General features: G+C 46.9%; 1 protein-coding gene and 1 long non-coding RNA gene across 31 annotated transcripts; one reads left to right on the plus strand and one right to left on the minus strand.

Annotated features, from left to right (window-relative positions):
* Positions 1 to 15,720: 15,720 nt before the first annotated feature.
* Positions 15,721 to 33,728, minus strand: LOC122483701. Of its 2 annotated transcripts, none has more exons than XR_006297450.1 (3): positions 31,603 to 33,728; positions 31,046 to 31,092; positions 15,721 to 16,277 (listed from the first exon to the last, which is right to left on the minus strand). It is a non-coding gene; the product is annotated as an uncharacterized LOC122483701 (long non-coding RNA). The 2 variants fall into 2 exon arrangements; XR_006297451.1 differs by lacking the exon at positions 15,721 to 16,277 and adding an exon at positions 19,502 to 19,896.
* On the plus strand, positions 29,260 to 121,462 carry CD44 (CD44 molecule (Indian blood group)). Of its 29 annotated transcripts, none has more exons than XM_043580929.1 (18): positions 29,260 to 29,950; positions 65,731 to 65,896; positions 70,455 to 70,588; positions 77,679 to 77,747; positions 80,181 to 80,414; positions 85,136 to 85,255; positions 87,379 to 87,507; positions 88,829 to 88,954; positions 91,315 to 91,428; positions 91,889 to 92,005; positions 96,352 to 96,480; positions 99,675 to 99,776; positions 101,539 to 101,637; positions 102,515 to 102,721; positions 105,758 to 105,823; positions 109,512 to 109,583; positions 111,900 to 111,978; positions 118,333 to 121,462. In XM_043580929.1, the coding sequence occupies exons 1-18, from the start codon at positions 29,884 to 29,886 to the stop codon at positions 118,535 to 118,537; spliced, it is 2,235 nt and encodes a 744-aa protein (XP_043436864.1). In that variant the 5' UTR covers positions 29,260 to 29,883; the 3' UTR covers positions 118,538 to 121,462. The 29 variants fall into 29 exon arrangements, with proteins under 29 accessions (XP_043436864.1, XP_043436865.1, XP_043436870.1 ...); XM_043580930.1 differs by having other exon boundaries at positions 101,539 to 101,628; XM_043580935.1 differs by lacking the exon at positions 102,515 to 102,721 and having other exon boundaries at positions 101,539 to 101,628.
* The last annotated feature ends 13,345 nt before the right edge of the window (positions 121,463 to 134,807 follow it).

Raw genomic sequence — 134,807 nt, forward strand, 5'->3', positions numbered from 1 at the left:
ATGTGCCAGAGCATTTACATGAACTGCCTTCTGGGTCATGTAATGGCAAGTTGAGGGCAGCCATGATGGGCTGTGTGTGGGTGGTGAGCTGTGGGTGGTGAGGGAAAGGCAATGGTTCTATCGCTATTTACAAAGCTTTCAGTATTTTAGGCAAACCACATTAAGAGCTGACTTTTCAAAGATGTTTCGACACAGGTTTCAAAATTGGCCAGAGAGAATGGTTCCTAGGTCTAAGGCAAGATAGCTACATCTTCTAGAATCAGAATTACGGTGTTCTTTCATTCATTGATTCAAGGAAAGCGTATAAAGAAGCTAATGTTTGCCAGAAATTGGCACGCTCTGGGGAATGCGCTAGTGATTAACAAAGAGTGGCGGACCCTGCCTTCCCTGAGCTTGCAGTCTGGTGGGGAGTGTATGAGTAACCAGGTCTCACAGAGCAGCGTGATAAGTCCTTTGTGGCATCTTACAGGATGCCCAAGTTGGCACTGACCTAGTCTTTGGAAGAAAGGGTGTATTGGTTATAATTGTGCTTGTCTACAAATAAGAGACTCCACTCCCCCCATCGGAACCTGTCTTCAGCGGGAAGAAAAACAGTGGCTTTAACAACTGGGAAGGTTATATTTCTCGAAGTAGGTGGTCCAGGGTTATATGGCAGCTCCGAGTTGCCACCAGGGCTTTGCTCAGTCATTCTTAGCACATGGATCTTGTCCTCATGGTTCCAAAATGGCTCTTAAAGTTCCAGCATCAATTCTACGTGCCAGGCAGTAAGAAGAGAGCAGATGGCAAAATGCCAGAAGAACCTGTTGGGTGTTTTCCAGAATCTCAATCCAACACCTTCGTATCTTTTTGGCCACAGCTGTGTCCCATGGCTATTCCAGATACAGGGGTGATAAGAGATGTAGCTTTGGGCCTTGTCAGTTCAGACTAACCTGGACTTCTGTCAGTCAAGCAGAAGGCAAAATGACAATGGGGCATCCATTACAACCGTTTGTCCCAGGGGCAGCGTAGATGGACGAAGAGAGCATCACGTTCCTCGGCACTGGGTCGATGCCTGTGTTAGCTTTTGCGGTTATAGTGATCACAGGCTGGAGCACGGTGGGGGGAAAGCCTGAAATCACTTCCCCCTCAGTCCTGCTGTTTCAGCCAGAACCACCTCGAAACATGCCGGGTGTGCTCAATGTCAGGATGCAACGGTGAGCCAGAAAAAATCCCTCCCCCGCAGGGACATCACACTTAGTGAAGGAGTCAGAAAACACAACCCTTCTTAGTTAAAACGTTTCACTGGTTTTTCACATCGTATTAATTCCTCCCAGCAAACTCGAAGGTAAAGCAGGTGTGTGGTCGCATCACATGGATACAGAAAACAGAAGGCTGGAGAGGGTAGAAATTTGCCCAGGGCCAGACTGCTGGTTAAGGAGGAAGATTGGACGAGGGTCCAGGGCGACCACTTCCCGGAAGAGCGCTCTGTCCCCTCCAGAGTCATGTCCTGCCCGGGGTGTGGCGACCTCACAGCCGCAGGGGTCGAGCAGCAGTGAGCTGAAGCATATCCCTCGGGTGGCGGGGAGGAACAGAGAGGAAGACACGCTGGGTGGCAGGCGTCAGAGCAGTAACACGTGTCATCTACCTGCGAGCCGATTAGGCCTCACTGCCTACTCTCTCCCGTTCTCACAAGAGCCAACAGTGGTGTTTTTCCCCATGATCAGAGGCTTCAGGAAGGAATTCCCAGGGCAAGACCTGCGGGGGTGGCACCTCCCTGGACTAGTTCTCTTTTTTCTTAGGCAAGCCCTGCTGGTTACTGCTTTCCCTCTGTGAATGGCCTGGGAAGGTTGGTTGGCCTTATCACTGTCCCTTCTCGCTCTCCTGGGGCCTCCTTGGCCGTCAGTAGCCTGTCCACTGGGTTTAGGGTGGAGTCGCTCTGAAGAGCCCTTTGAGAAGCGAGGCCTGGCCTTGCCCCCCCCCCCACCCACCCCCACTTCCGCTTTCCCTTCATTCCCTCCCAGGAAGAAGGTTTCCGTCTTCCTGCCCAGTCCTGGCAGCCATGGCTTCAATGTCAGATGCCACAGGGAAATTTTATGCTTCCCCCATGGACCTACGCCTGGGTCCTAGGCTTGGTACCATGCTGGGTCCTCAAGGAGGCTCATGAAGGGGGCTGTGTGGACCGGGTGTTCTGGGCTGTGTCTTTCCACCAGTGTTTCTGCTGCCAGCAACGGTCTTTACGTCTTTTTCCTCTCTCCCCTTGACCATGAGATCCTTACGCCCTTCAGCTCTCAGATGCCACCTGGCACTCAGCAGGCCCTCAATAGGTATTGGGTGAATCAAGGACACATTATGGCGCAGAGGTTATAGAAGCGTGTGGAAAAAGCCTTTGCCACACTCTTGAGGTCGCTTATGCTAAAGTAGCTGCCGGGTGGGAGAGAAATGGCCCATGGGTAGGTCACGTGTGTTGAGCACTTAACATATGCCAGGCACTATTCCAGGCTTCTCTGCATGCGTTACCCCAGGGGGTGTTCACAATAACCCTAGGAGATAGGCGCTCGCCCCGGTTTGCTCATTAGGTAACAGAGGCGCAGAAAAGCGACATGCCCACGGCCCCACAGCCAGGAGGCGGTGGAGGGATTCTGGCGGTGGAGCTCGAGCCACTGACCCTTTACCACGCACGCCGCATCTTTAGGCGCCCGCTCGCGCCCTCCCTGCCGCACAAGAGCCTGGATGTAGCATGGGCAAGATATCCTCATGTGAATCAATCCGACAAAAAGGCAAGACACAGCCTGCCCCAGCCCTTAACCCTCAATCCGTGCCCAAGTGCTAACGTCGGGGTGAGAGGCGGGAAGAAGCACTGAGAAGTGGAGCAGGGGAAGGGCCTGGAAAGCCTTCCGCAGAAAAGGTGTGTCCTTATCCAGCCTGGGAGGGCCCAGAAGGGCAGGCCCAGCACTCCCAGCTGACGCACATGGGCGGTCCCTGAGCCATTTTTCCAAGACGTGGCAAGGAGCAGCGGCTGGTGGAGACCCAAAGCCAAGGTGGGAGAGTGGCCTCCAACTTCCAACCCCTGGAGGAGCAAGGTGATTCCTGTTCATCAATCAAGGGTCGACGGAGATCAGATCTTAATAAGACACTGCTTTGCCTTTTGGAGCAGGGCGGTCGTTTGTCTCCTGCTCCAAGAGAGCTAGGAAACAGGAACCGTCTGCATAGGGCTTGCCGTCACCCACAAATGTCACCCCTCCATTCCGGCACTGCCACGTGCTCTGACACCATCAGGGAGAGATCTGGAAATGTTATCCCTTCCTCTTCTTCAAGATTAAAAGAGTTGACACAGCCGTAGAGCTCGACAGGTGGCTAAAAGCGTGTGAGGTCCCTCACCGCAAGTCAGAGCTCCCGGTCCGCCTGGGAAGCATGCGGGACCCTGTAAGTCGTTGTTCAAGTGCCTGAGTGATGAGGCTGTTGGAATCCCACCTCTGACCAGCTGTGAAACCCTAGGCAACTCAGCCTCCAGTTGCCTCAGCTTTATTTGCTTATAAGTGGGGTGATGACAGCACTCATCTCGTAGGACTGTTAGGATTGAAGAAGTAACTAACGTGATTAGAACCATGCCTGGCCTGTAAGTGTTATGCTGATCCCATGTTACAGGTGAGGGAAACTGAGGCTTGGAGAGAAGAAGGGCTCTTCCCCAGGCCCCACAGCCAGTTGGTGGCAGAATTGAAGATCTGATCTCTGTGACATGATCTTCCAGCTTTGAGGAGCCTGATGAGCCCCAGCGAGGAGGGACCCTTCTCCTTCCCCATCTTCCCCAAACAGTGATGCTCCTTGCCCTTTGGACAGGACAAACAGGTACCTGGAAGAGAGGAGAAAAAAGAAGATGATGCGAAAAGAGATCAAGGCTTGTTAACACTCTGCCATGCACCAGACCGTCAGACTGGGACTCGGCAAACATTTCTGTAAAGAGCCAGCTAGTAACAGTTGAGTCCTTGGGGGCCCTCTGGTCTCTGTCGCGACCACTCACCTCCACAGGGGCAGCCACAGGGAATATATAAATAAAAGGGCGTGGCTGTGTTCCAATAAACTTTATTTCTGGACTCTGAAATTTGAATTTCGTATAATTTCCGTGTAATGTGAAATAGCACTCTTTTTATTTTTTACAGCCATTTAGAAATTTTTTTTTATTTTTTTTTTTCAACGTTTTATTTATTTTTGAGACAGAGAGAGACAGAGCATGAACGGGGGAGGGTCAGCGAGAGGGAGACACAGAATCTGAAACAGGCTCCAGGCTCTGAGCTGTCAGCACAGACCCTGACGCGGGGCTCGAACTCACGGACCGCGAGATCATGACCTGAGCCGAAGTCGGCCACTTAACCGACTGAGCCACCCAGGCGCCCCTAGAAATATTTTTTTAAAAATCCTTTATAGCTGGGGGCGCCTGGGTAGCTCAGTCGGTTAAGCGTCCGACTTCAGCTCAGGTCATGATCTCGCGGTTCGTGAGTTCAAGCCCCGCATTGGGCTCTGTGCTGGTGGCTCAGAGCCTGGAGCCTGTTTCAGATTCTGTGTTTCCCTCTCTCTCTGACCCTCCCCCGTTCATGCTCTGTCTCTCTCTGTCTCAAAAATAAAGGTTAAAAAAAATTTTTTTTAAATAAAAAAAAAAATCCTTTATAGCTGAAGGGCTATATAAAGAAAAGCAGCAGGCCAGGTGCCTGAGGGCAGTTGCCTGCTGACCCCAGATCTAGAGGTTAGAGTCAATCAACCCTGACCACAGCTTTGAGATTCATGTTACCCACGAGGAAACTGAAGCCTGGAGGGGGATGGGGTGCAGGGGGTCACTGGCCCAGGTGACAGGGGAGTGGAGAGCAGAGCTGGGATTCAGGTCCTCTGCTCTGTCCCTCTGCTCCATGATGCCCTCGGAGCTGGTGGCTTGGGTTCCCTCTGCATTTTGTCACCACCATAGGAAGACACTGTAAGACCTACCCTTCTGGGACATGAGAAGCTGTCCTAATGGAGGTGCCTATGTGATGGCCCTTTGGGGAAGCAGCATCTACCAGCCAATGTTTAGACAGGTTCTAGCCAGGGCACCAGGCAGGTGCCATAGTCCTGACTTTGTATGCGACATGGGACAATGCTTCTGTCTAAATAAACTCTCTCTGGGTGCTTGGGTGGCTCAGTCGGTTAAGTGTCCAGCTTCAGTTCAGGTCGTGATCTCGCGGCCCATGAGTTCAAGCCCCGTGTTGGGCTCTGTGCTGACAGCTCAGAGCTTGGAGCCTGCTTCAGATTCTGTGTCTCCCCCTCTCTCTCTCTGCCCCTCCTCCACTTGAGCTCTCTCTCCCTCTCTCAAAAATAAATAAACATTAAAAAAAATTTTTAAACAAACCCTCTCTGAGCTCTGTGGCCCTGGTGATGAGGCTCACCATTTCAGGGCTCACTGTTCTCACTGTACAAGAAAGACAGGAGGTCCACACGGTGGGTAGACATTATGGAATAATCCAGAAAAGTGGTTAGGGCTTCGGGACATCAGAGTGGGCAAGTGGCAGAGAACATGAGTGAGATGTGCGTGTCTAAAAGGTGAAAACTGAACCAGGAGGTTTCCTGGAGGGTGTGGCCTGGGACGGGGAGAGTCCCCAGAGGGCCACCTGGCCTTTGTCTTGCTCTTCCCCATTCTCCACATGGCAGACCCCAGGCTGGCCTCTGCCTCATACCTCCAGACACGCTCGGCCGAGCCAGCTGTGAGGCTGGGGTCAGGCGTCACCCCCTCCCCTCGGGGCACACCGGAGACCCAGGGGTGCCCCGAACCCACACTGCTGCTCCCAGACTCCAGCAAAACCGCGGCTGGGACCGCCTGTCCTCAGGTCTGAGCTTGTCGAGGATTCACCGGAAAGGAAAATGCCACACCTTGTGCAATGGGTGCAGACTGTTTGGGAGCCTCTGCTAAGCCCGGCCGAGGGAGGGCGACCGGGGACCCCGGTGCCTGTCTGTTTATTTTGTGTCTTTTTAAAATTGCTGTTACGGAAATAAACCCTCTCAAAGTGGAAAGTTTAGAAAATACGAGTAAGACCAAAGAAGGGACAAATGCAAACCACCCAGAACCGTGCCCTCCCAGAAGTAAGTTTGTTTTACTTCTCCTTCTGGTCTTTTCTGCGTACACATGTGTGTGCGAGCTCCTTATCCAGATGGGGTCGTAGGAGAAATTCTGCTTGGAGACTCTGTTTCTTCTTCGTTTCATACTGTAGGGTGAGCACGTTTCCACAGCAAATACATTTTTCGTTGCTGTCATTTTTGCCCGACGTCTGTTGGCAAACGTCTGTTGGCAACTCCCCTTTCGAAGGTGGATAAGCCCATGGATTGGGGTCGCAGGTCCCAACCGGATCACAAGATCCAGCCCTTTTTAGGGCAGAATGCTGGGGCTGGGCTCTGTGGTTTTGAGTAATGGAAAAGCCCCAGGCTCACGATTCGCAGCAAGAGCTCCTGCCCCAGCCCCACCCTGACTCATAGAACTGTCTTCGACTAGTCACTTCACCCCTCTGGGCCTCAGTTTCTTTACCCCTAAAACGGGACGGTTGGATTAAGGGCTTGGCCAGCTCTAATGCTCCATGACTAAGCACTTGTAGACTCACAGGATTCCAGAAGCCTCTGAAAAATGTTAGCTGCTGAGAGGAAGTTGCTTCTCCCCTAGCCCTCGGCTAGCCAAGTGGAGGGTCATGGCCCGGAAGATCTGAAAACCCCCTGGGGAGTAGCCAGGGACTACGGGTGCCAGGGTCTCCGGGGGCTGCTGGGCTCTGTCCACCTTCCTGCCTCCCCCTCCCCAGTGTGGAGAGGGCAGCGGCTGCTCCAGGGCCGGCACTGACCCCACAGCCCCACTGCTCCGAGGTCATGGTAGGAAAAGCCAGAACCAGTGGCCGCCAGCTGTCCGTTACATTTGGAAACACAAACGACGTGGCTGGGCAAAAAGCACGGCCAGAGCTGGAGCCACCTTTGGAGCTGGGGGGATCTGGGAAGAGCCTAGGAGAAGCCTCCTGGGGTGGGCAGCCCTTCTCCACCCCCTCGTCCTATCACCCACCCCCGCCCCACTGGCCCTTCTCCTGGCCCTCCTCCGCTCCTGGAGCGGCCACTGGCTTTGGTCCATCTGGTTTGGAGAGAGCCTGCCGTGAAAGTTGGAAGTCAAGGCGGCTGCTATGTGGAGGCTTCAAAGGGGCAAGAACGTTATGAAATATAAGCGGCAGAATCCCTCCTCCCGGAGGCGTGGACTTGTTTCCTTCCACATTCTCTTGCAGAAATCATCGTCCTAACAACAATCATAGCAACGCCGCTACGGGGTAATAAGTATTGCTATACGCTAGGCACTGAGCCCCATGTTTCACGAGCTTGGGTGGTCTTCAGTCCCCACGAGACAGCTCCCCGGGGTGAGGTCCAGCTATTATTGTCCCCACTTTACAGATGAGGACAGGGAAGCTCAGAGGTTAAGCACTTTGCCCAAGGCACCCCCCGCCAGGGGCCTAATGAGTTACAGGACTGCAACCAGACTCAGGACTCTCTGCACTTGAACTTGTTCGGTTAATAATACTCCACCCTTCCACCTCCTCCAATTTCCTGCCCCCGTTGGTCGGGACCCTCCTGTAGCAATTTCAGCTTGTTCAATATGCAGACATTCCCAGAGACCTCAAATTCTATTGGTCCTCGCATCACATGCCAGGTCCCCACCAGGCGTGTGCCCCAAACGTGTAAGCCTTGGTCCCCAGGCCGGAAGCGTACCGTTTCCTCGATGAGACAAGGGATATAGATCCTGTGCTCCTAGGGTGCATGTGTCTTTCCCATGGAGTCCTGGAAAGAGTGCATGCTTTTGAGCTATGTGCCCACTGCAGTTTGAATGCTGCCTCTGCCATTTACCAGCTGTGTGACTCTGGGCAAGTCTCTTACCCTTTCTGTGCTTCGGGTTGCTCATCTGTACACCAGGGATAATACTATCCCTTTTATATGTTGACTCTTAAGGATTAAAGGGAATGTTTGTAAAGCACTGTCACAAAGTATGATGCTTAATAAATGTTAGCTACTGATTTGATGACTGAAAGCATACGGTCCCGAGTTAGATGGCCTGGGTCTGATCCCACCTTATCTCCTTCTCAGTTATGTATGTGACCTTGGGTTGTTTAGTTTTACTGTTCCGAGCCTCAGTTTCCTCCTCTGCAAAATGGGGATAATTTGGGGATCATTGTAAGGAATAAGTGAATACACACATATATCAGAGCAACAAATACTAAGTCTCTACTATGTGCCTGATATATATTAATTGTCCGATATATACTAAATTTACTATTAACTATCATCATTTTGTCACTATAAGCATCATTTTCTTACTATTATCATTGCTATTAGTCATGCATCTGATTTATGGATTCAAAATTATCTCACTGCCTCTCCTAGATGATCATATTTCTATTCATGGCACTACATGTTTCAGTCATTAATTCACAACGTCAGAATCATCTTTAATTTTTCTTTCCCCGTCTACAATCATCCTGTCTTGTCTGGAATGTGTCTTCCATTAAAATTCTCTTTTCTGTTCCCACTGGCATCATACCTTATCAGTTATTTATACCTGATGTGAATGATTGTGGCAGCTTCATTCTTGGGAGTCATTTTTGATGTGTAGAGAAGGAAAAGATATGATGGCAGTGAACACCTACTCTTCCACATCTGCTCTCCTGTTTTATTATTTCTGATAGAAACATCTAAATAATTTCACCTTGAACTCAGTTCTGTTTATTCCCCTGCAGAAAAACATTCAATAGCTCCCATGCCTTTTATGATGCACACAGATTTTTGAGGCCAAGATTCTCGACTTTTCAGTCTGGCCCAAGCCTACTGGGGGAACCATCGTGGCTGACTTCCTCCTACCTTGCACTTGGCTCAAGCGATTATTTTTATTCCATTCATGGTCGTTCTCTTGTCACTGACTGGTTCAGGAATGGGCAGTCCTAAGCCATTTTACATCAATGAGATCTGAGAAGAGGTTTGCTCGGGCCAAACAATTTTTTTTTTTCTTTCTGTCTTTCAACATGAACAACCTATGCCCTGGATGTTGCTGGCAGCCATCTTGCAACCATGAGGATGGCCACCATGAGGGCAGCGTGAACACAGAGCAAAGCAGACCCAAGAGAAGAACAGAGAAACAGACACGGAGCCCTGATCAAACGGCTCTTGGAGTTCCCCTGCCTCTCTGGACCTCCAGCTATGAAATATAGTTTCTTACTACCTACGCCTGTTTGAGACATACTTTGATTACTTGCAGCTCAAAGAATCCTAACTGATTCTCACCTTTGCAGCTTTATCTCCAGCCATACAGAATAACCTGCCTGTTCTGAAATTTTCCAACACCTTGGTGACTTTGCCCATTCTTGTCTTCCCCTGGAACGCACTCCCCAGACTCTGCTTGTTAGGGTCTTTTGCACTCTTCAGAGTCCGAATTCAAATGCACCAATGCATCCTCACTCACATTCAGGAAGACGGCTCTTCCATCTGAATCTCCAAGACGTTTTGTATTTGCCTGCAAGCTCCAGAACACTCAGATTTACAGAAAGTTCATTTGCCTTCTTCACTGGGCTGCAGATTCCAGGAAGGCTGTTTTCCTTTTATTATCTCTGAATCCTTTAGTCCGGAACCCGGTATGCTTAGTTGATAATTGTCGCACGAAGATGTGGAGTTCAATACAAATGACAACCAAATCTCAAATGATAGTAGCAAAAATAATCAGTGTTTTGTAAGGCAGAAAGGGTTAGGATCTCTATGGGCTGAGTAGTAAGGAAAGGAATCTTAGGTCCTGAGATAGGTGTGCCCCCAGTGGACGGGTAGAATTTGAACAGGCAGGGCTGGCAGGAATCCCTCCTTGGAAAGGGCCAAGCAGGTGCAAATGATCTGGTTTTCAGTTCCTCCAGTCACTGCAGTATGTTGTTGTTGTTGTTGTTGTTGTTGTTGTTGTTTAATATAATTTACTGTCAAATTGGTTTCCATACAACACCCAGTGCTCATCCCGACAAGTGCCCTCCTCCATGCCCATCACCCACTCTCTCCTCTCCCCCACGCCCCCCATCAACCCTCAGTCTGTTCTCAGTCCTTAAGAGTCTCTCATGATTTGACAGGCCCTCTGTACCTGCTGGGAAATGCGGTCTCGGTAATGAAATTCCTGTAGGTGGAAGAAGAGGAAAATAGGTTTTGCTCGAGTAGAAATGACATCTTCACTTTTTTTATGATTAAAAGTGTCAGCTGGGAATGGGCTGCGAGTATCTTGAAATGGCTCTTTATTAGCCCAACCCAGTACGGGGATGCTGGGAACAGCGAAGGGATGTTTCATCTATCACCAGCCTTCCTTCGGGTGTGCAGGCTCTCCCTCTGTTTCAGTGGGCTTAAGTGTTCTAGGTTGTTATAAGAGGGGTTGTCTTCATAAGGTACTATGACAGACACATTGGTATGTATGCGCCAACCAGCTTGTTTCCTTTTCGGCCACACAAGACCCATAGAGACCATCTGCGGACTTGTTGCATCCAAGTGCTGCAGTGTGACCGTGTCTTGCCAGTAGGACGCGGGTGGCACTGATGGATGCCACCTCCAAGCCTGGATCCTAAAACAGCCCATGCAATTTCCCTGCTCTCTCTTAGCTTGCCATCTGGCCGAACGCAGAGCTCCCGCTCCAGGAGAAGACTCTGACGAGGGCTTAGGGCACGGCAAAGCCACCAGATGGAAGAAACCCGGATCCCTGAGTCACAGCTTGGAGGAGAACTGCACGGGGTGGCTGATCAGCCGAAAACATCCTCATTGAACCTTGTATAAAAAAAAAAGAAAGAAAGAACGCTCTACTGTGTTAAGCCACTAAAATATTGGGGGTTTTTTTTGCTGGTTCGCCAACCTTGCCTAACACGGATGGCGGAGAGAGGCCTTAGCGAAATCTCTGGGCATAGGCAGATGGCAGTTCCACCAAGATGACCAGAAAGGAACCGGAAGGAGGCCTTTACCGGTGGCCAGGAGGAAGACAGCTAATAGAGGCCCTCACTACCAGGAAGGTTCAATGTTCACTCAACTGGCAAGGGGTGGTTTGTCCAGCTTCCTAAGGTTGGCTGCAGATGGTCCTTGCTGGGCGGAGGCTGGGCGGTCTCTGGAGGCAGACTCAGCTCCTACTCTTGGGGTCCAGTTACATGATGCTCCTTCATTCAGGCCCCATGAACCTCCTCCTTGATAATATCCCTCCCACTCTTCTCCCTCCTCTGCCTTTAACTGCGGTAGATATTACCAAACCGCCATCCACAAAAAATAAGGCCATTTGAAGTCCCATCAACTGTTTAAAAGGTGCGGGTAAGTGCTTATATCTCTATGTACTATCCAGCCCTGCATATTACCAACCCAGAGGAGGGCATTTGTCGGCATGAGCACTGGGTGTTGTATGGAAATCAATTTGACAATAAATTATATTTAAAACAATTTCTTTTTTCATTTTTTATTGGGGCGTCCGGGTGGCTCGGTCGGTTAAGCGTCTGACTTTGGTTCAGGTCATATTCTTGTGGTTCATGGGTTTGAGCCCCGCATTGAGCTCTGTGCTGACAGCTCGGAGCCTGGAACCCGCTTCACATTCTGTGTCTCCCTCTCTCTGTCCCTCCCCTGCTCATGCTCTCTCTCTCTCTCTCTCTCAAAAATAAATAAACATTTAAAAAATGTTTTTAAATAGAAAAATTTTATTGTGGTAAAAAAAATGCATAACACAAATTTTGCCATCTCAACCATTTCTAAGTATATGTCGTACAGGGGCATTAAACGCGTACACGTTGACGTGCAACTGATCTCTAGAAGTTTTCTTTCTTGCAAAACTGAAATTCTTACCCACTGAACAACCCCCCATTTCTCCTACCCTACCAACCACCATTGTCCTTTCTGTTTCTATGAATTTGACGAGTCTAGATACCTCACCTAGGTGGAATATTACAGTGCTTGTCTTCCTGTGACTACCTTATTTCGCTTAGTATGATGTCCTCCAGGTTCATTCATGTTGTAGCATGTGTCAGCTTTCCTTTCTTTTGAGGACGGAATGATGCTACATTGTGCGCCTTCATTTATTTGTCCATGAAAATGTGTGTTGCTTCCGCCTTTTAGCTCTTGTAAACGATGCCGCTATGAACGCGGGTGCGCAAATCTCTCTTCAAAATTCTGCTTTCAATTCTTTGGTCTAGACACCCACAAGTGGGATTGCTAGCTCATGTGGCAATTCCATTTTGAATTTCTGGAGGAACCACCATACTGTTTTCCATAATGGCTGCACCGTTTCACCTTCCCACCCCCAGGGTACAAGGATTAGAGCGTCTCCACACCCTTGCTGGCATTTAAGATAGTAGCCATCCTAATGGGTGTGAGGTGACATTTCACTGGAGTTTTTAATTTGCGTTTCCCTAATGATGAGTGGCATTGAGCATCTTTTCATGTTTGTTGGTTCAATCTGCTTCAGTTTGTTATTTACTTTTCTTTTTCCATTATGTTTGGAGGTCAAAGAGGAACGCTTACCACCATGATGAGATGTTTCCACTCTCCAGGCTCGCAAGGACGAGATCCCAGCTTTGCAAACAACAGTTGAAGTCGGGAAGGAGTTGCACCCCAGGGATGGTAGGAGATTCACGTTCCGCTCACCATGCTAGTCGCATGCCAGGTTTACACAGCACTCTCTAAAGTCACACACGCCGTTTCAATCATCACAGCAGCCTTGCAAGGTGCAGAAGGCAGAGGAGGAAATTGAGGTTCAGACATGAGAACACAGAAATAGAAGGAGACTGGTTCTTTAAAATCCCAACCACTGAAACAGATGCCTAGTGATGCGCAGGAGACATAGCTGGCTGCCCACCTGACATCTGTTGTCCCCTTTCCCTTGTGTCAGAGCCCCGGGTTTCTCAGTGTGTCCACCCTCTCTAGCTATGAACAGGGCTAAGACAATAATGGGGGCTTCATCCTCTCGCGTAGAGATTGGTTTAGTAAGGGCCGGTGCAGTGTGAGGGGTATTTTAGGGAAGAGCTCCTCATTTAAAACATAAAACAAAGACGGCATGGTCCCTTTTCTTTTTCTGGATGAGGTAATTCCTGGATGGGATGCCTAGGTACCAGAGGACCACGAGCAGGACCAGTCTTAGGAGGAAGTCAAGGGGCAGCAGGCAGAGCAGAAAAAGAGAAAGAACCTGAATTCGATATCACTGAGTAATATTGCTAACACCACCTTCTTGTGATGGGAAATAAAAAATCTGTATTGCCTGAGCCAATTTGAACTGGGATTTTTGCTTTTTGTTTGGGAGTTTTTGTTGCTGCTGTTGTTGTTACTGACGTAATCCTATTACGTGATGGATGGAATTATAAATTGGCAGAAAAGCAATGGGACAACATGATTCAAGAGCCATCAATGCCAGGGGCACGTGGATGGCTCAGTCGGTTAAGTGTCTGACTCTTGGTATAGGCTCAGGTCATAGTCTCACGGTTCGTGGGTTTGAGCCCCAAGTCGGGCTCTGTGTCAATGGCGTGGAGCCTGCTTGGGAGTCTCTCTCTCTGTCTGCCCCTCCCCTGCTTGCACTCTCTGTCTCTCAAAACAAATAAATAAACATTAAAAAAAAAAATTTAAAGAGCCGTCAAGGTCAGAGCTCCACCCCTATCTCGGGGGTGCCAGCTGTGGGTCAACACTGTCCTAGGGATAAAGACTATTCTGGGGGGTCATGGGGAAGGCGAAGAGAAGAGAAGGGAAAGAGTGGGTGTAACTGTAGCTGTGAGAGGTCCAAACGGTAAGACTGGACCTGTCATCATCATGTGCCGCGGGCCAGTATGGGATCACATATTGGGTCCAAAAAGAAACCTACTGTTCCCTGGCCTGACATTTCCATGCTGAGAAACTGCAGCTAAAAACACCCCTGGCCTCTCTGACCATCCTTTGCACTCTCTTTTCTGACAGTGAGTTTGGAAAAAGACCAAATGGTCTCCATGGGACTCCTCCCCCTCCGTCACTTTCAGATGCACCTGCCTGCAGCGGGGTCCCTTCTAGGCCCATCAGCTCCCTGGCAAGTGCCAGAAGCCTGAAGGCTATTTTGAGGGGGGGAAATGCTTCACGTTCATTTATGTGGCTGCCTAGTGAGGTCTTATTCTTTTCTTCAGCTGCTCCTGCGAATAAAGCCGTTATCCTCACCTCCGTCTACCTGACTCCTGAGTGTACTTCCTCTTTGATTCTGAACTCAGGAAGGAAGGCGAAAGGCACCATTCATTGGACCCCTACACCTTGACCCCAAACACAAAATTAACAAGTAGTTAACTCAATACAAAAGCTCACATCACCTCTACTAGTCTCCTGCTCCCATAGAATTATGCGTCCTGCAGGATGGGGAAGGGGTCGTTTTAACATACCTGCGGCATCTGGGACCAGGGTCCGAAAAAGGCTTTGGAAGAGCCTTGGAAGAGATCAAGTTAGGGCTGAGATTCGACCAAAGTCTCAGACTCAGGACGGACACGTTTGTGAAGGGAGCAAGGGGCACAATGAGAGGTATCAGTAAAGCAAGAATAGCTGAAGTAATTTGACCCGTCGGGTTATGGGGCAAACCGGTTTGAGTTTGCCTCTAGAAACATTTTCACTTTCAGCCACATGGGGTTGAGTCAGCTTAGTCTAAAGGAACAGAAAAACAGCGTGAGTGCGAGGATAGTAACAGCAGCCATGGGATGCGTCCTAGTAACAGCCCAAATGTACGGAATCTACGGTATTTTGTTTAATTCGGTCCTCACTGCGACCACACGGATTAGGGACTCTATTTGCCTTCTTTCACTTCGGAGGAAATTGAGACTTAGAAAGACAGTTGGTCCAAGGTTACACAGCTAGCAAGTGCCAAACCTGTGTTTTTAACCCTACGGGGACTCCACACTTCATACTAACTCCATATTGCGATCAAACTATCCCAACCATTTTCATTTCTGATGACTTTTTGAGGCAATAATTCAAGGAAAGCAAAACATGACGTGCATAAACATTTCCACTAAAATGTTCTATATAATTGTGACCAGAGGAAGCAACTGAAATGTAAATCAGCAAGGAAATATTTTAATATATTACACTGTATCCAGTCAATGAAATGCTGGACATCATTTTATTTGCCTTTTTTTTTTTAAAGTTTATTTATTTTTGAAAGAGAGACCAGGGGAGGGGCAGAGAGAGAGGGAGAGAGAGAGAGAATCCCAAGCTGGCTCCGACATGGAGCTCAAACTCATGAACTGGGAGATTGCGACCTGAGCCGAAATCAAGAGCCAGACGCTTAACCGACGGAGCCACCCAGGCGTCCCTGGACATAATTTTAAAACAGTAATTCTGGAATTTACGTTGAAAAATGAGCATGACGGAATAAACGGTAAGGGAGCAAAGCAGGAGGGAAAAGCAGGAGGGAAAACGTTGCATCCACCATCATGGCAATAGTTAGAAAAAAACTCAACCTGGCCATCCATGATCCAAAACTGAAAGGAAAATAGGCAAGAGCCAAATAACTTTTTCAACATTTATTTATTTTTGGGATAGAGAGAGACAGAGCATGAACGGGGGAGGGGCCGAGAGAGAGGGAGACACAGAATCGGAAACAGGCTCCAGGCTCCGAGCCATCCGCCCAGAGCCCGACGCGGGGCTCGAACTCACGGACCGCGAGATCGTGACCTGGCTGAAGTCGGACGCTTAACCGACTGCGCCACCCAGGCGCCCCGCCAAATAACTTTTAATAGTGAGTGGAGTCTAGGTTGATTTCTCCCTCTTCTTTCTTCTTTCTTTCTTCTTCCTACTTCCTTCTTCTTCTTCTTCTTTTTAGTATTTTCAACACTGTAGAGGCCCTACCATGTCAAGAAACACAGAACAGATCTGCATGGGACACTGTAGGTAGAAGCATGTGTTTGCATACCAGCTAGCTCGCTGGTGGGGAGAGGGGTTACTGGGCATACTGGCGGGAGCTTAATGTGTGGCTCGGCCTCCATCAACCTGCAGATATCTCTCTGACCTTGAGAAGACTGTATCTGGATTCTCCTCCTCTCCTGCCCTAGGTCCCCTTTACCTTGAAGCAGACCCTGAGGTCACGAGTGCAGGTTTCTACAAGCATCTCACAAGGGTAGGAAACTTTGGCCCTGACTCCAGACAGCTTGAATCCCGAAGCTCCACAGAGTGGGGAGGTTCTCTGGAATTTTCCCGCGGTGCTGGTGACGTCACCAAGACGTGGGCAGAGAAGTGTGCGGGCCGGGACAGGCGGGGAAGCGAAGAGGAGTACACCATAAACTTTTCTAGAGGAAATGAGATGCAAATTAGTAGAGAGAGAAACAAATGCTGAGGTGCTAGATGATGGGGAGAGACCTTCTCAGATGGTTAAGACAGGAAAAAGCAGTCCATGGCAACCTTTTGTACAATAGAATGAACAAGGGCTTTGACATGAGGCCAGGCTCCATCGATGGCTCCGTTGCTGTGTGACTGTGGGCAAACCACCTAACCTCTCTGATCCTCAGATTTTCTATCTGTAAGTGACTGTAGCCATTCCAAAAACACAGAGTTCTGTGAGAGGTCCTGAATAAGCCCTTCTCCTGATAACATAACTGGTACTTCCCTCGTTCTCTGTAGATATGGGGCTCTGTAACCACTGAGACAGCAAAACATGCCCTGTGCCCTCTACGCCCATCCCATGCAATAGCTTCTTGTCATTCTGTCTTTCTCTCAAATAAGGGACCAGAGAAGCCTGTCGCTGCTTCGTTAGAGGAAGAGAAAGGGGTGTGAAACAAAGATGTCCTGGGGGCTGCACCCCAGAGCCCTCCTTCTGCTCTGAGGGTGAGTTTCCAGATTGCGTGTGATGAGAATGGAAACATGAGAGGTCTAAGTCAGGCCACTAGGGACTGACACTCCGTGGGTGGGGACGAAAGAGGGACAAACCCCGGCTAGAGGGGGTGGCAGATGGGCAGACCAACGTGAGGGGAGAGAGCGCAAAGTTGTAAGGAAGAGAATATTTGTGGCTGGCGGGAGGGGAAGCCAGTCGAGAGACAGGGATGAGGGGAAGCTGGGGAGGCTGAGCCTTGTGAGGAGGGCAGGGAGGAAGAGAAAAGAGACACAACAGGAGGAAAACATAAAGTTAAAGAAGGTAGAGGGGGTGCCTGGCTGGATCAGTTGCTCGAGCGACTGACTCTTGGTTTCAGCTCAGCTCATGATCTTGCAGTTTGTGGGATCTAGCCCCACATCCGGCTTTGCGCTAACAGAGCTCTCTCTCTGCCCTTCCCTTACTTGTGCCCTCTCTCACTCTCAAAATAAATAAACTTTAAAAAAAAAAAAAAAGGAAAGTAGAGAGAATAGGGGCTGAGACCAAAAGCATCTGAGAAACTGATAGAATTCCCATCACCCCTCTGCATCCCGCCCACATCACCCCCCGCACCCCCTCACAGCACTGGTAACTCTGAACACAACCTTAAGGGGAGCAGCCATCGGCCACTGGACATGGGGCTATTTCTCCGCACGATGAGGCAACAGAAGTGCCATTGTTGGTTGACTTATCTCTGGAGAAACATGACCTCCGTCTTGGGGGGTCCCTCTGCCCCACAAGCCTGGGCCAGAATAAATACAGTTCTCCATCCTTGAACAAGGCAAGCCATGGCTGGAACATGCCATCGCTGGTATAGCCCCATCTGGGCTGGGAAAGGGGACTGCTTCTGAGAAGGCCAGCTTAGGTACAATTGGGATGAAAGCCAAATATGTCTTAGGTACATCCTCTCGTTCTGGGGTTTCCCTCTGGCTTTTCCGGAGGGCTCAGAGTTTCCATGCCTTTGCTTACATCTTTGGTCACTGGGCCAAACTCGCTGGTGAGGAATGGTCTTCTAGATACTGACCCAGAGGCTAAAGTGACCAAGAAGACTTCAACAGTTCTGAGGCTAGACATGGAGCCTCAGCTGCGTGGCAGAAGGGGGGACTGATCGAAACTTCTCTGGATGATGTCGTATGGTGGCCCTGCCTCCTGCTGCCCAGATTTTGTCATCCTCCCCCACATCACTTTTCAGAGGCCACCTGACAGAGCCACTTACAGCACCTGTAAGACCAGGCCAGATCCCCCTCAGTCCCATTTCCCACAGGACTGGGGTACGTGAGGGTGGGCGGGACTTCCTTTCTAATTCTACTGCAGGCAGAACGGGTCCACCCAGTGTGTGGTGGAGACTGCCCTCAGGACCAGGGTGTTTCCTTGGAGATGATGTCACAGCTACTCAGCATGTATGTGTGTGTGCGTGCACGTGTGTGCACATGCACCTGAATACCCATTTATGTTTATTGCATCTTAATATATTTTTAAAATAAGATTATTTGGGGGCGCCTGGGTGGCTCAGTCGGTTAAGCGGCCGACTTCGGCTCAGGTCATGATCTCATGGTCTGTGAGTTCGAGCCCCGCATCGGGCTCTGTGCTGACAGCTCAGAGCCTGGAGCCTGTTTCAGATTCTGTGTCTCCCTCTCTCTGACCCTCCCCTGTTCATGCTCTGTCTCTCCCTGTCTCAAAAATAAATAAAACGTTAAAAAAAATTTTTTAAATAAAATAAGATTATTTGATTCAAAAGTGTGAATATATATATATTACATATGTATGTGTTATATATATATATCATTATTGCTGATTTTGAATTTTCTCCATTAGTGGTTTATATATATATTAAAATTTTATAATATATATTATAAAATATAGACATATATTTTAATATATATAAACCACTAGTGGAGAAAATTCAAAATCACCAATAATGTAATGACAGTATTGTGGTTTATGTTATTTCAAAGAGCCCTTATCTTTTAGAGACACATAATGAGGGCGCCTGGGTGGCGCAGTCGGTTAAGCGTCCGACTTCAGCCAGGTCACGATCTCGTGGTCCGGGAGTTCGAGTCCCGCGTCAGGCTCTGGGCTGATGGCTCAGAGCCTGGAGCCTGTTTCCGATTCTGTGTCTCCCTCTCTCTCTGCCCCTCCCCCGTTCATGCTCTGTCTCTCTCTGTCCCAAAAATAAATAAACGTTGAAAAAAATAGAGACACATAATGAGCAATCTACCGATAAAAAGATACGATGTCTGGTATTTGTTTCAAAATAATCAGGTGGTGAGGAAGGAAGTAGGAGGTGCAGATAGGTAGAATGGGCCATGAGTTGGTAATTGTTGAAACCGGGTGATGGGCATGTGGGAATTTATCATACTCCTTTTTTTAAAAAAAGGGAGGTGTCTGTGGTCAAATAGTATTGGGGAAAACTGTGTACTATGGCCCCCTCTTGGAAACTTACAGTGCATCTTGGTGCTATATTTTATATCGCTGGAGAATAGGGACCATATGAGTGTGCTGAGAACCCATCCACAGAGCCTCGCATGGTGCCTGATGCTACCAAACACTTAAGAAATGGTTGATGCGTGAAAAAAAAACCAAGGAAGGGTGCTTAGAGTAGGGACACCTGTTCACCTCTTTTAACCTAGTGTTTCCCAAATGTATTTGTTTATGAAAAGTCTGTGATTGAAGAGCACCTTTATATTAAAATCCTTTGCAATTAGTATTTGGGGACATGATCTCAGAGCAGGTTATAAATAGTATTAAAACTGGGCTCCCAAGGTTCCAGTGAGTTGGCAAAGAAAGCCACCGGTTTATAATCCAGGACTACGTGGGCCATTTCCCGCCTATAAACTGTGTTCAAGTTCCCAGATGGCTGGTCTTGGAATCAAACCCATGCTGGCAGTCCATTCTCTTTCCTCTTGCCCCAAACCTTCTCCCGATGTCTTCAATTGGACGAACCCAGTATTCAAGTGGAAAACAAGAAGAAAAGTGAACAGGACACTTGGAAGGTGTAGGAATGCTCAATGAGTGAAGCCAGTCTCCTTTCTCGTGGTTGTGGCATCGTAGGCGAAGTAAGCCTAGGGGAAAAGTGACGAAACATAAAAACCTGGACATCTCCTTGAGGAGGTCTAAATCAGGAGAAGGAATGCAGGAAGGGATTCATCAGAAGAGCCAGGGATGGATTCACCTCCACTTTCACCCCCTTTCCACTGGACTCACGGTTGGACTCCATTGCCCAGGGATGGCTAGAACCCATTCAATGGGACATGGATGGAAGTGATGGTCCCATACCAGGCCTGGCTCATAACCACCCCACCACTACCACCACCAGACAGTGCTCCTACATGCTCCTTTTCCTTCCACTGATTGAATGGGAATGGCCCCAGCAGTGTTGAGAAGTGCAGAGCCTCCGTTAACATGAGTCTTCCATCGTCCCCAACATCTTCCCTAGCCAGAAACCCTCGTAAGTGTTAGAGGACTCAAAAATAAACCTCTATGTATTTGAGCCATTATATATATATATATATATATATATATATATATATTGCTGAGTTAATTTGTCACTAGCTAAAATTAGGCCACAAAACACGGAAAGAGAAAGCCATCTGAAAGATAGAATGAAAAATGGGCTAGGGCAGTACCTGTAAAGCCAAGAAAGGACAGAATTTAAAGGAAAGGTATAATCGTAACTACATCTGGCAGAACTTGAGACATGAGGAGGTTGGCTGGGGGATGATGAGCTTTTGAGGATAATTTTTCTCTTTGATGAAAGGAGAGAACCGTATGATGAAAGATCCTTTTCTTCTTGCCTACCTCCTTTCTTCAGCTTTGGACACCGTCAAATGAGGATTTAATGCCGGGATCTTCGGTAACTATTTTGTGACATGAGGCAAAGCGCATTGGGAATGGAAGCTGGCATGTTAACAGTGGTACAGGAAGATGAACAGATTTTATGTCTATCACACTATCATTGAGCCACCGAACAAACTCTGGAACTACTTTTTTCTGTACTTTTTGTTAACAAAAAAATAATAAAGGCTTTCTTTTAAAAAAAAAACAACGGTAACTTCAATTTTTTGGACCTGCTGTATTCCAAAACCTATGTTAAGCTAAATAGATGCATTGTTACACGGTGTACTTTAATTTTCACAATAATAATATACAGCATTAAATGAGCAACTTAAGCTCTAAGAGGTTGAGTAAATTGTCCAAGGTTACATAGCAAATATGATATTGCATCCAAAGTAATAAGTTAAACGAGCCAGACAAGTGCGAAGACCCTATTGCAAACTGGTGGATGGGGTTGGACCAGGAAAAGAAAAGGATTTAGCAGGTTTGGAGAGGGTACAATGGAGCTGGAGGGTGACTTTCTAACAAGACCATCTATCAAGATCACTCAGGTACCCTTATCTATAGAGCTTTTTGGGAATATACCTGGTCAATGTCACCCCTTTCTGAAGTCCTTTTTTATTTACTACTCCTCAGCCAGTTCATTACAAAAATGCATCGGAGGGTGATTAGACTTTCTTTAAAGTGGACTTACATGTTAGATTTTTACTGCTTACTTAGATTCTCCTCCACATATAGGCACATGGGAGAATTACCCTCTCTCAGCTCGCTTACAATTAGATGGGGTCACGTGACTAGTTTTAGCCAATGGGGTGTAAGCAGAAACGGCATGAATTATTTCTGAACCAAAGCATTTAGTCACTGGTAAGAGATCCTTTACTGTTCTGTTTCCCTGATGCAACCATTCTGTTAAAATGCAGGTGCCATAAAATCAAACCACGCAGAATCACTGGGCTACCGCATGGAAGACAGCCGCTTTGAAGAATTGCCTGGACCTACAGTAGACTTAGCATGACAAGAAGTCACTTGGACGATCGCCTTAATCCACTGAGATTTTAGTGATGTGGCCACTGCAGCATAACCTGGGATCTAACCTGACTAATGCAACTTAATATTCCATCCTTCTCAGAGATGGTAAATATTGATCACGAGTGTTACCATCGCCTCATCTATTCTATATATTCTTAAGCCATCACTGAACTCTTCCCCACTGAGCTGTAAGGCTTCTGAATCTTTCTCATCACAGTGACCTAAGCAGTCACTACTAGTTCACCAGAGCTGGAGAGTCAAGGAAAACCCACCCAAACCCTTCTGAAATCAGCACAAAATCCTGACTTCCTACTGTGGCCTGCAAGGCCACCTAAGAGCTAAAGCTGACCCTCCTTCACTTTCTCGCTCGCTCACTCAGCTCCAGCCCCACTGGCCTTTTCTGTTCTTCAAACATACCAAGAATATTCTCATCTCAAACCTTTACGTTTGCTCTGCCTTCTTTTTCGGAAGTGCTTCTCTAATGTTTTATACGGCTCAAATGTTGCCTCTTCAGATAGACTTTCCCTTCTACCTTATTAAATTTACCCTGCACCCTCCCCCAACGTCCTCAGTAATAACAAAATACTGGTCTCTCTCTCTCTCTCTCTCTTTCTGCTGTATTCCCAGTAATTAGAGTAGTACTTGATGCAAACAAGTGATTGGCCAACCCTGATCTAGACCATAATCATTTTGGGGAGAGAGGGTGGGTCTAGTTCCCCTTTGGTTTTTCCTTGGTGCTGAATCCATGTAATACGTACTGGAGATGTCCATTAAATTCCTGGCTGATGGTTAGAAGACTTTCATTTCCCTTCCTATCATGGTGGGCTCATGTCTGTGCCCTTTTGTCCTCCCTCCACCACTCACACACTCTCCTTCCCCTTCCCTCACCACAACCTCCCCCAATGAAGTACAAGTTTCTTTCTCACCCACACAACGTCCTCTACAGTCACAGTCTACTGTGGCTGAGAAACAGTACCCAGCAATAAAACGGGTTTTGGCCTGGCCTCACATCCAAGTTCACTACCTATAACCTTTTCTGCAGGAGTTAACACCGAGACCCATCCAGACTTGGCTAGAGTGTTAGGCCTGTGCATTGGAGCCCAGAAGTTTTACCCGCTGGGTGTTTTGAAGAGAAGCAGCTGTTACCATTTGCCAGCTGAAGGGTTTTGCTTTTGAAATAGTCTATGAGGCGTGTTCAGGCAGAAAGGAGAGTTCTGGAGAAGGCCTGGGAAGGCCTGCCACTCATTTGGAGTGCCACACAACTGTGGGCAAACCTTCAGGGATGTCTGGTTTCAGTAACAGTGCAGGAGAAATCATTGCATTCTTTGGGTATAATTGGATGCTAAGGGGGAGGGTTTGTAGGTGAGGTTAAGTAGTGAAAAAACATGGAATGCAGAATCACAGGACCTGAGATTAGAGCCCGAAGTCCTGAGTAAGAATGAGTAGTCTCTACCCTCCACCTTAGCAACCTTCCCTCCACCACCCCTACTCTAACAACAGTTTCTAAAGGCATCTTCCGTCTAAAAGAACATTTATTGGAATAAAACTCAGTGAAAACGAGTTCAAACTCCAGTTGGCTTGCATTGTTGCTAGATCCAGAATCAGAAAGCGGTCGAGATTTTCTGTCCCTGCATCTTGTAATGGCAAGAAAGATCTCCCTCAAGTAAAATAAAGAGGCGTGGGACAAGTCACCCAACCTTTCCAAGCCTGTTACCTCGTCTGTAAAGGAGGAGTGAACTTTTCATAGGGTTGTTGCGGTAATTAAATAACTTTGGCATACGTACTAAGTGCTGGTGGTAGTGACCATGGTGGTAATTGTGGTGATGATGGCGGGGGGTCTGGCGGTGGTGGTGATGGTAGCAGTGACAATGGCATTGGTGGCGGTGACAATGGCATCGGTGGCATTGGTGGCGATAGCAGCAGCAGAGGAGTGATGAGAATGAGTTATGACAGAACGAAGAATGTTTAAATTGTGCCCAGCACACAGTAGTCACATAGTGAAGGAACAAAGGGAACAATTTTCAGGCAACCCAGGGACATTAGTCACCGTTTATATGCCAACTATGAATACGGCCAGCACGAATCATGCTTAGATGTTCATCAATGCCATTCCCTTCCAGCCTTCCAGTAGACGGTTAGCTACCAATTCGTATGAAACGGAAAGAAAATGAATAAAGATTTTAGGTGCTCTATGAACTTAAAAGGAATACAATTGCATTTCTCTTAAATAATAATAACATATACAGTAGAGACTGTCTTACTTCTCTCACGTCAGTCTCTCACTTCCCCTCAGCTAACCTTCCGCATAAAGCCACACACCATTAATTCAAATTTCGCCTTCAAAAATTCACATTTCTAAATTAACTACCATTGAACTGTGGGCTTTGACCTATCGGCATACTGCTTTAACTTTCAAAGCTCTGCATCACAGCTGCAACTGACATGGATGTATCCGGAATCAAGAGGCATCCGGTCCCCTTGGCATTTCTAGGGCGCGCTGGCCACACTGGCTATTTTATTTACCGTCCTTTGAAAGCCTTAGTAATGCTCAAAGCTCAGCACTGTAATCATACTTGGTTAGCTCGAGACTAATTAGTCATTCGATGCCATTTATTTGTCATGAAGATTGCTTTCCAAATTACCAGTTTATTTAGCCTTCACTAATAATTATTTCACAAGGGCTTTTTCACCACTGTTCATTTGCATGTGTAGAATTTACTCATTGAGAATGAACTAAAGATGGAATTTTTTTTTTTTTTTTTTTTAGTTGAAGTTGAACTGGAATGGTGTTTGATTTACTCTGCCAGATCGCTCCTTCTGTGGTAAGCAGCCCCATGTAGGAATTCAATGTTGTCCCTTTAAAAGCGTCTGGTGGCCTGCTGTGTTTATAATCCTCAAATCCCATGATTCAGTCCCACCTCCCCGCCTTGCTCCACACACTCCTGCTCACATTTGGTTTAGATTTGACTTTTTCGTTGCTTAGGAAGAACAAGATTTTTTACTAGTCAGAAGCCAGCAGGCCCCCAAATTCAGGAAAAATAAACATACGAATCCTAGTCTGCTAGAGTGAACCACGCTCAAATTCCACCAGGTCTGAAAACGGTCACCCAGATCGGACGCCGCGGCTTGCATTTGTCTAGAAAGCGTCAGCTTGTCCAAATGCTGCTGTCTATTGGCTCCTGTAATTCCCAAAGTCACCCTGTAAAGTGTCTCGGGAGGAAAAAGAACAAGCCATTCTTTATTGGGAAAGGTATATATGTCAGAGACAGGGAATAGTCAGGAACTGAGAGTCTCGTAATGACAGCGTCTAAGACAGACATGGCCCTGTCCTCAGGTAGCTTCGCGGTTGGTGGATAGCTGAGCCCTACCAGGAGGCCGGCCCCCCAGTAAAGAGTCCTGACGCCTTCTTTCACTTACTATTCACAACAGACTGTGAGAAAGATCTTATGAACCTCATGTGGTAGATGAAATAACCCAAACTCCCAGAGGTTAAGTGACCCAAGTGAACTCACCGGGCTGATAAGGGGGTGAGCCACTGCTCAGACCTGGGCTTCCTCGGTCCAAGGCTGCCAGTCGTGTCCTGGACCCTGACCTAGTAGTGTAACCTCATGTTAAGTCAGATCAATTCAAGCTCTCTCTTCCAGTTTCCCACATCCCCTGGTTTCACTTAGAGAGGCAATTGGTGCAACACACAACAGATACTGAACATCCAAAATCAGGAACTTTAAGGACCTAAGCGTTATACAGTCTCAAAAAAGAGCATGGGAATGTCTTTGTGAGAGCGTGGTATGGCCAGTGTAGGGGGGAGGGGGCGGGGGGCGGGGAGTGTGGGGTGGAAAGACGGTGAGAGGGTTAGCGCAAAGAGGTGATCCAGGAATTCCCGAAGGTTGGCCCTGACTCAGTGAATTGTCAGGTCAGTTTGAAATGACTCACTTGTGGCATGGGGCAAACAACCTCAGTCAGTCCCTCACTAAACTGTCGGGAAGCAGGCAGGCAAAATATTTCCTCCTGGAAGAATTTGCATGGCCCCCTAACCTTTGTGAGGCACCTTCCCACTCCGGGCTTCATCTGCCGATTGTTAACAACTTGCACATATGCAGCAGGGAACCAGGCTTGGTCGGAGATGGCCCCGTTGAGTGGTTTTTATATAACTTTTTCAAAGTAAAACCCTTTGTGGAAATGAAGCCTCCCACAGTCCTCTAAGGTTATCAAACTGATAAGCTTGGAACTTTTGCGCTTGGAATGGGGTCAGGGTGGGGGGAGGCACAGCCCCCGCTTAAGCCTTTGCTTTGATCTCTGTGTCTGTCTCTGAGGGTCTCCAGGAACCTGCAAGTTCTATGAAACGCGGTAAGACAATGTAAACACATCCTTGCAGCGAATACCATCCCATTTCACTCCCCTCTTGCAACAAGGCCCTGGAAGTAATGGGAGATCTGCGAGGTCACTCCTGGGCCAGTGCCCTTTCCAGGGAACTCACTAGGCCTGGCTTCTCAGGTGATTAAAGTCTGAAGATCTTCTTGGGGGGGGGGGGGAGCAGCCTGCCCCCATGTGTTTCAGGAAGGCGGTGCCTCTTGGGGACAGACAACTCTGCCACTACGGGCAGCATTTTTCAAAGCGCCTGCTTTTCCGATAGGGGTCAGAGGCACCGTTCTCTTTCCAGCTGGCACCCTCCCCCGCCCTCCCCCGCCCTCCTCCCCCCCTGAATCTTGAAACTGACCACTGGTGGCTGGGGAGCAGGTCCCTGAGAATGCAGGAGGAGCAGCCTACACTCAAGCAGGCTCTCCCCAACTCGAACCCTTACACTGAACTGGAAAGCCTTTGTTATTGGCTGCGGGTTTGTCTCCCCCAAATTCATATTTTGGACTCTTAACCCCCAGTGTGATGGTATTTGGGGGTGGGGACTTTGGGAGGTAATTAGGTCAGGAGGGTGGAGCCCTTATGAAAGGGATTAGTGCCTTGATAAGAAGGACCCACCAGCAAGCTTGGTCCCTCCCCCACCCCATCTCAGTCTCTGTCTCTGTTTCTCTCTCCCTCTCCCTGCCTCTCTCCCTCTCTCCTCCTCCCTCCCTCTCCCTCTCCTTTCCTCCCTCTCTCTCCTTTCCTCTCTCTCCGTCTCTCTCCCTCCCTATCTGTCTGCCTCCTTCTCTGTCTCTGTCTCTCTCCCCCCCCTTCATGTAAGGATAGAGGACAGCCCTCTGCAAACCCAGAAGACTGTTCTCAGCAGAACCCAGCCATGCTGGCGCCCTGATGTGGGACTTCCCAGCCTCCTGAACTGTGACAAATAAATCTCTGCTGCGTAAGTCATCCAGCCTGTGATGCTCAGTTCTGGCAGCCCAAGCTAACCAAGACGGTGGTGATAGCCACACAATTCTGTGAATGTGCTGAGGGCCACTGCGTGGCTGCAGTGGTAAATGTTAGGACATGTGTATTTTAGCACAATAATAATAACAACAACAATAACAGCAGCAAGAACAACAATGATAATGAAAGTTCTATGGCTCACTATTTCCTAGGGGTCAAGTTCAAACTTCCGGGCGTAGTCTATGACCTGAGCTGGTGGGGGGGGAGGGGGGGTCCTGTTTACCTCTCTGGCCTCCCTTCTTGCTGTCCTCCCTCGATATCTTCATCTAATCGAACATGCAAGCCGCTCTATGACATTGCCTGAGCAAGTCATGTGCTTTCACTTTTCCCTGCTTAGTCACAATTTTGCTTTCAGTCATGATAGCAAACACATTTACGGAGCTTACTATATGCATATATATATATACATATAGTGCTTAATATATGCAGGACTTTTGAGTCATTTACTGCTCACCAATCCTACGGAAAGGACACTGATATTAACCCCATGTTAGATGTGAGAAAAACCGAGGCCTAGAGGCTAATTTACTTGCTTAAGGTTGCACAACGCAATGTACGAGACCAGGCGTCCTGGTTCCTAAATCCTCGCAGTTAATTACCACAGAGTAATGCTGTTGCTGGATGTCTTGTGCCCTTGCCCTTTCTTCTGAAGAATCCCTCCTCCTCCTTCAAGACCTCAAATATCACCTCCCTTGGGAAGGCCCCCTGGTCTGGTGTTCCCCAGGAAAGGGTGCAGTGCTCTGCGGGCTCTCTTCTCTCAGATGGATAGCATGATGGCTATCCATAGCGATCTTCTGCCGTGGATATTGTCACACATATTTCACAGCACATTTCTTATTGTGTGGTGACAGCCGGCTTGTGAGTCTGATTCCCCGCCAGAGTGTGAGGCCCCTGAAGATACATAGGGCAGAATCTTGATACTCTTGAGCGCTCGCTACGTGCTTGATGAATAAGGAAAGCTGCATGCACTTTCTCTCAATTTTTCAATTTCTTTGAATAAGTAACAAAATCAAAAGGGAATTCCTTTGGCTCGGGAATGCTAGCCTGGCGAGAATTCAGTCCCACGGTCCCTGACAGCCATTATCATTTTCTATGTACCCCACCAGGCGAGAAGCCCATTCAGATACACTTTCAGTGGTCCACATTAACAATAAACACTGCTTTTGCTTGTCAACTGTCAAATCACTGGATGTTACAGGTAGATATGAGATTATAATGCAAAGTATGATTTTTCTTTGTTTTTAATTTTTTAAATGTTTTATTTATTTTTGACACAGAGAGAGAGAGAGCATGAGTGGGGGAGGGGCAGAGAAAGAGAGGGAGACACAGAATCCGAAGCAGGCTCCAGGCTGTGAGCTGTCAGCACAGAGCCCGACGCGGGGCTTGAACCCACGAACTGTGAGATCATGACCTGAGCCGAAGTCCGACGCTCAACCAACTGAGCCACCCAGGTGCCCCTCAAAGTATGATTTTTCTAACTCGAAATCCCTCCGGGGACCATCTTCCTCCCTTTTCTGAGATGTATTGGGGAGGACAGATAGGGGCAAGTGGATTAATGTTTGCTTAGCTAGGGGTATAAATAGGAGCAAGAGAGAGTGGGTGGGTATTTGGTGGATGAGAGGGTGGATAAAATGGCGAATGGAGATGTGGATGATGGGCACTGGATAGATACACTGAAGAACAAATGTGGCTGGCTGACTGGCTGGCTGGAGAGGAGGACAGTATACAGATGGATGGATGTAGGGTTATGAAGAGGTGTGGAAAAGTGTATGGGAAGGTGGAGGAGAAGTTGTATGGGAGGGTCGTTGGAAGAGTAAGTGGGAGATGGATGGCTAGAAGAAAGGATGTGCCGTTGGACAAGTGGATGGAAAGGGGTGGGAAGGATGCAACAGTCCTGTAGGATGTGAGCAAAGATGGGTAGAAGATGAATGGGCAGGTGGAACGATGTTTGGGAGGATGAATGAATACAGGTGACTGGATGGATGAATGAGTGGATGGGTCCAGGTGCCAGCCTGGGACTGGAAGATGACACATGGGTTGGAGGAGGGAAACAGCAGCCCCCTGGCTGGCCATCCTTAGCTCTCTCTGAGCCGCCCTGGTAAGAAGGAAAACTCCGCTTCTCTTTCAGGGGAACAAGAGTGCGCTCGTCCTCTTCCCCTGGGAAGAATCACAAGCTCCCCACCCCTCCTTGCCACCGTGAGCTGGGGAGCGCCACTACCCAGTGCCGGACCTCGCCCCCATCCCATCTCCTGTCCCAGAATATCCAGCTGCCGGTGAAATCCTAGAGATCACTCTCCAGCCCCATTCACAGAGAAACCTAGCGGAGAGGAGGGGTCGGAGGCTCAACCCAACCGGGCTAAGGTTTCAGGACGGGCCATCCCCTGGCCCGTCCAGAGGCCGCCCTTCCAGCGGGCCGGGAGAGGAAACCGGTGATTCCCGGGGCTCACGGGCACCCCCGGGGCCCCCGCGGAGCCCGTTAAGGCCGCCCGCGTTTACGGTCTCTGCGCGGCTGGGTGCGCGGGGCGGGGGCGGAAGGGCCAGCGCAGGGGAGGGCTGCTGCGTCTTTAAACCTCTGCGGGCTGCTTAGTCACAGCCCCCTCGCTTGGGTGTGTCCTGCCCTCGCTCCCTCCCTCCCTCTTAGGTCACTCTTTCAGCCCTTGAATAAAAACTGCACCCAACTTCCCAGGCGCCCTCATTGCCCAGCCGGACCCCAGCCCCCGATAGGCTCGGGCCGCCCAGCTCGCCCCGTGCTCCGCCGGCCCCCGCCCAGCGCACCGGACCCCACCCCCGGCGCCCCGCGCTCGCCCCCTCGGTTCGCTCTCACCATGGACAAGTTTTGGTGGCGCCTAGCCTGGGGACTGTGCCTCTCGCAGTTGAGCCTGGCGCAGATCGGTGAGTCCCTCGGGGGCAGCGGGAGGGAGTGGCCCCGGCGGCCGGGACGGACCCTGCAGCCACCTGGCTGAGTGGGCCCCCGGGGACGGGAGGCCAGCGGGCGGCCAGCGGCGTGGACTTGGTGAAGGAGAGCGGGGCGAGGATTTGCGCTAAGCTCTCGGAGTGTGGGTTGGTGCGAAGCACCGTTTTGTTGAAAGGAAAAGAGAAAGAGCGAAGAAAGTTGGCCGGGCCGGCTGCCGGCGCGCAGTTTTGGGTGAGGTCGCGGGTGCCGGAGGAGCACAAGGCAGAAAGTAACTGTACTCCAGGGTGCGCGCTGCCGGTGTCTGGACCAACGGGCTCCTGTGCCCAAGGGCGCTGGAAGCCTGGCTGAGCTGTCCCCGGGCAGGGCAGAGCTAGGCGGGGCAGGGGCCGGGGCTACTGACCAGGTGGCCACAGAGGTGTTGGTGTGAGAGCTGGTGGCAATGAGCCTTCCAGAAAGGGGTGCCGGCGCCCTGCGGCTCCCCACCCCGCCTGGGTTCCAAAGCTCTTACAGTTGGCTCCAGTCACTGACTAGCGCTTGTGGGAACTTGAACCAGCTCTGTGAGGTTCTGGGTTTCCACGAGGTGCCAGCCTGGGGCAGGGAGTGTGAGGTGGAAAAGCAATGACTGAACCAGCTACTCAAACCTCCTGCTCCTGCCAATCAGTTAGGGGAAATCCAGACAGTAAGGTGGCTCATATTCCCAGCCTGGCAGCCTCAGAGCAGGGAGGGGAGGGGGGTGGGGAGGAAGCCTGGGCATCAGGGTCGTGTTAGGGACCCTGGACCTGGGGCTGCCGATACCCCCATCCAAACAGGGGCTGTATCTTTCAGTGGCTGTGGAGTGGGTGTCGGCATGTGAGGTAGTCTGGTGAGACCGAACTCCAAGCGTTCCTTCCCTTTGTCTATATGTGTACAGATAATTACATGGCTGATTTGCTTATTGCTAGCAAAATTAATTCTTCTTTTAAGAAGTGCCAGCTGGGTCATTAAGACAGCTCAGCCTATGGTTAATTCTGCTCGGCAAGTATTTATTAAACCCAGCTCTGGGGGGTACCAAGAAAGTAAAGATACAGTCTTACCTGGATCCTGCAGACTGGGAATAAGTGGGGATCAAAGATTCAGATTCCTGAAACACAAAGAACAATAATGATAATAGTCATAATAATAGAAGAAATGACAGCACGAGCCAGCATTTTACCGCATGCTTTCACTGTGCCGGGCACTGTGCTCAATGTTTACAAGTGTTGCCTTATTTTGCCCTCACGGTGGCCCAGCGAGAAGCGTCCTGTTACTAGCCCGGCTTCAGGAGGGAAACAAACCGAGACTCAGAGAGGTTAAGTAACTTGCCAGGTCTCACACAGCCAGAAGGATTGGTGCGCATGTGAACCCAGGCCCATTAGTCTGTGTTTAGTGGGAGTACGTTAGACTGTATGTATGGCACGGGCATACTTGGAAAGAGTCTGGGGATGGAGGGTTGAGGTGGACCCGAGGCCATCGGAGGCTTCCAAGGCGACCTGAGCTCCAACAAGTCACTAAAAGGCAAAAACACTTGGGACGCCAGAGAAGAGAAAACCTGGAGTGCAGGAAGAGCCCTGGCCTTCTCTGAGACGTCCAGGGAACTTTATTTGTACATTACCTTCTGGTGATGTCTTCTGCTTTGTTTCTGAGGATTCTGACTCCTGACTCCTTCCAACCTGCCTCCCTGATTCTTCTTAAGGGTCGCATCCCCAAATATTTGACACCATCCTGACCCAGAGACCAGAGGGTTCACTCCTGCCCCACGTTTTCATGCTCCTTTTGGGAAGCGTCCTTTGGAGGAAGCACAAAAAAGTGCCAGTGGCAGTAACTGCCTGGGCCTTGGCTTTCATGTGCTTGTAACGTTGTTTGGAAGGAACTGAGACTTGGAAGGGAGATGTGACTTCACAGCAGCTTGGCGGGGCAGGCAGAGAGGGGAAGGAGGCAGAGGAGGGGGAGGAGAGGCAGTACTTTTGCCCCAGGATCCCAGTTGGGGGTGGGGGACCTCCAGAAGACAATGAGGAAACTTTGGAAAGGAGCAAGGCTTTGGGGAGGAAGAAAGGGTCCATCCTTCATATCCGGAAGCAAAAAGTAGAGAAATGGCCAGATGAACTTAAGCAACACTGGACAAGAAATTAAGTTGGAGGACACTGTGAATTAGGTGTCACATGCAGGAAGTAGAAAGCGGCCCTGGGTAGAGGACAAGTGGGATGAGCCCTCCCACGTCTCGTGTCTCTTTTCCCCTGTGGGCCAGAGGTCACTGCTGGGGAATTGCGCCCCTGGTGTTGAGAAAGAGGGGTACATCAGAGAGCTCTTGGGGGTGACAAGTGCCCTTCTGCTCCCTGGGAGTATTAGAGACCCCTCTTCCTGGGAGTTAGGGCTTTGGCTGTGTTTTCCCAGGTGGAGAAGCAAGAAATCCATCACTACTGAGGTTAGCATCAATTAATTCAGTTATTCCCCAGATACACATTGGACATCTCATTTCCTGCCAAGGCGCCATGCCAAGTAGGTGTGTGTGAGGCTGGCGGCCAGTAAGAAATGGTTCCATTTTCTTCCAAATTGCCCCACGCAGAAGCAGCATGGGCAGCATGAAATTCTTAAGTTATGACAGATCCCCTTCCATTCATTCAACAAGTATTTCTTGACTCATTGTCATAGACTCACCAATGGGGACTCCAAGGACCATTTAGAAAAACCCTTCTTTTTCCCATGGAGGAAGCAGACCCTGAATAGGAGGGAGGAGTGACTTTCTGTCTCGCAGCAGACTTAGGGCTGGACATCTTCCATCCACGGGGCTCTGAAATACCCCCATCACCAAGGACTCCACCTCTGTCCCCGGGGTGAGCCTAACACCGGTTTCACACCCTAAATGCTACCTTCCACATTCACTACAATTTTTTATTTTCCTCTATAATATACACGGTTTGAGCTTAAGATAAAGAATAATGGTATATATTTCTTACCACAAAACAAAAGTGCTTCTCGAGGAAGAGGCTCTGTACTGTCCTAGGGCCTCTAGGGCCTCCTTGGAGGATGGCTAAATCCCTCAGAGGTAAGAGCACCCCTGTTGTAAAAGCCTGACGCTTCTATTGCAAAGTAGGGTTCTAAGTCCCAGGAAATGCATTTACTGAGCACTGGCTTTGTGCTAGGCATTCCGCCAGGGGGTTTGAATAGATTATTCTATGGAAGCCTCATGACGTGCTAAATATGTTTAGTTAACCCCATTTTCTAGATCAAGAAACTGAGACTCAGGGAGGTGTTATGACTTGCCCAAGGACACACAGCTAGTAAATGGTGGAGCTGGGATTTCCCATTGTCTAACACCCCCCCCCCCCCCCGTGTTGGACTCCAATGCTAACACCCCTTTGATTCACTGCTTTGGAAATTGCATGCGTATGTCGTTCCCATATCCTCCCCATCCCTTGTGACCAGCTAACGTGAAGCCTGGTGTGAATGGCTTTCTCGCTCCGCCTGGCAGAATGTGGACTCCCGGCTGCTCTACCCTGCCCTACCCTGGACTGTCTCTCCCTAGGCTTGGCCACAGCTGTCAAGAGATGCCAACCTAGTTATTTGTTGCTAAAATAAGTCAATTCCCTTATCAGCGTCCAGCTGCCCTTCTAGACATGCTCTCATTTGCAGGCTTGGAAAAAAGGGAGAGGCTGTTCCTTGTCTAAGAGACAAGTTAGGGCAATGTCCTCTGCCTGAAAATGAAGAAAGAGGGCCTGCCTGCGGAAGCCCTCACCCCAACTCTGCCAGCATTTTGGATGTGTTGACCCAGAAAGCCCCTCCTCACATGCTCACTGGAAACCTTCAGTGTTTGTTTAGCAGACTGTACGTGCCCCAGAGAGGGAAAGTCTTGAGGACCCGGGTGGCAGGCTGACATGGGTTTCTACAAAAGTCAAGGATCTTGAACTGAAAGGCAGAGTGGAGCAGTCTCCCAGGTGGGGGGATTTGAGATCAGTCTGCAGTGTCCAGGCTGTTAGTTCCAAGCTGGGGTTCCCTGACAGAGTGGAGGTGGGCTGGTGCTGTATCTCCCCATCACTAGGTCCTGGCTGGGGCTGGGCTGGGGCTGGGGCTGGGCTGGGGCTGGGGCTAGGGCTGGGGCTGGGGCTGGGCTGTGCTGGGGCTGAGTCCGGGGCTGGGCTTGGTCTGGGCTGGGGTTGGGGCTGTGCTGAGGCTGAGGGCTGGGCTGGGGCTGAGGCTGGGCTGGGGCTGGGTCTGGGCTGTGCTGGGGCTGAGTCTGGGTCTGGGCTGGGTCTGGGCTGGGGTTGGGGCTGTGCTGAGGCTGAGGGCTGGGCTGGGGCTGAGGCTGGGCTGGGGCTGAGGCTGGTCTGGGGCTGGGGCTAGGGCTGGGGCTGGGGCTGGGCTGTGCTGGGGCTGAGTCCGGGCTGGGCTTGGTCTGGGCTGGGGTTGGGGCTGTCCTGAGGCTGAGGGCTGGGCTGGGGCTGAGGCTGGGCTGGGGCTGGGGCTGGGCTGTGCTGGGGCTGAGTCTGGGTCTGGGCTGGGTCTGGGCTGGGGTTGGGGCTGTGCTGAGGCTGAGGGCTGGGCTGGGGCTGAGGCTGGGCTGGGCCTGGGGCTCAGCTAGGGCTGAGCTGTGTTTCCCCAGCACCTCTGTTCAGCCAACTCCACCCAGAGTCTAAAAAGGAAGTGACTCTTGTGAAAGAAGAGATGAAGCAGGTGGCAGATGCTGACAGACAAAGCATGTTTCTCAAAGGGGATCTTTTTTCTTCAGAAAGAAATTCTGGGGGATTGCACAGTGAGAAGCAGATGAGTCAATTTCCTTTGTGTCCCTGCTTGAATGGGAAGCACACTAGTGTTCTTTAGAATCATCAGGGTAGACTAGTGCCTCCTACCTTAAATTCAAACCCCACTTTTCACCCGCTGAGCAAGTTGAGATATTTTCTTTAAAAAATGTGCTCCCCCAGGGGCACCGGGGTGGCTCAGTCGGTTAAGCGTCTGACTTCGGCTCAGGTCATGATCTCGTGGTTTGTGGGTTCAAGCCCTGCGTCGGGCTCTGTGCTGATATCTCGGAGCCTGGAGCCTGCTTCGGATTCTGTGTCTCCCTCTCTCTCTGCCCCTCCCCTGCTCATGCTCTGACTCTGTCTTTCAATAATAAATAAACGTTAAAAAAATTTTTTTTTAAGTGTACTCCCCAAAAGCTGGCCATCAAGGGTTTGGGAAGCCAGACCAATCCGGCAGAGTTAGGAAGGGGTGTTTCCTAGTCTGTGGTTGTGGAATCTGGCTTGGCGTGGATAAAGTGATGGTGCATGCCAAATTTTCTAGGACAGTCAGGATTTCCAATGTGCAAATGTTCTACCAGTTGACGCATGGTATATATTTTGACGAAGTGTCTATATACTTTTCTACCAATAAATGTATAGCTTCATGTGATTAGAAGTCAAAAACTTCGCAAGCATCTTACATAAATGAATTCACATCCTTACAACTCCTTAATCGAGTGCCTGATTACATTGATGTCTGTTTCCGAAAATGTGTGCTTTGGAGAGAAATATTTAATATTCCTCTGCTCTCCACTTCTCGATCTCTCCAATATGTGAAGTACCAAGACGAGCTATGTATTTGACCCTTGCTTGCTAGACGTGGGCATGCATCCATTGTGGGTGTGCTTCTAAGTATGTATGTGTCGGAGCCCATGTGTCTACACGTAATGTGAATATTGCTGGTCAGTCCTTAAGAATTTATCAGGTGTCTTCTGCGGGTCCCACACTGTGCTGGGTACTACAGAGGAATTGCGTGTCTGAGGTTGGCACTTAGAGCCAAGAACCTTGGGGTGCTACAGATAAAGCATGTAGCACTGATCGATAGCCGGGCCATTTTAGACTGTGAGGCTAACAGCATTTCTGAGCTGAGACAGAAATGCTGAGCTGAGCAAAGGAGACTGGAGGAATCCATGGAGGAGAGGAAGTGGCAATAGGGACAAGATAGGATTTGAATACGTGAAAAAAACAGAATGAAAAAGGTGTGTGTATTTCTGTTACCCTGCTGTTAATTTACCCGCTCTCTAATATGTTAGTCAACTAGACAGTGTATTCAACAAACGTTTACCCCGTGCCTCCTCGGTGCACCAGGTTGTTTGGGCACTGGGGGGGCCCATTGTCAGAAGGCCACAGTTCCTCACCCCTGACTAGCTAGCTCACGGTGTATGTAGTATTATATGGTTTCCTAGCTAACGAGCGACCATGTATCTCTGGCTTCCACATACTGGATTCTGGTAGTGCACCTGCCCTCCCGGAGTTGTGACAACCAAAAATGCCTCCAGGCTTTGCCAAATTGGGGGTGGTGGTGGGTAAAGCCACCCCACATTGAGAATCTGGTATCATAAGATGGCGGCCATTCCAGTAACCTCACCTCTGACTATGTGGTATCTGGTCCTCATAGGGCCCCAGTTAATTAGCCTTAAAACCCCACCATAAAACCATGCAGGGAGGCCTTTTTATCTTTTGGGGCCACACTTCTAAAAAAGGGGAAAACCCAAAACCATCATATCTTCTATTATCTGTCCTCTTCAGCACTGTGGGAGCCCTCTGACATCAGGGATTGTATAACTTTCTTTCTTTCTTTCTTTCTTTCTTTCTTTCTCTTTTCTTTCTTTTTTTTTTTTTTTTTTTTGGTGGTCCCAGATCCGAGGGTTGGTCCTAGCTACTGGTAACTGTTGAACTGAAATGAATATCCAGATATAGAAATAACTTTGTCTTGTGTACAGAAGCATGCTGGACAGCATGCATAGGATGCAAATACATCTGTGTGTTTATGGTAACAGTGGAGATGGCTGTTTTGCTCAGGGCAGGGCGGAGAAGGGCGATTGGCCGGTCAGCTGCCCACCACGGGGTTCTTATTTGGTCTGCCCCAAACAGGGAGATCACCCGTCTGTTTGTGGTTTTGGTGGCTGCTTGCTGTGGCTGGGTACGTCTGTCTGAGGACAGGGTTACTAGCTTCTTGGGCCAAGAAGGGAGTGGGAGCCAGGCAGATGATGACTCCAACCCCTAAATTTAAGCCTCAAAATAAAACACTCCCCAGCAGCAGCCCACTTGGAGGTCCGGTTATTTTGGAGATGCTGCTCCGAGGTTGGATTCCTTGAGCACCCTCCTGACCCCCCTGCTTCTGGAAGGTGAAGGTGGTGGCGGCTGGGAGAGAAGCTGAAGAGCTTCACAGAAGATTCTTGCCTTCTCTGTGGGTCTCCTGCAGCCCCTGAAGGGGCAAGCCTTCTGATGGGGAAGCCGGATGTCTGATGGGAAAGCCACACTGGAAATAGCAAACCGTGCCTCCTCGCCATAGAGCTCGCCAAGTCTGGAGTTGCCCACACCTGGGACAGGTCCTGCCTACCCAGGGATCATCTGCCCAGTGAGACTCAGACACGGGGGAGGCAAGCGAGGAACGAGGGGAGGGTGTCATGGGGGAAAAGAACATCCCAAAGCCAGACCTTCCCGAGTGCTGTGCACTGGCTGCCTGGGTGTGTCCACCCGAGGCAAGTGGCCCTCCTAAGTGCAAGTGTGGGCAGACAGGTCCTAGGTGGGTGGGGAGGGCTGAGTCACCGAGGAGGTGATTTGCAAAACTCAGGCCCCAAAACTCTTCCTCGAATCTGCAGCTTTTGAGAGTATAGGTTAACTGCAAAACTCCAGCCGGGAGAGACTATTCCCATTTGCTCTGGTGTCATTGCCAGGGTCTTCTGGAGGTGCCTCTAAGTTCGTCTTTCTTCCCCACAACCTTTCTTGACAGTTAGAGAGAGCTCTTGTACCTTCTGCACTGGCTTCTTTGCAGTGCGTTGTATAGTTCTGAGATAACGATCACCACAATTAGTAACAATAGTAAATACGAACTGAGCGCTAGGTTGTGCCCGCACCGGGACCTTCTGTTTCCTATATACTCACCTTGTTTAATCCATATGCCAACCTTATGAAGTAATGCTGGTATTATCCCTCCTTTAAGCCATCGGGAATTTGAGTAACTTGTCCAAGGCTACAGAGCTGGTAAGTGATGGAGCTCAGATTCGAACGTAGGGGATGTGGCTACTGGGCCCAAGCTCTCAGTCATGGCATTACTGCGCTTCTCTTAGTACATGAAAATGTCAGGGCCCCAGAAACCCGGATGGCGATAACTGGTAGTGCTCTGGTTGTTTTCATAAACTCCATTCGGGAGTCAGGTGTGGGTTGGGCCACAGCGTCCACACAGCTAGCTTTGCCCTCCCCTTTGTATACATGATATCAGAAGAAGGGGCTGCAATTGCAAATACGAAGAAGTGGCCATGGAAAGTTCTCCCCATTCATACTCTGAGCGACTCATTCATTCCAATTCCTGCATAGAAGTTCTTCTCTCCTCTATAGGGTGGGGAGTTAGGGAGGGGATAGGATTGACAGGGATGGTGGGTTGAGTTATTTGTTCATTATCACTTCATTACGTGTCCCCTGGATGAAAGGCAAAGGTTGCCTCTTGGTTGCTTCTCCACCATCTAGGACTTTGGCTCCCGAAGGGACAAAGCTGGAAAAGGAGTCAGTCAAATAACAGCAACGTGTTTGCCCTCAGTGCAAGGGTCCTTGGCCCGGGGCCTTCTCTCTACCAGCTAGAATTGATGAGGGAGGGAGGCAGCTCAGAGAGGAATCAGGAATCAGGCTGCACTCACCCTGGCATAAGGCAAGAAGCGAGAACTAGAAGTAGACGCAGCCCTCCCTCCCAGCCCTAGCCTACACCTAAAAATGGCCTGGCTTCTGTGTGTCCCAGCAGGTGACCCTTGCATGGGGAGGTGGGGGAGAGGGGCAGGGTTTCCTCTGGGTGCTTCGCCTGAGAAACAAGCCACCCAAAGAAAGCTGGAGGCAAAGCCCCCCGGGGACATCCGACGCGGTCTGTAAGACGGGACCTGTGCGTTCGGCCTGAGCTCAGAGGTTCATCAGATTCCTTACTTGTTTGAATGTCACTTGAGCAGGTCTGCAATGCCTCCCATGACACCAGTCGTGGATCTGGGTAGCATCTTTTTCCACCTCCTCTCTCAGAGAGCACCTGCTGAGCCATCAGGGTGATGACAGTAAAGCGTCTTCCCCAGTGTCCATCATTGTGCAACTTGAGATGCCCGGGAGAAACCAACACTTCCATGTGACCAGTACCTGGTCTCCTGCGTCCGATCTAGAAGGTGGTTTCTGCCCAGGCCCCTGCCCCCAGTCTTCACACACTCCAAAAGTAATAAATGAGGAACTGCCATCTGCCAGTCACAAATACTGGCATTGCTGAGCGTGAGGTTCGAGAAGCAGAGTCCAGAAGAGCTGCACACTATCTTACAGCCTGCAGGGGACCGGTGGATGTCACTGAGTCAGGCCCACAGCCACCGGCTTGTCGCACGGTCACGTTTTCCTGCAAAGGGAAGGCACGGGTTCGGGTACCTACAAGAGTGCTGTTGGCACAGAGATAGACCAGACTTGAAGAGGGAATCGGCACTGCCATAGAAGTCTTTTGTCCAGAAGTTCATCTTTGAGTGGATCTTCTGTCGAGGACAAGTTGTCTTCCTAGCGTCAGCCTTGGAGGGCAGGTACATCCCTCCAGACTTCCCAGAGTGACTTTTACTCTTCTCTGTTGTCTTGTTCCTCCATGATAATTCACAAAAACCCCACTAGCGTTATCTCCATCTAAAAGAAAGAAGTGTGAGGGATGCCTCTGAGCTGTGTATGGCCATCTGTTGTCTTTCACTGCTGAGCATATAAGCTCGTTACGGAAAAGCTCATGCTTTATGTACATTATATACATTTTTGTATTGCTGTTGTCCCCAGCTGTCGGTTCTGCAATTAATGTAGATGCTCAATAAATGTTCAATGGCTGGGGCACCTGGGTGGCTCAGTCGGTTGAGCATCCGACTTTGGCTCAGGTCGTGATCTCGTGGTTCATTACTTTGAGCCTCGCATCGAGCTCTCTGCTGTCAGCTTGGAGCCCACTTTGGATCCTCTGCCCGTCGCCAACTCTGTACCTCCCCTGCTCACGCTTTCTCTCTCTCTCTCTCAAAAAAAAAAAAAAATATATATATATATATATATTCGATGACTGACTGAATGAATGAAATTTCTAGATTTGGCAAAGTAATCTTTCTCATTTACCTTCAGTGATTTGTATAGGTTGCGACTAATTCTTTTTCATCCTTTTTTGTTTTCTTTCTGGTCTATAGAAAACTTTTCGTTTGACTTTTTCTAGTGTCCCTTGTAGTGATCCTCAAACCTCCTTGAAATTGTTTTTCTCTGCATTCTCCCTCATTTGAGGGCATCTTTCTTGAAGTCCGATATGTCAGGCCAGGCAGGGGAGGTTCCCAGCTCATTAGGTTTTGTACAGTAGGACAGGGATCTTGACTTCCTATACATCCGTCTGCTGCTATGCTCCCGCCCTCCCTTCCAAATCTGGTCTCAAGTATGAAAAACCCCAAGCCTCAAAATCGTGTTCTCGGTGACACTTAGGGAAAAGATGTTGGCTTTTGGCCACTCTGTTAAAAGAAAAAAGAGGGAGTTGTTTCTTTCAGTGGTTGAAAAGCCTTCCATTCCAAAGACCGCTTGGGCCAGACCAGAGGTTTACCGTGGTGCAGTGGAAACGGAGTTTGGCTTTGGAGGGGTCCCGTGTAGAAGGCGTAAGAGCTGTGAAGAGAGGCAGACCTCAGGTTGATTCCCCCCTTTGCCACTTTAGGGTGGCGTGAGCTCAGGCAGTGCACATGTTAAGTGTCTAGAACAATGTTTAGCATGTGGTTTCTAGAGCTAAGTGTCTGGTGCATAGAGGTGCCTCGAAAATAAAAATGGCTATTATATTATTACGTTCCAGTTTGCTGAACAAATCATTTCACCCCTGTTTGCCTTTAATTTTCCATGCCTAAAATGAGAGGGCTGGCTTCGAGTTGATCTATAAAGTCCTTTGCAGGCCTCATGATCTATAAATCCACCTCTCCGTGGGCCACGAACACCTAAGCCTCATAAAACTTAATGGAAAGAATAACACGACTATAATGCAGTGCCAAAAAAAAAAAAATTAAAAGAAGTGATGCCTGGTTTGTATTAAATGTCAGAAGTGAATTATTAATCCATGCCAGCAACAAGTCTATTCATCCAGTGACACTCTGAACCTCAGGGGGCAAGCGTGGCTCTCGGGAACAAGGTGCCTTGTTCAGAGGATTCCACTGGTTCCTCTCAGTCACTTGGGAATGGGCACATGAAGAAGCTTGGGCCAGAGAAGTTAGGAACATGTCTTAGTCACACAGCTAAAGATACAGGAAGCCAGTCCTGGGATTACCTGCAGGATCTGAATGCAATACCCTTTACCTTAAACTGTAGTTAAAAAACAAAACAAAACAAAACAAAACAAAACAAACCATTGCGTCAAGTGACCAGAAAATCTAACTCATGAAGAAGAGGAAAGATTATGTCCTTCACTCTCTAAGTTCCATGAGTAACTTGGATTTCTCAGCCTTCCTCAAGGGAATGCTATAACGTGTTGGTGCAAAACAAACCATAATGTTCAGCCAAAGCAATGCGTAGAGGGTGAGCTATAGTAGCCTGTGGAAAATAACTAGGGTGGCAATGGGGGTCTTAAAAAAAGAGCAAACAAACATAATACACACACACACACACACACACACACACACACACACACACCTCCACGCAAACATATACATACATACACACACAAGGCACGGGGCAAGGCAGACTTTTGAGATGGCAAGTTGCTGCTTCTACTGATAACTTTCCAGATTCCTGCTACGATGTTTATTTCTTTTTCATAAAGCCAGAGAAGCCCTTTTTGCTTAGGAAAAGAAAAAAAAGGAAGGAAGGAAGGAAGGAAGGAAGGAAGGAAGGAAGGAAGGAGAAAAGAGGGAGGGGGAAGGGAGGAAGGAAGGAAGAAGTAGTGAAGAAAAGGAAAAAAGGAAGTCCTAAAGATGGCACTACTTAGGAGCTTGCCAAAGTGGGTCAGAGACTAAATGCCCTGTCAGGGCTCTGACCTTCTGTCAGTCACTTAAAGTCCTTACTGAGATCACATCCATCCTGGGTGTGTCCATTTCACATCCATCTGGAATCCGCCCACCAGAAGCTGAAATAAAATGCCAGATGGGTTCCGATCTCTTGTCATACGCAGTGCCCTCAATTATTGCTTGGTCATCTGTGGCCAAGATGCCATAGCCAATCCCATAGGCACCATTCTAGGAGAAGTGACAACCGCACGCAGCCAGTGGAGGTTTGGCGTTTCTCCCTCTTAGTCACGGGACTGTGGGCACCACTTGCCTTACGGTTTGCCTGTGTCCCCAGTTGTAAAATGGTGATAAACTCGCTAAATCAATCCACTAAAACATGTGGTGTCATTGGCGCCATGAAAAGAAGTGAGGGGGGTGGAAGATCTAGTTTCTGTCCTCACAGAGCTTATTACAGTTTTGAGGGAGAAAAGCCAAACAGATGAAAGAACTCTACAAGACGATGTATCTTCAAGCGCTAGAAGATGACTGTCTGTGAGTGGTGAATGTGTAGGCTTCGTGGAAGAAGTGGGATTTGATGAGGAAGTGGATGAGTGTGTGAAAGCAAATGGACAGAGAGAGAGGAGGGAATAGGCAACCCACTGAAGTGCAAAGCTTGAGCTGAAAGTTTCAAGTGAGGGCAAATGCATCTGGCTTGACGGGGTCAGGAGAGGGCTCAGCCTGCCAGAATAAGAGAGGGCAAGCTGAGGAACACCGAGGGCTGACGCTGGACAGCTTCCAGGTGATCAAGTGTCAGTGGCACCATCTGCAAGATCCAATTCTGCCCCCGGGAAGTTCTCACGACGCCCTCTTCAGAGGCCGCTAGACAGAGTTCAGAAGTGGGGCAGTCCCAGCACTACTTGGGATAAAACTTCAGCAGCTTTGGCTGTGTTGGAGAGTGGCAAGTGAAGAGAATCCTAAGCAAGCCCTACAGTACCAACAGCAAATAGATTTCAGCTCACATACCATTTCCCATTGGTTATTAGAGGCTACCTGGAGGGCTGTGCTCAAGAGCTAAAGCTTGACTCAGCCTCAGATGGTGCTGTGATCCATTAGTGATGTCTGCCACAGGCACGTTATGGAAGGCTCAACCCCTGTCTCACAGGGATAACATTACAGTCGAGCAGCAGGCTTTTCTAGTTTTCCATTCTGATGGTTGCATGTAACTGGGATTTTACCCACTCAAGTCTAGTCAGCAAGTCTTTCTGTAGACTCCACCTCCTTCCAGAAGAGTATAAATGCAGTCTCTTACCCAGAAGAGTTGAGTGACTTGCGCCTTCTCTCAAGATTCATTTGCACTGCTTTCCCGTCACCCCAAGTGAAGTTAGATGCTGAGAGCCAGGAATCTCCTCTGTTTGAACCAGAGCCAGACTCCTTGGCAAAAGGCCCCTTCTCCACATCAGCTTCTCCATCTGCAAACTGAGAAGACAAAAATGGTGCCTCACCCATGGGGGTGATAGGAGGAATAACTAGCTAATGTGAGTAAAGGCTTTGAAGATCAAAGGGTTGTAGGCACACGTTAATTACAACTTTTATCAGCCCTGGAGCCTCTGCATTCTCAGCTGCCACTTGGGGCTCTTCTGTGCCTCTTCTGTGCCTCCCAAATGCAAACAGCAACAGCATTCCACAGACTGGCCCCTCTGGGTCCTGCTTGTAAGATCCAAGTCAAGAAGGCTGGATTCTGAACTCCGGGCGGGCAAGCCCACCCTGGGCCACTCAAGTTTCCCACTACTCATGCCCAAGGGAGAAAGCAAGCTTACTGCCTGGGCAGGTACCATGAGATAGAACCAAGGTATAAACAAAAGGCTCCACCAAGAGTCACCTAGAAATAGCCCCCGGGTGAGATTAGGACACTCTGCTCTAATTCCCACCATGTCAAAGCCTAATTGTGTGACCTTGGGCTACTGGCTTTATCTGTCTAATGCTTCACTACACTGTGTGAACCACCGGGGGATAATAATCCCTCTGCCTCCCCTGGCCCTCTCCACCTTTGCCTGCTGGTGTGAAAGTGTTTTGTGCTGGTAGGCAGGAGCACGTGATATAGAACTACAAGGTCCTATTATTACCGGAGGTAACTTTCGCCTCTATCTCTGTCTCCCGTTGCTGGTTGACCCCAATCATTGAAATTGTATTCTTTGGAATGTTCACCAATCTCTTCAGAGCTGCTGTCCCCTCCTGGGCAGGGCTTATCTAGGAGGACGTGGTATGTGCTCAGGCTTCTCGGTTGTGCCATTTTCTGAGGCCTGCAGAGGCAGTCAAACTGGCAGGAGACATGCCTGGCGGTGTCCTGTTAAGTTGAATCACAGTGCTCCTGCTAGGATAACTCGGTAAAAGTACCAGAGGCAGGGGTAGGAGGGTTTTCAGATGCTTTGCTAGGGCTTAGAAAGTGCCAGCTGGCCTGGGCCCCCGTAGCAGCAACAAAACACGGATCCAAAGAGGGAGACGAGGAGAAAGGGAGAAAGGACCCTACGTTATCCTGCGCTAGTGACAAAAAGCCAAGGATGATGGCGTGTCAAAATGGGAAAGGATGCTGGACATTATGTGGCCCACTCATTTATTGGACAGATGAGGGAGAGACGTCTCAAAGATTTCCCAAGGTCATGTAACTAGTTAGAATCAAATCCCTGGCCTTCTGATTCTCAGCCTAGTACCCTTTCCATTTTGTACTTTGACATGATAGAGGAAAGGCACTAGACAAGAGGACGCTGGCTAACCAGGGCAAGCAGACTAGCAGGACACAGAGAGGAAGCGGAAAGGGTATTGGGTTTTTTAACACAATGGAACATAGTGTAGGTGTTTACACTCCACCGGAGCCTTTATTGTTCTTGGACCTGGTTTCCTGTGCCATACCTTGTATACCCATATTTGGTGTTGATCTTAATCCTTTTTGACTTAATGAGCACTTGGAAACCAGAAAGCCCAGTGCAACCTGGCCTGGCTTTCGCCCAGCCTCTCTGAGCAATTCTGTGAGCTGAGTCAATAATCAGTGGTTTTCAAACGATTCATTTGTTCCCTCGACACATGTTTATTGAACCATACTATGTGCCAAGCGCTCCACCAGGCACTGGGGATACAGTTTTAAACAAGGGAGACACGGTTTCTACTCTCACGGAACTTACAGTCTGTTTCGGAAGACGGAGAGCAAACAAGTGGGTTTTCCCGCATTGAATGGCAGTTGTGGCGAATGCTGTGCTAGAGAAGCATGGGGTCGCTGAGAGCATGTCACAGGGAGGCCTCCTCTGATCTGGAACATCAAGGGAGATCTCTGAAGCCCAGTAGTATGAATAGCAGTAACTCTGCTCACAGGATGTCCCCAGTTCCTTGGAGGCCCTGTTTGTTGAGCTTCTCAACCCCAACCGTGCTCAGGACCACGAAGCAGCCTGGTGGCTGGGTCCAAAACCCCTTCAGCCACCCCAGCCAAGGAAGCCCCTCCTCTGGCTGTCTCACACTTGGCTCACTGAGTAAGAGAGCAAGGAAAGGAAGTTCTACTCCTCAAAATTCTGAAAGCGACTGGTTTATCATGTCTGTCCTGAAATGGACAGTGGTAAAAAGAGAATCATGGCACTCTCCAAGCTGAGTGAGACTTCGATGATGATGATGATGATGATGATGATGATCTTAATGAATGAGACCTTTAGAAGTATGTGTTGGGGGAGCAAAGTAACCCAAACTCTGGGAACCAAAAAATGTCATATGATGCCGGAGTTATTTTAAGCCACGGGAAAAAAATTCATAATTTACTTAGGAATCTTGAATGTTAAGCCTTGGTTTAGGGTCAGACCTCACTGATTTTACTGCAAGTTTCTCAGGGGTTTTTTTGTTTGTTTGTTTTTGTTTTGTTCTGCCTTGTTTTTGAGCACCTTGTTGATCGGAGCTGGGGCCCGGGGTCTGGTTCGTGTGAGCACAGGAGGTCGTTTGCAGGATGGCTCCCAGCAGCCACACGGGTGCCTCTGTTGGGTCCAGGCAGCGGGAACAGGCAAGAACCCTGGGCGCAGATGTCCAACACCTGGCTGAAAGGCCCGGGACTCCTTTATCTCCTTTGTTGCTGGGAACTACTTGGAGATGATGTGTCCCCCGTGTAACTGCTGTCTGTCACACGTGTCTTGGTATACCCGTATCGGTGCGAGCCAGCCGAATAGCTCCGTAACAGAACAATGAAACAGAAACCCTCGTAAAATGTTATCTTGCACAACAGAAATATGGAGGCCGGATGATTTTAGGAGCTCGGTGATGTTATCAAAGACCCGGTTTTCTTCCAACTTCCCACTCTGCCATGCCCATCGTCTGCCTGCAAGTTAGCCCTCTTCATAGTCTGAAACGGACTGCCAAAGTTCCAAGCATCCTGTGAGAAAAATAACAGTACCTAGCAGCAGGAGGAGGAATGCCTATTCACGAATGTCTCTCCCCCAAAGTTGGAGGAATGGCTTTTCCAGAAGTCCTCACTTCCCTTTCCTTTCCATTGGAAGAATGGGGTCACATTCCATGGAATGCTGAGACAGAACCAGGCACTGGCCAGGAGAACTCTGACCACCCTGCTTCGCTTAGACCAGTCATGATTCGCCCACTGGAGCTGGGAGTTGGGGCCTCACACCCCCTGAAGCACGAGTTTGGGATTTTGATCAAAACCAAGATTCGATTAGGAGAACTTTGTTGCATTAATAACAATGTCTGTTAACAATGAGTAAGGCCCCGGAGGGCGTCCACCAACCTAGTAGAGTTGTGGTCAGAGACTGTATCTACAGTAAAGGAAAAAAAAAGAAAGCTAAGTTCTTGTGTTCCTAAGACACACCCTCCATCTTTTCGTGAGAAGACACGCCTAATGGATAGAGTTCACGTGGGGGACACACTGCATTTTGAGACTTTGTGGCTTATACTCAATCATAAAGAGCTGGGATTTTATCCTGTTTTCTCTCCCCACAAAAAGCGTATCAGGGAATAACCTTAAATCTGTCGTAACTTACGAGAAACAGTCAACCGTTTGTGCGCTTGAGCCCTTTATTATTAGAAACTCATTACTGCAACCTATCTCATCACTGCTGGAGCTGCATCATGCATGAGGACCACGCATCTGCAGTGATCCATTTAGAAAGAATTACTATGACCTTGAATGAATATCTCTTCCTGTAAATTATGAGATGATCATCCCCAAGGGAGATAGCTAGCTTCTCGTTTCTATAACTAGAGTGTTTTAATGTGTGTGAAGGGTCTTCAGCTCCATTATATAATCCAGTCCTTACATTAACTTCATGGTTAGCATTATTACCCTCCTGGATAGACGACAAGTGTAATGACTTTCTTAAGGTCATACGGTTAATTAATGCAGCTTTGGGATTTGAACCCTAGTTTTCCAGTCCCGAAGATGATGTCCGTGTCACCGCACTGTGTTGGCTTCCAGTGGACCTGACTGACTTCCTTTCGAGGAATCTGGAATTGACTTTTTAACTTTATATTAATAATCGCTCTTTCATAAGCAGGAAAGCACCTTCCTGATAATTTCTTTGAGTCTGAAGTTCAAGGGTCTAACATCTTAACATTTTAATAAGCCCAAAGATGAACGGGAGGGTTTTCTGGGACAGTACCCTGCCTCCATGCAGCTAGCTCATGAATCTAGTAAGTGGTATGTGGGGAGAAACTTTGGGATTTTGTTTGTTTGTTTGTCTGTTTGTTTTCACCTAAATATCATTAAAGGATTTATGATGACTGCATCCAGGAAAGAGAAGCCCAAGAGATGTTTAATGCAGACCTCGAGGAGGGGTCTGCTTGTTTGGGGTATCTAATGACGAAAGAGCTGGAGGAAATGGATTCTATTAAACCAGAATGATTTGTGGTTTATTCCGAGGGTGAAGTTTCTGACCATGAGGCTTGCCGCGCATTTGACTGGCTGGCTAGTTCCCAACCTACCTTCAGTTCTCAGCTAAAATGGCATTTCCTTAGAGAGACATCCCTTGGGGACAGCAAAGGCCTTGGGGAAGAAAGGCTTCCCATTGGACTAATTACTCAGCACCTTGTACTTCTGTTATGACATTTTTCGTGCTGTGCTGTTGACGTGTTTAATATCTGTCTTCTTCTATGAGCCATCACCTCCCCTGGGACAGTGACCTGGCCTACCTTACTCAATGCCCGGGTCCAAGGGCTCAGCACACAGGCGCTGAATGAAACCCTGTTGAATGAATGAAGCTGAGACTGGAATTCTCTTTCCTGAAGGCCTGTGTCCACTTCAGTGTTGGGGTGGTTCTGTGGGATTGTAGTTTACCATCGTGGATTCAGGCTGTGATCTCTAAATTCAACCAACAGCACTTTATCTGTCTGTCTGTCTGTGTCTGTCTGTCTATCTATCTATCATCTATATACCTACCTATTATCTTTGTATCTATCTATGTATCTATCTACCTATTTACCTACCTACCTATCTGTGTATCTATCTATCCATTTATGTATCTGTCACTTTATCTATCTATCTATCTATCTATCTATCTATCATCTATTGAATCATCTTTCTGTCAGAATAAGAGACAAGCGCTTAAAAGCAAAGGAGGGTCAGCAAGCAAGCCGCATTTCTCATTCTCTCCTTCTTCATGGTGCACACCACCCAATTCCCACCTCCCCTCCTTATTAGTTGGCATCATCTAAGAAACAGCGTCTCCCATGACTTTCTGCAAGGGCACCAAAGGGGAGCTGAAGAGGTGCAATGTCTGACCACTCAAGACGGATGTGAAAGACAAGGAGGAAACATTTTCTGTTTCGGTAGAGGAAAAATGAGGCAAGGTTTGGGGGAAGCATGCCCTGGGTCCTCTACACTCTTCTTGCTGGGGGCACAAGGAGGGACCTCCCATGGCTCCCTCTGGGACATATTTGGGGCAGCTCTCTCTTCTTTTCAAACAAGTGTCCCCATATAAGCCCCAGTGTTCCTTTAGGACCGTTTCTCAGGAAACAGGAAATGTACCCTATTATCTCTTTGGGCTTCCTGTTCTTTATGTTGTTTGGAAGGCAAAAGTCAACAATCACTTCTGCATTGTTTGCTTTGTTAGAAACTGGAGAATTAATTGGGTTTCTTCTCCAAAGGAGTTTCCCATACCCTCTGGAAGGCTTTCAGAAACCGGCCTCTCTTCCAATAAGCCAGTAGGGAACGGTGTCTCTTAAAGCCAGGTTTCCTACCTGCCTCTAAAGGGCTGGCTTTGATACGGTTCAGTGCCCAGGGCAAGCGCAGGCTGTCAGGGACGTACAAGGGGAATTTGAGTCTGGTGTCCGGAAACTCAGAAGGCAGTGTGGGTGCTAGAGTTAGGCCTCGGTTGGAATCCTACCATTCATCAATTATGTGGCCTTAAGCCATTTACATAACGTCCCTAAGCCTCAAGTTTCTCATCCCTAAATTAGAGTAATAATACCTACTTGTCCAGTGGTGTTAAGGACGAATGGGATCATTTGCATGAAGCCCTTGACAGAATGACTGGCATGGAGGAAGCATTCATCAGTAATCATTGTGATCATTGTGATTATTAGACCCGGGACCTCTCCCCCATTCAGCTCTGACTTCCTTTCTGCTGCACCTGAGAAATGCTTCCCACTGCCTTTCATTCCATTTCTGGGCAAGACATTAGCCAAGGGACTAAGATTGAATTTGGTGAGGAGGGCACCCCAGATGCTGACACCAGCATGTGCTTACTAGAACGATTGCTGCCAACCAGATAGAGAAGCCTGGGATGTTCCGGGAACCTTGGCCAGCGTGGTGGCTGGTGAAAGCGAATGGGGAAATGCACCGCAGGTCCTGTCTTGTCTTGCCAAATGACGGTCGGTCTCCTGGGCTGCTTGTCTCAGCAGGACCAGCCTCTTCCTGCCTTTGGTCCTGGGAGTTGGTGGTGGGGCCGGCGGAGGAGACGGTATTTTCCTCCCTCTCAGGTAGAAGTGTTTCTTTACAGCGCTGTTCTCCAGCCTCACGGTATGGAAGGGCCCTAAGGGACAGTTTAATGCGGTAGCTTCCTTCTCTTTCTGGAAATTTTGGAGTTTCCCAGAGCCTACTTCCTCCCCAGAAGCCCAAGCTTGGAATTTCCTGGTCGTGGATGAGGGGCTAGCTTCTGAGTGCATAAAGGGCCCAGCCATCAGTCACTGGGGGGGGGGGGGGGGTTCAATTCTCTCATCTCCAAAAAGACCATTAATTGCCTTTACCTGCTTAATTCTGCTAGGTTCCAAAGAAGGGAAAATCTGGCCACTCCCAGCCACACGTCAAAAGTGACTAAGGATTTTGCACCTTTTAACGGGAGCGTTGGCGCTTTTGTTGGATTCTAATTTTTGCTTTTAATTTCAAGAGAGTGTGGCCGTGGACTGTTGTCCAGGCTGAAACAGAAGACTGTCGGAGCACAAATGGTTTTTCATGGTGTAAAGACAACAGAAATGAGAACCTGGGGATGCCCGTGGTATCAGGGAGAGCTGAGGCCAGTCGTTCAAGATTTATCTCCCTGTGGGAGAAGGAATAAGCTTGACATTTACTAAGCACCTATTAGGAAACAAACCCAGTGCTGCCGCCTCATGTATATTTATGATCTAACTCCCATAAACTCCTCTTTGAGGTACATACACAGCCGGTATCCACAGAACAAATGATTGAATTTCATCAGAGCCATTTTACAGGCTGAGAAACTGAGGCTCATAAAAGTGAAGGAACTTGCCAAAAGATGGCTCAGCTCTCATGTGGTGGGGCTGGAATTCAATTCGAGGCTCCCCTCTCCCTTTTAACATCACACCGCAAGCTTCCATTCCGCTTTATAGGGCGCTAGTCCTGTTCTTCCATCCCCAGAAGCAGAGGTCTTGAGAATTCAAAGCATCTCCTTTTCCTGAGAGTCTGGATTTTTCTGGCTCCTTGCAAATCAAGGGCCTGGAAACAGTTTAGAATTGCCGGGAGTTATCTTCGGGAAAGGGGGTGATGGGAACTGCTCTCCCTTCCCCCTTGGTAGGGGCAGGGGGACCTCCAAGACCACAGACGATGGGGGAGTCGGTTGCGGGCCGGGCATCTCACTTCCTACCAGTGCAGGTGGAGGCGGCCGAGAGCAGTGTCTCACTTGAGGATTGTCTCACAACTGAAGAATGGTTTGACTTGGCCCGTGATGCTGAAATTCACTGTAGGGAGCACTGGGGCTGTTTGTAGTAATTTAGGAGGAGCGTCTCTAAGGACATCAGGAATTCTGCCGTGTTTCCCTTAATTGAAACCATTCTTCCCCTCCAGCTTCGATGGGTCGGGTTCTAATCTCTGTGTGCCGGAAGGCGTTTATTTGGCGTAATCTGAGAGCGGGATGCCGGCAACACTCTCTTGTTGTGTCTATTGTCTCTTTCTGCTGGCCGTGCACCCTGCCTGCCGTATTTGTCACACCACCGCTGCCTGGATTCCAGAGCACGATGCCACAGTCGTGCAGGCAAGAGGGAGCCACTGACGTTCCTGGGAGGTGCTTGGGGGAGCAAGTCAGAAAGAAGCGTAGACTTCTCCTCCTCGAGACAGGGGTTTGGGTCAGCTGGGGATCTAGAGGCCACCAAGCCCAGCTTCTCCCTGGTCTGATGCAGAAACTGAAGCCCGGGGAGATAAAGTGACTTCTCCAAGGAGACGGACAGCTTGTCGGGAAGAAGCCTGGCTCTAGGCCCCAGGTCACGGGACTCTTGGACTAATGCTTCTCCCCTTAAACCAAAGAAACGTTTATTGGACACCATACTATATGTCAGACACTGGGGATATGAAGATGAACAGGTGTCATCCCAATGGAACCCACTTTGTATCACTCGAGGCAGGCTTCTTCCTCGGGTGATGTTTTACAAATAGACGATCTATCAGACAGCACGCAATTATGTAGAGTGAGAGCTACATCTCTGGATAATTAGGCTTCTGGCTCCTGATTAAGTGGAGGGCTTGAGTGGCTGTTACCAAGGACACGGTGGGCGGCTGGCCAGTTAATCAAGAATTCAGTCAGAGTACACGGCCCTTCATATTTGCGCTGTCTTAAATACACTTTAATCTTTGCGATGACTGGCTCACGTTGACCAAGTACCGGGTACTTGGCTCGGCGCCAGCTTCTTTGCTAAGTGTCTCAGAGACTTTTCTTCATTTAATCTTTAAAAGCCCCCCCATGAGGTAGGCACGGCCTTCATTCTACTAGAGAAGAAACGGAGGTTTACAGGTTAAGAAAACATGGCGGGCCTAACATTCCTCGAGAGCCCACGCTGGCTCTTGGAGCCAGGCCTTTCTGAGGTGAAAGGCTTTGAGCATGGCCACCATGCCATGGTACAGGACCGCGGGGTAAGGTGCCCCAGCACGGGTTCCCAGGAACTGTACAGGGAGGGATGCCCAAGATGCCGGCCGGCCAGGAGGTCTCAGCAGCGTCAGACGGCTCGTGGGTAGGCGTCTCACAGCTGCACCGGGACGGGCCGCACCATCATTTCGTTTGATTCGCCTCCATGAAGTTGAGGCCAGGCCCCGGGAGGGACAGGTGCAGTCCACTTCCAGCAGCTCTGTACCCCAACAGAGCTCTTATCCCAGAAACCAGACCATTCGGTTGCCAACGTCTTTGCCTTCCAAGGTTCCCTTGTCTACCTGACTAAGCCCAAATCCTGGGGATCCTGGAGGCGAAGACGAATTCCAAGGACGAATTTCATCTGGGTGAGGAGGGGGGACAATTTCCTTTTGCTGGGTATCTGGTCACACCGAAAGCCCCATAACAAATGAGTAAAATATGTCCATAAGTTTACAGAAAAGCATCAGATGGCACAGACTTCCTGACAAAGCAGCCCCCGTCATTCTCTATCATAGAACCCCTTTTCGTTGCCTATGAACCTCTCTTTGTACCTGAAATTGCCTTGTGGCTATATTAATCATTTACCTGTATAGTGTCTGCCTCCCCACTCTAGAAGGTAAGCTCTTTGATAGGAGGAACCTTTTATGTCTCCCTAGCTCCCAGGCGTCCTATCTGGTACATAACGCTTGTCTCTTCTAGAAGGTGTTTTGAAAGGACACCTTGCACCGTGGCCTGGGGATACTAATGGTGATGTGGGAGGGCGGGATTTCATAGGAAGAGGCTCAGTTGTCCTCACCCTGATGTTTTCAGAGCACTTCTCAAATGTCCACCGTGAAAGGAACTCAGGCCTTCACCAGGTCTGGTCTCCTGCCGTGTCCGATGGCCATTTATTTTCAGGAAAATCAAGTCTTATTACCTTTGGCAACTTCCCAGAAGGGTCATTTGTTACTTCTTCCGCTTTCAAGCCTCCTGGATCCGTGCATGGGCCATGTTCCTTAAAAGCAGGAAGTTGTGTTTGGCCCATCACAGCTGAACATGAAATGGTAAAGATTTTGGTCCAAACCCCCTGGCTTGAGTCAGATTTAAAAGCTTGTCAGAAATAAGTTCTCTGGAGCCTGGCATTCAAGGCTGGCATCTGTTATCCCAGTTGAGATTTCACAGATTGAAAGCCCAGGAAGGGATGTGAATTACAAGCCGTTAACTCACAGGGCAATCACAACGGTACCGATCCTGGAAATCTTTTGGCCCAGATTTTAAAAAAATATGCCCACAGTCCAGCCTCTCCTGTCATAGGGCTTCTGCTTTGGAACATTTGAGTTACTCTTAAAACCATCTGAAGAATAAATAGTAGTAGGCTTCTTGGACTGGGAAAGAGAGTCTCCCTCTTGTGTGCACGCACATGCACACAGCCACCTACACGTCCCTCTTCTCTTCAGCACCTGAGAGACAGAGACAGAGAGAATGAGAAAAGAGAGAGTTTGAGTTATGAAAATGTGAACCGATGATTTCGGAGGCCTCCGAATTCGAAACCGGCGGAAATCATAACCGTCCTTAGCCACTCACACGACTTGTGTTTGCAGATAAATACTTTTCTGGCTACATCTCTTCCCTGCTGATGTGCTTGAAGAATGAGGGTGATCGGGACACATGATTCTTGTTCTGTCTCAGTCCACCGTCGGTCAGGATTGGTTGTAAGTGAATTATAAGAACAGGGCTATTGGCAACCCAGTGCCACGGCCTACAGATTCCTTTCCTTTCTCATAAATTGCAGCAAACGCCTGGCTATTCCTGGAAAAACTTGAATGCCCACTCAGTCGCATTCGGGTAAGATTCTTCGAGTGACAGGGAAAGAGGCCACTGGAGACTGCAAGGCGCCTGGTGCCCATCGGAATATGATTGGCATCATCCCTCTTATGGATTGCAGTGGTGCCTTGGGGGTGCTGTGGGGCAAGGAGGTTAAAGCATATCAGTCTAAGGGGTATCTGGACCAGACGCCCTCCGTCATGGGAAGGAATCCAATCTGTCCATCAAGCTTGTCCTCTGCCTGTGGCCCGGAGATGGTCAGCTCTGTCTAGGGCACAGGCTTCCTAAGTCCCAGGGCGGGACCGATTTTTCTGTGGTCCGTTGGTAACCCTCTTGGAGGAGCCAGTAGCCCTCATCCCCCAGCTCTATTTGCATGGCGCTGGCAAATATTAACCCAGTGGCGCTCAAACCCCCTGGCAAGAGGTATTATCCTGAAGCTCGCCTGGAACTTCCTGAAGTTAAGCAGTGAGAGAGCCATTTGTGAGGCCGCTAAGAGAGAAGGGACCCGGCTACCTGGTCCTCTGCCCGTATGGCCGCGGACAGGTTTCTTAACCCCTCTGAACCTCAGCGGTCTCATCTGCAATATGGTTTGAGGCTAATAATAGCATGCGTCGCGTGTATTTATTGTGGGGGTTAAATGGGACGATCAGTGTGAAGCTTCTAGCACAGACCCCAGCACACGGTAGGTGCTAAATTAGTGTTACTATTACCGGGTCGGCCAGCCAGAGGCTCCGCAGTGGGAGCTGTAGGATCTTGAGTGTCCCAGTCACACCCCAAAGTGCACTTGCATTTCAAGCCCCTGGTGTGGCAATCTTTGTGCCCCAAGAAGAGAGGTGTGGCTCTGGCGAACGGCCTTGACTGACTCACGTCGGAGACCAGGTGTCACTCCCCGGGCTTGACTCCTGCCCTGCCACTTCCACGGTGGGATGTTGGGTCATTTGTGCTCTGAACCTCACTATTTCATCTGCAAACTCGGGGTGATAACTTGACCTCTCAAAGGTGCTCCAGGGGATCACGTGTGTGCAATCTCTTACGGCCCCTGGACTAGGGTCTGACTCAGAGTAGCAGCTCTATAAACTCCAGAGACTTTCCTTTATCACTGGAGAAGATGCTAAAAGAGATAGGCCAGAGGAAGTAAAATCAAAGTTGGAGGTACACTGGCCTTGTGTGGTAATGTTGGACCCCGTGGGCCTAGCGGCGGCCTTGTTCCCCTCCATCTGGATGCTTCCATCTTGAAGGACAACCATCTCACCTCAGCGTCTGACTCTATACATTTTGCCAAGTGCCCTGTTACCCAGCCCTGCCCCTCTAGAATAGGATTAGAAATTCAGACTTTGTTGCCTCCTCACCATAGGGGAGCACTAGGGACAGTCTTCATGGAGAATTTTAAATTGCAAGGTAATTTTGTTCTTGAGACGGAGGGAGGAAATACAAAAATAATCACGCTAAGCCTGTATCCCTTGTAAAGCATTTTTACACATTTGCATTTCGCTTGGGCTGCAGCCTGTGAGCTGTGAGCCCTGTGCTAAGTACTTAACGCCCCGACTCTGTTTCCATAGCTATCACGAGGAGCGACTAACCGTCTTAAGGCTCCAAATGCTTTGGAGTGCCTGGCACGTTGCAGGCCCTGCTAAGTGGTTATCATTGCCATGACTGGCCTGTACTGCGCTGGTTTCCAGAGTGTTCCACTGAGCCTCCTAGAAAGCACGGTGTGGGGAGACAGGGCCATTGGTGGGGTGGGGTGGGGGCTGGGCAAGAACGAGGGCCTAGGGTCTGCCCCTCCTCTCTTCAGCTCCCACTGGGACACCTCTGCCGTCACCCGTCCTAAATATTGTGATTCTGCCTCAAACAGCGTGGTAGGGGGCGGTCTGAAAACCGTCACCCTACTCCCCGAGCACTCACCTTTCCCCTTTGCTCGATGACAACCCAAGATGCAAAGGACAGCTCCATAGATAACGGGGGGGGGGGGGGGGGGGGGGGGGGGGGGGGGACGAGGAGACCTTGGAAACCTGAGCTGAAGTCTGGGTTTTATTCAAACTCTGTAGAACTTTGAGTCTCTGGATCTCTTGCTCCTTGGTTTCTTCATCTGCAAAATGGGTCCACGGTATCTACCCACTGGGCCTCGCAGGGCTGCTTTGGGATGTGGAAATGCTTCGTAACGGGAGAAGGAAACCACCCACGTGGCCAGATTACGGAGGCTTGCTTGCGCTTTGATCTGTCTGCTCGGCCGGGCTTGCAGCCCAAATGTGGTCTTAATTAATATCGGATTTTTGAGAAGCTATCTGAGAGTTGAATACTCTCCCAGGTGTGCGTATCACTCCTCCCCCTCTCCTCCCACAAGCACCAAGTATTCCCTAACTGTTTATTTCGTCCTGGGAGGTAAGAAGGCGAGGTGTGAAGCTGGGGGCTAGAGTGAATTGCTCAAGGTCACGCGGCTTATAATTAACAGGACTGAGGCTAGAACCAGTTCCTTCTCCCAGATGGCGGCCCCTCCAGCATGTCAGTGACCGACTAACCACCCTGAAATGCAGCTGCCACCTGTGAGCGACAGCCTCAGTCTGTCTCGGCGTTCGTTGGAGTACTTCCCTCGGACTAAATAAGGTCAGCCCGTTCTTCAAAGTACAGGCGACAGACCTGAGCAAAAGCTGTACAAGAATGAGGTGATGTCGCCGGAATTGTCACTGCACCAGGAAAAACCGATCTAGTTACCAAAGCGGGACCCCCCTTTTTTTCCTACTGGCAACAGGAAAAGCCCCATGTGGGCCCCTGAGATGCTTTTTCATTTCATTTACCACATCCTGGGTTTGTGCTAGTCAAATCTGCTAAACTGATACGATCAAAAAAGAAGAAAACACAGGTTTCAAGGCCAGACCTGAGTGTTTCCTGATCGCCATGGCAACGCGCAGGTGTACACACTGTGGTTTCTTTCTTTCTCTCTTCCCGGAGACTCGCTCACCAAAAACCACTTGACCTTCCAGAGATGTATAGTGAGATGACGGTCCTGGGGCACACACTGTCCTTTGCTGGAAAGACTCTGTTGGATCCAGGGTTGGGTGGGAACCTAAACAGGCTTCCTCCACCCCCCACCCCCCGGCTTCCCCTGTTCCCATCACCCCACGAGGAGGCAGGGGTGGGGTCTTTCTTCAGTCTGGGGCAACAACCCAAGAGCTCCATTGGGTCAGTCAGGGTGGTGGCTGAGAGATCCTTTTGGACTCTCCTCGGACAGAGCGGATGTAATGGGCCCCCGTCAGTTCAGTGTTGGCTGCCATGATGGGCTCGATGTTCCATGGACAAGAGGCTGAAAGGTCAGGGGGTACAGCCAGGCGCCAGGAAGTTGGGGTGCGTTTCCTTTCTGAGTGCCAAGAGGTGCACAGCTCAGTTGAAAGCAACCCAGGACACATTCTGGAGGCGATTCTCTGGGTATGATGGTGTATGACTATTTTCTCTGCTCATTAAACCCTCACCCACCTCCGGGCAATTCCGGGAGAGACTGAGTCACCCAAGACTCATGGTCTGCCCTGGGCGGCCAAAGGCGATTCGGCCACTGAGTGTGATTTTGGCCTCATTCAGAAATGGATCCTGAACAATAGATCCTTTCACCAGGCGCCCATCACATGGGCGTCAGGGGATGGGGGAGAGTGACGTGGGGGCAACAGGAAGCCTGCCAGCTTTCTGGCCTGGCGGGCCTGAGTGGCAGCAGGGGCTCTCACAGCTAGGAGAGTCCTGGATGGAAACTCGTGGGCTTTGAAGACATCAAACCGTCAAAGAAATGAAGAACAGAATGGTTTCTGCGTGTCCCATTAAGACAGTGGGTTGTGGCTTCATTGGGAACAGCTTGCTCAGGCCTCTTATAAAACCAATTCAGGAGTAAGAGCACTGGACTAGGAGTCAGGAATCTAGCAGCTATGGACCCCGGGGGCCCGCTTTTCTCAGAGCTGGCTGGGAGACCCTGCTCAGCCATTCTGGATTTTGTTCGCTCTTGTGTCTCAAGAGAATTTGGTGAGAAGCTGTCTGTTGCCCCACCTGGCTTTAAACATAGATGATCCAATGAGCCATAATGCTTTCCAAAAAAATTGGCCTTTTCTAGCCCTGCTTCTATCCGAGTCAGTTCAGTTGGGTTTGTGAGTTGTGTCATCTTTTTTTTTAGACACGAGCTCAGCCAGTCAGAGGACAGAAACAGAATCCTGGCTCTTTCACGATAAACACTCTGAAAATGCAGCTGCCACTGCCCGGAGGCTTGCATGCCACTTACTCCCAGGAGCTCCGTGGAAGTGGCCGCCATCGGCCTGCAGGGCCGTGCTCCCGCTTGATTGGCCTGGCATTTTCGTTTGGTCGGTTGAGATTTCTGGGCTGGGCAGAAGACATCCTCAAAATGTTACCAGGACAGCCTGTGGTCTGGTGTCCCAGCCCTGGGCCAACCCTGAGTCCCAAGATCCTCTCTTCATTTGCCCCGCCTGGTGGACCAGAGGCTGTAAAAGGCAAGGGAAGCCTGAGGCTATGGCTTGGGTTGGATTCTCAGCTCCCAGGGGTTTCATGGGGCAAGCACGGGTAGAATCAGAAAGAGGTGACCGGCCCACTGTTGGGGAAATCCAGTGAACATGGAGACCTCTGAATCTTCTCCCCAGGGAGAGCGTGGGCATTCCATTAGGGAGGGCTTCCCCAGAAGCTTAACCAGGTTCTTGAGCCAAGGGCCCTGAATCAAGGGACCTCTGATCTTATAATAATATTCCATAAGCTCAAATTCCTCTTTCCAGAGCTCTCTTTTAGGGCTCACCTCTCCGCACTTTAAAAACCACACAGAAGACAGGTGGCTTCCCGTAGTCAGAGCATCTGGCCCCTGCACAGGGTGCCAGTCACACCTCAGTGTAATCAACTGGACCGCCCAGTCTGAAACCAAGCCCCTGCTTATGAGCTCCGGTTACTCTCGTCTTCTCTATGAATCAGTTACCTCCTGCCTAAAATGGGGATAATGATGGTGCCAACCACATAGGATTGTGGCGAGAATTACATGAATTCTGAGGTGTAAATGCTGAAAACCTCGCACGCCGGCCCGCTGCTGGCAGTTCTCTGCATGGCCGTGGGAACTGCACAAGGCATCGGGTCCCAGCAACTGGCCCTATTCCCGACTTCAAGAAAAAGCAACTTCCCCAGACACATAGCCAACTCTGGGACCAAATCAGTAGAAAATAAATCCTATTCTGCCTTTGGTTTGTAGAACCAAGCGTCTCTGGGCACAGGATGACTGTGTGTTGCCTTCACCTGGGACACAGAAGGGCCGTCACCCTCTCTCGGGAGACCTGACCTCAGAACTGGCCCTATGACAAGGATGCCCATTGTCGACAAAACTTAGACAAAGCCAGCTCCAAAACTGAAAGTTGGTCTCTTGAAACATTTGCTTCTGGGGAAAACAGCAAAGGTTCTCAGAAGCAGATGCTTCGGGTTAAAGACATTTTAAGTGTCCAACAGGGAATTCTCAACAGGGCCCAGCTGGTGAGTCTCGAGATGTCATGTGGGGGATGGACTTGAGAGCTATTCGTTTTTGCACCTCACAAGTCTCCTTGTCCTGAGTGGTGTTGAGGGTAGGACAGAGTATCCACTCATTCATTCATTCATTCATTCGTTCAACATGTGCCTACTCTGTGCAGTGTTGTGCTGGGTATTGGGGACACAGTGATGAGGGAGAGATACAGTCCCTACTGTCATAAAGAAGTTCCAAAATTCTAGCATCTTGGAATCTCTCATTACTGAAGAGACCCTGAAGATAATAGTTTCTTGTTATTCTTTACCTGTTGATGTCATATAGACTTCTCTGAGAACCTAATGGAACCTAGGGATGCTGTCCCACCCAAAACCCTCCATACACACATACACACACACACACATGCGCACACGCACGCACATACTTGCACACACAGATACATATACACACATAGGCTTGCACACGATTTCGCAGGTTTATAGACACTCCCCCCCGCCCCCAAAGACCAGCTGGTGGATCTGGATGGAAAACCTCTTGTCACTCAGCTCTATCGCTGGTCAGCTGTGTGACCACCCCAATTCCCACTTGCCCCTCAGGAAGTGGATGTGTGGAGGACAGCAAGCTAGGGAAACATTACACAATGCTCGACTCAGCAGACGGGGTGATGTTTCTACCACTTGGGGAGAGACTGGGGCAAACCAAGAAGCTATTCGTCTCCAGCCTTGCCGTTTCATTTGGCAAGGTTTTGACATGCGTTGGGCCGATTTTACTAGACAGACCTATTTTCCTTGATCTGTGGCTTAGTGGAAAATATAGGTAAGATTAATGGTGTTAGGGGTCAGCTAGGATTTATGCCAAGAATGGATGTATCCCAGAACCCTGCCTCATTGGCAGTATAGCACAGAGGTCGGATCCCTGCCTTTCTCACCTGGATGACCGAGGCAAGTTATTGAACCTATTTGTGCCTCAGTTTCCTTGTCTCTAAAACGGGGTTAGCAACAGTGCCTCCTTCGTAGCATTTTTGCGAGAATTAAATTGGCTGAAGTAGACAAGCCCTTAATAGGCATGCCATACCGTTGATTCTAATGAAGTCCAAACACCGTATCAAACCCTGAAGGGTTGGGATCTTCAACCCATTGAGGAGAAGACTGAGTGTCAGAGAGGAGAAGGAACTACCTAGCCTTATAACCTGGAATCAGTGACCACGTCAGGATTTGAACCCAGCTATGGGAGGGCCCTCAATAAGCTGAACTACCAACCCACATGTGAGTCTGGTGCCAGGGAGTACGTTAGACAAGAAGGGCACTCCTACCTCTTCCCCTGTGGCAACGAGATCCCTCTCCGTGACTCCATGACCTCTCTGACCCTCCTATAGTAACGAGGGTTCTGACGGCCCGGGTGGCATTTCTCCCTCCAGAGAGACTCCTCCCTGAATCTGGAAGTGGCCTTGAACAGTAACCGTTGCCCGTTGGGTCTCTCAGAGGGAGGGACTTGGGACAGTTTACTTATTACATGACACAGGAAATTTATTGGAGACCAGAGGCCTCAACGGAAAACATTCTTGACTTATTTTCAGTTGGAAACGTTTGAGAGATAAAATTGGCCACTCAGCGTTAGCCTTTTGAGTCACAACAGATCCCTAATCACAGAAGTCTCTGTTTTTCGGGAGAGATGCACACACATCTGGGAAGGGCTGCTTCTCTGCAGGGGTTCGTGTTTCTGGTGTGGGTTAAATGCCACTGCCACCGATGCCGGAGCCCCATCGGGTGACCTGTGGTCCATGGCTACTCACACCTCAGCCTTGCTCTTAACTTCACTTAAACCTTGGAAATATTCTCAGCTCTGCACTGGGAGTCATAGTTGGGAGGTCATAACAAGTTACCTAAATCAGGGTAGGGAGTAGTAGCCTGGTGATTAAGTCCATAGGTGCTCGGTACCAGACTAGTTGGATTTGAATCCCAGCTGCATCATCACTAGCTCTGTGAACCTGGCCATGTTTCCTCCCTTCTCTGTACCTCAGCTTCTGTATCTGGAAAGTGGGGATAATAATATCACCTACCTCGTAGGGTTGGGGTTTTTTTGTTTGTTTGTTTTTTTAATCTTTTTTAACATTCATTTATTATTGAGAGACAGAGCGTGAGCAGGGGAGGGGCAGAGGGAGAGGGAGACAACAGAATCAGAAGCGGGCTCCAGGCTCCGAGCAAGCGGTCAGCACAGAGCCTGACGCGGGGGCTCGAACCCACAAGCCACGAGATCATGACCTGAGCCGAAGTCGGACGCTTGACCGACGGAGCCACCCAGGCGCCCCTTGTGGGGCTGTTTTAAGGACAAAATGAGTTCGTGCTCGTAAAGTGTTTAGAGGAGCGTCTGGCATATGTCTAAGTGCACAATGCATGTTTGCTACTGTCCTTGCTGTCAGTATTATCAGTATCCTTTGGAGTCATAATTTGGGTTTGCATAAGTGTTAAGGAAGCCTGTTGGAAAGTCTTCATCAATCATTAAAGGATACACAGCCCTGACAGCTTAGTCCCTTTAAGGCAAGAGGGACCCAGAGGGGAAGAGCTATAAGCCCTCACGGGGATAGTTGGCTTGAAGTGAAGTTTCGGGCACCGTCCCTGCAATCCCTAGGTGGCTAAAATCCATCAGGATTAGCAGCTGGACCTTGTCTGTTAGATTAAGGTAAATGGAAGCCATGGAACTTCCAGTCTGCACAGAATTTCTTCTCTCGGCAGCCCTTTGCTGATCCCTGCTGTGTGGCAGGCCCGTGGACGCCTCCCAGTCGAGGACCACTGAAGGCTGAGTTTACCTGTTTCTTCCCGTCTTGGCTGGAAGGACAGACGCACAAAACCACCTGCACCCCCTGCGCTCCGCCGTGCGGACACACACAGCGCATGCGTGTGTTGTCTGGAAGGTCGGGTCGGCAGCCGCATGCGGAACTCAAGGCATTTTATTCAAAAGTCTCAGTTCCTTTTGCATTTGCATGTTCTGGATGCCAGGTGGCAAACTAGAATTAATTTTAATACAACAGAAACTGCCATTCAGCTCCAAACCACCGTCCTTGGTGGTTTATTTTTAACCCGGGAGTGACACGGGCCACCTGGCCAAGTGCTGCCAGGCAGTCGCCCCTCCTGCCGTCTGCTGAAGCCTCCCCCAGGAGCCTCACCTCCAAGGAGTTGGTTAGGAGGCTGTGTTTTACTTTTGTAGGCTGCCGGAAGGGCTGTCACCCCAGCTTCCCCGGTGTGAACGTTGGCTGACAAAGCCCAAAGCTGAAAATGTCAGTGGGAACAAACAATATTTCAAAAGGGCCTTGTGCATTTCCCTCCTCTGTCTTGCCTCATCAGCCAAGTGTTGTGTGAGTGGCTCCAGAAGGACACCAGTCGACCCAGGAAGGAATTAATCACGCAAAAACACATTTCTCCAGTCCACTTAGTTCTGATGCTATTAAGCAGCACCTACGTGCTAATGATACGGGGAGAGAGAGAGAGAAAGAGAGAGAGAGAAGCAATTGATATCGGCGGATGTCTTTTCAAAGCTCCATTTCTTGTTTCTTCTTTTAGTATTTTCAGGCTCAGGAAAGCTCATACAGAAATGTTATGGTTCCAGACACTGTTCGCCGGTGGTTAGCACCTGCTTCCTGCTCAGAAAGGAGAAAGCGCTTCCTGTCCATCCAGCTCAGTAACACTGATCCTATCTTAGTCCTTACGTAGTCGTCGTTTAGGCGTGCCTCTCCCCCTTAGAGCGCAGATTCGCTCTAGTGACATGAAGGAATCCCAGGGCACACAGCGAAGCAGTTTGGAGGGTGGGTTTGGGTGACACGGACCTGAGCTGGGACTCTAGCCCTACCATGTAATAGCTGGGCGACTTTGGGAAGGTGTTTCCATTTCCTGAGCTTCGGTTTCCTCGCCTATAAACACTACAGATATGCGTACAATTCACCTCTCAGGGTCTGCGGAAGATAATGTAACACGGAACCCCAAAGGTGCTGGGGGCGCGGGGGGACTCTGCAGGAACAGACCTCCCCCCCACCCCCACACCCCGACCCCGGGCTACTGGCTCAGAACTGCAGACCAAAGCAACTGAGATTCAGGAAGTCAGCTACAGGCTCCAGACAGAAATGCCTGCTTCCTGGGGCCACTTACGTCTCTGAGCCTCAACTTTCTCATGAATGAACGCGCAGAATCTTCTGACCACCTCTGGAGGAGGCCAAGTGAGAGATGGCGTCTGAGTTAAAGTCAGTGTTGTCTGAAGCCACACCTGGCCCCTGACTAACGATGTGGTGCCTGGCCTGGCACGCGGGCCACCATGCAGTAGGCCCAGAGGAAGGTAAGCTTCCTCAGGAAAGGACAGCCCTCGAGGCTCAAGGAAGTACGCTTCACCAGGACAGCTACAATGACTTAACCTTTCCGCGTTGGAGTTTACTGAAGTGCAGACCGGGGATAATAACAGTCCTAGAAAAATAATGAGTTTTCTCCTAAGGGGATAGAAGCCTTCTGAGATAGTTACACAGGATCGGGTAGAATCAGATAATTTTTCAACTCCTTCTTGAGATTTTAGGTTCACGTCTGCAAAATGCACAGAAGCTCTTGGGTTAAATAATTCTTTAAGCAGCTGGTAGCCATTGGGCCTCTATTTTGAATGCCACTGACTCTTGGGAGCCAGCAACTGATCTTGGCTCTGTGAACATGTTGAAAGTGTGTTTCTTAGGAAATTTTAATGAGTCATTTATTCATTCAGTAAATATTGGTTGAACATCTACTCTCTGGCACACCGTTGTGAGACTTAGAGAAACACTATAAACAGGGAAAAGGCCTTGCTTTTTTTGGAGCCTCCATCACAGGAAGGGTGGATGGATAATAATTAAATGCAAAAATAAATAAACAAGTTGCTGTGGAGGCACAAAAGCAGGGTGAGTGAGGGAGACACCGTGGGCTGGATGACAGTGTCGAGGGAAGTGAGGGGGGGACGTGAAGCCAAACCAAAAATGCCATGATCTAAGGACAGAACATTCCAGACAGAGGGGGTGGCAGATAAAAGTATTCTAAGGTGGCAAAGGGCTCAGTTCCAAAGGAACTGAAGGCAAGCCTATGGCTGGAGCAGAGTGAGCTACAAAAGGTTAGAGAGGGAGACAGGAGCTAGCTCGTGTAGGTCTTATCAGCCATAAGGGCACTTATTCTGGGTACGACCAGAAGCCATCGAGGTTGTTAAGTTATGGGAACAATAAATACCACACGATTGGGGGGAAATGCTCATAGTATGAGATTAAGTGGAAAAAAAGACCATCAAACCAAAAACTGTATATTTAGTACCATTTTTACTATGTAAGTACATAAGTAGACACGCCCGCATGAGTGCACAGATACACACACACACACACACACACACACACACACTCAGAAAACTGAAAGAAGATACAGCAAAATATTTAAAGTGTTGGCGATAGTTGGAGGACTTGCTTTTCCTTCCTTACTTCCCTGAATTTTGTCGGGTTTCTACAAGTTATATGACTTTCATAATCAGAAATAAATCCTGTGCTTTTTATTTTTTTATTTTTTTTTAATTTTTTTTTCAACGTTTATTTATTTTTGGGACAGAGAGAGACAGAGCATGAACAGGGGAGGGGCAGAGAGAGAGGGAGACACAGAATCGGAAACAGGCTCCAGGCTCTGAGCCATCAGCCCAGAGCCCGACGCGGGGCTCGAACTCACGGACCGCGAGATCGTGACCTGGCTGAAGTCGGACGCTTAACCGACTGCGCCACCCAGGCGCCCCAATCCTGTGCTTTTTAAAAACTTGGTTGTAAAGCAATTGATGGAGAGAAAGTAGAGTGACCCTGCTTTACTGGGTCCGATCTCAGCGTTGAGTTGAACGTGTGGGGCTTCGGAAGGCCATGTGAATGTGGAAGACTCTGGCCAGTAGAGGTTTTTTAAGTGAGTCTTCTTTTAAAGTTTATTTATTTTGAGAGAGAGAGAGAGAGAGAGAGAGAGAGAAAGAGAGAACCCCAAGCAGGCTCCACACCTTCAGTGCAGAGCCCGATGTGGGGTTCAAAGCCACGAACCGCGAGATCGTGACCTGAGCCAAAACCAAGAGTCGGATGCTTAACCGACTGAGCCACCCAGGCGCCCCTTAAATGAGTCTTTTAACGAATCTACCCTAAAACAAACTTCTTAGCCTTCGCAGTAATGTATGCAGAAGTATCTAACATTTCTGTTTCATCCACAGATTTGAATATAACCTGCCGATACGCGGGTGTGTTCCACGTGGAGAAAAACGGTCGCTACAGCATCTCGAAGACGGAGGCTGCTGACCTCTGCAAGGCTTTCAACAGCACCCTGCCCACCATGACCGAGATGGAGGCAGCCCTGAGCATCGGGTTTGAGACCTGCAGGTGAGAGGCGAGAGGGGGCGGGGCTTAGAACCCAGAGGCTCCTCCCTGACGGCTGATGGATGGTTGTCTGAAGGGTCGGCCCCACCCATTAATTTGGGCAACTCAACCTGGAACCTGTAGGACAACTGGAATTGAAAGCCGGCTAAAGACACCTTTGTGAATCATAGTGGGGTTGCCCGGAGGAGGCCATTAAGGGTCAAGGGTTGGAATCCTCTTGCCTAAAGTGCTTCCACAGCGCTCTCCCGGCTTTGAAGAAGCGTGCAATATCATTGTCGGAACCACAAGAAAACGTAAACCAAATAACAGTGTTTAAAATAAATACGTGCCTGGTGGAGTCCTGGCTCTGCAGACGTGGCTCAAAGCAGAGTTTTTTCCAAACAACTCCCTCTCTCTGTCTGTCTCTTTCTCTTCTCTCTTTCTCTCTCTGTGTCTCTCCATCTCCCATTTGTTTGTTTCTCTTCTGTGTCGCTCTGGTTTGAGACTGTAAACGAAAGAGCATGACGATTATTAAGATAGATTATTACACGTGGTTGGGAAGTGGTCAGAGGGACCCAGAAGGCCTCCGGAGAGACCTTGTGCAGGACATCACCGCGCTCCATGGACCCTTCTGCTGCAGGATGGTCACAGCAGGCAGTGGCCTTCTGCTTCTGAGTTTCCAATGGCCCTGTGGTGAGTGGTACATATTGAAAGCTAGCAGCGGTGACAACCACGGTGAAGTGGTTTGGTCTGGTTTGTTTTCACTAGAAGAGTTCTGGGTAATCCGAACAACCGCTCTGAAGTCTCCACCCAGCCGGCAGCTTCTCCCGTTTTTGCAATGTATGTCATTAGGTAACACGCTTCCTCTTTCCCATTATACACACACGTACAAACACAGGCTGCTTTTTAAAAGTCAAGCTGCAGGGGCGCCTGGGTGGCTTGGTCGGTTAAGCGTCCGACTTCGGCTCAGGTCATGATCTCACAGTCCGTGAGTTCGAGCCCCGCGTCGGGCTCTGTGCTGATATCTCGGAGCCTGGAGCCTGTTTCAGATTCTGTGTCTCCGTCTCTCTCTGCCCCTCCCCTGTTCATGCTCTGTCTCTCTCTGTCTTAAAAATAAATAAATGTTTAAAAAAAATTAAAAATAAATAAATAAATAAAAGTCAAGCTGCAGACGCCTTTATCCAAGCCATGAGATGTGAGTTAAGTACGCCTGTCCGCATCCTTGGCTACAGGGTAACGCCCACATTAGGAGTGGGAGCCCAGACTCTCCTGTTGAAAAGGAAAAGGAAAGTCTTGACTCCAAAACTGCACCGATAAGGTAGCCACTCACCACGTGTGGCGGGCTCACTGCAATTCAGTAACATTGAACCCTGGTGCTTCGGCGGCTCTGTCGACATTCAAGTGCTCAGCTAGGACAGATGACTGGCACCTGCTCTATTGGGCAACGCAGATGATAGAACATGTCCATTATCGCAGACAGTGCTACGGAGCAGTGCTGCTCTGACAGAAAGGGCAGATGTGCGCAGACATCTGCGCGTGCTCTGAGCGAGGTCTGGGAGAATGGGAAAGCGGAGGAAGGAAGAAGGTTCGCTGACTCCCAAACCCCAGCTGTAGGCTGCAATGAAGGAAGGCCAATTAGCAGATCCATTTATTCTGTTCCCCCAGGCTAATTGTTTAAATACAGCCCTGGCTAGGCCAGTAGCCTAAAAAAGTAGACTTACGAAGCTGAATTTTGATTGTGAAACACAGGCAAGACATACTTAGGAAACACAGAACTGTTCCCATCTGCTGAAAAGAGGGAGGTTCTTCCCACTCCCACTGGCGAACTGTTGCGCACTTAGGGGTTGGGCGCCCTGCTCCCCACTCGCCCACGTCCCCTCCATGCTCAGACTGCACCCTGGGTCGATCCTATTACTCCAGTGTCTGGATGAAGCCACTGAGGCTCGGAGGAGTGCCGAGGCTCAAGAAGTGGCCCCGGGGCCACATTGTGTGCGTGGGGAGGAGTCCAGATCCCAGTCCTGCTTCTTCGCCTGAGCCCAGGGCCAGAATTTGATGACCCTCCCCAAGGGCGGACTGCAAGGGGGACGAAGCAAGGTGCATGGATTTGCTGAGCATTTCTTTCCTCCCTGTGAACAGCAATCTGCTGGGGCAGTATACACACATTTAAATTTTAACATCCCAGCTCATGTACGGTGGGATGCATAAAAGTGGCAGTTGGAATGATGTGGCAACACCTCAGGAATAACTTACAAGGGGAATGCAGATTCTAGAATGTCAGTATTACACAGATCTCCTGAATGTGATGGGGGTGGGGTGGGGAGTAGGCTCACCAAGGATATTGTTAATTAAATTAAAACAAGAAAGAATATTGTAAATTAAAACAAGAAAGAAAGAAAGAAAGAAAGAAAGAAAGAAAGAAAGAAAGAAAGAGAAAGAAAGAAGGGAGGGAGGGAGGAAGGAAAGAGAGGAAAGAAAGAAAAAGAAAGAAAGAAAAGAAAGAAAGAAAAGAAAGAAAGAAAGAAAGAAAGAAAGAAAGGAGGGAGGAAGGAAAGAGAGAGGAAAGAAAGAAAAAGAAAGAAAGAAAGAAAGAAAGAAAGAAAGAAAGAAAGAAAGAAAGAAAGAAAGAAAAAGAAAGAAAGAAAGGAAGAAAGAAACAGGGATGCCTGGGTGGCTCTGTCAGTGAAGCATCCGACCTCGGCTCAGGTCATGATCTCACAGTTGGTGAGTTCGAGCCCCGCATGGGGCTCTGCACTGTCAGAACAGAACCTGCTTGGGATCCTCTGTCTGCCTCTCTTTCTGCCCCTCCCCTGTGTGCGCTCTGTCTCTCTCTCTCTCTCTCTCAAAAATAAATAAACACCCCCCAAAATTTTTTAATTAAAAATAAAAAAGAGGGGCGCCTGGGTGGCGCAGTCGGTTAAGCGTCCGACTTCAGCCAGGTCACGATCTCGCGGTCCGCGAGTTCGAGCCCCGCATCAGGCTCTGGGCTGATGGCTCAGAGCCTGGAGCCTGTTTCCGATTCTGTGTCTCCCTCTCTCTCTGCCCCTCCCCCGTTCATGCTCTGTCTCTCTCTGTCCCAAAAATAAATAAACGTTGAAAAAAAATTAAAAAAAAATAAAAAAGAAAGAAAAAGAAAAACCAAAGGGGCCTAAGAAACCTACCCTTCCACCCGGAGCAGGTATTAAATGTTGCAAAACACATTTCCATAATTTCGCTCCGGTAGCTATGAATCAGATATCTGCCACAGGACAGGTGGCAAGTCTCATAGGCTCCCATAAAACCTTAGCAGCCGCTCTCTTCTGTGTGCCCCGCCCTGATTAGTAGCCTTTCCCAGATATATGGAAACTTGTTAACATTTAATTGCTCTCCCTCTGCCCACCAAGCTCAGGAGTCTTTGGAGAAACCAGTCTGTCCTTTCAGATGGGGAATTAGTCATGCGCTACAGTTGCAACATAGACCTAATGAGCTCTATGTGCTTAGACATTTCAAATTCATGGCCATTTCCGTGGGTCTTGCAGGGCTATGCGCTATGTGCTGTTGCCTCTGGCAGGAAAGATTAAAAGGATCTACGCTGCGCGTTTTAGCCAGCATTGCAGTTTCAGAAACTTGCTGGATTTAACTTCACCCTCTTTGTCCTACCTCCCCCGCCCCGCCGCCACCCTCTTCTCAGCCCACATCTCATTTTGAGGCATTTTCCCTTCCGGACAGATTTTGTAGTGAGTATTCAGCTTCTGCGATGCGGATCCAAGAGGCCCGGGTGCTGTCTATTGTATCCAAAGGGGCCTCCAGCTCTGACCTGCTCCCCTGCTCCTGGAAACATCCTGGTAGGGGCAGAGGGGCCTTATGCACTTCTCTGACTGTGCTGCCTCTGGAAAATTCCCGAGCTAAATGAGGCACCGCTATCTACTTACTTAATCACTATTACTCCCATTTTAATGACAGTCAATTTACTTCCACTGGCAATGAAATTATGCCTGGGATGCTCGTGAGGCAAAATGTACTGTGTTCCTAGCATATAAACAGGGCTTTGTGTTTGCAGTAACAGAGTCTGGAGCAAGGGAATCACAGGAAAAGGTGAGGCGGGGAAGGAAGGGGTGGGGGTGGGGGAAATAGGCAGTTTTGACATTCGCGGGCTGATGCGAAGAGCCACCTCGTCCCATCCTTTGGGGGCTGGTGATTTGATGTGTTTCCTGGAAAATGGGAAGGTGATGGAGAGCCGGAGTGGAACTCACATCATATAAAGTGGTCGTTCTTCCCTCTTCGGCGACTCAGGCTTCCCTCCGCCTGTTCGAACGGACTTGCTGCTGCTGCCCACAGATTTTATCTGAAAACAGGTTTTTCCTTCCTGCCTCTTTCTTTTTTAAAGCTCTGTATAGAGCTCTAAATAAAATCAGCGGTGTCGATCCCCTCCATTCTCCCTCTGCTGTTGTTTTTGGATTTCGTACGACTCAGTTGTTGAAACGTCTGCCGTCCCCAGGGGTGAATTGAACGAGGCGGTGCAGCGTGTGAGATGTCACGTGATGGCGTGTTCTGAAACCCCCGTCGCCGCCTTGCAGGTGGATGACCTCTTGCTTGTCTCTTGCAGGTACGGGTTCATAGAAGGCCACGTGGTGATCCCCCGTATTCACCCCAACTCCATCTGTGCCGCAAACAACACCGGGGTGTACATCCTCACATCCAACACCTCCCAGTATGACACGTACTGCTTTAATGCTTCAGGTTGGTTCCGAGTGGATGTCTCTGCGCTTGGGGTTGCTTCGGGCATGCGGGCCTTCGGCAGTGTAGCTGACAGTAACTCAGTCTTGGCTGAAGTGGAGGGGGGGTGGTTCATGTGGCTTCCCCTCACATAACAGATGCTCACTGAGTATCTCCACAGCAGAGACAAGATGCCTATCTCCAGGGTGCTGACTTTCTAGGCAGGGAGGCCAACAGGAAACAGAGAGATAGTAAATACCTTAAGTGATGGGAGAGAGTGGCGAGTGCTCTAAAAAGGAAAGCAGAGCGGGAAGCTTCAGAGTGCTAGGGGAGCTTTGGTCTGAGAAGGTGGCCAGGGAAGGTGCCTGTGAGGAGGTGCTTTTGGGGGAGCCCCAGCTGGAGTCAGGGAGGAAAGCCAGGGGCAGTGGGGACAGCCAGTGCAAAGCCAGGTGTCGGGGAGCATGGTGGCTTATTCTGAGGACGCCAAGGTGGCCAGGGTGGATAAAGCCCCGCTAGCAGAAGTGAGAATGCCAAGGAATGAAGTCAGGGGGGTAGACAGGGGCCAGATCACACAGGGCCCTATAGGCCATGATAAAGAATGTGGATTTTACTAGGTTCACGTGATGGAAAGTCATTGCGGGGTTTTGAATAAAGAAGTGACATGAATCTAATGAGAGCGTTGGTGTATGAGCCAAATGGCTTAGCTCAGAGGTATTTATTATATGTTGGGGCTTAGAGAAAGCTGGGAGGATATACTGTAAGCCTTTGACCTTCTTGAGTTTCCTTTCCCAACAATTGAGAGCCTGACAACTGGAGAATAAGAGCGCCAAGCTACGATGTGCATGCTGGGCTGCTGGCCAGGCCCCTCTCCCTGTCTAAGGGACCTCCTTCCAACCACCGGCCTAGAAACATGCTCATAAGTCTAATTCAGGCTCCAGCAAAATTCAAAAATCCCATGCATCGTGTATTTTCAGCATCTTTTGAGAAGGGTCAAAAACGTAAATGTCAAATTTTGAATGCCGACAATCAAACATTGATCGATGACTTACTTCTCAGACTGGGCCTTCTGTCCCTTAGGAAGGTTTTAGATTGTGTGAAAGGAAGATGGAACCACAAGATAAACCCGATAAACACGTCTTCCTGGCATATCGGTTCTCCTTAAAGATGGGAAGGAGGGCTGGGTTAAATTAGCTGGACAGTGGTTAAAGACAGTATCTGTCGGAGACAAATACAGATTATTATACGATGACTGAAGACGTTGTTTGCATGAGACAAACACAGATGTCATATATGGCAGTAGAATATCAAATCTGCATGGATTTTTAAGTGCAAGTGGAAGCAACAAAATAATTGTGAGATTACGTCAGTAGCTTTCACTCTCCGGCCACCCACTGCGGCATGACCAGTCGGGATCCGAGTGGGAAGTCGAAGGAGAAGTCTAGACTTTAGGAGAAAGAGAAAGTTTCAGGGTTGAATAGTTGAAATGGGGTGTGTGAAGCCAGTAAAATTATGTCAAACACATGCAGGTCCCTAAGCCTGTGGGAGGGACCCTCAAAACACAGAGGAGAAGACCGCAGAGTGTTTGCTCTTCCCTGGTATATGAGCGAAGGGTGCGAATGAAGTTCAACCAAAAAGAGGAGAGTCCAAATGAGGCTAAACAGTACGTGGCCCATACCCCGTTCCCACACTCAAACCCACACCGTCCGTCTGATGACACGATGGTGAGAAAACCCACGTGCAAATAAAGGAGAAATAGACACAAAGCCACATGTGGCCTAGCTAGCTTATTTTATTGCCAGAGGGCTTTGGGAAGACATTGTGTTTTAGACGAAGGGGTTGGTCACATGGGACAGGGCTGCCATGGGACTGCATACGCCAGAGTCTCTGGGTCCTGCCTGTTTCTTCTCCCACCGAATCTTGTCAAGTGAGTGTATGCCATAGATTGTGTTGTTGCGTATCCACATTGTCTCACCTGTTTGACAAGTTAGTATCGCTTGCTGGAAAGAACCTGAACTCAAAAGGCTAGAAGCTCGCACTGTTTTATTGCCTGGAATTGCAGCCATCTAGACAAGTTACTACGGAGACTTCTCTCCCTGCCCTTATTTTTGCCTGTAAGGATGGGCCTATCCTCAGAGAAGGGAGTGAACAGTACTAATCAACTTTCCTCTTCTTTGCGGGCGAGGCGGTAGTCCAGCTGAAAAGTTGGAGAAGTTCAGGGAGTGTGTGCATACGAAAATGGTTGTAGCAAAGTAGTCAAGGTTAAGGGGAAGGTTTCCTCTTCTCTTACCCAAATTTACTTAATGTAGATAGGCTGCTTTTATACATTTTTCTTTAAGTTTTTGGTGGTTGTTTTGTTTTTAAATGTTTATTTATTTTGAGAGAGAGAGAGGGCACGAGTTGGGGAGGGGCAGAGAGAGAGGGAGACAGACAATCCCAAGCGAGCTCCAAGCTGTCAGCACAGAGCCCGATGTGGGGCTCGATCCCACAAACCTCGAGATCATGACCTGAGCTGAAATCAAGAGTGGGACACTTCACCGAATGAGCTACCCAGGTGGCCCAGTTTTCCTTTAAATTTGAAAAAGAGTATTTATCGATCCACTATATGTACCCAGTACTCTGCTGGGCAAGTCGAGTGAGAAAGAACCAGTGGCCATATTTCTTGTCTTGGGAGGTTATTTTGTTGAAGCGATGAAACAAAACAAAACAAAAGAAAGAAGCTGGAGAAGACTGTTTATCTCAGGAGAAAGTCTAAATGTCTTGGTTTAGAGTCAGATGAAAGAGGGGCTGAGGGGACTATGGGTCTTGATAACCTTCTGTTCTATGCAGGGATCTCATTGGAAAGATCCTTGAATCCAGCTTAGCTGGAGAGTTGCCAGCAGCTAGTCAAGACCCAATGATGTGATCCCCCACAAGACCCTTTTGGTCTACAGGGACCAAATCCAGCTCAATCTTAGCAGATCGCTTCCGTGTACTTACCGTTTCAGCAGCAGTTTTGTAAAAGGTGGCCTGTGGGTTACAAATGAAAATAAGGCAGACCCTGGGAAGGCTGCATGATTTTTATTTTTATTGCCTTCTCTCTCAGGAAGGCCCAGCACAAGCATGGTGACTTTTGTGTTAACAGCCCAGAGAACTGACTTGAGTTGGTCCATTTTTTAAGTTTGCCTCCAGTAAAACACCCCATTCTTTTTTGAAGGAGGGATTTAGGAGAAGATTCTACATTCCTCTGTCTCTTCGCTCTTTCATCCATTCAACAAGTACTTACTGGATATCTAGAGTCTATCAGGCATTGAGGAGGATGTCTTTCTACCTGGCACTGAGTCATTGGCCGGATGGAATAATTAACATTTCTCTTGGCTGTTTTGCTGCAGTGGAGGCAAAGTTTAGAGAGGCAGCCCACCAGGAAGCCCACCCCAGAGTCTTTCTAACGACCCCTTGGGTTCAGGAAAGGCTCACCAGGCCTGATTCTCCCAGCAGTGCAGTGCTCATTAAACAGAATAAAAAACTGTCAGTGACGCTCTGCTGTCTGACAGGGGAGCGTGAAGGTATTAATTGCACATTTGGGTCACCATTCATCCTAGTGTGCTCGGCAGATTTGATATTCTTTATAAAAGTTAAGGTGAACTGGAGCATGAAGAGGCTCCGTTTGAACAAATGCTCTAATGATTTACAAAACTGTCTTGGTGTTTTTTTTACATCGTGCCCCGGTCTATTACAACCCAACTCCTAGAAGTTCCTTCCCAGGGCAGTGCTGTTGTGTTTGAATTTGGGGAACGTCGTTCCATCCCTGTCATTAAGAGGTCATAATCCAAGGCTGTTTCTGGATTTGAGCAAGTGACAGTACCAGAAGCATCCGTGGGGCACCTGGGTGGCTCCGTCAGTGGACTGCCTGACTCTTGCTTTCGGCTCTGGTCATGATCCCAGAGTCATGGGATCGAGCCTCGTATCAGGCTCCATGCTGAGCGTGGAGCCTGTTTAAGCTTCTCTCTCTCTCTCTCTCTCTCTCTCTCTCTCTCTCTCTCTCTTTCTGCCCCCTCCCCCACTTGAGTGCTACCTCCCTCCCTCCTTCCCTCCTGGCTTCCGTCCCTCCCTCCCTCCCTCTCTCTCTCTAATAAAATAAATAAATAAATTTTTGAAAATTAAAAAAAAGAAACATCTCACAGGTCCGGCCAGTTTCTGGTGGCGTTACCACAACAGACAGGGCAGATACTCTTCAAGATCTCCCAGGTTGGCTATCTGTCCTGATTTTCAGATGAGGAAATCCTTGGGAAGATTATTTGAAAGCTGTAAAAATCTAAAGAAGTATTGTTATTGTCCCCCATGACCTTGTGAATTCCTCAAAAGCAGAGACAGGAACGTGTTCATCTTTTTGCTCTTTTTAAAAAACCCGTCACATGAGTAATGTTTAAAATGAATAAATGAACTGATATTTCTAAAACTTTTTAAAAAATATTTCTTACGGCATTGCCATTCAGGGTTGATCTAAACATTTCTTGACCTGTTTATAATGGCAGTCCATTTGGAGAGTTAACATCTCAGGTGTGTTTCCTGGAAGAATGGGCCTGTGAGAAATTACCTTGGTATTTCCTCTTTCGTTCATTCAACAAATATTTATTAAGTGCCTTTCTGACCGATCACACATAAATGTTCTGCCCAAGATAGCTAAGGTCACTACACATCATGTAGAACTTACATATTTCTATGGAGCAGGGATTAGGGGTTGGGAGATGTGCCCTGAACAACCATCAGGTAAAATGAACAAGATTAGAGAGAGAAGAATCCAGAAGAGCTGCAAGCAAATGTGTGATGGTGGTGTATGTAGGGGATTGGTAAAGGGCTGGCTGACATTGGACAGTGAGGAACAGCCTTACTGAGGAGGTGACTTTCTCTGAGACTCTCTTCTGAGAAATCTTTTTACTTAGCTTTTACAAGAATGGCTTTTCCTAAAACCTGTTTTGTTTTTTTTCCAGTTGAACATACAAAGGCATCCCCTTTACCTGTAGGAAAAGATGCTTCTGGGGGTTGGGAAGCAACAAAACCTTGTTTTGTTCAACTTATGTTTCTGTCCAATGTTATGAGTACCCATTAATTTATGGCAGAACACTTAAAATATTTATAACAGCCTTCCTAGTGATAGCAGTCTTCCTACCTCCATCCATCCATCCATCCATCCATTCATCCATCCATCCACCCATCCCTTTCTTTCTTTGTCTTTTCTAAGAAACAACTCTAGGGACAAACCAACCTAACAAATAAGCTGCCATTTTGGGCACAGGTGCATGTGCGCACACACATACACACATACACACACACACACACACACACATACACATACACAGTATAAAAGCTATAATTCACAAATGGATCCAAACTTCCTACAATAGCACAGCCAGTTCAAAGTTCTCTGAGTTTTTAGAGCTCAATACAAAGTCTAGTTACCAAATAGAGCATTCGGGCATAAATGGAACAGCTGGTTAAGGCATTCTTCGATCTTGTTTTTTTAGGGCTTAGGTATGCAGGGTGGAATTTTCAGGGCATTTTCAGTGGGCTTTACACAGTGTTCTCAGAGAGCTACTTAGTAATGTCTCTAGGTGGTTAGGAGTATCCAAGGTACATTCAGAAATCTTTATTCCTGAAGAAGAGGGGAAAGTAGAAGATAAGATGGAGGACAAAGAAAAAGAAGCCAGGGTGCCCGGGTGGGATATGGCAGCACACTGGTCTCAGGAAATAGTCTGGGCACCTAGACCAATGGTGGACAACCTACCTCATTAGCTATATGTTGAGAGGAAGTCTAGACAGAGTAGGCACTTAAGGATCCAGCTAAGTTAATCAACACATCTGTGCATCAAGAAGCCACTAAAGATTCGTTTGTTTTGGAATATTTTTTTTTGTTTTAAAACTTTTTTTTTGACTTATTTTTTTTTAATTTACATCCAAATTAGCATATAGTGCAACAATGATTTCAGGAGTAGATTCTATCAGGTAAATTCTTGGTGCTTATTTTAATGTATATATTCTCATGCTGGTCACGTTGATAAACATTTGATTATATTGGTCTGTCCTGTGTTTCCATCATTTCTGCAGAGTATTGGGATCGCATATGATTTTATTATAGTTCACACTTCTTTATTAAAAAATGTTTTTACACTGTTCCCATATTACTTTTATTCATTTATATGTTTATTTATTTTGAGAGAAAGTGCATGTGCGGGAGGGGCAGAGACGGAGGGAGAGAGAGGATCCTAAGCAGGCTCCGTGCGTCAGTGCAGAGCCCGACACGGGACTCCATCTCACAAACTGTGAGATCATGACCTGAGCTGAGATCAATGCTTAACCAACTGAGCCACCCCAGCAACCCCCCCCCAACATTACTTCTATAATAACACACTTAAGAAGTAATTTCTAATCGATGCCTCATTCCAGAAGGACATGTCTATCTTATCTACCATAATATCCCCAGCCTTCCGCAACACTTGATGGAGAACATACGTATGTGTTTGTTTAATGAATGAATCCGTTAGGGTGGAAAGAGGAACAAGTAAGCTTCCCAAAATGTATGAAGGTAAATAAAAATGGAAAATGCATCACAAAGGTCAGGGAAGTTCCTAGGAAACTTAATCAAGTTTCAGAAAAAGAAAATTATTTAGTTGACTTATATGCGAAATCTAAAAACCAAACGAGCACGCAAACAGAAACGGACTCGTAAATACAGAGAACAAACTGATGGTTGCCAGAGGGGAGAAGGGTGGGGGATGGGTGGGGATGGGTGAAACAGGGGAAGGGGAATTAACAGGTACAAACTTCCAGTTCTAAAATAAGTAAGTCATGGTGATGGGAAGTATGATATAGGGTATGGTATAGGGAATACAACTAACATTGTAGTAACGTTGAAAGGTGACAGATGTCATGGTGAGCGCTGAGTAATATGTAGACTTCTTGAATCACTATGTTGTACACCTAAAACTAATGTAACATTGTATGTCATCTATATTTCAATAATAAAAAAAAAGAAAATTATTTCAGAAAATGTTTGATAAAACCCCATACTAACCAACAGAAATCAGTTCTGCGCATAGTTTTTACTGTTCTCATGCCTTTTTTCTTTGCTACCCCACAGCTCCGCCTGGAGAAGATTGTACATCGGTCACACACCTGCCCAATGCCTTTGAAGGACCAATTACCATAAGTACGTATCTCTTCGAACCTTCATTGAGTTTCTCCATTCTTGGGAAAGGGATCAGATGCATTTTCTGTGTTTCACATTTGAGCAGAATAGCTGTTTCCCTCGGCCAGGGACACTGGCTGTGATTCACTGGCCCTTCCCCTTCTCCTGCAGTGGCTTGAAACTACAACTTGGTTGACCCCAACACATTGTTCCTCAAACGGCAGTCATTCGAAAACCACTTTCTTTTTGACGCCTCTGTGTACACAGAACGATCATTCCCTTGATATTTTGCGTTTAATTGGCCCATTCTTTTCTACTTAAACTATGTTCGTTTAAAAAAAATGCCTGAAAATGGAAAACCCAATTCTTGGTCGTAAGTAGAAGGTATCCTTAAACATATACTTAAAATGTGGGACAAATTAGGTCGCGTTCTTAAATTCTAGCTGCTGAAGGTTCTGAGTCTGAGCTGTGTTCTTTCTCATAGAAGAGGATTAGTAAGTCTTAGGGGGAGAGGCATTCCAGCCCCCTAAATTTTGTTTAATGGTAGTATGAAAGATAATTATAAAGGGCATAGATTTCCTGGTAGGGGTTTCAACATTATTTATACCACACCCACCTAAACTCATCTTGGTTACCCCCAAGAAGTAGGCGTCTGGCACTGTATGAGAACAGAAAATCTCAACCAAAATGTTCGGAGCGGTCAACTTATTAACCCTGACCTTCTGGCCTCTGAACCTCATTTTTTGGGGGAAGTGTCATAATGTTGAGGAGGCCTGGTTTCTGCCTCCTAAGGACCAGACCCCTCAGTGTACAAGGGAACAGTGGTGGCAGTGGCAGAGGGCTGAGAATTCTTCCTGGCCATGCCCATCCAGCCCCGCACTGTTATATAAAAAATTGTCCCTGACCTGTGCCTCAGGGAAGGAAAGGGAGGCCCTCACGGTGAGATGTGCTGTCTCAGTCAGGCTCGGTCTAGTTCCTTACCACCTGGGTGACCTTAAAGGAAGGACTTACTGTCTCTGAGCCTCAGTCTTCTCATCTGGATAATGGAACAACAGGTGAGATTTGAAAAGAAAGTGAAGAAAGGTAATATGTCTAATGTGTGCTTGGCCCATAGTCACGTTCAATAAACGTCCCACTTCCTTGGTGCTCACCAATGCCTTTCAAAGTCCAGACCTATCCGAGTTGCGTCATATTTTCTGATCAAATCGTCATTTGCAGAGATTATCGGGCTGTTCGAGACTTTGGAATATTTTTTAATGTATGTTTTACTGATAGTTCCACTTGGGCAAGCCAGATAGGTGGGCAAAAGGAATATTTAGTCCAGTGCAATATAGCAGAAAATAATTTCAGCTAAATGCACACTTGTGCGGTGAGTGGGCCAGACTTGACAAAGGCAGCCAGTCTTTTTCAGGGGAACAATGAAGGAAATCATTCTTGCATTTTCTCCTCCTGTCTATTCTAGGCATTGCCTTGTTGAAATCAAAGATTTTGAGCTTTATGTGCCTCTGTGCTTCTCAAATTCAAGTTTGAATGTCACAGAGGACGGGCAAGGGCTCTGTCACTGTTGAGGCATGCTGATGTCTTTTTTTTTTTTTAATTTTTTTTCAACGTTTTTTTATTTATTTTTGGGACAGAGAGAGACAGAGCATGAACGGGGGAGGGGCAGAGAGAGAGGGAGACACAGAATCGGAAACAGGCTCCAGGCTCCGAGCCATCAGCCCAGAGCCTGACGCGGGGCTCGAACTCACGGACCGCGAGATCGTGACCTGGCTGAAGTCGGACGCTTAACCGGGCGCCCGGAGGCATGCTGATGTCTTAACCAGAGTAGGGGCTCATGAAGACTGACAACATTCGCCCCTTAGAAAGAAGGGGGCATTGATTCTTCATGGATTTGCAAATATATATTCCCTGTTGGGACTACTAACCTCTTTGCTCCTGCTTCCAATCCTTTCTAGAAACAGTTGGAATCAATAGCAACAAATTTTACATGTCCTTGAGAAGGGAGAATAGGGACCAGTGGGGAAATTATCATTTTTTTTTTGAGACCAGCTAAATTTTGGATACTATGCTAAGCACTTTACATACAGTGCATCTTATAGTGCTCATAACAGAAAGTAGTACTTTCCGCATTTTACAAATGACAGAAGTGAAATGAAGCCCGGTACCAGCTTTGTCGAGAGGCACACAAAGCTGGGATTCAAACATGGACACGTCCAAACACACCCTCTTTCTCCCGCCCCATTTCTAAGAGGCGGGGGTGGGCACGGGAGGGTGCACTTTCTTAGTGCATCACCTACTCCCCCCACCCATCTAGCTAGGTAGTTAAGTATTGTTTTGCTTCATCACAAAGAAAACTAGCTTTGAAGTCACTGTCTTACATGATAATCCACAGTCTTGCTTAAACTCGGAAAATGTCGGCTGTCAAGTTCTGAGAGTGCCTTCTCTTTCTCCCAGCCATTGTTAACCGTGATGGCACCCGCTATACCCAGACGGGTGAATACAGAACTAACCCTGAAGACATCTACCCCAGCAACCCCACTGACGACGACGTGAGCAGTGGATCGTCCAGTGAAAGAAGCACTTCGGGAGGCTACAGCATTTTCCACACCCACCTTCCAACTGCCTACCCGACCCAGGACCAAGACAGTCCCGGGGCGTCCGACAACCCAGAGAATCCCCCCATCACCAGTAAGGAGAATGAATCACTGTGCTTTCCGATGGCGATTTGTTTGCAGAAACGTCTCTGGTCTTCCTGAGTGACGGGCACTCGCTTGTGTGTCGATTGTCTCCTGTCTCTAGAAGTTGGTGACCTCATGTGGGGAGGTGGGCGATTACGGTTGTCAGTGCCCTGTATGCATCGGCTGCTACCGCCTGTAATTTTTGTCCGTCTGCTTCTCTGTTTTGCTTACCTGGGGAGAAGTAGTGCCGTTTTGGAAGTCTTTTTAGAAGAGTTTTTCTTGTTCTCTTGTCTCAGGGACGTGGTGACAACTCAAGCATGACACGGAAGCTGTTTTTACTTTTACGTGTTTCTTTCTTGTTCCTATCCACCTTTGGATAAGATTGTTTTCATACAGCTGGGATCGTAATGCACGCATACCAGTCCATCCGCTTTTCTCAACCGAACCTTACATTTTTGTGTTTTAACTTGATTTATGCTGTTTTATTGATGGCGTGAGAGTCAGTCACCTTCATCACCCGCGATTTACTAAACAGTCCCTTTGTTTTGGGTTTAAGGAAGCATATCTGAAGGAGTTATCTGATCAAATTAAATCTGCTTAAAAGTTGTATATCCCAGCCTGTAGGGGAAGGCTGTTAATACTTGCTTGGATATGTGGGTAATTCACCACGTTAGGACTGCGAGAGTGGAAATATGTAAACGTTGTGTTCGATCTCGTTGAGGGTTTTTTTTTTTTTTTTTGCCCTTTGTGCCCACTTTCACTGGAAAGTGTTTGCATCGCCCTCTCATCTCCTTCTTTGCCTTTTCCCTATGGTTTGTTTTAAAACAGGTTTTCAGATTGGCTGCGTTCCTTCTGTGGAGGATTACTCAAACTGAAACAGGGTCTCTGCCTCTTGGGCAGCTTTCCCAGTATGGTGTGGCTTTTTCTTTCTTCCTGTCTATGGCTCTGGAGGGCTGGAACTCCGGTCTCCAAAGAGTGTGCCAGAAGTTCACTGCTTTGCCAATGCTCAAGATAGGGCCCTTTTCGGTGCCTCGGCCCCCCAGAAGCCAGGGCCACCTTCAGAGCACGGTGACTTCATGTAAGGTTACTTGCTCAACAGTGTTTTAAATTCCTGTGAGCAGCTGGCTGAGGGTGCGGAACAAATAGGCGTGAGGTCGGCTTGTTCTTTGCAGATCCTTTGCAGCCTTTCAGGAAGCGGACGTTTTCAACCTGCCCGTGCTTTCCCAGATTACTGGCTCTCTGAGGATTGTGTCTCCTCATTGTCTGTCATCCCATGGATGACCCTTCTTGGGAGGGGCTTCGGCAAACCAAGCAGGCAGTGCTATTGGCTGCTTGCTACTTCTTGAGCGCCCTGCCTTGGTAAAGTAACCCCGCTGAAGGTGCCTATCATCCCGGCCCGCGATTTTGTCAGACGTCGGCAAACATAACAATTAGTGGTCTCAGCAAGAGGCAAATCAAGTCTACTCTAAGGTACTATTTCCCACCGAAGAAGAAAATCATGACAAAATGTATCTTTTAGGAACTAGGTGAAATTCACACTCAAGCCATTATTAGCCTATGCAAAATAGTGAGTATTTCACGTGTGCTTTGGAAAGGCAACGGGGTCATTTTATGGACAGTCACAGCACATCTTTAAATTTTTATTTTTTTACCGTTTATTTATTTTTGAGAGAGAGAGAGAGAGAGAGAGAGAGAGAGAGAGAGCGCACAACCAGGGGAGGGGCAGAGAGAAGGAGAGAGAGGACCCCAAGCAGGCTCTACACTGACAGTGTGGAGCCTGATGCGGAGCTCAAACCCACAAACCGGGAGATCACGACCTGAGCGGAAGTCGGATGCTCAATCGACCGAGCCACCCAGGCGGCCCGCAGACTGTTTAAAGGATTGCACATTTCCTGCTCAGGTTAGTTAGTCAGAAAACATATTTTGAGGACCTACTATGTACCAAGTCTGTGCGAATGCTTGGGATCCAGTGGTGAATACCATTAGAAAGTGATACTGAAGGGAGATAAGGATTAGTAAGCTAGTAACCAATATTTACTAAGTATTAAGCAATATTTGAGGTCTTCTCTGTGCCAAATGCTGCTCCAGTTACTCGGAACCCAGAGCTGGACTGACTTTCTTGGAGCCCAGCTACTGTTCAGAAATCAAGGAGAAGGAATGCTTTGAGACTTAACGAAAACATAGGATTTGGGTTGAGAAAAGAAGTGTTCTTCCCTCTTTTCAGAGCACTTAGCTAAGTTTTTCTTAGTAGTTCAGTAAGAGAAAGATTCATTTATCCAACAGAATGACTCTCAGGTTAGAGTCACTGAAGTGCTACAGCATCCAAAAAGGCCAGTGGAAGCTCCAGATAAATTCATCTGTGCAAAGAAGGGTATCCAAGAAAACAATCAGGTAAAAACTTGAAAGAAGTCCATGTTAGAAAAAGTTACCAGTGGTAAGTTCCTGGATAGACCCCATTATCTGAGGCCAGTGAGGAGATTCCCAAAGCTTCATGACTGTTGGACCAAAAAGGTAGAGCTTGGCGGGAGGGAGTGACAGCAAGTCCTCTGTAATGGGTACAGGAGGACAGATGTCCAGAGGAGGTTGGGCTGAGGACAGAGAAGCACGTCTTTAGCTTGGCTGGCTCATTCCTTCCTTAAGGGTCCTTAGTGGGTGGCTGTAGGGAAAGCCAACCAGAACGACCATCTGGAGAGGTTTTGATTTCCATCAGGCTTTTTATTACAAATGTGATTTTTGGAAGAGCCTTCCTGGAGGCATGTTGTCAGCCTCTTTTCTATTGGCGGTCTGGCATTCTCTGGAATCCAGAAACCTAAACCAACTCAGGAAGCAGCCTCTTACCTTGGAACACTCGATTTCCTTGTCTTCTGGGTGGCAAAGAAATACATACATACATATATATGTAAAAAAAAATTTTTTTTTTTTGGTCTGGCATGGCCTATTTGGGTTGGGAAAATTGGAAACTCTGATGCTTCTGACTCCTTTCAGGAAATTAGAAGTATTCCTATTTCTATCTTGCTCTTGTGTGTTTGCTTCCCGTTGGTCTCTTCTTGGTCTTCTATATGGTGAAAGTGGCAGAAGATCTCCATATTTAAAAAGGTTTCTGAGGGCAGAATGAGGTGCCTGAGAATTTTTCAGGGGGATGCTCAGGTTTATCTGGTGAAATTGGCTCCTACTCTGTCTACTCTGTGCCAATGTGTCTTTCGCAGCACAGAGCATATTGCACAGGTTGTTGACGTTTTCTGAATACAGAGTCAAAGTTTTTTACCTGGAATTAATGGACTTCCCATCGGTTCAGTGATGGGTCATAAGGTGTCCAAGAGCTACCTGAAATATGACACAAAATTTTGAGAATGTGTATCTGTTGGATCACTTTTTTTGAGGACAGGAGTCATAACTTATATCAGATTTTCAAAAGGGTATATAACTTGAAATGGCTTTTAAAGATCTCGAGTGGTTTAGCTGTTTATCCTGATGATCTTTGCTGTTCTTCTTCTATAGGGAAACATTCTCTTTTTTTTATGTGTATTTATTCCTGAAAGAGAGACAGAGTGTGAGCTGGGGAGGGGCAGAGAGAGGGAGACAGCATCTGAAGCAGGCTCCAGGCTCTGAGCTGTCCGCACAGAGCCCGACATAGGGCTCCAACTCAAACCATGAGATCATGACCTGAGCCGAAATTAAGAGATGCTCAGCCAACTGAGCCACCCAGGTGCCCCTGCAGGGAAACATCCCAGACTCAAGCCCCACTTGAGAGTCAAATGGGAGATTTCAAATTGCACAAAATTACTGATCGTCCTTTCTCTAATTTGAATAGAGTCCAGAATTTCTCTAACTTGGGCAGTCTTGTTTCTTTTCTGGAAACACATTCTGAATTAGAACTAAAAGTGACAGGAAGTGATAAATGGACACTCAACAAAGCTTCATCTGATTTCAACATTTTGAACACACACCCTTTGCAAAGCTCCTCCTGCTCAAGCATAAAGCTTGACTTGAAGTTAATGAGTGTGGGCGGAACTTTGAAATGGCAGTTGTCATCAGAAGCTACCCGCATAAAGTGATAGACCCAAGAGATTACAAACGAGCATCTCTAAAGACACTCCAAAAATAAATGAACGAAAGCAGCTTTATGAAATGCTGCATCGAAGATCTTCAGTTCATGGCTGGGTCGCCCCATCAAGTAAAATAACATCTCTTTTCCTTCACCGGTTATTAAGTTCCTACTTGGTTTTGCTCTGAGCCTGTGTTCAGAGGGTTCCATTTGAGAAATGAGCACCACTGAATTGATACCCGTGCAGAATTTGCATTTCTGGGGGCTCCTGGGTGGCTCAGTCGGTTAAGCGTCCGACTTCGGCTCAGCTCATGATCTCACGGTTCGTGGGTCCGAGCCCCGCATCGGGCTCTGTGCTGACAGCTCGGAGCCTGGAGCCTGCTTCGGATTCTGTGTCTCCCTCTCTCTCTCTGCCCCTCCCCTGCTTGCACTTGTCTCTCTCTCTCTCTCTCTCTCTCTCAAAACTAAATAAACATTAAAAAAATTTTTTTAAAAAAGAACTTGTATTTCTGATGTTGCTCTAAGATTCTAAGAGGCGTTAGAAGACTGGAGAGATAAAAGCAGGCCTTACTCTTTCTTTGGTAATCTCCGTTCTGTAATAGATACCGACTTTCTATGTATGTAGAACTGGGAGTAAAGGTTTTGTGGAAAGATCTCACTAAATGGTATTTTCATAATTGATCCAGTTACTTCAACTGTGCACTCAAACAGCCACGCAGCAGTTCAGGAGCAAACTAATTGGATGTGGTCCTGGTTGGGTAACTCACAGCCTAAGACTCAGGATCACACAACAGCTGCAACAACAGGTAAACTGTTATGTCTTCTGTTTCTCCATTGCCCTCAATGCCAAGTTTTTCCAGGTCGAGGAGAAGGACACCCATTATCCTGGAGAAATTTCCCACCGATGTTCCATCCCCTCCTTAGGGAGAACAGGATCTGGTACAGATCAGAGGGCCTGTGAATCTGGGGATACAAGTGGACACTCTTATATGTTCTATTTGTTTTCCTTTTGGCCACATGCACATCGAATCAGAAGTATTTTTCCTTCAGAAGCTTCAGTTAGGAGATTCATTCAGAACGTATCCTCTTGAAAAGAAGTCTATTACAGAGTGCACACTCCTACCTTCTGCCGATCTAATCATCACAGTCAGTGATAACAGAGGGAAATGCTGATTTATGGGTGCAAACTGTCACCCCTGTGCACTGGGGTGCACATCTAAACCCTCAGCTGTAAAGTGGAGGAAGTAACCTGTTGCTTTCTGTCGGAATCTAGGCCTCTAACCAGTTCCCTGGACGTTTGACTAAGTCTAAATCCTTGCAAAGTATTCTGAATTGAGAGCTTGTGTGGGAAGAGATTCCAAGTCTATAACAATGGGAGATTACGAGCATATCTTCCTTTATTAACTTTTGCTGATGGGTGATATGACCGTATTTCAAAATCACTGGGCATTCTTTCTGCAGAAGGAAGGCAATAAAAATTGTCCTCTACCCTTGCTTGGCTTATAGCACATAGAGTAAACCGTATTTTTTTTATCTTGACAAATACTTCTGTAAGGAAAATAGTGTTGATGTTATGTTGTGATTACGTGTCATAGTGGTTAAGGTAATGCTGGGTTGGGGGGTGTGCAGAATAAAGCGTATGCTGTTCTTAAATGTTGCCAATGTTTATCTTCATAGAACAAACATTGTGAAGGAAAAGGTCTTCCTTGTCAGTTCTTCATCTTGGGCCATTTCTGGGCTTTCTTAATAGCTGAAAAAAAAAAAAGATATCTAATCACCTTGCTTTTGTATTTGGGGATTTAATGATGGTTTCAGCCTCTCTGCCTGAGCCGTTTTTCAGCTTTTTATCTGAAGAATATGAAATATTCTTCCGGTGGACATTATGGTGGCAGAAATAGCAGTCTTGGGAAGTTTCAAACCAGGACTCCTATTTCTGATTTTGTTAGTGAGATCATTGGTTCACTTTGTTTGTGCCTGTCTTTCCTGATTGATCCTCTTGTGAAGGTTCCTTTCACAAATGGACTCAAAATGTCACGTTCTGCTTCGCAAAATACGATGGTGGTGTAAAAAGTGGCCATGGGCAAAATCGCTAGCCGATCTGGGCACTAAATGGAAAAAGATGGAAAGGCATCTTTTTGCATTTTCCCCTTCATGTGGTATCCTTCTGTGCATTGGGGATTGCTGGGGTTACGTGTCTAGGATTGCTGGTAGAAATATCATACCCTAAGTTTATGGAGAATGATATTGGTTGGCCAAGATAGAGTGTGTGGAAGATGATGGGCTCAGACTCTGGAGAGCTTGGTTTCGGAATCATAGACTCTCAGATTTGGAGAGGATCTTCAACAGTTTCACTCAATCAACGCTTCTAATCATTTGATCTGCACAATTTTCCTGCTAAGCGATCTTTCTGACCGTGGGGAACACAATACTTTATGAAGAAGTTCATCGTTGGATAGTTCAGATTGTAACCTTTTTAAATCCAACATTCGGAAGAAAAGTCGTCCCCTGCAGTTCTTGCCACAGGTCCTCGTTTGGCCTTTTGGGACCACAGACAAAAATTTAACCCCTCTGTGACGTTATAGTTTTTCAAAATTCAGAGACCGCTGTCACACTCTTTTTGAGACCTCTCATTTGGCCTTTCTGACACCACACAAGGCAAGGTCTGTCCAGCACAGTTTTTTCCTCTTTAAGATGAAGATCATTAACCGGATGATATTTAAGGTCTTTCCATTTCTGACATTCTATGACCTGCAGTATGGGCCTCTAAAATAAGTGGAACTCCTGTGTGCTTTTTCTGTTTCTTGCCGCCATGTATATTACGTATAGATGACTCTCTTGAGTAGTGAAAAGAGTAAAAGCGTATTCAGGGCTACTTCTTAGGAACTGATAATTAACCTTTCAACCATCAATTCAATTATGGTTACAACAGCTTTGATGAGTTCTAGTGGCACAACTTCCAAAACAGCAACCAAGAGGCGAGAAGCCCAGGATTGGCTTTCATGGTGGTTTCAGCCATCAGAGTCCGAGAATCATCTTCACACAACAACGATAATGGCTGGTAATGAGTTGTTATTATCTCATTTCATAAGGTCTCTTGACAGTTCTTGAAAGACAGATCTCTTTCTCTGAGACAGATCTCATTTCGTAACTACCTCTTGATAGTTCATTGACCTCAGGGATACTAAGTCTAAAGTCCATTCTGGCTTCACAAAGGTTTTGGATGACTTTTGAAGGATCATGAGCTCTGAGATCCGTGTTTGATTTTATAGCATTCATAAGCAGATTTCTTCTTTCTACTCTATAGAATTAATACAGCCCCGGAGGAGGCTAATAAGAGCACGGTGAAAGGGGATCAGGTCTCTCTTGATGACAGAACTGAATGTTGGCCCTGAAAGATATTCTAAAATGACAAAAGTCATTAAAACTTCTTGACTTTCCATGGGAAAATAAAATAGTGTAGCTAGAACTAGAAAAATATAGAAAATATCCATCAGTGGAACTATTCTTGGGGTAGACACTGATTGTAAGAAAACACAAATGTTCGCTCCAAAAGATAGCATGAATCTCATTCAAAATATACGAAGCCCTTTTTCAGTAAAGAGACATCTTCTACAGCAACCAGTAAGAGGAGGCAGAGGGTTTGGTTTCCATCTTCTTTCCTGTGATGCATCCCAAAGGGAAAACATGAGAATTTCTCAAAATCTTGGCTCCAGTCCATTTTAGTCAACCCTTTTGGTTGACTATAATAATTGCCAGGCATGATTTCTCTGTTAATTGATTCACTTTTTTTTTTCTTTTTTTTATGTATGCTGCAGTGTTGTTGGGAATGGTAGTTCAGCTTTCCTTTGCATTCAGAGCTAGGGTGATGTGATGCTCTGCAAGGTCAAAAATGAATTAACAAATCGTGAATACAACTATGGGATTGTAAAAATGATTGACAAGTGTTTAGATTCCAAAATTCTTCTGCAGGTGGCTGGACAAAAGAAAGAGGCATGTGTGAAACCTTTCCATTCTATTCTTGACACCCCAGTTTTGATGGCACATGCTTGATTAATAAGTTAACAATCTGAAAGCAGGGAGGGGGGAGTGTTTACTGGCCTTTTTTTCTTTTGTGTCTTTGGTGGGATTATGTCCATATGTATTCTTTTAACTTCCTTAAAGAGATCATTCAGTTGTAAAGGTCATAGCTGGTTGTTTTTAAACCTATGCATTAGCTTCAGAGACCAGGATGCAAGAATTTGGGGATACACACGTTAGATGTCTCACTCTGCTCTTACAATGTTGGGAATTCCATTATACATTCTGTGCCTGATTTTCTTCCTCTGTCAAATGGGTTGTTTGGCATCCAGTCCAGCCACTAACATAAGTCACCACAACAGGTACGGATTCAAATATCATCTCAGCAGGCTGGGAACCAACTGAAGAAAACGAAGATGAAAGAGACAAACACCCCAGTTATTCTGGATCAGGCATTGATGATGATGAAGATTTTATCTCCAGTACCAGTAAGGATAATCAATTACGGTAGAACCATTTATGCGAGGCTTACTGACTAACCTGAGTGGTGCCCAAGAGGGTCCATCTTGGAAAATAGTTAATGTGGAAAATGAGCATAAACCCGTGACTGATCACACTTTAGTTATACTTTGATAAGATTATGAAGGAAGAAAAATGATTTCTTCTAATGGAAGCCCAAACATATTTGGAAGAGCAACGGGGCAAATAGCTTTTCTAAAATTCCTAATGCCTTGGGTTCTTTCTGTTTTGGTTTATCTATTTAGAGTTAGAATTGATTCAATTCTAAATTGAAGACTTAGACGGCCCTAGAAAGGCTTAAACGTTGGGAACCGGCATTCAAGAATGGTAATCAAAACTTGGTTGAAATCAAGGGAGCACATCTGGTTTTAACAAATGAATAGGGCACCAATAGGAGAGAAAGACATTGAAGGGAAGGACAAGTGTCAGCTGAGCTTTAACAAAGCGGCGCCCAACTGTTAAAAACCATTGTGTTTCAGTAGTCAAACCGCTGCATAATAGTATCCACGTTTGTGACAGTTGTAAAACTTTTTGAGACCAGAGGTGGCAATTGAGCTGAAAAGCATCCTTAGAAAAAAACGGGCAACGATCAGTCTAATATTCCACCAGGTGACGGGGTTTCCTCGACATATCTGTAATGATCTAAGATATTGCTGAACAGAGATGAGAATTCTGAACCTGTCCTTAGAGAAGGTGTACCTTTGCCATGAACTCTCCCAGGTCACTGAAGTTCTGTCTGTCCTATTGAAACCTGAGAGTACTATCCCCAAGTGGATAGCACCCAGGAAGGGAGGGACCCAAACAATGGCTTGGGCCCTGAGGCATCTGAGTATATGTATGGCATTGAAAGCCACAAATACTCAAGAGAAATAGAGAATACTCAAGAGAACGAGATGCTTGTAAGTGGTGTATTCTTTAGCCCGGACACCTCTGCAGAGCTTGGTCTATAAAACAAGGCAACTCTTTTTAATGACTTCAGAAAGAAAAGCAAATAACCAAGACCACAAGAACTTTATTTACTATTACACTGTATTCTGGGTTCAGGAAGTGGGCCCATCTTCCAGGTGGGGCCATCAGTAAAGATATGGACTTGATACTTCAGAAACTCAGCTTTCTTGGGTGGTAACCCAAACCGATCAACCAGAAAAATAAACTGTGTGATCAAGCTCCCGGGGAAAACTTGCCTGGGTATTTTTCATCTCTGTGGCGTATTTTCCAATTTCAGTTCCCCTTTCTACTTGGCACCTGTGCATACAATTCTGCAGGCGGCCTTCTTTCTACTGTAGGGGTGTGTCAGCTGCCGCTTGTTTCATGCTTCTTGGGAATGTGGATAATGATTCGAAACCTGACATGCTTAACTTGCGAAGTAAGGGCTGATAGCATTACAGTTCTGAAAAGAATTTTGTATCAGTGGAGTATCGAAATTAAGTTTCAAAGAGTTAGGGTGGATTTGCAAGTCGTATTTTCACAAAAGCAAGCGATCCCGATTTTGTCATGATCCTTCTGTCAGGTGCCGTCCCCTGTCCCAGCTCTGTCGTCTTGGGTGACAGTATGAGGCTGCTGGTGGAAGTTTGCCTTTTTTTTTTCTTTTTCCGGGGAGCTGCTGTGATGGTGGTTGGTTACCTACGGTGCTTTTGTACTGAATGTGCAAATCTCGTTTTTCCTTCATTGGCTGGGAATGGCTTGCTCATGAAATGCTTTGCCTGTGATGAGAATACCGTAGGTGTTTGTAACTATTCAGAAATGGGTAGCTAAATCCTATGCTTGCTACAGGGAGACGTTCTTTCTTAGAATCGTCTGTGGGAAATCCGTGGCTGCTTACGGTGTTCCTTTCCTCACCAGAACTACTAATGAAATAAAGTGATCATCGTGGTATAATTTTCAGGTATCTCCCTCTTCAGCCTGAGGCTCTACATGTAATGCACTTGCCAGTGATACCAATTCCTTGGGCTTTCAAGTGCACAGGGCTGTTACGGACTGCATGGATGGGCAAAGCTCTGACGTTTTGGGGTCTCCTCGGTGGAGGGCTGGTGTTTGCAAAACTGTTCTTTCTTCTGCTGCAGCTTCTTTGGCTGCTTTCTCCGGAAAATCTCATGTTCTGACCCGAGCGTATTCTATGACAGAATGCAGAGGACACTGAGCTGCTTAACAGGGTGGCTGAATCAAGCTGAAGTGACTGTCTGCTTTCCCTCCGTTTCCACTCAACCATCTATGCGACCTGCTATAGATGATTCACTGCATAGACTAAAGAAGGGAGACGTGTACAGAACAAGTGGTGGAGGCTCGAGAAATAACATTTTCCTAATTGCTTCAATCATCATTATCACAGTTTCAACCACACCACGGCTTTTTAACCACCCAAAACAGAACCAGGATCGGACCCAATGGAGCCCAGGCGAATCGAATCCAGGAGTGTTACTTCAGACAACTGCGAGGATGACTGGTAATGGGTTATGCATACTTAATTAAGGACTTCTTTTCCCCCTCAAAGTCCGTGATGCTGCAAAGGTCAATCATCAGGACACAGTGGGAAATGTAGTTAATATCTCATCACAAATTCTTAACTTTGGCGAGGATACTCAGTTCAACCTAGGAGCCACTTAACCAATCATACCATCTGGGCTCGAGATGCTTTATTATACAAATGAACCCATTAAAATGGTTTATGGCGCTGCCCTTGACAAAGTGGTTAGAGTAGAATAACAGGTAATCATTAAGAAATTTCATGCCCATCGATTTTCTCTTGGGAGAGATTGGTGGAGATGCTCGACGGTATTGAGCAGAGATGCTCAGAGATACTGTTGAGGCAGGCGCTATTAGATAGCATGCATTTTAATGGAAGAACAGAACATCAAAGGTTGCTTGATAAAAAGTCACAGTGTATGTAACCATCGTCACGGCAGATGTGGACAGAAGCAGCACCATTGCTAATGGAGAAAGCTGGACCCGCGAACCACACTCTCCTCTCATTCACCATGAGCGTCATGATGAAGAGGAGACCCAGCATTCTACGAGCCCAAGTAAGGAGGATGGTGGTCAGCAGTCCTGATTTAGATGAGTTTGTGAAGTCATTTCGCAGAATAGGGAAGACTCTTTTGTTAGACATTAGCCACATCTTCTGTTTCCGTGCAGTAATTTCTTTTAGCCACAGAGCATGAAAAGCCGTCAAATCTATACACAAGTTTTAGAAACTAGAAGAAAAATGCTGACTTGTCAGGTTGCCCGAAAGGCCAAAATGTTGAAAAAGTTAAAAATGGTTTTGAAATGTGCGTAACGTACCTGAGATAGGTTGTGTGTGTGTGTGTGTGTGTGTGTGTGTGTGTTAGAGATTCCTAAAGGTTCCGTTTGGTGATTTGTGTGTGTTTATGGAAATGTGTGATGAACAGTGTATCTTTCCGTGCTGAGCAGAGGGGTCTGTAAAGAAAGCTTGACAAGTGCAGCAGTCTTTGGAATCCTTATCATCTGTGAAGATCTTTGATGAATCTGGTTTCTTTCTTTTTTTTTTTTTTTTTTACATTTTGTTCCTCACTCCACTGTAGAAAGGCATCCCTTGTACCCTTGAAGGGAAGGTCAGTAGCTCATACAGACTGTATTTGAATGTCTGTGACTGCTCTTTTTCTGTTTTTAAGCCCAGAGTATCTTGGGGGGTAAGCTTTGGCGCTGTTACTTCTATTTATGTGCAAACATCTCAGGTTTTCCAAAACAATCTCAAGTACCACTACTGGTCTGGGAGGATAAGACAAAAAAAAAGTAAGAAGTATATCCTCTTCTTTTGTCTCTCTGTCTTGGAGCCATGCCTATCATGTTTGGAACAAAAGAAGCTTTAATTCAGGATAACAGCTTGTAGCATCTTGAAAACTGCGGTTCAAGTGTCATTCTCTTAGCCTTGGATACTCCGAACACAAAAATGTAAGAAACAGCCGCTTAGAACCCAAAGGGCAAAGCTATAGTTTGAGGGATGTCTCCAGACAACACAAGAAACATTTCAGACACCCACTAGGACATAGGTTTTAAGTCCTGGCCATTGTACTGAATATGCCCAACAGGCCTGCCTCTCATTACTTTTCCCAGCGGATTTTATTTTCGTGTGAGGATTACGAGCCGAGTTAACAAGAGTCTTCTGATAGAAGAAGGAAATGAGAAGCAAACGTCTCTTCAGAATGGGATTCCATTCCAATCCCCTTTTGGAAGAGCAGAGTATATCTTAGAATTGAAGGCAGTTTGTACTTAAAAAGCAGAAAGCTACTTAAGAGGTTTGGAATTAATGAGACCATTGTCGAAAGGTGGTGATGGGGGGCCAAGGGAAGAGGGGACGTCATGACTGGCGCGTAGTTGAAAAACCAGATGGAACAGAACCTAACAGAGGGAAAGGGAAAGCAGTAACCATGCTAGCAATTCTCTTATCAGTACTTGCAAAACACAAAGAGATTCTGGTTGGTGACCTCGGGGCTTTATCGAAGAACATTACAACTTCTAGAAGAGAGTCAACCTTTGTATTTTATGATGGAAATCCTATGCTCTGCTAATCTGTATGTTGAAAACAGCAGGGATTACTGGGTATTTAAAGGATCATTATGTTTATAAAGACAGTGCTAGGGTAGTGTGTGTGTGTGTGTGTGTGTGTGCGCGCGCGTGCATGCGTGCGTGCGCGCCCGTATGTGTGCACACAGGCGTACATTTTGCTTTTTCTTTCTTTTCTAAAACATTTGGAATGGGCGGTTTGTGTTTGGGTTGATGTTCCCATTTTTTGTAATTACGCTCCATGGTTTTCCTAACTTCATTATTTGTCAGGAGGCAGTGATTTAGTCAGTGGGAGGTAAAACCGAAGACTTGGGGCGTCTTTTTTCCTCCCTCTGGATAACGAGTTAACCCCAGGAATGTTTTGGCCAACACAAAGGTAAAATAAGGACACAAGTTTTAGTTTTTTAAAGGTTTTTCTTATTATCAAATCATACATATCATTTTCTAAAATTATGAAATACAACCAGGCTTGCCGGTTGCCAAATATACTTTGGCTTGGCCAGTTTATAGACTCTCATTTTCTTGAGGAATGAAACATTTGCTATTCGTTGCTATACATGAAAATGACAGTGGCTTTGGCACCCTGATACGTTTTACTCCATTCATTTTATTCTTTTTAAAACTGAACAATTACAACACTGAGAGGCTGGCATTTTTACCCTGTCACACATTGTTTATATAATGCCAAACACTGGCTCGAATAGTTTTCTTTCATTGACTTACTTTTGGTAAAAAGCAATCTTGGCCAATCTTAGATGCCACGTAGACATAACGTCGTAACGTGCCGGTGCAGCAGCACCCGGTCATTGTCAACATCTTTTGTGCTGGCAAATCCGCTCCTGGTGCATTTCCAGGGCATGTGATCGTGAGTTATGTGACCACCATTTGAGAAGTCCTCCCCCTAGGCTGATCTTGTCATCAGCTGGTATATAATATATTCCTCCCTCCAAAATCACTGCAGCAAAGAGGTTAATTCTTTGAACACACGGTTCTCTCCAAGGATATGTGAGGCTGTGGACAACAGTAAATTAAGAATCATACTGGGAATTCGTGGACTGTGGTCTAGTCCTGACCTGGTGCAAATCTGGCTACAGGATTTTGAGCAAGACTACTTTGGGTCTTAGTTTTCCTATCTGAAAAATGGAAGGATTGCACTGTTGATTTCTTTTTTTTTTTAATATAATTTATCGTCAAATTGGCTTCCATACAACACCCAGTGCTCATTGATTCAATACCCCTTTCAGAATACGAGCTCTCTCACTCCTTGCTGCTTCCCTTTTCTATCTTTTCTCCCATGTGTATGTGGCCTGAAAGTAGAAAGCTGTGTGTTGGTAAGGAAACTGAACAATAAAGGCTCACAACTGACATCTTCTCACAGCCCAGGAAATCCCTAGTCATACAATGGAAGAAACAGCTACCCAGAAAGAGCAGTGGGTTGAGAGCGGATGGCATGGGGCATATCCCCAATCATCCAAAAGAAGACTCTCATTCAACAACAGGGACAGCTGGTAATGGGTTGCTTAGTAAGCAAACTTGGGTGGAAGTTTCCTTGTGGGTTAAATGCTGAGCGCTGAGGACGCGGAACAGAAAGACATTGAAGGAATTGTCACAAGATGTTAAGATTCTTTCATAAGTTATGATGTGGTCAACACAGAGCCAATCCTTAGATGCTCATAACAAATCACCGAAGGAGTGGATATAGCGTACAAAGGAGACATAGAGAATATGCCCTTTTTTATATCACTTTCAGATCCAGTTTGGGGCATCCCTGAGTGAGATTGGAGCAGAGACTCTGATCTTATCAAATGCTCCCTTTTGTTTTGTAAAGGAATCTACAACGTGGCTTTTTGAAACACTGGGCATATCAGAAAGCCCTTGGTCCGAACCCCAGTGTTGGAAGAAATGGAGCCAGATGGTTTGAGGAAAATACCTGTCTGATGTCATTTAGCGCTTTTGTCATGTCTATCTGGAGCTTTCTCTTTGAATTTGCAGTGCTTTTTTCTGAGCTTTACCAAAAACGCACCTTCTCTAGTCCAGAATTGTGGGATCGTGGAGATCGGGCTCGAGTCGTGTCGTCATCTCTAAGTGATGCCAGATAACTTGACTCCGCAGGCTCCTATGCACGATTCTTGGTGTGGCAGAAACATGGAATGCCAGTGTGTGAAAGCCTCTGAGTGCATACCTGGCTGAGCCGTGGATTCAGTGACTGGCTATGGCATGTGGTTGTTGCTGAGGGGCCACTGTTGTACTCTTCTCTACCCATATATCTCCGCTGGCTCAGAATGAAGCAGTGGCATGTGCTGAATTCTTATGTGTCGCTTGTGCTGTGGATCCCATTGTTAGAAGGTAACGCTTCTAACGGGTTCCATTCATGCTTTTGAGATGAATGGCATTTACTTTCATGTTTATCTTGTGGGTGGCTGTTACCTGATTCCTTCTCTAAATCCCTACCAGCCTAATGTGCATTTCACCGGGATGCGGTTGTCTTGGAATGACATCATGTGCTTAGACTTCCTCCTTTAGGGGATGGGGGCAACAGGGCATGTGGTTCAAGAACTACTTCTTCGTCTTTGCTTGACGTCTGTAAGTCATCCTGTATTCCCTGCAGGAGTCATTAATGATTTTGCGCCGTCTAGTTCACCTGCTGACTGCTGAGTACATGAACATGAACAAACCCATACCTGCCAAAACATTCTGTGCTTACACAACTTCTTTGCCCTCTATACCAGGAAGATGAGTTCATTGTCTTGTCTAGAGACTAAAGTCTTTTTAAAATTATCAGTGCATCCCTGGCCCAATGTCAACTAACACTTTGACAATTGCTTGAACTACATGGTCACAACAGCCCCGGCCCATGACAGCCATCCAGACCAAAGAATGACAACGCAGAGTCAAGAGGACAACTCCTGGACTTACTTCTTCGACCCAATCTCACATCCAATGGGACGAGGTCATCAAACAGAAAGATGGATGGGTAATAGCCTCTGAGCTTTTTTATATATATATTATGTTTTTGAAAGCCACCAAATGGCTATTTAACTAGAAATGTGCCCTTGATTTTAAAACAGTCTACTTCCCAAGGAACTTGAAGTTGCTTCAAAAGTTAGGTTTCTATGTGGGAGTGATATGCACATTCATCTGAATGGGAATTCCTGGGCTGAGACTGAAGAATTCAGACAGAGGGGGTCAAAGATCCTAAGAGGGTGAGAGTGGAGGTTATTTTCTCTGAAGAAGGAGCAGTCTCAACATTTGTTTTCCATTTCCTTTTAAGTGCAGTGTTCTAAAAAGAGTGAAGTGATTGAATTCAGTGACTATTTTCCTTGTAGACCCAAAGGTGTAACTTGTCTTTGGTAGAGAAATCTTAGAGGTCAAAAATTGGTGAGTACTCGTTTCAAAAAAGTAGCTAAAAAGTTCAGAAAACTTTCTTATTCATTCTTGCCACATTTAGAGAGAAATACGGTACCCAGTGACTTAGGCTTTAGACCACTCTTGGCTCTCAATAAATGTTTACAAATTTAACAAGTAGGCAACTTTTAGACAGGGTGGGATCCTTATTTTCTTAAACACCATTTTTTATTTACCTATAAGTGGTTAAAAACAGAAATGAGAGAGAGAGAGAGTAAAAAAGATACGAATTGCAGTTCTGCAAGAATGGAAGACTATGATTTTATTTGACCAATTTTTGTATTCATTTATTTATTTTTTTTTATTGTTTGTTTATTTTTGAGACAGAGAGAGACAGAGCATGAATGGGGGAGGGGCAGAGAGAGAGGGAGACACAGAATCGGAAGCAGGCTCCAGGCTCCGAGCCATCAGCCCGGAGCCTGACGCGGGGCTTAAACTCACGAACCGTGAGATCGCGACCTAGGCTGAAGTCGGACGCTCAACCGACTGAGCCACCCAGGCGCCCCCAATTTTTGTATTCAAAAAGAATTCTTTCTTTATCAGAACAGATGACAGCTTTCCTGAGAGAATCTGCAGGACTTGGCTGCAGGTGGTATCCCTTTTTTCTCAGTCATTACTAAGCTGAAGATTCCATGTTCCTTACCGTAACCATGAGTTGAGCTACTCAATTTTTTAAAAGTTATTCAGTAAGATATCTTGATCCCAGGGATGTAACATTCCGAAAAGAGAGATAGACAGGAAGACTCAATAAAGGAATGTGAATTTTTGGTCATAGCATGGAATATATTATCTGGATCCAAACTGCCAAAGGCATACATAACACAAACTATTGAAATGGGGACTAAGAACATGACGATGATGTCTCTTGATATTGAGTTGAACCAAATTATCTCTAAAATGAATTCCACAGTCTCCGTGGCTTCATTTCTTTAAAACATCCTATACTGTACCCAAATATTAATAATCAGATATCCCTTAAGCTATAATTGTATTACATTTCTGCTGATGTGCAATGCAATATAGATACCCAGTGATGCCTGGGTCTGTGCTCTTAAAGAACTTAAAATTTAACTAGGGAAGGAAAACATTTATCACCAAAATATATCTAACAATACTAGACAATAAGCAAATAGATGCCAAATGAATGTTGCCAACAATAAACAAAAAAATCCAGAGGACCCTCTAGAGAGTGTCAGAGAAAGGTAGATTAGACTTAGTTTTTCAAAGACGGAAAAACATGGATAGGCATAGAAAGGAAGTCAGGGAAAGTTGTTTTGTTTTGTTTTGTTTTGTTTTGTTTTGTTTTGTTTTTTAGGAAGGATACTCATGTAAGGAGAAACATAAAGAAAGGAAAACCAAGGAATGAGTTTCTCAGAGTTACTGGGTCCATTTGTCATAAAGGAAGATGAGTTTGAATGGCTAGGTTGTGGCCGTTGGGTTGAGTGGGTCAAGGCTACATGCAAACCCAGCACACATATTTATGCACGTGGCAGCTGGAGGCTCTGGTCTATCCATGGTGGGAACCAAGCCAGTAAAGCAGCTTCAGAATCAATTATCCACTGATGAATAGAAAGAAAGTCCATTGAGTTAGACATGCAAAGGGCAATACAATTGGCTTCAACCATAGAACGGTGCGATACATCTTGAACGATGCTACTTACAGAAGGGGAAGACGATGAACAAGTGTGTCTAGAGACTTTCAACAGACAGGACTCTTTCTGGGAAAATATCCATTTGGGATTTCAATTTGGGTTAGCTTGGCTTTCCTCTTTTTGGAGACCTGGGATAGTACAGTTAGCCACGTCTTGTCCTACAAAGATCTTGATTCTCTTTTCTTGTAGTAAAGGCCGCAGGGTGAATGTGAAGGCCCAGTATTCCAGTGTTTCCCACTGGAGTCATCTGAACCTGGTCAAATCTCTCCAGATGCAGCAGTGTGGGGGTACTTTGAGCCGGAGAGCCAGCAACAGTGATGGTGCTTGTGGGTCGATTGGTGACTCTTTCACTTAGGACTTACCATTTCAGCAGCACTTTGATTTGCGATGGTTACTAGAAACGGGATATATCAATATGTCAGTGACATTTCTGTACCACTCAACGTTGTACATGTTAAGTGCCAAGGACACCTCATACTTGTGTTTACGGGGAGAATGATTCACTGACATGTGCTTCTTTTGTCTTGCCCCTGAATACCTCCTGTGGCCTTCATGGAGGTAGTATTGGATGATAATTTTATGTGTTATATGCCCATTCACTTTGTGGCGCAAAAGAGGACCAAAAGAGGGAAGAGGGCTGTAAGAAAAAAACAAAACAACAACAACAAGCTTTTGACCCAAGTGAGGGAGATGTGATAAAATGGTGTCCGAACCAGTGCGTTTTGTCTTTTCTCTACAATCCAGATCACGTGGATCTATAAGGAAGACAATGTGTAGGGAACGGGACCAGTCACATGTGGGTTATGTTTCTGCCTTTTTGCGAGGCTTGGGAGGCACATCGTGTTCTCATTTAGAGCCCTGCCAGACCCAGCAAAAGCAAACAAAAATTGTACCTTTCATACACTCAGTCTTTAAGTGAAAGCCACCTGCTTCTTACGATTCTCTTTTGAAGAAGCAATCGTTTGTCCCAGTTCTGCAGGCATCAATCAGTATGAACGTTTTTTCCTTCTTGTCCAGGTTTGAATATAAAAATGGTTTGTCTGTAGACCCTAAACCACCCTCAGGAGGTGGGTTAGTAAATCAGGCAATAACACCGATTTAATTCCCTCAGATATGGACTCCAGCCATAGTACAACACTTCAACCTTCCGCAGATCCAAATACACATTCGGTGGAAGAGTTGGACAGGACAGGACCTCTTTCCGTGACGACTCGTAAGGACATAACAGCCCCTTTATTGGCCTGTGATCCTGCTTCAGCTCTGGCCCACACTGGCGTGGATACAGAGCTTGGTGATACAATGATGCAGTTAGTGCTATGTGGCTTGGCTCAGCCCAGAGGATAAAAGGGTCTCCATTGCCGATATTTTCCTGGCGGGTTCTTTAAATCTGATTTTTCCTTCATTCTTGGTGATTTCCCTACTCAACGGCCTTATCTTAAGGAAAATAAAAAGGTTGGGGGATTCCGCTCAAGTTGATTTTCTTTCTCTAAATAGTTATGCCAGTGACACCCAAGACCACGGCTAGGACGGTGGTTTCTCTATGTTTCAACCATGTCCTTTGGTTCCCCTCTTTCCTCCAGGCAAGGCAGGAGAGGGGTAGGGTTGCTTTCATAGCTGTGAAAAGATCATTTGGGCCTGGCTAATCAGAGAGAGTAGGGAAATCACCACAGCCCACAAAAGAGGGGCAAGGCATGTTGTTGACAATTAACAAAGGTGACAGGGCCTGGGAACAGAGGAGGAATGTTTGCCAGGACCTCTTCCTACTGGTAAACATCCGGTAGAAGCAATGCTAAACTCCTCAGGAGACTGAATTTCCACTATATGGACAAGGCTATCTTAGAGATCAGCCTGAAATCACTCGCAATTTCTTCACAGAATATGAAAGAAATCCAGAATTAAGAAACTCATTTCACTGCTTGCTACACATAATGGACAGAGTCCTTTTAGGCAAAGGAAAACATCAGCAAGCATGTGCTGATCACCAAGAACGTATGTAGCACAGTGTTACGTATCAGAGGAGATGGAGATAAGCCTAAGAGTGGGCCCCTCCAACGGAGGGTCTTGTATTTCCACTTTATGGCCCTGATGTCTTGTATTCCGATACTGGGATTGGGATTTGGGTGAACGTCTTTCTCCTGGTTGTGATGTGTGCTTGGTGGTGGACGTGGCTTATGGATGTGGTTTATGGAATGCCTGCACCTGTAACTCAGAGGTCAGTACCTTTCCTACAAGGACCCAAAAAAAATCAACTCAAAACAGTCCCGAGTGATTTCAGATATGGGCAATGGTTCAACCTCAAATTGATATATGTCAGTGAAGGTCCTGTGTTTGCCCAGGCAAGCGTTTCCTGGCATTTTAGTGCAGTGATGAGAATCCTCATTCACGGGCGAGATCAAAAACCTAATAATAGATGAAAAATGGTAACTTTAATTTAATATTCTTGAGAAGGTACTGAAGTATTTCTTTGTGTAAATTTGATCCGAGTTACTCGAGCAGGTTATTCTAGATTCTAGAACTTCTTCATTTTTTTGTCATTAGAGGTAGACTACCTGCTGCTGTCGTATTTATCGCCCTACAGTTGTGCTTCTTGACCCGCAGCTAGGTACTCTTGATCATTTATAAGAGCACTGGAATTCAACCATTCCTTTTCCCCTGTCTCTATGTTCTCTGGTTTTCCCGAGTGACTTGGGCCAGGATGTTCCAGGGTGGACAAAGTCTTGGTTCAGGCTTCACCTTGTCACTTTGCCTTTGTTGATGACACTGAAAAAGAAGTTCTTAGGAGCCAGTTAAGGGACAAAACAGAATTCCGTTACACATTCCTATCAATCAGAAGAGAGTGGCGTGCACAAACTACAGTATTCCTATGCACCTACCCCATCGGACACTGCGATAGTTAGACCCCTCCTGTCAGCAGATAACAGAGGTTGTGTTTCACGGCTCCAAATTAATGCTGGTTTCATCCCTCCTTGAAACAGAGCAGAGTAATACTCAGAGCTTCTCTACATCACATGGAGACTGGGAAGAAGATAAAGACCATCCAGTGACTTCTACTCCAACATCTAGCAGTAAGGATGGTAAAGCCCAGTTGGCTCCAGCTCTTGATAAAAATCGATAAATTATGGATGTCTTTGCAGTGTCTTTGGTGGAGGCACATCAGTTGACTGCTGCTATGCTGTCACTTCTGATCAGAAGGTGTGGCTGGTGATGGCTCTTTGATTTTTCTGCTTTGTAGACCTCTTAGAAGCTACTGTCTGTACATTGAGTGCAAACTGTATTTCTTTCTTAGTCTTAAAGGTCAGGCTTCTTAAGCTGTGGAATTAGCGGCGTGGTCTTAAAATAACATATTGCTCATATATGGTTTGCAATCGGTGTAAAGGTCTGAATGCTATCGCTTTCTATTTCCCTTTCATTGATAACATTATTTTGCCGTTCATCATCTGGACATAAATCCATGGTGCTGGCGACTGAGGAGCAGTGCCCTTGTGGCAAAGGAAAGAATAATCAAAGCGTCGGGTCTTTGAAACCTTGCATTTGCTACTCCATTTGCGGGCAGCATGATTTTGCTTTTCAGTTCAGTGATGTGTTTTTTCCACTTCCCCCGTGGTGGGTCTAATTGAGTAAGAGCTCAAGATGATCTAGTCCCTGAATTGACTTGAAGGCCACAGTTAGTTGTAGTGGCATAAACCTAACTTCGATCATCCGGGCAGGTGTTGCAACACATGCCCCTTCTGGGTACGGGGATCACTGAAATCTCTTCCATCGATGTCCAGGTGGTGCCAATTGCAAAATATTGCTTCCCTTCGATAGTATAAGGAAGTACACGGTCTTTTGCTCCGTACTCGTGAATAACGAATGGAAAGCTTTTGTAGCATCTGACCATTCTGAAGACAGGCATCCGCTGAGTAGCGGCCTCACAAATGTGGGTTTACCATTGATTCCACCTCCACACAGATAGGACTGATGGCAGAGGTGGAAGAAGAAGTGGACATCTTCCTGAAGACTCAGCTACTTCAGTGGAAAGTTATACTTCTCGGTCCCCAGCCACAAAGGAACCCAGGACCCTCATCCCAGTGACCCCTGCTAAGACGGGGGTCCCTGAAGTTACTGAAGTTAATATTGCTGGAGATTCCGACTCTAATGTTGATCGTTTCTTTTCAGGTAACTTGGCCATTTGTTATCTGGTTTGATTTTTCTACAGAGAGAAACAACGCGTGCTTGAATACTGCGGGGGACATTTTCTGTGTATGCTGTGATTAGGCTGATTTGTGACATGGGAATGGCTTTTATTACAGGTCATGATTCTAATGCAAATAAAGTCAGATTTAGGTTAGATAAATAATGCTTTTATTTGTCAGAGTAACCTCCATTTATTTTTGTGACTTGGTTGTTATGGTAGAATTTCTTTCTTTGCTCCTAATCTCGTGATATACTAATTTGAACCACACAAAATCAATGTTGTTGTAGGTCCAAGTCGTTAACTATTAGCAATTTCATTTGATTCAACTAAGATATGCTACCTGTTTAGTAAGGGTTTACCCAACATGTGAATAATGTCCATATGCTAATGTCTTTGCTCTGAAATTATTATCTTTACTGGTGATGGATTGGCAAATTTTGCTTTCGGTGACGGGCTTGTAGCCAAACCTACTTATGATTCACACCTCAAACTTTATGAGTTAATCTACTAATTATGAATAGGCACGATTTCTCTTGTTGTAATGGCAAAGAGAGGACTAAAGATGACTTATTCAATTAAGTTGGACCCAGACCCGAAAGGAGCGTGAGACTTCTTTTCTCAAATAACAGTCTCCCCTGCTTCTCCCTCGCTTTGTTCCCCCATTTGCATTAAGAAACTTACACTGAAGAAAAGAGAACTAGAAATACCACCTCTGGTTAACAGACGAGAATTGGAATTGTTCCTCCTTGTGCCCTTCCCACTCAACCATTGAATTATACTAAATATTTGTGATTGAAAAAACATATATATATATGTATATATATATATATATATATACATATACACACACAAATAAATATATAAATTTATTTATTTATAGCAAGATCTTTCTCTCCTTCCCCTCAAAAAGAATAAATCTTATGAGAACCCAATATAGGAAACAGATGGTATCTGTGAGGCTCTGACTGATATGGGGACAGAAGACTCAGAATACCACCTGCTTGGATTCTTTCCTCTGGGCTGCTCACCATAGAGGTTCTGGAAAAACAAAAAACACAACAGTTTTTAAAAATACTGACTTTGGGGATACTGGTATGACAAAGCTCCTTACACCCTTTGGTTCTTTTTTTCACCATGGTTCTGCCCTCAGTTATGAAAACAATCCAAGTAGCACTGTCGGTTTTCTTCCAGAGAAATGAATCTTAGAGCGCTGCCTGGTTTCTCCCGGCAAAACAAGGCCTGTTGGGCAATTGAATGCATTTAAATTTAACATGGCAGTTTTAACGGCAATGGTATCATAGAAGGGCTAAATAGCCTATTTGTGAGTAAATAAAACTCTTTCTGCAAAATGGATATTCACATACGCTGAGTCCTTCTGTATTCCGTGGTCAAACAGAGTTTTCATGGTTCTCCATGGATTAAATGATTAGTAAGTGATCTGTCATCCTTGGTTTTCTTCCAAACCACTCAGATACAGCTTATTTCTTCCCATACATTGTTCTCAGTCTTTATGCTTAATATTAAGAACTAAAACATTTGCACTTGTGGTAGTGGTGGCGGTGGTGATGGCGGAGATGATGATGGTGGTGGCATTGGGGCTGCTCGTATTGGCGTTTCAGCGAATGCTATTTTCAGGTATTCTAACCAAGAAACAAAGCAATCTGATCTCTCCGTACAATTATACAAGAGATTACAGGTCGCCTATTTCTGCCTTCTCAAATCAAAGACATGGTGATGATCAGATTACCTTAATCTTCATAATGGGTGACTACAGCCACTTTATGAAACCATTGTCCCTTTTGTTATTGCTGTTTGTCTTCTTTTTGCTTTGTTGTTGCTTTGCTTTTTTTTTTTTTTTTTTTTTTTTTTTTTTTTTTTTAAGATTCCAGTGTAGTGTTGGAAATGTGTGGGGAAGAGGGAGAAGAGCAGGGATTCCCATATGCCGAATCCAAGATTTGACCTGTGGATCCAGATTGTTGCAACTCAAAATCTTGTTTCAATCTAAAACCTTTTGCTGATGGATGATTGAGGGGATAGAATTATATTAACTCTTGGTGTTGAAAACTACAGATTTCATTTTTGAAAAATATTGGGTTTTTTTGAAACATACTCTAATAACCAGGTCCATATTTTTCACAGGTTAGCTATCTCCTTATTCCTTTTTCATTTGTCTTCTGACTTTTTTCTCTAAATAAGCAGTTGAGCTTTCCCTCTGAATCTTTACATAATTCAACACCAAGATCCTTTACTCACCAAAACCATTGTCTATTTCCTGCCTCAGAGAAAGCTCTTTATTTTTTTTTTTTAATTTTTTTTTTCAACGTTTATTTATTTTTAGGACAGAGAGAGACAGAGCATGAACAGGGGAGGGGCAGAGAGAGAGGGAGACACAGAATCGGAAACAGGCTCCAGGCTCTGAGCCATCAGCCCAGAGCCTGACGCGGGGCTCGAACTCACAGACCACGAGATCGTGACCTGGCTGAAGTCGGACGCTTAACCGACTGCGCCACCCAGGCGCCCCAGAGAAAGCTCTTTAAATGGCTCATGTTCTGAGCCAGAGAGTACATCCACACCCAGTGATCACGTTTGTGTAATTCAAAGCGTATCATCTTCATTTCAAAAACACAGTATCAAGTTCCAACCTCAGACCTGAGAAGACATCATAATATTTTTGTTAGAGTATTATGGTTATTAGATTTCTATCAAAACCGCACTTCCCGTGGTCATCCTGGATGGTCTGTGCTGTCCCAGTTTCTTTACTGTTGATCAAAGCTCTAGCCTCCTCACCAGGGGGTCAAGCGATGAACAGTAATTAGTACCAATGAAGCCGTTCAAGGCTCCTTTGCCATTGCTTTTTGGTGACTCTTAAAAGCCTGAACTTGGTGAGGGGCTGTCCGACAACGCAAAAGTGAGGAAGGGCAGATTCCCTGGTTCCTGGAACGTATCCCCTGTTACTGGAACAGATTCCCTGTAACGGGAACACCCAGTAAAGACCCTTTTCTAATTGCTCCTTACAGAAGACCAAGACTCGCCAGTTCACCCCAGTGGGAGGTCCCATACGACTCATGGATCAGAATCAGCTGGTGAGTTTGAGCTGCTTGAGTAATTTACTGTTATCATCATTTGAGCCTACTTAATAAAGTATGAGTCAGTGTCTCAAGAAGAGCGGTTCTCAGACTTCCTTATGCATCACTATCACAGAGAGTGCTTATTCAGTCACACTGCTGATGAAAATATTATGGTGTTAGCTACAGTACCCTGTGCGGAGGGTTACGCTTAATGCTTTCCACAGGTTTCATCATTTAGTCATGAAAACAATGCCCTGCGACAATTGTGGTTATCCCAATTTTAATCGTTATGAAATTGAGTCTCAAATCCCTTAAGCAGCGTCCTCAGTATATGGAGAAGCTGGGATCAAGCCCAGACCGTTCTTCCTCCAAAACCCACGCTCTTATGAATCTGGTGTAGTGCAATGTTAAATTGAGACCCTACTTGTATTCTTCCTGATCCTTCCACACAGAAGACTCTCCTCCGGCGCCGTAGTTCTCAAAGTGCAGTCCCCATCCCTGCGGCATCAGCATCACCAGGGAACTTACTAGAAAGACAGATGCTCAGGCTCTACCTCAGACCTGCTGCATCGGAAACCTTAAGGATGTGTAAAGCAGTTAGCGTAATCCCCAGAACAGGGTCCCTAGCACTTACTGAGAACGTACCGTGTGCTAGGGACATTGTTCTAAACACTTCACATGTGCTAGGTTGGACCATAGGAAACTGCCCTTTTTTTAGGTCAACAGCCAAAGAGCCACAGTTTCGTGTGGTTCATCTAATATTACCATATTTCATCATCCTACAAACCCTGTGACTTATGTAAGTACTGTTATCATCCCGTGTTACAGACAAGGACACTAAGACCCAGAGAGGGCAAGTACCATGGCTGGGTTGACATGACTGGTGAGTTGAGCAGTGGAGCCAGCTTTCAAGCCCTGGGGGTCTCATAATGCCTCTATAAGCCCATTCTGGAGAAAGCACTCCATAATGACCATAATTACGGCCAGGCGTGTATGATTAAGTGGATACACATTTGCCGTGACTCAGATCCCACCCATGGAAATATTACTCCAGGCAACAGAAGTCTGACATGAGGCAGGTTTACCTGTGACCGAAAATGGTGGGGCCACTCAGAGGTTGTGTGTCCCTGGTATCGTCAGTCCAGGTGATCCATGAAAACCAGGTAAATCCATATGAACCACGGTCTGTCCTTCACGCCTAAGTCGGGGCCACGGTTGCCTCCAGGCCTAAAGGTTCACACACTTAAAGCAGATATGAAGGCGGGTATTTACATGGTGCCTTGGTAATAAGCTTTTATGTAAGAGCACAGGATATAGGGGTTCATTAGAAATGTGTCTAAAATAAAGACAGAAGTCCCAAGGTCTCTAGGTTCCGTGGTTGGGGCATTTAGCAAGTTAGCCTTTTTACGTTTCCTTTAAGTTTCCTTCTTAGTAAAAAGGGGACCAGGATACCTGCCTCAGTTACCTCCCAGAGTTCTCGTGAAGAACGTGAGGTATCAGGAAAGTGACAAAATCTTGGAAATGATAGGGAGTTATTATTAAAACACATGCTCTCTAAAATTAAGAGGCCCCAGTTACTCCAAGTGTGGTCCTTGGACCAGCCACTGGGACATCAACCTAGGAGCTGGCTGGAAATGCAGAATCCCAGCCATCCCAGGCCTGCTGCGTCAAGGTCTGCATTTTAACCAGACCTCCCCCCATACGGGGTGTGCACTGAAGTTTGAGAAGCTGTGTCCTGGACTGTTCTTCTCACAGTTGAGGCCAGTTGAATGATCTCTGTGCACACGTCTCAGGTTAGCTCTCCTCTCCAAATTACAGTGTCAAGTGTCCCTCTTTGCAGAACTGGCTTTCCTAGCTAGCCCTACCCCGGCTGGGTTTGCAGACCTCTAGGGTGCAAGGTGAGGCCTGCTGCATCTCGTCCATCTGCTTTGGCTTTTGCTTGAAGTGAGAATCAGGTGGGCGGGGGCGGTCTCTTTTGTTTGATTCCTGCGCCGTCGTCTATTGTTCAAGTAGGAGGTTTCATCTTGTTGCACACACACCCCGATCTTTCCTTGCTGGGAGCGCTTTCTTTGAAAACCGAAATCAAGAGATTAAGATCCATTAGTGGCCTCCTTTTCAAATAGCGAAGGCTGCTGTGAGTCCGAGAAAGACCAGTGAGAGCGTCTGCACCACTTAGATGGTTTTCAAGCCCAAAGATCTCCAGGGTGCATGGCCCACATCCAGTCACCTGCACAGGTGAAAACCTGCCAGTGACCAAGGACTCTGGGAGGCGGCCAGAGAAAGCACCTTGGACTCCTTCTCAAGTTCGTAAAGTAAGAGGCCACTCTCAAAGTGACATGAGGTATGCTGAATGGCCAGAAGTCTAGTCAGAATTTGTTTTGTTCCATTTCAAGGTTAACAAAAACAGGAGATTGTATAAACAGGAGTGGGCTGCGCTAAAATAACCACCAACATCGAGATTTCACTGTCCACTCTGCACAGTCTAAAGTTTGACTGTCCTTGGAAATCTTCATGTACTTCAAGCCTGGCCATGTTCATGCGTTGCTTAGCCAAACAGACTGCCCTGATTACTTTTTTGTCTTCCCTCGGTGGACTTTTAGAATTTTGCAGTGGGTTCCCCGTTGGTAGGGGGAAATAGTTCATTTTCGTGGGATGTTTGCAAATTTTGTTCTGAAGCAGTGGAGGAGGCATAAAAAACACAAGCAAAAAAAAAAAAAAACAAAAAAACAAAAAACAAAGCATTAACTCAAGTGAGTCTCTTCACAGATGTCTTAGAAGTTTCCTTTAAAACATGATGACTCCCTCATTTTGATGAGCCTCCCGTTCGGACTTGTGGATGCTTTGTCTTGCGACACTCCCTTCCAGTTTGAGCTGTTTTGTTTGTTTCCTTGTCGTGTTTTGTAGTGGTAGAAAATATTCATTCTTCTGAAAAGGCATGTTCCAATACCATAATAGCGGGGACTCTACTAGGGTGAATTTTTTCTAGACAGAAAGGGTCATTATCCCCTAAACCCTTATTTTTTAATATTTATGTTTGTGTCCAGGAAGACACTCACTGCAATTGTTAGATATGCTTCGGAGTTTCTGGAGCATATGAATCCTCTAGGGATCTTGTTGAGATGAAGATTCTAGTTCAGTAGGGGTGAGGCCTGCGATTCTGTATTCCTAGCAAGCTCCCACATGGGACACCTCGGCAGCTGGTCCAGGGACCCCACTTTGAGTAGCAAGGTCCTGAATCAGAACGGAGCTGCTTCACACAATTCCCATCTTTGCATCCTTCTTGAAACCTCTGTAAATGACGGTGAAGTGGATTTTATTCTCATCCCCATTCTCCGAATGAGAAAACTGAGACTTGGAGAGGGTAGCTTGGCTCAGCAGACGTTGCTGGCAAGAGGTGGAGGCAGGACTCAAACCCAGGACTGCCCTGCCCTGGAGCCCAAGCTCTGAAACACTGTGCCGCACCACTGGTGAGAATTCTCCTGTTCTTGATGAAAATAACACTTCCAGACCTCAGCCTTAACCAAACCAACTTTTCTGGGGAGATGTCTTTCGTGTAACACTTTATAAATGTCTATGGCTTGAATCTATAAATAGCTGCGCAGTGAGCAGATCGTAGAGAGGTCGGCCCTGTGTACTGCTCTGTAAGGAGCTCGTGGTCACGCATTCCAAACGTGGGTTGAGAGGTGTTGTTTCTTCCTCTCAGGACACACGAGTGGAAGTCAAGAAGGTGGGCCGAACACGACCTCCGGTCCTACGCGGAAACCTCAAATTCCAGGTAAGTTTCAATCTGTGAAGCCAAAAAAAAAAAGGGGGGGGGGAGGGACTAAAACACATTCTTGGGGCACCTGGGTGGCGCAGTCAGCCGAGCGTCCAACTCTAGATTTCTGCTAGGTCATGATCCCAGGGTCGTAGGATCGAGCCCCGAGGGCTCCACCACGCTCAGCATAAGCCTAAGGTTCTCTCTTCTCTCTCTCCCTCTGACCTTCCCTCACTCACATGTGCACTCTCTCTCTCTAAAAAAAAAAAAAAAAAAGCATATTCTTTGCAAGCTAAAGGGTGAACGAGAGCACTTGGTAGGAAAGAATGAAACTCTCTTTTCTCTGGGACCCGTAGATTGAATGAGCTAACATTCAGACCTGTTCCTGGCCTATCCCAAAGAAGTGACACGCTAGTTACTAATGCTTCCTTCCCAAATGACTGACTCTATGGACTTTATGCCGTATCCAGGTCCTTCCTATCCCCGCCCAGTTTCCCCTTAATTTCTGGGTTTGGGGTGAAGCGTGCGACTTTCCTCTCACACTGCAGACGGTGAGGAGATGTAAAGGCCATGTGTGTGGAGTGGAGTAAAAACATTCTTCCGATCCCCAAACTGCTTTTTCTCGAGGGACAGCCTTTACTGATCCAGACAGAAGAAAAGTGTCTAAATGAGTCACATTGCGGGGTGAGGAGGCTGGGACCCCTGGCTCTCCTGACCATCAAGATTTAAGGCACTTGAGGCAAATTCTCGATCTGATTGACTTGGGCTCAAAACCGAGCATTTGGTGGAGTGGGGATGGGGGGATTACAAAGAAGGAACGGTTTTCCTAGGGTTGCAAATTCTCTTTTTAACCTTCCCCTCTTCAGAGGCCTCCAAGCTGAGCCTCCCTCGGGGGGAAGGGGAGAACGTAGGAATCGCTTCATCCCCCTGCCTCGGCTTGCCAGAGCCCTCTCTCTGAGCTGGGAGAGGAGCAAATGGAGAGACGTGGCGGGCTGCTGGAGATGTGGGGGTGGCGGACGTGCAATTTGCAATATTCTTTCTTCCCTGCTCTAGAGAGGGTGAATGTGAGGCATCTCAGAGGAAAGACCAGAGAAAAGAACAGAAATGGTATCTCCTGTTGGCCTCCCCACCTCCTGACGCCACCTCCCTCCCCAAAGTCACCTAACCAGGTGGCGGTCTGGCAGAGGCAGGCCTGCCCTGGGCACGGGAGGAAAACCAAGACTCTCAAAGACAAATGGATGACCTATGACTTCGCACTCTTCTTGGTTCTTGAGCTCTAGCTCATTGCACAGACACACAACCCAGTTGGCAAGGGAACTGATTCAAGTTGTCAAGTCATGTTTTTATCCCATTAAAGCTTGATTTTAAGACCTGTATATAACACGTTAGTGGTCCACAAGTAGTACATGATTACTGGAGACATTTTAGAAAATTCACACCAAAGGACAAAAATCTCAATCATTTCTTATCTACCTCACCACCCAGAAATATGGTTACCATTTTCATATACGTCCCTCCCATCATTTAAAAATGTAATTTCTACACAAACATGTAATTACATCATGCATGCTGTGTAGTAAGTCACCACTCCCAACTGGTTGCCCGTTACGTTTCCAACGTCATTAAATATCCTTCTCCTGTTACCAGAGCCCATACTATAGTGAGTATACCCTAATTTATGTAACCGATCCCTTACTATTATTTTAGGTCCTTTTCAACTTTCACTAATATAAATAACACAGCAGTGAACATCTTCGTAACTAATTCTGAGGCGCTGTAAATTCCCGGAAGTGTAATTGTTGGCTCGAAAGTATGCACATTTGGAAGGATGAGTTTTGCCTAATGACCACCACCCCGCCCTGTTGAATGTGCATAAGTTCAGACCTCTGCAGGAGTGCCCTTTATCTATCCACTAAGTACACGGTCCCTTTTTGTGTTTCTTCATAAAACGTAAGGTGGATGTTCTTATATAGGAGAAGAATGTTCCTTTTAAGGGAAACATAAATGTCCTTTAGTCTGCTTAATAATATTGCACCAAAAGCTTTTACAAGTTTCTGCAGGTGATTCTCTGATTTTCTGGAGACACGCCTCTTCTGGAGGAACTTGAAAATTCTGACTGGTGATAAGAGTTTAAAACAAGAGGCCTGTTGGGCAGACGCCTATAGCAGAATTGTTCTAGTATTATCTGCCAGTTGGCGGGGCCGTTTGGCCAGACTCAACCTGTGGTGCTGAGTGTAGTTCTTGTTTGGACCAGGTCAATTTATAAAGTGCATTTTTGTTTTTATAAAGTGTCTTTCCCAAGCTCACAGGTGTCTTTTGGTTCACTCTCACCAGAATGGCTCATCATCTTGGCCTCCCTCCTGGCCTTGGCTTTGATTCTTGCCGTCTGCATTGCCGTCAATAGTCGAAGAAGGTAAGGGGATGCACCTTGGGGCCTTTGCTTTGAAAGGACGTCACTTAAATGTGGGCTTTGCGTGCTTGCTATTCAGAGTGTAGCCCCTGGAACCAGTGGCCTCCACACTCTGGGATCTTGCTAGAAATGCAGAATCTGGGGCCCCACCCAGATGTCTTGTGTCAGAATCTGTGTCTTGACAAGATTTCAGGGATTTGGGTGCAGTTCAAGAAGCCCTGCTTTTGCACATTCTTTAGATAAAACAGACACTGTGATTATTTGGAACATCACTTTTAAACAGTGTGGACTCTTTTGAGGTTCTTAATTTTTCAGGGTTGAACCCTTGGAGATTCCATCTGATGAAAGTTATAAAATATCTCACTGGGAAGGCATAGGAGTATGTACTCATTCATTGATTAATTAAACAATATTTAGTAAATGCATCCATATTGCAGAAATTGCTGTATAAAGATCTAGGAATTGGTCATCTTCTTTACTCTGTCTGAAGCCCACAGAACCTTCTAGAACCCTTACCTAAAATAGGCATCGGATTTCTATGGGTTTCTTGTTGTCTTCGTTCGTTGTTGTTTGTAACGATACCGTTTTCTCTTTTCTAGGAACTATAGTTGAAAGGATTTGGGTTATTGCTTAGGAAGAGCTCCCCAACAGTCTATGAAATGGTGAAGAATTTTCCTTAAAAAAGTCTGAATAAAGACTGTCAAACAGCATCTGGGCCGTTTGTATAGCCTCAAAGGTCCCTCTGTCTCCCTGCCTCAACCAAGGCCTATCACGCTGGAAGTTATTTAAATAATACATATACCTGATTTAGCTGTGACCAGGCTCAAGAGGTAACACCACCTAAAGTGAAATGAATGAAAATAGTCATTCTGGCAACAGAGGACATGAATTTTGACAGGGTACATAGTATTCTATAAGTCTAAATTTCCTGCTCAAAATGCCCTAAAGATGCATTCTTTTCCCCTGAGCATATGTAGAGGAACATTAAACCTTCTGTAAATGTCCCTTGAGATTGCTTCTTATACGGTATAAGAATCTTATTTCCAAGTAGGGCTACCTTTATTGTGTCACTAGATCATCTAACAGGCCAGAAAATGCCCCTAGCTTGGGGAGAAGATCTGGAGAAAATGCTAGAATGTTTCTTGTTGGCTTTTGTAAGGCAATAAACAGCTAATTCTATTGCCATGTGCAGCCCATGCAGTATCTCTCTCTGAGGAAATCAAATAATGTCACTTTACCCTGGTACGAGTTCATAAAAGTGCTGTATTAAAGTCGATAACTGTTGCTCTCTGTACCTTTGAGAGAATAATAAAAAAATTACTCATGATAGCCAATTGTATAAGGAACAAACACTAGGAAAAGAAATCCGAAAGACCTCCTAGAAGCCTCTCCTGACTAAATGGAAAGAGATTTTGTTTGCTGAATTTGAATAATGTGACTTGAGGGAGCCCTTACAAAGAGTCTTTATACTCTCCCTCAGCCTTCTTGTTTTCTCTTAGATTACTTTTGCTCAATTAAAGATGAATTTCCCATTGTTGAAAATGAGTCCTTTTGTTCCAGGGCCTAGACTGTACCCCTCCTGCTCACATATACACATATACAGCTTTGCGCATGTCGCCATAGAAACGCTGGCCCCAGATGCCGTCCATGTGGGAAATTCTTCAGAGAAACATCTCAGCTGTCTCTGAGAGCAGCTGGAGCCCGTACAGAGGGGCTGGTTAGCTCATACGTCACTCCCCATCATGTCAGCTGCAAAAAGGGGCCTCACGGCTGCCCTCCCCCTTGTCCCAAGACCAGTAGTCACCCTAGCAACAGACAAACAGGGACACTCGGGATCCGGCACAGCGAGTATCTCACCGGGAAAGTAGCTGCTTGGGCGCCGTAAATTACTATGTCCTGATTAGATAATCTAAACCAGATTTGCCACGCAGCTAAGAGGGTGGTTCACGGCTGCACGGGCCCCTTAATGTGCACTGCGTTTCTAAAGCCGCAAGCCCATTCCTAATCCTCTTAAAAGGCTGGGGCCTTTCTGCTTTGAACGTTACATTTGAGAGAGATCCAGAATCCTATTTTCATCAAAGAAAGTTTGGTGGAAAGTAAAGACCTGTGACAGGCTTCCATGTATTTAGCAGACATCTTGCGAGTAGCTCCTCTGACTCCGTGCTGGCGAGGAAGAAAAGACTAAAAGTGGAAAGGGTGCCGTCTCGTCCCAGAGAACCTTAAGGTTTAGCGGCAGTGTTGACTTATTGGATCTGAGTCAGCTGATTGAGAACATACTGTGTGCCAGGCACTGGTGTATGAATCTTGGTTAAAAGACGGAAGCGGAAAAGCAGTTCGTGACGTTGGCCTGCCAGGGTTGACCGCGGGCCTCCACGACGAAGCGATCTGTGAGTCACGCCTGCTAAAGATGCCGATTTCGGGGTCCTGTTATTTCAAGCTTTTCCCACCTCCACGTCCTCTTCCCTTGCTGTTGCTCATGTAACCAGACTCCTTGAATTTCAGCTTTCCAATGGAAATCCTACTTCATTCCATTTCCTTAAGAGCAAACGGTTGTGTTAGGAGTCAGTTGGGCTGGTAGAGAGCGGATGGGGCCCAACAGAAGTTAGGTGTCTTTCCCCTGAAGAATTGATTTGACGTATATGAAGAGGAGAAAAAAAAAAAAAAAATGAGAGGACCTTATGAGACAAGGTCTCACAAAACAGAAATGATTCAAGGATGTTTGTCTACTGACTGTGCAGAAAAGGCCTTCACCAGCTGTCTGCGTCAGGGGAATAATCATCTTTTCTGTAAACAGCCATCTGCCCTCTGCTTAGTAGGTCCCCTCTAGAAAGCTCCATGGTTTAGAAACGCCTTCCTTCTCTCAAGCTACGGGCAAGCTCATTGCAGTGTGTGTCCATCCAATCTCATCCTGTCCTCTGTAACAAAGCTGTGCACTAGAACTTCAGTAGTGATGGAAATGTTCTACATCTGCCCTAACTCACGACCACCAACCACTTGTGGCTCCTAAGCCCTTGACGTGTGGCTAGTTTGACTGAAGAGATGAATTTTTAACTTTGTTTACTTTTAATTGGTTTTGCATTTCAATAGCCGCGTGCGGCTAGTGGCCACCATACCGAATGGCACAGCTCTAACACAATGCAAAACAAGTCTCTAAATATCTTTAAGGTTTCTCAGGTGGAAGAGACCTAAGAGCAGGTGTGAAGCTACTCCCCTGTAATCTTTCAGGATACATTCCTCCATGCCCTAAATGTGTGCTACCTGGTTTCCCACCCCACCCTCTCCTGGTAAGGCCCCAGTATGGCTCCTTCCGTATCTCGTGGTCACTGTTTGCTCAGCGGATCGATGCCTGAGATTTAAGGAGAAAGAAGATGAAGAGGGATGCGATTCTGTAGAGATCTCTGACCTTTGGAGTCAGAAAATCTAAGTTGCAGATACTCTGTTTCCTGCCATAACTAGCCGTGTAGCCTCGGACGGTACCCTTGACTTCTTGGACTCCGTCTCTGGTTTTACATAATGAAGAAGTTGGGCCGGGTGACCTCTGAAGTCTCCTCAGCTCTAGTGTTCTTTCTGAAATAACGAAGAAGAATGAAAAAATTAGAGCTTGTCTTTTTAAAGTACTTATTAATGCTTCTGAGTTGGTGAACCGTGAAGATTTTGAGAGCGTGGTGCTCTCAGAGAGGCATAGACTCTCCCGCCCTTTCCCCATACCTCGTCCTGTGCACCTCTCTCATTGGCCGCTTCTGAGTTCTACCCTCTTGTGACAAACTGGTGATGTAGTAAGTTTTAAAAAAAGGACTTATTGATGCCTAGAGCCCCGGGTATTGGACTAGTTATTTATGAGAAGCATCCTGTCCTCCTGGAAGAACCCAGATAACAGAGACACATAAATCCAAAGGGAAATGGGGGGCAGGACAGACCCAAGCACAATATTTCTGCACCCTCCAGGTCCAGTGTTACCCACTTTTAAAATCAGCTTTGTTTAGTGGCGCCTGGGTGGCTCAGTCGGTTGAGCATCCGACTTCAGCTCAAGTCATGATCTCACAGTTTATGAGTTTGAGTGCCACGTCAGGCTCTGTGCTGCCAGTAGAAAGCCTGCTTTGGAGTCTATGTCCCCTGCTCTGCCCCTCCCCAGTTCTCGCTCTCTCTCTCTCTCTCTCTCTCTCATACACACACACACACACACACACACAAATAAACATAAAAAATAAATAGATAAAATCAGCTTTGTTTAGACTACATACTATGAATCCCAAACTCCTGCCTGTGCACCATTTTTTTGCAATTATTAATCACTTTCCTACAATATTTCATTCAACTTCGAAATCACCCATTAGGTCAGCAAATGGGATTTGATTTAATGAGACACCTTCCCTCCAAAGAACACCTGAGGTACCATTTGAGAATTTAAAATAATGCAAGCAGAGTTCCACCTGCAGCCTTCTGGGCCGTCTTCATAGTACATATAGTGACCAGGTGGAGGCAGCCAGAAGAAACAAGCAAGACCCAAATTCATGTGGCTCTGGTTATATGAACAGCGAAGGCCAGTGCTTCTCGAAAATTTCCTGTGTTCCAGATTCTGTCCTAAGTGCTCATCCAAGGCCTTGGCTTTGTCACCCCATTTAGTAAGAGCAACAAATAATAGCAATAATGGACTCGTGTGTCAGTGCTGGGCTTTGTCTCAAGGGCTTTCCACAATCCTATGAGATTGGTACTCTTAATAGCCCGATGTTACTGTTAAGAAAACTGAGGCTCGGAGAGGTTAAATGAGCTGTCCCAGGTCACACAGCAATAAGGTCTCAAAACCAAGTCCCTACCCTTGTCTATGTGGACCGCACAAGGCGCAGCCCCACAGATTTGCTCCAAAGTCCAAGCAACCCTCCCTCCGCCCCTCATCAAGCACGCATTGTGCCAGAGGAGACAGGATCTACCTCCTGTTGAGGAGGTATAATTTCTATTTCCCCAAATAAGAGATTAAAGTTTATGGCCTTGGCAGTTCTAGAGGGAATGGCCCATGGTCATGAATAATAGACGCTTTGTCTCTACAACTCCAAACATCCAGCGGCAAAGTGAACAATTCCGACTTCATACTGTTTCCAAATCTCCAGATGGTTGGCAGCATGAATAGAGCTGGGCAGAGCCCAGGCTTCTGGTCATAAAGGCGTAGATTTGAATATTGACTCTGTCTGACTAGCTATGGGACCTCAGGCTAGTTATTAAACGTCCCTGGACCTCAGTTTCCACTGCTGTGTGACTAGAATAACAGCTGCATTGCGGGATTGTGGTGAGGATTTCATGAAATTACATGTAAACCGCCTGTCATTCAGGAGGTGTCCGATAAATGCTAGCCCATTTCGCCTCTTGCCGGCCCCACTTGTAGTTGTGAGGCTCTGCAACTTGGCTTCTGTCAAGCAATCTGACTTCTAGATGTGCAGCAGGGATCCTGTTACAGGAAAGAGGAAGTATTGCATCAGGCTGGGCGGGGGAGGCAATGCTACAACGCCACGACCCGGGGACACGATCAAGGTCATGCTCTTCCATAGAAGACCTCCTTGCATTCGAATCTTAAGTAATGTTACTGAGAACCCTGACAGCAACGGTGAACAGCTTGCCTTATATAGTTAAACCTGTGTCCAGGGTTATGGGAAGTTACCCAGTGTTAACCAGTGAAAATCAATACGGCCTTCCCCTTGTAGAAAAATGTTGCATTTTTCTCAGTCCGTGCAGTAAGAACCCTGGTAAGCAGTGTCGCCGGGGAGAGGAAGTAATGGACTTGGTTGAATACCCAAATCAGAATGATGTGTAGTCATCATGTTTGTGGTGCATCGAAGTCTGCAGAAGTTGCTGAAGTGCCTAAAAAAAGGCAAATGTTGCCATCGCGTAGGAGGGGGAAGGAGAATTAGAACTTAGAGGAGTCAGACACAGAAGGGCCAGAATCGCGATTCTTCTATGGCCGAATAACTGGGGCAAGTCAGTGCGTTTTCTGAGCCTAAGGAGCTCTTCACTTGCAATAGGGGAACAATGCAAAAGGGGAACAATGCTGTGACCGCGGATTCCCAAACTCAGGGGTGCATCAGACCCCCTGGCGGGCTTATTAAACCACAGATGTTAAACCCACTCCTGGAGTTCTCTGATTCAGTGCATCCGGGGTCGGGATGAGCATTTGCATTTCTAACAAGCTCCCAGGGGACGCTTTTGCTGCTGGTTTGGGGACTCGCTTTGAGAAGCACGGGACGGTTAAGAGTCAGTAAGACGAAACCTACTGTGACCGTCGAAAATTGTCGTGATGGTGATAGTGGTGACAACAACGATGGTGGTGTGTGTCATAGCACCTTCTCACGTGAGTTTTTAAATTACTAGGTGTGGGCAGAAGAAAAAGCTGGTAATCAACAACGGTAATGGAGCGGTGGAGGAGAGAAAGGCAAGTGGACTCAACGGAGAGGCCAGCAAGTCTCAGGAGATGGTGCACTTGGTGAACAAGGAGTCCTCAGTGACCTGCGATCAGTATATGACAGCCGATGAGACGCGGAACCTGCAGAATGTGGACATGAAGATTGGGGTGTAGCGCCTACACCGTGGTCACCTGAGAAAGAAATGGCCGTTGGAGACACAACCAATTCGAGGAGCTGGGACACTTCACAGATGCAATGTGCTACTGATTGTTTCATTGGGGGATATTTTTTTTAGTATAAAATTTTCTACTCCTTTTTGTTTTTGTGTTTTTTTTTTAAGCCAGGTCCAATTTATAAACACAGCATTGCTTTCTGAAATGAGGGCCAAATTAATAAGCCACAAAAATTTAACTGTTCCAGTTCCCACCTAGAAGCCTCCATCCCCTAGGATATGCTATGCATGGCTTCTAACAAAAGCCGCCAATACATCTTTCTGATCCCCAGCCTTCCCTCCACTCCCCCACCTAGGCAACAGCCACCTGCCAGGGACATCCCACAGGACTAAGAGGGATTTGTCCCTGGGAGGAAATTTGGATGGGCCCTTATCCCCTCTCCTGCAGCCCGTTCCCTGAGAATTTCTTTCCAGCAGGGTAGGGGGTCAGAATGTACTGGTTACACATCCCCTTCTACAGACCTGGAAATTTTTCAGATGCTTCTGGGGAAATACCCAAAAGGTGAAGCTATTTATCTGTAGGAAGCTATTTATCTGTGTTTTTGAAATATTAAACCCTGGAGGTCCTTTGATCAGTATGATTCTTTTTTTTTTTTTTTTTTTTTTGTTACTTTGTCAGAGGCATAAAGGGTTTAAGCTGTTCATAATAAACATCTGTACTTCCTCCACCATAACCCTTTGTGCTGTGATCCTTCGGTTTTTTTAACCAGCAAGATCTGGTTCCCAAAAACTCATCAGGAAGATGCGAGAAGGTCCTCCTTGAAAGTCTTCATCTCAGAGCCACTAAGCCCCCATTCAGGTTCACTCAACCCAATCTCAACGAACATCAAGGAAGAGAGCGCTATTTTATTTCTGAGGCTTCAAAGACTTTCTCCTGTCCTAGCATTAGAATTAGGAAAGGAGAAGCTTCCGCTGCCTTTATGTGTCAATGGCCATTGTTTTTCTGCCCTGAAAAGGCTGTGAAAAGTGACCTTATGGTGCATGACCTACCATTCGTGGCACCCCATTTCATAGACACCCAAGTGATGTCCAAAACCAATATGGAAGTACCTTTTGATCTCTTGTAGTTAAAAGAGAAGCCAATGGATATGAAAGAGAGTCCAACAGAGTAGCCAGCTGATTGGCACAGGTTGGGGAAGAGGGGAGAGAGCTGTGTAGATCCTGTTTGAGTATTTTTATGGCTGTATTTGTTGATACTCTAACAAGCCAGTTGTCTTCCCCTGATGCAGTTGCTACTCAGGGTAAGTCAAGTGCCTGGGAAGTTGCTCAGAAGGTTACAGGTCTTCCTACCATTGGAATCTTAGCACTAGATAGGCAGGTGTCTGACCAAATAAGAGAATAATGGCTTTATCCCTCGCTTGGTGGTCTTTATTCATAAGTTCAGAAGGTCCCATTCGTCCTGGAACTTCCAAACGTGACTTGTAATAGAAGCAATTGAATCTATAAAGAACTATAAAATGGGACCTCTTACCTTATGCTTCCGTAGAAAGTCATCTGTTGCCTAAACTGATGTTTAACTGGCAATGTTTCTAAGACAGAAAGGGAGAGAGAGAGAGAAAAGAAGAAGAAGAAGAAGAAGAAGAAAAGAAAAGAAGAGGAAGAAGAGGAGGAGGAAGGAGGAGGAAGAGGGAGAGGAAGGAGAAGAAAATAGCTCCCACATAAGTCAGGGCTGGACTTCTACATGGAGTGATTATGAAGTATCTAATTTTAAAAGAGATGCCCACTTTGTGCACATTTCCAATTTCTGTTCTCCCTTGTCCACCCCCATAACCTCTTCCCAATCATGATCTTTGAAAAGTCCCTTCTTCTATGTGAACATAATTGGTCAGTTCCATATCCAGCTGTCTGTTTTTCTTTTTATTTTCAAGTTGGAAGGAAGGAAATAGACATACAGCCACTCTGTTGTCACAGCCACTAGTGTCCAAGTGCTCCCTGCTTTCCAAGAGCAGAGGCTTCTGACAGGTTCATGCCAGCTCGTTGGCCACTCCGGGATCCGGTTCAGGAGAGCTATAGCAGGCTCTTGCCTGTCCCCAGATTCTCTTTGGGGCCATGGATAGTGTGAAAAGGCTCACAGCTAGGGATGATTTCCCTTTTCCAGACATTGCCAACAAATAGGCTAAGATAAGTCATTGTTTTCTATTTCATTTTAGAATCAGATATGACTTTTCCTTTTATTATTGTTGTATTTCTTATTGGATATACTTCTGTGTTTTCAAGATAGGAACTGGATAGATAGGTCTAGAGCTTGCGTCCCTTGGCTGCAGTACCCCTGCAATATTGCCTGAAGTTCGTGGAATAAGAGATAATCTCTCCCATTAAGCTGAGAGCTTAAGATGCAATTTTGCCTATAATTGTAAATCTGTTGTGTCTCCTGGGAGCTGCTCTTAACACTGGGTGAAAAATAAAATGGGGCAAAAGACACCTTCACATCCACATTTTGCACATCCTAGCCTGGCAGAATGGATTCCTCCAGCAGACTCTCTCAAAGTTTTACACTGAGACCATGATGCCACGAATTGATTCCATAGCCATGTTTAGTCAATGCTGGTACCGCAGAGGAGTGGGAGAAAGGAGTCTCTGACTTTTCTAGAAATGTCGAGTATACTTAAGAATAAGAATGACTTCATGTAATGGGTATGCCCTTTTATAAACCATTTGTGTTGCATTTTTAAAGGCTAGCTCATTGTTCATGCATGTACAGTGACCATTGTTACTTTGACTTTTCACAGCACATCCTTCCTCTGATTTTTGTATATTTATTGATGGACAAGTGGTAACGAGGAAAGCATGATATGTATATTGTCCAGTTGAAAGCACTTATTGGAAAATACTAAAAGGCTACTATTAAAAGGCTAAAGGAAATGGACTCAGGAGTCTCTGATTTAAAGGGAATGGACATCTGGGGGGGCAAAGGTATGATTATCTGGCTGTCTGGGTAATTGAGAACCACGAGGTTGAAAGTTGTGAAGTGCCTGAAGCTGTACACTCATCTGATGGTTTCTAAAAATAAAAATCGGTCACGTGGACGTCTAGCACGTGAGGGGCTTCTTTTGGAGAAAGTTTAATTTTCTATAGTAAGTGTGTGGTTCGCATAGCTCACACGAAAGATATCGTGAAGTGTTCTTTAAAAAGCTGAGATCTACTCCTGGATTTCCAGATAGACTAGTGAACACACTCACCTCCATTCTCTCATGCAGGCCTCTGAAAAGACAATGACGAGATATCCCAAAGTAAGCCAGTGGGATCAAAGAGAATGGAAGAAGAGACCATAGGGAAAAACAGTTTGAAGCTGGAAAGTGATAGGTCATCAGTAACTGCGCAAATTGGAGAAGGCGAATCCCAAGCCAGCAGTGGGGAAGTTAAGAGACGAGATTTGTGAAGCAGAACTCCTCTCCCCGGACAAAGTCTCAGAAATTGGCAGCATTAGCTACCTCTGGAGTGTGCTAGAGAAGATGGGGCCAAAATTAGGAGGATGGGTTTAAAGTCTATTCAAGAATGCAGTTAGGACCCCAGATCTCCCTCTTCACTCGAAGGGCCTGAGTGACGTTTTTTTCCCAATCCCAACCGATGACCGGAAGGCTATTCTCTGAAGAGAGCAGAGTCTCTGAGGGGAAACAAGGCATATCCAGTTGACATTAGAATACCACACTGAGATGCGAAAACACATAGAAAGAATGTTGAGACCCCCCCAGCCTTTTCTCCCAGCTTGGCTTCCAGAATGCCAGCAGGCAATCATGTATCCATCCGACAGAAGTTCAGTCTTCCTGGGGAATCCGATAAGCCTGAGAGAAAACTCTACAGATGCCAACATGAGCGTTCCCACAAGCAAATGGCTCAGCAAAGCAAGCTACACTGAAGAGCACATCTGAAGCCACGCCAGGCACATAGGGCTTTTAGCTTCCTATGGCTTCTTGCACATCAGAAGCAGAGAGAATTCACAGAGAAGAAAACTTTAAGAAACGTCATTAATAACCTCCTTAAGGTAAGAGTAGAGAGTGTCTCGAGAACACAATGCTAGGGTAAAAAGAAACACTGAGGGAACGCCTACAAAAAAGGAGCTCTTTAAATTTAAACTCAAAAGTACAAATTAAGAACTAACCTCAAGAGAAGGTTTGGAAAATAACGTTGAAAAAAATATCCCAGAAAACAGAGAAAGGCAAAGCAAAGGAAACAGGAGAAAAGATAAAAATAGAGAACCATTCTAGGAAATCTAATATACAAATAATAGGAGTTGTAGAAAGAGAAAACAGAAAATGAAGAGGAAGAATTGGTTTTTTTTTTTAAAGTTTTATTTATTTATTTTGAGAGAGAGAGAGCGAGCACAAGCGAGGGAGGGGCAGAGAGAGAGGGAGCAAGAGAATCCCAAGCCGGCTCTGCACCGGCAGCCCAGAGCCTGATGCGGGGCTCGAACCCACAAACTCTGAGCCAAAACCAAGAGTCGGATGCACCGACTGAGCCACCCAGGTGCTCCAAAGAGGAGAAATTCATTCAAGAATAAATCAAGGTTTCCCAGAGTTGAAAAACATGAATATCTAGATTCAAAGGACCAAGTAAGTGCTCGGCACAATGGATGAAAACGGACCCACACTAAAGCACATCATCTTAAAAATTCATCACAGTTGGGACAAAGAGATTATTCTGCAAGCTTCTAGAGAGGGGAAATTGAGAACACAGAGGATTAAGGAGCAGAATAGAATCAGGCTTCTCAACAGCCCCATAGAAGACTGGAAACAGTGCCCTCAAAATTCTGAGAGAAATATTCCCCAGCTAGAACTGTAATTTAGATAAACCACAAATTAAGTGAAAGGGGCGTTTCAGATATGCATGTCTCCAAAACCCGTTCACCCATTTTCAGGCAACTCCCACAGGATGGACTCCATCAAAACAAGGGACTTACCGAGAAAGAGGAAGGCATGAGATTCAGAAAGCAAAGCGAAGGGAATTTGTTCCCAAAATGATGAAAAAGGGAGATCCCAATGGAAGGGAACAGTCTGTTCAAAGCGAAGTACTGACAATGAATGAAACAACAGAGGCTTCATGGACCTGTATGTAATTAAGAAGAAGATCACATTTTTGGTTATAGCGGTTAGCGACCGGGGCGTTAAAAACCACTCCAAAATGCAGGAACTTAAAATAGCAAACATTCGTCGTTTCTCCTGAGTCTGTTCCTTGACTGGGTGCTTCTTGCCGACCCGGGAAGAGCTCAGGTGAGCACGATTGTACTCACACACGTGTCTGGCGTTAACAAACAGGTCAGCTGGCATCTTTGACGGCCTCATCTGGGATGGCTGGGAAGATGGGGCGAGGCTCTTCCTCACATGGCCCCAGTTGCCTCATCCAGGCTCAGCAGGGATCCAAGTGATGGTAGCGGCCCGCAAGTCTTCTTGAGGCCTAGGCCCAGAACTGGCCATCATTCCGCCATATACTATTGCCCAAACAGATCACAAGAGCCGCCCACACTTAAAGGATGGGAAATAGATCTTCCCCCCTTACGGGGAGGCGTTGCAAAGTCACGCTGCAAAAAGCGTGGTTACCAGCAGGCCAATGATCGGGGTCATTCGTGTAATCAATCTATGACTGATAGGTTGAAAGGTTCTTGTGCTTGAGGGCACCTCTTACGTTGTTTATGCTTAAGTACACACACCATTTTGGCGATGTTGGCAACAGCATTAATTTAGAAAGCCATAAACAACTTCATAAATGCCGTGGTTATTTGGAAGAAGAAGGAGCAGGATCCTGGGGAGATACATGTTCCAGAGATTGCTACAGTAGAAAGAGCGTGAGCTTTGGAATCAGAAGATCCTGGATTTTGAGACTGACTCTACCACTTAACTGTGCAACCCTGTTCACGCCTCTTAAATAATTTGAGTCCTAGGGGCACCTGGGTGGCTCAGTCAGTTAAGCATCTGCCTCTTGATGTTGGCTCACACCGTGATCTAGTGGTTCGTGAGTTCAAGCCCCGGGTCAGGCTCTGCGATGACAGTGTGGAACCTGCTTGGGATTCTCTCTCTCCCTCTCTCTCTCTGCCCCTCCTCTGCTTGTGCTCGCTCTTTCTCTCTCTCAAAAATAAATACACATTAAGTAATTCGAGTTTTGATTTGCTTATCTGTAAAAGAAGGGCAAGAAAACCTTCATAGGGCCACAATTAGGATTAAATGAGGTAATAATATTACATGGCAGTGTCTGTTAGATATCAGGTCCTCGAAAATATTAATTCTTAGGTGAATATAAATTCATATCCCTCATGCATGCAGTAGTTACTTAACTTCTCTCTTCACCTTCCCCTCCAGTTTCCAGAATGCTAATCAGCTTTTAAGCTATTAACTTAGGGTGCCTGGAACCAGAATATATTGGCATCCAAGGCTCTTTGATTTTAACAGAAAGATATGTTTTGCTTTCAGGGCAAGACTAAAGAGATCCAGGAAGCAGATTAGCTGGCACCCCTGGATGAAATCTTGGCCATTCGAGCTGTGGCTGTGGATTGACCAAAGTTGTGGCTCCACCCACGACTTTGATCAAGATTTCCAGAAAGTTGCCTCACCACACCCCTACCCGGGCTGAGTCCACTCCCCCTCCCCCTGCCATCTGTTTACCTTGTCCACATGTCATCGAAGCAGGTCTTCCTCTGCCACTTAATTAATTGGCCCATGGGCCTGTCTTTTCCACAAGACAGTGAGCCTAAGGGCAGGATTTGGGTTCTGTATCTCCAGTGCACTGCAGAAGGCCCAGATCATTAATGGCCTCAAAAGTTACCCTCTACTGAACACTTACAGATACCTACAGACACCTTTGGGTCTTTCCTATAACCCATAAAGGAGAATTATCCTATTTTTAATAGATGAGGCACCTGGGGATACAGAGAAGTTCATTACTGTCCCTAAGATATACAAGTAGAAAGTCGTAAAGCCTGGAATGGAGCTCAGCTCTGTCCAGAACCTCTGACCTAACATGCTTCGGTGCCTGTCATCAGTTTTGGTAAATCGAGCGTCAGTGTTAAGAGGTTGTCTCCACATACTGTAAACCAGGTCAGCATGCCCTCGTTCTCTGTGCCTGGTGGGACTGACCGAGGCTTCCAGAAACCACAGGAAGGGCTGGGGAATGAGTAAGTGCGGATACATTCACTACTCGGGCCATATTGGTGATATAATTCATTCAGGAAACTGTAAACAACCTCAGAGATGCTGCCATGTTTATCGGAAGAAGAAGCAGTCCACCTGTAGATATTTTTGCCGTGCTGCCTGGGCAAGGGGTCAGGGGAGTAGGAATTCTGGCTGCTTTTTTCTCCATAACCAGCACCCTGGCCTCCAGCCCCGTTCCTTGCCTGTGTTGACATCTGGTCTTCAACACCGGTAGTATGCCCATCAGGGCTCCCCATAACTCGCCTCCTCAATCCACCCCCTCAGGCTTCCAGACTGCTTGCCTCATCATGTGATGACTACTGTTTTCCAGAAATCCAGTCCAAACCACTTCCTCTTTCCTCACTCCTTACAGAAGAATGGCAAGAACCTCAGGAAAGGCAGCTAAAGTTTAGCTAGCAAATGGTGGTCTCTAAAATAAAATTCTGAGTACACATTTAACCCTGCCACTTACTCCCTATAGGACCTTGCATAAGTCTTTGAATGGCTCTGTGCCTCAGTTTCCTTACCTGTAAAACGGGAATTATCATTACTACCAGAAAGACTGATGAGCGATTAAATGAGACGATGTGCGTAAAAATGCGTGGATACAGGTATACACAGGTTTTCTCCCTCCTTCTTGCCACCTTCAACCTTTTCCTTGTGTGAATACAGAGGAGGGACCTAGAGAGAACGCAAACCATGGTGTGGGGGCAGTCAGGGTATTCTGAGAATTTCTGAGCCCTTCTCACCCTTCCAAGAATTGGGGTCCTAAAAACCCTCCCACTCTGAGATTCCCAAACAGCTATTGGGAAGAAAAGAAGTCCCCCCTCCTGTTGCCTGGGGAACACGCAGGTTGATTATTGCCAACATCTCACTACACAAAGACCCTGACGGGGCGGGGCTTCTGAGTGGCTTCTGGATGAGGAGAGAGAGGAGATGGGGTTGGAATTCTAGGGGCCTGGCTCCAGAGAGCCCAGGCCCACGCCTTGGGAACCCTTCCATGGAGAAGTGGAGAGGCAGGTTTTCATCACTAAAGACTTACGGGCAATCACACACTTCGGGCGAGGTTAGTAGAGTTCAAAAAGAGCCTGTGCTCTTTATTTTCTCCTCCTCTAAGGATTCTTTAAATCTCATTAAGAAATGAAGAAAGAAGTATCAGGAAAAGCTATCGGAAGGATACAGAATTAAAGATAAAAAAATTACAAGGAAGAGCAAGCAAATGTAGTGGAAGAAAGTTCTTAGGCCTTCCTGCATACAGCAAATGGATCCTGATAGGTATGAAGTCATCCCAAACGAATCTCAATAAGGAGAGCACCTCTCCTCTCAGTCCCGGGGAGGTTTGCAGGGCAGGTAGGATTGGCCACAATTGGCCTCCCTTCTCTTTCACCCTCTGAAGCCAGTTTCACTGGGTGCTGGGACACGGCACCTTCAGAGCCACGAGGTCTGGCCTGGGCTACAGAGCCACTGGAAACGCTGGGCTCTGTCTTAGGGGGGCACCAGGCTGGGACATCTCTCGACGGGCACAGACTCCCTGACCCTCTGTTGTAGATCACTTTCTCCTTCGGCAAAATGTAGAGCTTTGTGCAAAAGCTAACCAAGAAAAGTCCTATGTGTTCGTTTGGTGAGCCAAAGGTGGGATCAATGGGAATCTTCCCATCTGGGTTCGCGTCCTTTCAGAAATTATTTTCCCTGTTAACCATCTTGTTGGCCTTCTCTGGCCTGTTGATAATGCGCCCCCTTGTGGACTTTCCAGAACATTCCATGTGGAAATTGGGTCCTGCCCCTGACTTCCGTCCTTGACTCCTCAGAATAAAACCAGAAAGAAGAGGGTGAAGGTGGGTGTCCTCGCACAAAAGGCTTAGTTAGGGCAGAGTGGGAGAGAAAGTGGGTTGCCTGGATGGTGTGACAAAGGATCAGGGTACAACTGATGGTCCCCATACTCCTTTTAGTCCATGTCTTGTGTTTTGAAAAGGATTCAAAGATCATAAAGAGAAGGAACCATTACTTGGTTGCCATTTAATCATGATCCCGAATACCTCCTGCACGCTGGACACCGTGCTGTGTACCGAAACATACACCCTTGTCCGAGAGACACAAACAGCGTCTTGGAAAACGCCATGGCGGGCGTGCGGAGGACGGTCTCTATCTGTGATGGCTGACACTGCTGTCTCCCAGACACCATTTAAAACATGCTGCGCATCGTAACCCAATTAAGTTATTTAACCTCCCTGTGCTTAAATAGACCATAGTCCGCAGCCCGTAGACTTACCAAAACCAACAGAATTAACAGCTTAGGTTTTAGAGCAGTGCCTGGCACTGAGCACTCCAGAAGCATGTGCTGCAATAGGAAAACTGAAATAAGATTCAGGAGACCCCTCTGGGACAAAGCACTTTCTTCCCTTTATTTTACAGATGGGAAGACTAAGGCACAGGGAGCATAGTCCCTCAGTAAGTGGCAGAGACAGGATGCCAACGTGAACAGCGTGGATCTGTCACACTGGTCTCTTAACCCCTCCATCACGCTGCTTCCGCTCCAACATACCCATCCTTGTACGGGAAACAAGTTTCATTACAGCTCCTAGAGAAGGCTGGCTGGCATTAGCACCGATGAGCCATTAACTGACTTTCAAAATCATCCGGGGCTTGAAAACGGTTTATGCCTACTTGTTGGTTCTAAACGCAGCACATATTAGGTTGTCTGGTGTTTGGGGGAAAGCTCAATCCTACGCCAGCTTTTGGCTCTCGGTTTGATTTGGAATGATTCCTTTGGCTAAAGAAATTTGCTGAAAGAATCTAGGGTTACTCAAAGAAGACACTGGCTTATTTGGTGTCTTTTATTGTTCCTTAAAAGGAATTTAACATTAAAAATACACAAGTAATAGTCTACTCCATTTCTATAGAAAGGTAAACAGACAACCAAACGTCTGTTTTTTGCAAAATTCTTTATTCCCAGAAGTTTTATGCTGGACATGTTTTCTCTTCCAAAAAGTAGCCTCTAAGCTTGTTGACCAGTTACACAAATGAGTTAAATTTCAAATTGTATCAGCCTGATGGATAAACCGATTTCCTTCTGCCTCCAGAAATTAGGGAAACGTGATTTGAACAAGATACGCTTTATTGTCCAATAAAAGTAAGGTGTCTGGTAAATTACCTCAGCGGCAAGGCGGATGTGAATGCTCTTCGGGCATATTAAGTCCAGGGTCTTCCTTCTGCTAGAACTGTCAAGATGAGTGGAAGAAAATGGTATTTGTTATTTAGGTCAGGGCAGGGGCTTCTGAAAGAAACTCATTCCGGAAATGATGAGATATGTTTGATTTTAAGTAATCGAGGGGAAACCCAGCCACCACCCAGGGTGGCAATTTCTCACCAAGATTTTCCTCCCATCCCTCCCGTTCTCAGAGACAAGGGCTCACTTCTGAGGAATCCAGAGGGCATGGCGACAGAGCCCATCATTCTCTGTGGAACAGCTGTAACTTGAAAGAGGAGAAAAGTAATTGACATCCAACACGGAAGGTTGGGAAAGCTGAGGGAGGTAGAAGGAGCCAAAAGGGGCAGAGATTTGACTATTTCTGGGGGCAGGGCTGGTGGGTACTGAGAGAAAGTGCCGTAGGGATATCAGAAATAGATGGGGTTCAGATGGGATTCGTGGAGGAGAGCTAAGGAACAGGAATGAAAAGGAGGTAAAGAGAAAAATCTTGGAAAGGCATATCTTTCATTGCCCACCCCAGAAGGAAACCTCTCTCTCTCTCTCTCTCTTTCTCACACACACACACACACGCACACACGAACACCAGCTTATATGCTTGTATGGTTGTACGGTTTGGGGATAAGGTAGGTAGATCAGGTCCACAATGCCTGGTCTCCCTCTCCCCACTTCATTCTTATAATTTTGTAAAATTTTGGGGGGCACCTGGGTGGCTCAGTCCGTTGAGCATCTGACTCTTGACTTTGGCTCAGGTCATGATCCCAGGGTTGTGGGATGCAGCCCCGTGTCTGACTCTGCACTGAGCGTGGAGCCTGCTTAAGTCTCCCTCTCCCCCTCTGCGCCCCTTCCCCCCGCTCTCGCTTTCTAAACGAACAAACAAAACCCACAATTATGTAGGGCTTTCAAATAATCAGTAGCGGGATATGACGCCTTCATAATAAACGTCACGTCTCCTGCAGTGTCCTCTGCACCTAGAAGAATGCCTGGTGCCTAACAGCTGCTCAAGGATATATGCTGAATAAAGGCACAGATGAACCATAGGAAGAGGCACATCTTGTACGACAGAAGAAGAGGAACCTGATTCACTGGTTACACTTTGGAGGCTTTTCCCGAGTATCTGAATGAGGACATGATGTCTCATTACTTCCAATCCAAGTCACAACCTAGAATTGAGCTGGGACTATATTCCCCAGGCCAGCTGCTAAAGAGCAAAATGTCACCAAGATGTCAGAGTGGACCTAGCCAGTTAGCAGAGCAACACTATCACATATGAGAGTTTCTTATGCAACGGCCTATTTAAGTGAGGGATGTATACAAGGCAGCTTCATGCTGGCTTCACTCTGCCCCTTGGGAAGGGGTGTAAGTGTCGTTGCTCCACTCGAGAACGGATATTCCATCTCAGACTTTCAGTTAAAGTCAACAGATTGAATATACTCCTTTGTTTTCCTTCCTAAGATTGCTCAAATGGTAGCAGGTGTAGTGAAAGAGTATAGACCTATGGGGGCGCCTGGGTGGCTCAGTCGGTTGAGCGTCCGACTTCGGCTCAGGTCACGATCTCACGGTCCGTGAGTTCGAGCCCCACGTCAGGCTCTGTGCTGTCAGTGCAGAGCCTGCTTCAGATCCTCTTTCCCCCTCGCTCTCTGCCCCTTCCCTGCCTGCATTCTCTCTCTCTCAAAAATAAACATGAAAAAAAGACTAGAGACCTGTAAATATAGAAAGAATGGAGGAAGAAGGCACATGAGCAGAAAAAGAGATTTCAATAGGTTTTGGAAGACAGAAAGTAAACGATAGAGGGGTGACTGGGTGGCTCTGTCGGTGAAATGTCTGCCTCTTGCTCTCAGCTCAGGCCACGATCTCAAGGTTCCTGAGATTGAGCGTCGCTTAGGGCTCTGAGCTGTCAGTGCGGATCCTGCCTGGGATTCTTTCCCTCTCTCCCTGCCCCTCCCCCGCCCTCTCAAAACAAATATACTTTAAAAAGAGAGAGAGAGAAATAAATGGTAGAGGGATTCCTGGTTTAGCCGGTGTGGAAAGCTATAACCCAGTGTGCGTACAGAGTGAGGATCTCTGAGAGGCGCTCCCGCAGAACCCGTCTTCCATAGGAGACGCCTGTGTCCTGGGTCAGCGAGTGGACAGAGTGGAGGTAAGAAGCAAAAACGCATGACTGAAGCTGGAACTAGACAAGCTGGGTCCAAAGGACCCTCTTGCCCGGGACTTTGAATCTTGAGACAATGGCACTCAGATGGGTGGGAGGTGGAGAGAGATTCTCAGCGGTGGGAACGTGGCAGCTATGTCCGGGGACAGAGCTGGTGAAGAGAAGCTATGGGGCAGCGTCCTTGCCAAATTAATCTGCCTCCCAGCCTCCAAATGTCCAAGAGACAAATAGAGGAGGGATGTCTTTTCCTCCCTGATTTTTAATAGCTGAATAGACATTATGCCTGTGGGCATCTTACTCAACATATTTGGGCCTCGGTTTCCTCGTCTGTGAAATGGGCTTATTGCACCCCCCACTAAGCTGCATAAGCATTTCCCCACAGCAAGACCCCGGCTGGACAAAGGAAAGTCCAATTACCTGACTCATCTCTTCAGAGGACAACTAGAGTCCCATTCCTTGGGGGCAAAAATAAAATTAGAACATCAGTTTGGGGTTATTTTTTTAATCAATCAATTCAACATTTTAGCTTTCAATGACACAACTGTTTAGGGGAAAAAAAAATCTCACTTCTAATTTGAAACTGGTGCAGAAAAAAATAATTTTTTTTTGTCATTCTAAACTGTCCAGCGTCAATCTTAGAAAAACAACTCTTACAGTGTATCGGCTGAGACTCCCTTGATCTATGCTGTCTTTTCCTCCACCCTGCCTTCAGAAGCCTCTCTGGTGATTCAGTTCCCTTTCTTCAGGACAGGTAAAGCATATATCGTTCCCATAGGCATCATTGGATAGATACCGGCTCGTAAGATGTGTTTCATTTTGCTTCCAAATGAGGCTACGACAAAGAGGAAACATCTAAGCTGAGACCCCAGAGTAGGAGATAAATTTCCCTAATGTAGCAGGTGGTTGTTTGCATTAAAAACAACCGCAAATTCTCTATGGCCCCAAATGGCAAAGTCTATTGCTTACTCGTGCTATATGCCCATCATGAGTCCCAACAGGCTCTGTCATCACAGCCACTCAGAGACCACGACTGACGGTGCGGTCACCATATCAGGTATTTTCATTACTTGCCAGAAGGAAAGAGAGATTCTAGAAATGTGAACACTTGTAGAGCTGGAAGAGGCAACTACTTCTCAACCCCAAACAGGGAAAGATAAAGTACAGATGTACTGTGTGCACTAACTGTCTCAGAAGCAAAATCAATTTGAGTATATGGTCATCGTACCTCTTGCTAAAACCTCTGCAGGAACTAATATGGCATCCAGCATATTCTTTCATTAAAAAAAAAAGAAAGAAAGTGACTCAGAGAAAAAGAAATCTAAGGCCATGGCTCTCTGCCTCAAGCCTGATTGGCTCAAGGTACCCACAATTATGAGCAAGGGATGTGTTTCTAGAAGGGCTGAGGGTGTGGCTGTTGGCGACAGAGGCTGATTAGAGTCAAACTTATGAAAGCCGGGGAAGATGTTAAGAGTCATGATGCCAAAGACACTACAGACCTCAACTAGAACAACTCTGTGACTGAGGAAGACTTGAAGGAGCCCTGAAGCCTAACTTTCTATGAGCAAAAAGCAGATGATGTTGCTAGGAGATTATTCCTATATGCTCTCTTCACATGCAGCAACAGAGCATAATGGAAAAGGAGGGGCTTCCTAGGAGGTGGGATGAAACACCATGGGGGGAAAATGGACTGGGGAAGCCCTCTCAGGGAGCCTGATTAGGACATAGTCAAGAAATTTTCCTTATTCAGAGTGTAGGGGGCCCTCTAATGTCTGCCCACCAGGATTTCTGACATGCTACGGCTCAATGACTGAAGCCTTCCATCTGTCCCCTTTCCAGATCGGATATTATGGCGATGAATCGGTCCTTATTCTGCCATTGGAGCATGTGTATGTGAGGAGGGAGGGGGAGGGGAGGGGATGCAGTGAATTGCATTTCGTTTTCACCACTTTCTGGGCCAACAGGAGCCACGTCTGAACCATATATAGAAACTCCCACGTGGTACTCTGAGATCCTGAGTGGTACTCTGAGACTTTGAGTCTGATGCCGTGAATGAAGGAGACTTTGTGGAGTTCCCCTTGGGGAGGAGGTCGGAGTCCATTTTGCATTTGTCCAACAGCAGTTTGTTAGCACACGTGTTTCTGGATCTCGTCCATCCTGAGTACGGAGGTGGGATTCCACCTCGTTCTCCCTTGAAGCCACAGGGGACCACGTGACGACGTCCGATCAATGAGTTGTAAGCTGAGGTGACATTTGCTTGTGTGGAGGACCTCCCTAGAGCTCTCTTTCCCTACGGCATGGCAACCAACCTGTTTAAGGTAGTAGCTGCTTTAGCATCTCGGGTTCCTGGGGAGGTACAATGAGCAGAATGACCACTGCAGACCGGAGGTAGAACTATGCTATGAGCCAACTATGCTATGAGCCACTGAGAGTGCCTCACTCTTGACTGATCAGCCTTGAGCTCGAGATGACACCCATTGTCCTGCTGAACTTAGCAAATACTTTAAGGAAGAGAATAATCTGTTCTGACTAGCTGGGCCAACTATTATAGGTGCATTTCGGGGGCTCCAGGCATCCGTGGAGATCTTCTCTTTACCAAACATGGTTTTCATGACTCCGAAGGGCACCTAAGTAGGTGATACAGGACCATATGGGATGACAAGCATGACCAATTTTGATTGAATGCCCTGAAGTCTCATGCATGATTAGGCTTCAGGATTAGACATCAAGGAGCATTATACCAAGCATAGGAGTTCAAATGACGTTAAACATTGGTAACATAGCAATATTCTCTGCTACATTATTCAGGAAAACAGAGCCAGTATACTACAAAGACCTCCAGACCAGCTTTTCCTTTGGTGTATGTGTTTCTGAATATGAATTGCATTATCTGCAAAATTAAGGAAGGGGGCATAGTGGTGATAATACCTACCTCACAGAATTCTCGTGAGGACAATACGACCTCATGTACATAAGAGCCTGCCACATGGTAGGCATGTGTGGAACAAAAGCTTCAGTTGTTGCTGTTGGTTCTTTGCCCAGATCCCCTTCTTGGGTTGGCACATCCATCCCCTAACTGTGCTCTTGACAACTCACAGCTGCCCTCCTTCTCTAGAGAATCGTTCTCGGTAGATGGGAGCTGCCTTATCCTGGAGATTATAACTCTCTCCCGTCAGTAGCCTACAACCAAAGACTGACAGGTGTGGGTGCTCAAAGACAGGTTTCCTTTCTTCAAGGACAACTCACGCTCAGACTTTCCCTGAGACTACCTTCTTGCTCAGCTTTCTCTTCCCTATCCTGTTTCCCTCAATTCTTTATAAGGTTTTGTAATAAGCACTTCACTCAAAAAAAATCATGTGAACTCGGATCCTGTCTCAGGTTCTGCTTCTAGGGATCCCACCTAAGACCGTAGCTACTATTGGTCATAAATAGAAGGCTCCTAAGATTATGGCTATGTCCCAAAGTTGCTGAAAAGTGTAGGAAAAGTGTAGGAGGGCACCATTTTGAGATGATTCGAGCTCCCGAAACCATAAAGCTCCAAAAAGTTTCTCCCAAGTTCTATTCTTGAAACTGTTGAGGGAGAGAACAAATGTCACTTGTGAAAGAAGACAAGGCAAAGGAGAAAGGGATGATGGGAAGGAAAGCTGCTGAGAATAGACCAGCCAAGGGAGTTCTGTAGGGTTGGGCACATTCCACAGAAATGGCCTTTCTCATGACACTAAGCTCTACTAGTATATGC

The sequence above is a fragment of the Prionailurus bengalensis genome, chromosome D1 (assembly GCF_016509475.1).
Source record: "Prionailurus bengalensis isolate Pbe53 chromosome D1, Fcat_Pben_1.1_paternal_pri, whole genome shotgun sequence".
Taxonomy (NCBI): Eukaryota; Metazoa; Chordata; class Mammalia; order Carnivora; family Felidae; genus Prionailurus; species Prionailurus bengalensis.

Bases quoted from the DNA above. Each gene is read 5' to 3' on its own strand.
- CD44 (XM_043580929.1), top strand. From the start codon at position 29,884: ATGGACAAGTTTTGGTGGCGCCTAGCCTGGGGACTGTGCCTCTCGCAG. The intron at 91,429-91,888 runs GTAATGGGTTAT...TCGTCACGGCAG, and splicing joins GACAACTGCGAGGATGACTG to ATGTGGACAGAAGCAGCACC. The intron at 105,824-109,511 runs GTGAGTTTGAGC...TCTTCCTCTCAG, and splicing joins TCATGGATCAGAATCAGCTG to GACACACGAGTGGAAGTCAA.